General features: G+C 40.5%; 1 protein-coding gene across 1 annotated transcript; it reads right to left on the reverse strand.

Annotated features, from left to right (window-relative positions):
* Positions 1 to 31,963: 31,963 nt before the first annotated feature.
* On the reverse strand, positions 31,964 to 91,744 carry LOC126455385 (nucleoside diphosphate kinase homolog 5-like). Its single transcript, XM_050091169.1, has 3 exons — positions 91,493 to 91,744; positions 43,343 to 43,655; positions 31,964 to 32,163 (listed from the first exon to the last, which is right to left on the reverse strand). Exons 1-3 carry the CDS (start codon positions 91,742 to 91,744, stop codon positions 31,964 to 31,966), a joined length of 765 nt encoding a protein of 254 aa, XP_049947126.1.
* Positions 91,745 to 144,179: the final 52,435 nt, after the last annotated feature.

Raw genomic sequence — 144,179 nt, forward strand, 5'->3', positions numbered from 1 at the left:
TTAATAAAATATTGTTTATAATTTTTTCAGCATGCAGTCTTTTCATCCTTGATGTGACCCTTAGTTTACATGCAACATTTTTTCAAAAATATCTGCTGCATCTTCTTTGTGTATTTTTTTGGGTGCCTTTGTTACAGGCTCAAGGGTTCAATCTGCAGCCACCCTCTTCCTGTTTAAGCGATGGCTGCTCCCTGACTTGAAGTAGCCTGAGGATTGTTTCTTCTTGCTCTCATTCTCCCGTCCCCCTCCCCCCTCCCCCCACCCACCCACTTACCCACCCACCCACTTCCTCTTCCTCCCCCTCCTCCTCCAACACATGAGACATCAGCTGTTTTGCACAAGTATGATTTTGTTGCATTTCCTGAAACAGATATTAATGGAAAAGAATTCTATTTATTGCAGTTTCCATCAACAGAACACGACTGGAAAAAAATTGCAAGGCAATTGAAATCAGATGGACTATTCCTAACTATCTGGGAGCAGTTGACAGTAAACAGATCTCAGTTATTACACCACCTGATGAGGGATCTTATTTCTCCAACTATAAGCAGTTCCATAGTCAGATGTTTTTTGCCATGGTTGTCAGACAACCATGCCTCCATCCTTGCTACCCTCCCTATTTTCCTTTCCCTGTTGCTTCATAACCTGGGTTGTGAGTAACTGAATCTCCTTTCCCTTCTTCCCTTTCTTTCCCCTCTCTCCTCCCTGATGAAGGAACATTTGTTCCAAAAGCTAGGAGCGTAAATTTTCAGTTCTGTTTAATGTGTATCTATCGGCTGTACTGAGCTGAGGTAAGTACTGGCCAGCCCCTCTATCTCTTTGTTAGTATTTATTGTATAATTTGTAATATATGAAGGAACTAAAATAAATATGAAAAACTAACCCTGAAGTGTGCTCTTTTTTTTAGTGTGTGTTCCCTTCAAGAGATATCAAACACAAATCTGCCAGCAAAATTTTAAATGATAGCATAAATGGCTGGTATTCTGTGTCCGAAATTTTTACACTACTGGCCATTAAAATTGCTACACCAAGAAGAAATTCAGGTGATAAACGGGTATTCATTGGACAAATATATTATACTAGAACTGACATGTGATTACATTTTCACGGAATTTGGTTGCAAAGATCCTGAGAAATCAGTGCCCAGAACAACCACATCTGGCCTTAATAATGGCCTTGATATGCTTGGGCATTGAGTCAAACAGAGCTTGGATGGCGTGTACAGGTACAGCTGCCCATGCAGCTTCAACATGATACCACAGTTCATCGAGAGTAGTGACTGGCATATTGTGATGAGCCAGTTGCTCGGCTGCCGTTGACCAGACGTTTTTAATTGGTGAGAGATCTGGAGAATGTGCTGGCCAGGGCAGCAGTCAAACATTTTCTGTATCCAGAAAGGCCCATACAGGACCTGCAACATGCAGTCGTGCATTATCCTGCTGAAATGTAGAGTTTCGCAGGGATGGAATGAAGGGTAGAGCCAGGGGTTGTAACACATCTGAAATGTAATGTCCACTGTTCAAAGTGCCATCAATGCGAACAAGAGGTGACCGAGACGTGTAACCAATGTCACCCCATACCATCACGCTGGGTGATATGCTAGTGTGGCAATTACAAATACATGCTTCCAATGTGCGTTCACCGCAATGTTGCCAAAGATGGATGCGACCATTATGATGCTGTAAATACAACTGGATTCATCCAAAAAAATGACGTTGTGCTATTCGTGCACCCAGGTTCATCGTTGAGTACACCATCACAGGCACCCCTGTCTGTGATGCAGTGTCAAGGGTAACCCCAACCATGGTCTCCGAGCTGATAGTCCATGCTGCTGAAAACGTCATCGAACTGTTTATGCAGATGGTTGTTGTCTTGCAAACGTCCCCATCTGTTGACTCAGAGATCGAGACATGGCTGCACGATCTGTTAGAGCCATGCAGATAAGATGCTTGTCATCTCGATTGCTAGTGATTGAGGCTGTTGGGATCCAGCATGGCGTTCCATATTACCCTCCTGAACCCACCGATTCCATATTCTGCTAACAGTCATTGGATCTTGACCAACGCGAGCAGCAATGTCGCGATACGATAAACCGCAATCGCGATAGGCTACAGTCCGACCTTTATCAAAGTCGGAAACGTGATGGTACGCATTTCTCCTCCTTACACGAGGCATCACAACAATGTTTCACCAGGCAACGCTGGTCAACTGCTGTTTGTGTGTGAGAAATCGGTCAGCACATTGTAGGTGTCGCCACTGGCGACACCTACTATTTAATAAGAAATTATTTTTTTGTCTTTGTTTATTTAGTAATTGTTATTATTTTATGATGCTTACTCCTGTTCCGAATTACAGACTCAACATTTAGTTTTATATCACGACACTTAGTTACACAGGCATCTGTATATCTAAATTTACATTTATACAGTATTTTGCACATGGAAGACTCAATTGTTTTTGGAGCTGTTGCCCTGACAGTGACAGTAGACCCTTGGATTAGGGCAGAATGATGACAAAAACGAAAAGCCAGACATTATTGGGTTTCACCCTGACTGAAAAGAAGGGATGTAGAGGGGAATATAATCACTGCTAATGAAAGAACAGAGGCCCGAAGATCTGCAAGAATTTTGGAACTTTGTGAGGATGGACAGGACCTGTTTCAAGACGTTGCTCTCTATGATGTTGTTGTTGTGGTCTTCAGTCCAGAGACTGGTTTGATGCAGCTCTCCATGCTACTGTATCCTGTGCTAGCCTCTTCATCTCTGAATTACTACTGGAACCTACATCCTTCTGAATCTGCTTAGTGTATTCATCTCTTGATCTCCGTCTACGATTTTTATCCTCCACACTTCCCTCCAATACTAAATTGGTGATCCTCTGATGCCTAGCAACTGATCCCTTCTTCTAGTCAAGTTGTACCACAAATTCCTCTTCTCCCCAATTCTATTCAGTACCTCCTTGTTAGTTACTTAATTTACCCATCTAATCTTCAGCATTCTTCTGTAGCACCACATTTTGAAAGGTTCTGTTCTCTTCTTGTCTAACCTATTTATCATCCATGTTTCACTTCCATACATGGCTACACTCCATACAAATACTTTCAGAAACGACTTCCTAACACTTAAATCTATACTTGATGTCAACAAATTTCTCTTCTTTAGAAATGCTTCCCTTGCCATAGCCAGTATAAATTTTATATCCTCTCTACTTTGACCATCATCAGTTGTTTTGCTCCTCAAATAGCAAAACTCATTTACTACTTTAACCGTCTCATTTCTTACTCTAATTTCCCCAGCATCACCTAATTTAATTTGACTACATTCCATTATTCTCGTTTTGCTTTTGTTGATGTTCATTTTATATCCTCCTTTCAACACACTGTCCATTCCATTCAACTTCTCATCCAGGTCCTTTGCTGTCTCTGACAGAATTACAATGTCGTCAGCAAACCTCAAAGTATTTATTTCTTCTCCATGGATTTTAATTCCTACCCCAAATTTTTCTTTTGCTTCCTTTACTACTTGCTCAACATACAGATTGAATAATGTCAGGGATAGACTACAACCCTGTCTCACTCCCTTCTCAACCATTGCTTCCTTTTCTTGCCCCTCGACTCTTATAACTGCCATCTGGTTTCTGTACAAATTGTAAATAGCGTTTTGCTCCCTGCATTTTACGCCGGCCACCTTCAGAATTTGAAAGAGAGCATTCCAGTCAACGCTTTTTCTAAGTTTACAAATGCTAGAAATGTATTTTTGCCTTTTCTTAAGCTATCTTCTAAGATAAGTCATAGGGTCAGTATTGCCTCACACATTCCAACATTTCTACAGAATTCAAATTGATCTTCCCCAAGGTCAGCTTCTACCAGTTTTTCCATTTGTATGTATAGAATTTTTGTTAATATTTTGCAGTCATGACTTATTAAACTGATAGTTCGGTAATTTTCAGACCTGTCAACACCTGATTTGCTTGGGATTGGAATTATTATATTCTTCTTGAAGTCTGAAGGTATTTTGTCATTCTGATATATTTTGCTCACCAGATGGAAGAGTTTTGTCATGGTTGGCTCTCCCAAGGCCATTAATAGTTCTAATGGATTGTTGTCTACTCCTGGGGCTGTTTTTCGACTTAGGTCTTTGAGTGCTCTGTTAGATTCTTCATGCATTATCACATCTCCCATTTCATCTTCATCTATGTCCTCTTCAATTTCCCTAATATTGCCTTCGAATACAACATCCTTGTATAGACCCTCTATATACTCCTTCCACCTTTCTGATTTCCCTTCTTTGCTTAGGACTGGTTCTTGATATTCAAGCAGGTGGTTCTTTTTTCTCCAAAGATTTCTTTCATTTTCCTGCAGGCAATATCTATCTTACCCCTAGTGATATGTTCTTCTGCATCCTTACATTTGTCCTTTAGCCATTCCTGCTCAACCATTTTGCACTTCCTGTCAATTTCATTCTTAAGATGTTTGTATTCCTTTTTGGCTGCTTCACTTACTGCATTTTTATATTTTCTCCTTTCATCAGTTAAATTCAGTATCTCTTCCATTACCCAAGGATTTCTCTTAGCCTTCATCTTTTTACTTACTTTATCCTTTGTTGCCTTCACTATTTCATCTCTCAAAGCTACCCATTCTTCTTCTACTGTATTTCTTTCCCCTGTTCTTGTCAGATGTTCCCTAATGCTCTTTCTGAAACACTCTAAAACATCAGGTTCTTTCAGTTTACTCAGATCTCACTTCCTTAAATATCATCTATGATAGAAGATGGAATTAGCATGTGTGACACAGTTATGAGGGAGGCTATCTCACCTTCTCAAAAGTAAGAATTAAATTATATGTTTATACATTTTGGGATCATACCAGCCTAGATCACTGACAAAATAATGGTACATGCCCTGTTATGTTGCAGGCTGGTTGTAATGTTATGTTTCCTGGTGTCGGGAATTTTTTACAAGTCTGGCTTTTAGCAACAGAATAGCATAGCCCACCATTTCAGAAGGAATAACAGGGAAGAAAGAGTACTTATCTTATCAGTGTATCCAAGAAAATGAAATTTTGACAGAAAATTTTTGCGAGATTGCTACACTACTAAGGGCTAGTTGTACAATCCCCAATTACGAACTGCTTTAGTGCTATTCTCAGAATAGCATGGAAAATGCATTGTACAAACACGTACCAGGTGAATAAAATCGGGATAACTGAACCTGTGATTCTGACAAGGTTAATGAAGTTAATCAGAGAATAAGTTTTGACAATGGCAGGAATAGTTACAGAATTAGTGATGAGAAGATTGTTTGTTAAAATGAGGAAGGAGAAGAAATGGGGACATCATACAAATAATGTGGAAGAATAATGACAATTTCAAATTTATATAAACATTTCCTACTACTTCTAATACTTTTTGATTTCATGTTATTCGTATTATGTGAACTATATTCTGTCATGTAATTTATGTAAATGAGCTACATAAAATGACCATTTATGCCAAAACAGTCTCACTTATTTGGTGCATGTTACAACTGCTGCCATATTAGAAAGGCTTATTTCATTTTATCTAGCAGACAGTGACAAAATAGACAGAATCAAATCAAGAAACCACACCAGTCTTGGGTACTATTCGCATTAACAGCTTTTTCAGTATTAGACAAAGACATTTCAAGTTTTCATGTACCAAAACTTTCGATGAACTTTGATGAGGTAATAGATTCTTACGCAGAAAGGAAAGCATACGATGTAAAGCTATGCAAGACTAGAGAGGAAAAAATGATGGAACCCGAGGACTGAAGAAATGTGTACTATCTTGCATGTCTGTTGTCTTTACTGGTTTTATGTTTCCTATACTTAGTTTTATGTCACACAAAAGAGAAAGTTATTAGCTAATAGGCAAAAAAGAATGTAAATTTTCTGAAGAGTTCTTATTCTCTCGGTCACAAATAATCTTGCCTAGTATTAATTGGGAGGTTTTTTTTATCATTACTAAAAACAAAAAGGTGGAGTAGGAGTCAAACCGGCCAACTAAGAGCAAGAGAGGTGCCACAGGACATTTCAGTTTCCACTGTTCTGAATATAGGTTTGATGGCTTCCGTTACAAAATATATATGTTTGAATTCCACAGAGTGAAAGACAGTAAGAAAAATGCTGTGTGAAGCAGCGTGACCTGCACTTTGGCACACTTAAAACTAAATTAAATGCCTTATATTTCCTTGGACATAAATGTTTTATGAATCAAGCTCTGCAAGAAGCGCACAACAAAATGAACATATTTTTGAAAAATCATTTTATTTTTTAAAATTTTTTACGTCATATCTCAAATGCTCGAGGGGTGGGAGGGATTGCCTCTATCAAGTTTTTGCCCTGGTTTGGAAATATTGTTTATACGGGGCTGATGTGCCACTAAGACTTTTACAGCCCTCATTTGTTGCACTAGTCAAAACTGCATGGACTTTTTCACCTACCACTGCCCGTCTCTCTTTCCTGGCAAGCTGAAATAAAGCAATAGATGGAATCAAATCAAACATGAACTTTCATAAACTAAGGTATTACAATACAAATCAAAAATCACCATGTAGCGCTATATGCATATTACTAAAAAATAAACGATTGCCGATGTACCTTATTATGATACAGCATGTCGTGTGGGTCAAACATGTACCTTCCCTCACTGTATGCCTGGATTAAGGCACTTAATGCCTCTTTGCTCCATTCCATTTCTAGAATAAGAAGTAATCAATAGAAAAAATGCTTTCACAAACAGTTACTATGAAAGGAAGTCTACTGGCAAAAAAAGTATTGCTTTATATAACTGGTACAATGGGACATACTCTCTGCCATCCAACTCAGTGTGGTCTGCAGATTACAGATGTAGATGTAGAAAGCTATCCATCTGTCGCCGAGGCCCAAAGATAGAAAGGATATAGCCGGGTACACAGGGATGGTAAATTTTTCCACCAATTCATTCCCAACTCTGTTCAGCTGGCTGCTGCCCCCCCCCCCCCCCCTCCCCCCATAACCAAATTTGGGGAAAGGGTGAGGAGAAAGGGTGAGTACTTTCAATGCAGTGATACTCAACAGGTATCTTTTGACAGACTGAAGGTGGCATTGGTTAGTGCGCCTGTCCTAATTGTATGACATTTCAATAGGGAGTTTAGCTTGCAGACATCTACAATTGTGGCATTGTGGCCATGCTGCCCCAAGACAAGGGGGGAGAAAGGAAGCCTATCAGTGATATCTCCAGGCCTTTATCCATAGCAGAAGGCAAATAATCAGTATATGAAATAGAAATTCTAGCTATATTGTTTGGATTAGAATGATTAAAGTTCTACGGTGAACATAAGTCACTTCGCTCAGAGACCAACACTCAGGCGTTAACATGGGTGTTAGGTGGGCCATGGAAGAGGAGGAGGATAGCCAGGTGGGCTGGGTGGATATCCACCTTCCATTTTAAAGTACATCACGTAAGGGGTAGTGACAACTGCATGGCTGATGTCCTTAGCCAAATGTTCCAACACGAATCTAAGTCAGCTGATCTTCTGCAAGGCAAGGAAGAAGTGGCTTGTCTGGGGACAGTCACTGGGGAGATTTTAGGGCAGTTCACAGCATTAGCTGAAAAACAGGTGCTGAGCCTCAGTTATGTAAAATAAAACAACAACGTACTGAAGGAGAAGAGGAGCCAGGGCATTCGATTTACAAGGGATTGCTTTGCTCCCACACCCACTGTAATGGGAGGGACAAGCCCTGCCTGTCCCAGGAGCTAATCCCGCCAGTAGTTAAGTAATTTCATCATTTCTTGTGTGGAAAACACTTGGGGGTATATAAGACCATCATGAGGACTAAGGAGCAACTCACTTGGCCAACTTTAGATGGTGATGTTCGTAAATTGGTGGACCGGTGTGAGACAAACTTGAGGGCAAAACCCAACCTCAACACCTGGATGGGGAAGCTTAGCTCTGTTAGGACACAGCATCCCATGGACAAGGTTCATTGATTACCTTGGTCTCCTACAATGCACCAAACAAGGTAATCTGTGTACTGCTGGGTAGGGCACGTACTACAGGTGTTACCACTTAGCATTGTCATCATGTTTTCTCTATCTTTGGGATACCAAAGGTTTTGGTGAGAAACAATGCAATAGCTTCTGTTGGTTAGAGACAATGCAACAGCTTTTGCATAACACACATTTAAAAAGTTCTGTTTCACCATTTCTATTTCTCATGTAAACTCCAACCCCTCCTACCCACAGCTCTCACCACAGAATGCGTAAACTGCAATCTTAAGTCAGTTTTGATAGTTTATCAGGGAAAGTCATATGTGAAGTAGGATGAGTCAATTAGGTGGCTTAACTTTGCCTTTAACACTGCTGTGCAGGAGACACATAGGATCACTGCCCCAACTTATGTTTGATTTCCATGTTAATTCACCACTTTCCACCCTGTGCTCAGTTAGTGACCTCCTTCCTAAAAATGCTAATGATCAGTTCATTAAAAAAAATTAGAATCTGCAAGGAATAACATCAGGTTTGCATATTCAAGGGATGCTGTCCAGTATAATAAGGGCAGGTGTCTGACTTCGCTACAGCCAGAGCCTACATTAAGAACTTTTGGGCCAAAGCAAGGGGCGGATGATCACTTATAAGATGTTGCCATGGTTTTTGGGACCTTACAAGGTGGTCCAAATCACACACCCAGTCAGCTTCCTGATCCAGGACCTCCACACCACAAAATTAACAAGGGATCACATCAGACAGCTGAAGGTTGTCACTAGGAACCAGGATGCTGGGGAATCTTCTCATACCTTGCCGCTCCCAGCCCCATGGGTTCCAGCTTAAGAGAGGGGGAGGATGGGAGGATGTGCCATGCATGCACAATATCTTTGTGATTCTAGTACCAATTATATCTGTGCTGAGTTTGTCTCTGGCCAGTTCCAGAGAGACCAGATGATGCTTTGGCAGAAGAAGGCAGATGTGGATGTATGGCCTTGCGTCGCTAGTAATGGGGAGCTGATTTGCAGAAAGCAGTGGGCAGCTGGAGATCTTGAAGTAAATGTAAGAAACACTGCCCAGAGGTGACCTTTAGTATAAGTTCAGTCTACTGTTTTGCTTGGACATTGTGCTGTAAAGGTCACTGTATTGTTACTTATGGCTTCTTTTGTATTCACCAAATTTCAAGCAAATGCTAAAACATCTTCAGTAATTGTAAAGCTTGGTGCTTGGCTGCTGGCCATTAATTCAGTTACCCTGTACATATTTTCTTTTTGAAATACTGTTAAAGTTTTTTGTATGTGAAATTTTGCTACCTTCAAATTTGTTAGTGTTTTTTCATTGGGCTTTAAGGCATTTGTGTAATTGCTAACTGTAATTGCTGGTTTCATCAATTGATGTTCTTGACCTGTAATTGTCTGTTTATACTTTCACTGCAACTGCTTGGTACTTGTAGATTATTTGTTCCCCATTGTGGTAGGCCGACATTATTGGGACTTAAGCAATTTGTGAAGTTGCTGAGAATAATTTTTTGATTAGTCTTGACCTGTAATTTTGTTAACCACTTGTACTGTACCTACTTGTAACTTTAAATCATTTCAGCTTATCCATGAAACACATCTTTCATTGGGCCTTAAGCCTATTTTGCAGTTGTTAAGCCCAGTCAATTTGTTTCCTGAATTTTTCTGTTAACAAGTTGTGCCACAGGCTGATTAACAATTTTGTAATAACTGCTGAGTATTTGAATTGTTTGATTATTTCATTTGGCTGTCCTGTGTGGGGCAACCAAAGTCGTTTCTTAATTATCAGTTTACTTGTGTCCATTTTAAGTATTGGCTCTAGCTGTGTGTGTGTAGTTCTTTTTAATAATAAATTGTAGGTGAAGAATACTGTACTTTGTGGTCCCAGTGCCTTCCCACTCTCCAGTCAGCTCCCTACCATTTCAACATTATTCCTTTTACATCAGCCTAACTCTCAGTCTTTGCACATATGGTAATGTGTGCCTAAATGGCTTAGGTGCTGCCTGCTGCTCTACCTACCATCTTGCCTTTTCCTTACCACCTCTTCCCCCTGTTTTGGGACTGAAACCAGTACTGGCAGTAAAGAACCTGGTCTGTCATGAATGAGATGGATACATCGAATGTGGATGACTGTAGTATGGATACAAATCTGTAGGCTGATGTTCGCAAATGAGGTCATTCCAATTAATTGGTATGGGATCTGAAAATGCGTGACAAATTTCTTTATCTTTCCCTTCAGAGTTATCAGGCTGTCCTACCTGGTACTGAGGTAACTTTGAATTCCACTGGTCTGTCCGTTACTGATGTTTGAGGGTATTTATATTGGCTTCCTGTACTGCTTCCATACCTTCATAACATTTGTGGGAAATTTAGCACTGATTCTCCATTCTGTCCCACTTTAGGCTTGGCTATCTGAAATGGTGATGCTATTTTTCAGCCATAAACTACTTTGTATGGTGATAGGCCTGTGATTTTGTGAAACATGAATTATAAGCAGCATCAACATATAGTGATAGTGTATCCTAATCATTATGATGGCTACTCACAGTGGCTTAACAACTTTCTTATCATACAATGCACTTACTCTGGTCTTCCATTCACCTGAATTGGTGCCCTGATCCACAATTCATGTTTTCGAAGCACTGAACTTTAATAATCAATTGTTTACCATTGCCAGTGTCACTGTGTCTGCATGCGTGCTTGGGGCAGCTATCATTCCCAGAAAGCATGGAAAATGATCTGTTATTATAAGCACATAGGGATTCCCTAACGAAGTTTGTGAAAAGGACTAGGATATCCATACCAATCATTTCACGTAGGCTACTAGCCTCTAAGCAATGTAATACAGCCCACTGTGCAAACAGGGCACAGTTCTTCACATTTTGTTCCATATCCTGTTTGTGTGTACATTAACAGTACTGTTTGGTTATATGCTGTTCTGTGGTTCTTCAGTCCATGTGGCCCAATAATTTGGGTCATCTGTTGTGCAAGGCGGTCTGAGTAATGAAAATCTGTTACCATACTTAACCATGTCTCCAACAGTTTTGCTAATTATTGCATAATATATCGTGGTAGAACTAGAAACCAAGACCCTGGTGTCCAAGTAAACTGTATTTCTAAGACTGTAAGAACCTAATGAACCTCTGAGTTTCATGTTATCATGTTGCAAGAGTTTGCATCAGTTTTACAATTTTCATGAAGAAGAAGGGACAGCAGGTGAAGGGAACAGAAATATGGCACTAGATAAAACTCTCCCTGGTGCAAACTAGGGGAAGCACCATGATGCACATGGTGATTTGAAAGAAAAGAGTAGAAATTTGGCAGGAAAGGATATACACAGACAGACAGCGCTTAGATAATATTGTGTATTCAGTATTCAGTATTCAGTTTATTCACCATTGACCACTTACAGCGGAATAGGTCTGAACATTAAATATACAATTAACAACAACTTTACAGTAAAGTTTTTACAATTTAATTCCTTTTCTTTTAGGAATATTCTTATATACTAATGTCAATGCTTATTTCAAAATATTCTGTTATCTTATAAAATGGGTGTTTGAGAAGCCAGTCATAAACCTTACGTTTGAAAATATTATTGGTCAGTGACCGAGCAGATGCTGGAAGTTTATTGAAGAGTTTTAAACTCATTATTTTGTGTGAGTTTGCAGTCTTTGTGAGTCTGTGTCTTGGTATGTCAAAGTCCAGTTTGCCTCTGGTGTTGTGGGGATGTATGTTCTCTCTGGTCTCGAACTCATTTAAGTTGCTTTTGACATAAAGCAGGGCTGTGTAGATGTATAGATTCACCACAGTTAATATCATGTGCTTGATAAAGAGGGGATGGCAGTGTTCCTTGGGCTTAGCTTTGCTTATTATTCTAATTACTTTTTTTTGAATTTTCAGAATTTCACTGACAAAGCAAGAATGTCCCCATAACAATATGCCGTAGGAAATGTGTGACTGAAAGAGGCCAAAATATACCACCTTTAGATACTCATCAGTGACTATATCTGTCAGTCTCCAGATGAGATAACACACTCTTGCTATTCTCTTGCAGATATGGCTAATGTGTTCCTCCCAGTTTAATTTTGAGTCAATGTGGAATCCTAATAATTTTATTGATTTGCTTTCAACAGTCGTAGTTAAACCCAGAATTAGCTCTTGTGTTTTATCAGGATTACACAGGAGTTCATTAGAAGAAAACCAATCCATTACTAGTCCTAGTTTTTCCTGTGTTGCCTGAGGCTGGAGGGGTTCATAAATATATAAACCAAACTAAAATCAGGGAGGCAGACAGATGATGATGATTTATGGTGGAGGGCACTGTGAGGCAGACAGAAGTAGTAAAAATTAAGAAGCTGATTTGGGGAAGAGGGAAAAGGGAGGGACCAGTGAGGGATGGGGTTGTGGAAATAAGGTAGGTGAGCCATGCTGCAAGGTCAATGCCTCATACTCACAAGTATGTCTGCAGTGCTGCAATGTGAGGCTCTCTTAGATTTGCTTGGACAGAGCGGGCTGGGGCAGTGCGTGGGGAAAAAGATTTCTGATGGTTGCCATTGAAAGAGATTGCAGGAATTCTGATCTGCCTACAAAGTGTTTGATACAGAAGGACTCAGGAGATCACTGTGTAAGTAAGGATAAACAGTATAAACATGACAAGGAGAACATTCCTGCACCAAGGACACTTTGTGACCAGAAAACATGCGGTCTGTGACAACTACTGTTTTCCAGATCTTGTTGTTGGTGCTGGTTTATTGGAGGATGGCCTTGCTGCTCCTGGACTTATTAAGACTGGGTGAACGCTATAATTACTCTAATGCATTGGTGGTTTTCTTCAGATCTGGGCAGTAGAACGTTTACCACAATTCCGGGAATATTATTTGGCAGATTGTCCATTTGCCCTGTTGTGGTGCATCACTTTTTTCTTTGACTCATGCCAATATTGCTTATTTAGTGCACCTTTGGTGTATTCATGTCAATCTAGCAATGCAATGCTCAGCCTCCCTCTTGGATGTAATTTGTTTTTCCTTTTGGCTTCTATTACCAAACGTTTGTTTTGTTGTGTTCACCTGTTAATGTCATCACATCTTGGCTAGTGTACCCACTGTAAAATTTTTAAAGCATGTTTGGCTACTTGAGCCACCTTTTGGTATTTCATGTTTGAATTTGTAAAAGTTTCAGCCTCTTGAGGCACCCCTTTCCTTAATTACATTAAAAAAGGCAGTTGTAATATGTGTTTTCTCATTTGTCTTAAAGAGTTTTGGTATGTTATGGAAGTCAATTATAATCTGGTCTCTCAAGTCAGCCTTGGCATGTGCCTGCATAGACTGGGCAGACCTTGTGCTTGCCTGTTTTGATTGATGCATTGGCTGGGAGCCCTGACACGTCTTAGGACAGGCTCATGTTGACCATGCCTTACAAACACCATCTCTGACTGTATTCTGCCCATTTTGTTTGATATGTTTATCTTTTACCATTGGTAAAGGTACTATTGTGTGTGCAGTTTTTTCACTAAAGAATATGAAATCTGTTTATTAGGACATTTGGACAAAACTTCAGTGAGCCTTGAAAGTGCACCCAGATTTTGTTACCTATCTTGTAAGTTTGTACAGTTCTTTTTTATCTTCTTTCTAATGAAATAGTGATTCCAATGCTAAAATCACTTTAATTCACAATAATTATCTGGTGCTCAACTTGCATTTGCCATTATAATAATTTTGTGGCCCAATAAATTTCAAAATGTTTTAAGCGAACAATGCTCAATTCCCCTCATGGTCCAGCAATTCCTAATGTGTTAAGCTGAGCACATGCAGTGGTACCATAGTGCCATGCTGCAGTAGGAACACCAGTGAAGGTGAAAGGAGGGCAGGGAGATTATGGCCAGATTGTCTGAAATCAATTATTTACTGCTCGGAGCGATTTTCTGGTGCTCAAACATGCATTTGGTCACAGTACGTAAGTGGCCATTCACATGGATTCTCAGCTGATATGTTATTATGTCCTTTTGAAAAACTAGGTAGTAGTTTTGATAGAGATGGTAGATGATGCAGCTGCTTGCACTAATGGCTCTGCTTCTAGTGGGATAACATGCATGAGTAGCAAAACTGGAGCAATATATGCTGCTTGTGTGCATGGGACAGTTTTTCACCTGGGTCTTTCACATGGATACAACCCATGTGACAAAGAGCTGGTGTTTGGAGTGGCATAAGAATGATCTGGGAAAAGGTTCAGGTTAGTATCTTTACCAATGAACATTGTTATGGAAGCAGATGAGCTGGTGTGGGTCTTGCAGCAGAGTAGTGTGGTAAGCTGTAATGAGCAGAAGTTGAAGCATTGTATAGGCAGGACCATTGACCAAGTTTATACTGGTTGGCAGCAACAGACCAGGCCCATCAGTTCTTTAACTGATTTCAACTGCCTTGGATCTGGCCTTTGCCTTGTGCTGTGCTCTGTTTCTACGTGCTAGTGTTTAGTCGTTTGTGCTAGTCACATTTTGTGTTTCTCTCCATGCTCGTCTCTGCGTGGTGTTCATACTCTCCGCTCCCCTGAAGTCTGACTCACACGTCAAGGTTTGTTCCTCCCTTCTGGGTGCGGCAGTTTCACTTGCTATTAATTCTTTGTTTGTTGACTGCCGTCAGTGTGACGAACTGCATTGCTACACTGACTTCTTTAAATGATGTAGCTGATAGATGCACAGTTACATTTTACAGTACTTCAATTTCACTGTTCACAACCCCCTAATAATACACAGTTATATGGCCAGTGCACTATTGTTTAACTTGCGATAAGCCTCATTAATAGTTTGCAGGCAAAACTCCACATACTGCTACAACAGTTTACTGTTGAACAGCAACGAGCAGTAAAACCTAACCATAAAGTTCACAGTTCTTGAAGAATAATGAGGTACGTATGGAGCAGACACTGTCACTGTTTTTACACGTGGCCTAATTGTTTAACACTTATTCCACAGTTAATTTGAAGCATTGTTGTTGTTCTAACCAGCACAGGTTATTTGTCTGTAACTCGGCCATGGACTGACTGTCTTGTGACAAAAAATCAGGTCCTCATATACCATCACAATAATCGGTACTGAAACTACAAACTGTTTAATGTTAAATTTATGGAAATTACAACCAATTATTTTTTTAAATCATGAAATTAACAAATATAGTTATGCAAACAATACTTTTGACAAAACTGTTAATTATTTTGAAATTAATGAAGGGCTGGTTTTGCTAACATGTTTTTGAATAGAGCTAAATAGATACTTTAAGATTACTAGTACTTTGTCTACCAAATGTTTACAATTATTACAGAATTTATGCTTGTTTATATCTCAACAATAGAATTTAAGTTACGAAAGAATCACTGATTTTGCACTATAACAAAAGATGCTAAATAGGAATAGTCAAAATTAATTAGAAAATCAATTACATACATAAAACTAAACACAATATTAGATCTGGTGTTATATTCTTTAAAACTTAGGGCCAATCTTTCTCTTTTATGAAAATGTAGATTATATTCAGGTATGCTAATGGTAAATAGTTAAAAGTAACAATAGAAATTTAAGGAGGCAAATGGCAAAACAAGAGAGGAATTAAAATTATCCCAGCTTGCTTTGTCACATGGGTTTTAGCTTTCTTGCTTCTATTATTTATTTTATTTTATTTTTTTAGCCACTGTCAGCTAGTATTGTTACATTTATGCTGAAAGTGACATTTACATTGAGTTGTCACACCCTGTCCAGATACAAAATTGGTGACATAGGACTTTCTTATATGTGTGTGTGTGTGTGTGTGTGTGTGTGTGTGTGTGTGTGTGTGTGTGTGTGTGTGTGTGTGTATGCGTGCGTGATGCTATCCTTTTTTTCATAGTGTTAATGTGTGCCAATGGTGGACCAGGCAGTTTTGCGGTGCTGGTGACCAGTTGCACCTCCTGAAGCAGCAACAAAGATGCAGCAGGAACTGATGCAGGTACAGCTGAAACGTAAAGTAGCTTTGTTCCACTCTCACGGAGTGCTGGTGGTGGGCCAGACACTTACAGAGAAGCCTTCTCCCCCACCATCCCAAGCTCCCATCACTGGTTTTGACAAGTCTACAGAAAGGTCTACATCTACATCTACATTTATACTCCACAAGCCACCCAACGGTGTGTGGCAGAGGGCACTTTACGTGCCACTGTCATTACCTCCCTTTCCTGTTCCAGTTGCGTATGGTTCGTGGGAATAACGACTGTCTGAAAGCCTCCATGCGCGCTCTAATCTCTCTAATTTTACATTCGTGATCTCCTCGGGAGGTATAAGTAGGGGGAGGCAATATATTCGATACCTCATCCAGAAACGCACCCTCTCAAAACCTGGCGAGCAATCTACACCGCGATGCAGAGCGCCTCTCTTGCAGAGTCTGCCACTTGAGTTTATTAAACATCTCCGTAACGCTATCACGGTTACCAAACAACCCTGTGACAAAACACGCCGCTCTTCTTTGGATCTTCTCTATCTCCTCCGTCAAACCGATCTGGTACGGATCCCACACTGATGAGCAATACTCAAGTATAGGTCGAACGAGTGTTTTGTAAGCCACCTCCTTTGTTGATGGACTACATTTTCTAAGCACTCTCCCAATGAATCTCAACCTGGTACCCGCCTTACCAACAGTTAATTTTATATGATCATTCCACTTCAAATCGTTCCGCACGCATACTCCCAGATATTTTACAGAAGTAACTGCTACCAGTGTTTGTTCCGCTATCATATAATCACACAATAAAGGATCCTTCTTTCTATGTATTCGCAATACATTACATTTGTCTATGTTAAGGGTCAGTTGCCACTCCCTGCACCAAGTGCCTATCCGCTGCAGATCTTCCTGCATTTCGCTACAATTTTCTAATGCTGCAACTTCTCTGTATACTACAGCATCATCCGCGAAAAGCCGCATGGAACTTCCGACACTATCTACTAGGTCATTTATATATATTGTGAAAAGCAATGGTCCCATAACACTCCCCTGTGGCACCCCAGAGGTTACTTTAACGTCTGTAGACGTCTCTCCATTGATAACAACATGCTGTGTTCTGTTTGCTAAAATCTCTTCAATCCAGCCACACAGCTGGTCTGATATTCCGTAGGCTCTTACTTTGTTTATCAGGCGACAGTGCGGAACTGTATCGAACGCCTTCTGGAAGTCAAGAAAAATAGCATCTACCTGGGAGCCTGTATCTAATATTTTCTGGGTCTCATGAACAAATAAAGCGAGTTGGGTCTCACGCGATCGCTGTTTCCGGAATCCATGTTGATTCCTATATAGTAGATTCTGGGTTTCCAAAAACGACATGATACTCGAGCAAAAAACATGTTCTAAAATTCTACAACAGATCGACGTCAGAGATATAGGTCTATAGTTTTGCGCATCTGCTCGACGATCCTTCTTGAAGACTGGGACTACCTGTGCTCTTTTCCAATCATTTGGAACCCTCCGTTCCTCTAGAGACTTGCGGTACACGGCTGTTAGAAGGGGGGCAAGTTCTTTCGCGTACTCTGTGTAGAATCGAATTGGTATCCCATCAGGTCCAGTGGACTTTCCTCTATTGAGTGATTCCAGTTGCTTTTCTATTCCTTGGACACTTATTTCGATGTCAGCCATTTTTTCATTTGTGCGAGGATTTAAAGAAGGAACTGCAGTGCGGTCTTCCTCTGTGAAACAGCTTTGGAAAAAGGTGTTTAGTATTTCAGCTTTATGCGTGTCATCCTCTGTTTCAATGCCATCATCATCCCGGAGTGTCTGGATATGCTGTTCTGAGCCACTTACTGATTTAACATAAGACCAGAACTTCCTAGGATTTTCTGTCAAGTCGGTACATAGAATTTTACTTTCGAATTCACTGAATGCTTCACGCATAGCCCTCCTTACGCTAACTTTGACATCGTTTAGCTTCTGTTTGTCTGAGAGGTTTTGGCTGCGTTTAAACTTGGAGTGAAGCTCTCTTTGCTTTCGTAGTAGTTTCCTAACTTTGTTGTTGTACCATGGTGGGTTTTTCCCGTCCCTCACAGTTTTACTCAGCACGTACCTGTCTAAAACGCATTTTACGATTGCCTTGAACTTTTTCCATAAACACTCAATATTGTCAGTGTCGGAACAGAAATTTTCGTTTTGATCTGTTAGGTAGTCTGAAATCTGCCTTCTATTACTCTTGCTAAACAGATAAACCTTCCTCCCTTTTTTAATATTCCTATTAACTTCCATATTCAGGGATGCTGCAACGGCCTTATGATCACTGATTCCCTGTTCTGCACTTAAAGAGTCGAAAAGTTCGGGTCTGTTTGTTATCAGTAGGTCCAAGATGTTATCTCCACGAGTCAGTTCTCTGTTTAATTGCTCGAGGTAATTTTCGGATAGTGCACTCAGTATAATGTCACTCGATGCTCTGTCCCTACCACCCGTCCTAAACATCTGAGTGTCCCAGTCTATATCTGGTAAATTGAAATCTCCACCTAAGACTATAACATGCTGAGAAAATTTATGTGAAATGTATTCCAAATTTTCTCTCAGTTGTTCTGCCACTAATGCTGCTGAGTCGGGAGGTCGGTAAAAGGAGCCAATTATTAACCTAGCTCGGTTGTTGAGTGTAACCTCCACCCATAATAATTCACAGGAACTATCCACTTCTACTTCACTACAGGATAAACTACTACTAACAGCGACGAACACTCCACCACCGGTTGCATGCAATCTATCCTTTCTAAACACCATCTGTACCTTTGTAAAAATTTCGGCAGAATTTATCTCTGGCTTAAGCCAGCTTTCTGTACCTATAACATTTCAGCTTCGGTGCTTTCTATCAGCGCTTGAAGTTCTGGTACTTTACCAATGCAGCAAGGTGGGAGAATTACCTGTGCCAGTTCTTGACTGCACTGCCAGGTTAGGTGTATCATTGATCCAGCTGATAAGGCTATCTTGTTATTGCCCAGCAGTGCAGGGTTGTATGAAACTGTGCAAAATTTGAAGCTCTCCATCGAGCCCAAGAACCTTACCTTTGAGAATCTTTGTCAGTTGCATATGCAGTAGTTTGGACGTAAGGACAGCACAGTTGCAGTTTAATCAGCACCAACAGTGCCCTGGGCAATCGTATGCAGCCTGTATCACTGATCTGCAAGGTCTCTTGTGCAAGTGTTGGTTTGAGTGTCTCCAATGTGCTACTTCATATGCAGATTCACTTACCAGGGCCCCAAGATCCGAACTATGGCACTGGCCTATACCCAGATTGCTGGATCACATGAACTTATAGGGTGTCAAGGGACATACTAACTCTCGTAGCTGGCAGGTGGCAAAATTAGATATGCATGGTAAACAGCTGCTGGTGCCCTGTGGGGTTGGGCAGATTGCTTTACCTTCTGTTTAGCATGGCATCATCATATACCATTGAGTATTCGGGTGCAGTGACACCATGGCGCTCTCTGCCTTTGCCTGCAATGAGCCCAGAGGGTACAACTAAGTCAAAGAATCATGATATTAGCTCATGATGTTTCTCAGCCTCTTAGTGTTGCTCTCCAGCTGCATCTGTTTCTGTTTCTGCTCAGTGGGCAAGTCAGTGATGCTTCCTTTATTGCCCTGTGGTGCATATTATATGGGATTGCCTGTGTGCAAATCCCATGTGTGTAGCATGCCGGCAGCCATTTGGTATCAGTATACAATGTTCTCTTGGGCTGCCCTGCATTTTCATGGACATTACATCCAGTTGTGTCTTATAGTAAACAATGTATTTCTTTGAGGGGGAAATTCACCATCTCAGTATGTTATAAGAATGTGAAATGGAATTTTATGTTGTTACTGGTTACTTCACCACTGGCACAAAATATTTTTGGGTTAGATGCCTTTTCTGTTTTTGACTTCCCAGATAGTGTCACAGTCCCTTTCAAGATTCGGACTCTTTACTGCTGTTTTATGACCAGCTGTTTGAGAATACTTTGCATTGGGCAGAAAATTTCAAGGCAAGGATCTTGCTTAATCCATCAGCAATACGTAAACTTTGTTGCCTTACCCCACACTCTTCACCTTCACCATGTGTGGCACAGTCATGGCTGAGTTGTAGCATTGGTATGATCTCAGCATTGTTTCTACTACATTGTTGAGTCAGTGGGCCACCCCTTTGGTGGTGATTCAGAAGCCAGTTGATGCCATGCATCTATGTTGCGATTTTAAACAGTGATCAGTAAACAATGTATTTTGAGCTCATATCCCATTCCATATCTGGAGGAGTTGTCAGCAATGCTGGCAGGGAGCCAGTATTTTTTGTGCATCAATTTGCATGATGCCTACCTGCAGTTGCCGTTTGATGCTGCTTCTTGGAGTTTCTTGGCACTCAAAACCCCCCTTTGGGCTTTGCCCGTTTAATAACTTGTCTTTTGCAATTATGTCTGCTTCAGGAATTTATCAAGGATATTTGGAGCACTTGATTCAGAATAACCCTGTTGCATCAACTACCTCAATAACATTTGGGTCACATACAAGAGGAACATTTACAAAATCTGCAGGCAGTTTCCCAATGCCTCCTCAAGAATGGCCTTAATTACATTGGAAAAAGTAGTTTTTTCCCAAACGGTGCATTTTTTGGGCCGTGTGCTTAGTAAAGATGGCTTTGTCTCTATGGATGAGCACATCAAAGCTATCGTTTCTGCAAGATTTCTTATTATGTTAAATTGATCCTTGAGGTCACACAGATCTGCCACCCTCTTAACTGGCTTCACTAGTTCATCAAATCCTTTTGGTCTGGGGACTGTGGTTGTGCTCCAATCCATGTTGGGCTTCTTTTACACTAAGTAAACAGTCAACTCAGGGCACCAGTTCATCTCAATATGGCGATTCTGACATGTCAGAATGCAGATGGCACCAAGCAGCCCACTGCTTATGTATCGAACAAGCTTTCTGCAATGCAATGCAATTATTCACAGGTGGAAAAGGAGACTCTGTCTATCATTTTTGGCATTAAAGAATTCATATCTTCTTGTATGGAGTGAAGTTATTTTTCATCAGTGACCACAAGTCACTGGTTTCCTTATTTAGGCCTTATTCCAAGCTACTGCACACTTGTTGCTCAGGCAGATGCTCTTCTCAGTAATTAGTGGTACAACATTTGTTATCAGTTCACCACTCATCATGCTAATGCGGATGCACTATCATGTTTGTCAACAGGACCAGATCCGGAGTTCAATTGGAGGAGACTCTCATTTTCACTATGAATTATATCTTGCAGGAGACATTGCTTGATCTTCCTTTGATGCCATAGGAGGTCATGACACCATTTTGGCATGAGATGTTCATCATATAACAGGTATTAAATTATTAAACTTTCAATCCATTTGCAACTGATGCATAGTGCCATCATCAGTATAAGTTTTAGCCCCCATGGGCCTGAGTACACTTTTGCATGCTCTTTGATGTGGAAGCAAATAGCCTCTGAATGTCAACTCAAGGAATTTCTTGCTATGCCTGAAGCTTATGCTGTGTCACTTCTCAGATACTGCCATCTGGAAGCCGGCATAAAAGTACATGTCTTTTCATTGCATCCCAGATTTACTCTGTGGGTGGAAAATCAGGAGACCAGGCAGCCCAGCCAAGGAGCTTTATATTCCTCCTATATGCTGCTCATGTAGGGATTCGGCAATATTGACTGGAATACTCGCTTCCAAATTCCAAAGGCAGCAAGGGTAAAACACAGGCAGTGGAATTTTATTTACAATTTTCATAGAAACCAGATGGCAGTTATAAGTTTCGAGGGGCCTGAAAGGGAAGTAGTGATTGAGAAGGGAGTGAGACAGGGTTGTAGCTTATCCCTAGTATTATTCAATCCCTATATTGAGCAAGGAGTAAAGGAAACAAAAGAAAATTTTGGAGTAGGAATTAAAGTCCAGAGAGAAGAAATAAAAACTTTGAGGTTTGCTGATGACATTGTAATTCTGTCAGAGATAGCAAAGGACTTGGAAGAGCAGTAAGACAAGACTTGGAATAGCAGTAAGACAGTGTCTTGAGGGGGGATTATAGTGAATTTTTTTAAAAAAGTGAGAATGTTACATTAAATCAACAATGGAGTAAAGTTGTGAAAGAAGACTGTATATTGTTCCTCTACTTTAACTTTGAGAAAACTGCACATGATATTGTGTATTTAACAGTTTGTAGAACCCTCACTGTTAAATTGTATGCAAATGGTGTTGAGATTATTGCAAGCACACTTCCAAAGAAAGTTTGCAGTGTAACTGAAGTAGAAAATGTGATTAAGCTGTGTACAGACTATATTAGTGGCAGGGAAAGTGATTTACACATGTCAGTTATTCGCTCCCTTCTTGAAGCATTACCAGTGAAAGAAGGTAAGAGGAAGGTTGTTTCATTCTTGAGGTCACAATGTGCATTATGTCTTCAATCCAAGGCACACCATAAATTTGATCCAGAGGTTTTGATTCTTTGTTCTGTGTTGTTTACAATTTCTCCACATGCTTACAAGTTTTTGCGATCATCTGGTTTTGTCATTCCACCACATCCAAACACATTAAGGAAGCTTTGTTGTAATATAAATCTGAACCCAAGTAATCCAAATTTTTTAAGTCATTTGAAAGATGAAGTTTCATGTTTGGAACCACATGAACTGTTTGTTACCTTTATGCTGGATGAGATCCACATCAAATCAAATGTAAATTATAAAGGGGGGAATATTACTGGAATGACTTTGGATACTGCTGACATAGCAACAAGTGCACATGTATTCATGATTCAGAGCATTCTTCCTCCTTTCAAAACTGTTGTACATGTATTGCCTGTGAAAAAACTTATGCAGAGAGCTTGTTTAATGTAGTAAGAACTTTAGTGGTAGGTATAGAAGCACCTGGCTTTCAGGCTGTTTCACTTGCTACAGATAATAATGCCATTAACAGAAAATGTGTTACATACTTTGCAAATCCACAAGAAGCCAGTTTTGCATACCCATCTTCTACAGATGGTAAAAGACCAATGTTTTTCTGCATGACACTGTCCATATTTTTAAGTGCGTAAGGAACAACTGGATAAATCTGAAGAACCACAGGCAAACATTTTGTTATCCAGATTTTGATAGTTCTGATATTGTTAGGTATGCATCTTTTGCTGCAGTTAGAGAAGTACATGACTTAAAAGCCAAAAACTGTTAAAATATGGTTATGGGTTGTCTATGAAAGCCCTGTGGCCTTCATCTTTAGAAAGGCCAAATGTTAAGCTGGTGACTCAAATATTCAGTGATTGTGTAGAAAGTAGCATGGTTGAGTTGGGGCTAGTTCATAATGTAGAAAACAGGGAAGATACTGCTAAATTTATAAATCTTATTAGGACTTGGTGGGGGATTGTCAATGTTAAAGCACCTCTGAAGGGACTTCACCATAAGGAAGAAATGCAGAAGCCTCTGACCAATAAAGCAGGAGACATACGTTACAGTTTTCTTGATAAATTTCTTACTTGGTTAGATAAATGGAGAAGTTTAGAGTCAGGGAATGGTAAATTGTCTGTGGAAACACACACAGCACTTCGACTCACAACATATGGCTTAATGCAAGTAACTGAATACTGTTGCAAGGAACTAAACATGTCTCATATTCTGCCAGATAAGTTCCAGACTGATTCTCTGGAAGCAAGGTTTGGTCTATATAGACAGTTATCAGGATGTCAGTATCATATCTCACTTAGGCAGTTGTTAAAAACTGAAAAGAAGTTAAGACTAATGACTATTTTAGAACTCAATGTTCACCCACAAGAGAAGCTGAGAATTGTAGAGATGCATAGCTGTGATGAAAATACTGAGAGCAGTGTGAATGATAGTGAATATACCTTTAATGTCAATATCAGTGAAGATGATTTAAAAAATGTTGTATCTGAACTCCCAGTTTTAAGTTACATTGCTGGTTTCTGTTGCCACTCATTGATTAGGAAACTTCAGTGCAGTGACTGCACAGATTTTTTGATACTGGATAGGTCAATGACAACTGAAAAACAGTTTAATTTAATTAGACAACTAGACAGAGGAAGTTTGAAATCCCCACGTGAATTTCCTGTGACAGTAGTTATGTACAGTTACTTGACTCTGCGAAAGTTGTTGGCAACATCATCATTCCTGAAGCTGCTGAATCAAAGAGCAGAATCAGCTGAACTAATTTGGAAAATAATTATGGCTGCTGATCTGTTGTGTGAAAGTTCTTATTCTCAGCACACTGTATCAAAAATGTGTAAGAAAATTATATGGACCACTGTAAATATAGTACTAAATAACTTTTGTAAAAAGAAAAATGATGAAACTTCTGTACAGTCTCTCCAGAGTTCTAAGAAAAGGAAACTTCTAACACTATGCGACAATTTGAAATAAACTTTTTTTAAAATTTAATATCTTTAATCTGTATTTTATTGCTACCTCCTACTGAACTCCTGAAGTCCCCAACACAAAATGTTTTACTCACTGATGAAATGTGTTTTGTGTAAAATCAAATGCAAGTGCTGTACAGTGTCTTCAAAGCACAAAGAATCAAAAATCTACTTCTTAATGGCCTCAATTCCACAACATTTTTGTAATATTGCTTAAAATACATTGCTCACTCCCTGCCACTAACCTCCAGTTAAGTAAACAGCTTTTACCCTTTAAATGAATTATGTTATGCTCTGTCAAGTGTTAAACCAAATGTAAGTGCTCTACAGTCTCCTGAAAATTGTAAGAAACAAAACTGAGTCTTTTTGGCACAGTCTTAACATATTTTATTGCTTAGCATGAATTGATTGCTACCTGTCATTAGCCTGCATCTGAACCCATAGTAAAAAATTCAGAAACTTCTGACTAACAAAGTAAGGGATATGTGGTACAATTTCCTGGATAAGTTCATTACTTGGTTGTAGAAATGTAGAAGTTTAAAATTGCAGAATGGTAAATTGCCCCTAGAGAAATATACAGCACTTAGGGTTACCACATATGGCTTAGTGAAGATAAATAATTACTGCTGTGGAGAACTAAATATGTCATATATACTGCAAGGTAAATTTCAAACTGACTCACTAGATACTGGTAGCTTGATTTGAACTTTACTGGCGATTATGTGGAAGTCAGTATCATGTAGGTAGTTGTTAGAATCAGAAAAGAATTTAAGACTTATGAGTATCTTAAAACTAAATGTGCACCCACATAGGAAACTGAAAATTGTACAGATGAATGGTGATGATAAGAATCCAGCAATGTGTATGTCGATGGTGCTTCATTTTGTGATATGTGTCAGTGATGATGATTTTAAAATATCGAAACAGACGTACCAGTTTTAACATATGTTGCTGGTTTCTGTTGTCACTGATTACTAAGAAAACTCAATTGTTTAGAGTGCACAGATGTCATATTCTGACATCCAATGTTCTGCTCCATCAGTACATTGCTATGTCAGGCAAAGAAAGGCTTAATAGTTTAGTAACATATCAGGTGGCCTTGGTTGTTCAACATTTCTAACTATATGTGATATATGCCTACTTATAGAACTCCTTTGAAAAGTGTTTATCTTCAGTACCAGAATGAACATCAAATTGTCAGGTTTTCTAAATAGAAAAGCACTTTGTTGGTATCAGACAGCAATAATTAGACTTGTAGTTGGTGATTTCTATGTGACAAAGGAAGTAACCTGTAGAGAGATTTGCTCACATTCTTACATGTAATGCACTTGGTTGTTTTTCATTTCCTACTAATCTTACCTTTCATAACATTTTTTAATATTGTTTCTAGAAGTGTATCTTCAATAGCAGAGTGAACTTCAAATTGTCAGGCTTTTCTTAAAGGAAAGAGCAGTCCCCTAGTATCATAGTGCAAGACAGAATTTGTGTTCAGTGATGTCTATGTTAAAAGGAGAATATTTGATGTCTATCCTTTGTTTCCATTCTTTATTACTGGGGATACACTTGTAAAAATTCTTGAAAAGAGCTGTCACCATGAACATATGAGTAAATTCACAATAGTCAGGTGTTTTATGAGATAAAGCAAACTCTTTTTACCTTATTGTAAATGAAAGTTGTGAGGGTTTTGCTACGTATGACAGTGTTTAAGATAATTTACTTGCAGTGTAATGGCTTGAAAATGTTAAGTCCTGCTCTCAGTTAGCATTTGTCACCAGCTGTATGTGAGTTTTAAAGCTAAATAATGTTCTGACAATTATAAAATAGTGGCAAAGTTCCTCAACCGATTAAACTTATTCCTGACCGTATATGTAATTGGTATTTTGTTATGAATCTTTATGCTGTTTACAAGAATATATATAATTTGGTCTTTGCTTCAAATTATCGATTAGTTCGCTCCATTCTGTATGATGGACAGAAGATCGATAGCATCAGGCGCGTCTATACGGAGGTGTCCATGGACTGCTGCATTGGCTATGGGCCGCTTAGTGTGATGTCACTAACACTGCTGGGTGGCCTTGTTATCCCGGGGGTGTCGGTACAGGCTGAGTTCAAGGTAATGTTGTGACAAGACTTTATCCAACCATCCAGCAGCTCATGGTCTTCTGCCTTACATTTGGTGCCCAAAAAAGACAATTCATGGAGTCAACAGGGGGACAACCAAGCACTATCAAGGATAGTACCAGACAGATATCTGGCACCACATCTGCTGGGCTTCAGCATTCCTTGGCAGATACAACAGTCTCCAGAATGAGATTTTCTCTCTGCAGTGGATTGTGCGCTGATATGAAACTTCCTGGCAAATTAAAAGTTTGTGTGCCGGACCGACACTCAAACTCGGGACCAATGCATTGGTCCTGAGTTCGAGTCTCGGTCCAGCACACAGTTTTAATCTGCCAGGAAGTTTCAGATGCGACTGTGTTTAGTAAAAATGCGTGAAGGTGTACATGCAGATCCTGATGGGACCTGAGGACATAGAAAAAATCAAGATTACCATTCACTTCAGACTCTTTGAGAGCATGTTCATGACATTTGGCCTTAGGAATGCTGTGCAGACTTGGTTGTGTTTCCTGGATGGCATCTTGAAAGGGTTACTGTGCTGCTTCACATACCTGTACAACGTCCTCGTGTTCTTGAAGATGCCCACACTCCACTGCAGCCACCTAACAATCGTTTTTTGATGCCTCAGTGAGGCTAGCATAGTGATCAATCCACTGACGTGTATTCAGGGTCAGTTAGATTGAGTTTCTTGGTCACCTAATCATCCCTACCTGATCCACACCTCTGCTGGACAAAACACTGGCGATTCTGAACAGGCCACTCACAAAGGCCTACAGCATTATCTTGAGATGGTTAGCTTCTACCGGCTCCATCTGTGAAATGCTTCTGCAGTGCTGCAACCCCTGACTGCAGTGCAATGTGGCCCCATGGTGAAAGGAAGGGCTCTCGTCACCTGGATTCACGAAATGGAGTGAAGTTTTACTGTGTCTAAATGGAGCCTCGCTGAAGCAGTGCTGCTCTCTCATCCAATATATGACGTGGAGTTAGCCATAATTGTGGACACCAGCCAGACCACTATCGGTGCAGTGCTTCAACAAGACACTGAAGTCAGCTAGCAGTCATTCAGCTTCTTCTCAAGACAGTTGTTGGCAGTGCAGAGCTCTTAGAGTGCATACAAACATGAACTGCTTGCTGTGTATCAGCCAGTGAAATACTACCGTTTGTTGGTAGAAGCCCACCTCTTCTTTATCTTCAATGACCATAAACCTCAAACATATCCTTTCCGGGCCAACAACACCAACTGTTCACTATGGCAATTATAGCAGTTGGAGTACATGTCCCAGTTCACAATGGACATTTGACACATTTTCAGGCTGGACAACATCAACGCTGACTGCTTGTCTCATGATTATGCAGTCATCTCCTCCCTGGTAAACTTCAAAGTCATCGCAGAAGAGTAGGTGGGCGATGGAGGACTGGACAGCTTCCAACACAATTCTTCCAGCAGTCTACATCTAGAACTGGTGCCCATACCTGGCTCCTCCCAGAAGATTTGGTGTGATTTTAAGACAGACACGCATCACCCATTTATTCCGAAAAAATTCCAGCACAGCACTTTTGACTCTGTCCACGGGTTATCACATACTGTTGCAAACACCATAATGTCACTTGTGGCAGCATGTTTTGTCTGGTCCGGACACCGGAAGGACTGTCATCAATGGGCACACTCATGCATGGCATGCTGGTGTGCCAAAGTCAGGAGACATATCCACACACCCATTGGCACCTTCCCCGACATGACAAATTGCTTCACACACGTCCACGTGGACATTTTAGACCTGCCTTCCCCATCCCGTCCACATGCTTAACTGGGTGGTAACATGCTTGCCTTCCATGCAAGTGGGCCAGGTTTGATTACCGGCTGGGATGGAGATTTTCTCTGCTCGTGAACTGGGTGTTGTGTTGTCCTCATCATCATTTCATCCTCATCATTGGTGCACAAGTTGCCCAATGTGGCATTGAATGAAATGAGACTTGCACTTGTCAGCTGAACTTCCCCCAATGGGGCCTCCTGGCCGACGATGCCATATGCTCATTTCCATTTTCCCTCCATCCCAAGGTAAGCACTACCTCCTTACAATGGTGGACTGCTTCACCTGCTGGCTGGAGGCACTTCCTGTAGTGGACACCACCAACAATATGGTTGCTACTGCCTTTGTTGACATCTGGGTGGCGCACTTTGGCTGCTCGAGCAACATAACTAAGGACCACAGCTGTCAGTTCGTCTGTGTGCTCTTAAACTACATCAACCAACTGTGTGGAGTGTGGCTACACTGCGCAACATGCTACCACCTGACATCTAATGGCATGGACAAGTGGTTTCATCAGATGCTCAAAGCCTCCCCACTTGGATGGAAGCACTACCGCTCATACTACTTGACCAATAAGTGACACTGAAGGAAGAGATCAGTGTCTCACCTGCAGACCTCGTCTAGGATCAGTCACTCGCCACTCGCGGAGAATTCATGGAGGAAGTACTGCTGCCACACAATGCCTCAGCCCTGCTACTAGCAGAACACCCACGCAGTCACATGACTGGCCTCCGACCACATACACTGACGTGGCATGGTACCAGCAAAGCCTTTGTCCATGCAGACCTACAGCCATTTCAGCTGCCCTACTCGAGACTGCACACATGATAACCCGTGGTGGGAAGATGTAGGGGATTGAGTGTAATGGTAGGCCAGCTAAAGGGCCAATCAACAGGATCAGACTGGCATATCTCTTGACAGAGCCCACCACCGTGCACTTCTTTGACCCTGTGGAGGGCTTGGTAATGGATGATACTCCGCAAGCAACCGGCCAAGCAGAGCCCACTCCAGCACTTGCTGCTGATTCTTGTGCACCACCAGCTGTCACCAAGCAGCCACATACACCCCAGCCTGCTCTGCCCCCCCCCCCAACCCCTACCCAGACAGCTGCCCAGACTGCAACCCACACAGGTGCACCGGCCAGACCCACCACAGTGGCCAGTGGATTATGTAATGCATGCGAGCTGCGTTTTTCACTTCAAATACCAGTGCCATGTCATAATGATGTCACACTGCACACAGCAACCCACATGCACACTGCATGCCGCCTGCCATTGACACCCTGTCCTTGGCTGGTCACCTCACCAGCTGACAAAAAATCTCCAATCAAGCTCCGAACACTGCTACCCATCTCACCGGCTGTTTGCCCGCTGCAACTCCTGGAATTGCTGTTGTATCTCTGCACCTCCATCACATCTGGCACTGAGGCTGAATTGACTTCCAAGCTCGTTCCCGTGTCGTCTCCCCATCGAGCTCCAGACAGCACCTCTCTCACCACCAGGTATGTCTGCCGCAGCTCTGGAAGTTGTGCTCTAGCCCCTTCCACGTCATGTTTCCACGAAGTGTTTACAGTGAGTCTCCACGAACATTTTGTTTAGTTTTTCCCACAGTTAATGAGCCTCATTTATTTGCATATGAACTCAGTGTTATGAACAATATATCTTCACCAACACTTCATTTCTTATCCTTTGTAGCAGTTAATCAGAGTTTGTGTGTCAGTGTTCCCCGAGCTAACATCTGTACACTTGATCTAGATTTATCTAAAGCTTTTGATACAGTAAATCACAAAATTCTGTTAAACAAGATGGAGGCAATAGGTGTAATGGGAGTTGTGAAGCAGTGGTTTGAATCTTACCTTCAAGATAGAACTCAGGTGGTAGAAATCATCGCAGAGCATAAAAATCAGAAAATCAAGTGGGTCTCAGATGCAAAGAAATAGGAAATAGGTGTCCCACACGGCAGTGTTCTCGGTCCTTTATTATTCTTGCTTTATATAAATGACATAAAAAATCCTAATATTTCTACCAAAATAATGTTGTTCGCAGATGACACTAGCATAATTATAAGTGATGATAAAAAATCATTAACCACCACAACTGATATAGTCCTGAAATATATTCAACATTGGTTTAATGCTAATGAGTTAACACTTAATCCAAGCAAAACAAATTATATACAGTATGGCAAAGCAACTCAAGATATGGACCTCCAGTTAAAACTAATGGATAAGAAGATAGAGAGTATACAATCCACAAAGTTTTTGGGCATGCACATTGATCAGAACTTAAGCTGGAAAGACCATCTCAAGTACTTATCCCACAGGCTCAATTCGGCATGTTTTGCATTGAGGATATTATCTAGAGTATGCAGCACAGACTGTACTAGACTAGTGTATTTTGCTTACTTTCAATCCATCGTGTCTTATGGCATAGTGTTCTGGGGTAAAACTAAATCAAGCTTAACAGATATCTTCAAATTTCAGAAAAGAGCTGTATGAATCATAACACATAACTCTCCAAAAACTCATTGTAGGCCCCTTTTCAAAGAACTGCAAATACTCACAATACCATCACTGTATATTTTTAAAAGCATTCTGTGTACAAGAGCACATATGAAAAATCTACGTACAAATGGACTGCCATAATTATAATACTAGAACTCGTAAGAATTTGTATGTAGAAAGGGTAAGGACAACACAAACCCAAAAGCATGTAAGTTATTTTGGAATAAAACTCTACAATGCTCTGCCAGTGTACATGAAGGCAATAACAGATGAAGTAAAATTTAAGACTGAACTTAAAAATTACCTTTTAAGCAAAACTTTCTATGACGTAGATGAGTACATTGATTGTGTGTAAATTTATTGCCAAAAATTTTAATTTGTATGTCTAAACTTGTACTTTTAAAAAATGTCTTGAAAATGATATTCCATTATTATTTTAAAAAATGTCTTGAAAATGATATTCCATTATTATGTCTGTAGTACTTGTACTAGTATGATAACTTTGTTGTGACAATTCCTACATCATGTAAATGATATACAGGAAGATAATAAAATGAAATGAAATGAAGCCACTCATTACTACAGACAGTTCCTGCACAGTGCTGCCGGGCACTGCTGTTCTAGCAGGCCATGTGGGAATGCACCCACGTGTGCCCCACAAGCTGCTCATGATGACACACACCACTGTCTTCATGCTCACATTGATGTCATGCATTGCCGCAACCACACTCCCGCTGTCATCACAAACGCATGAATCACAAACACATGCTGGCACGACAGAATATTTTTGCATCTCGCACCTACCAATCTCTGCTCCCCAAGGGATGATCTGTTTGGCAGCCTCTGACAGCTGTACAGGAATTTCAGATAACACAGTCAACAGGCTCCAATGATGCCACAGGCAGAAGATGACATAACAGTAAGTCAGTCCTGATTGACCCCAACAGAGCCAGAACATTAAGTTTTGACTTGTAAGTAAAACAGCACCTAACACTATGTATTGTGAACTATCTTGTGTAAGTACTATTTTATTGATTACAGAACAGAGCTGATGCATTTGCTATATTGTTATCCTTCACATCACATTCACAGAAAAAAAATTTTCTTACGTCTTGTTTTAGATTGCAAGAAGATATTTATTAAATTACATTGTGGTTTAGGTTGGTAAGTTAGACAAGATTTCATTTGTTTTGGGTCTGTTGGGATTATGTGTGAGCAGCCAATCTGCAAGCCATATCACAGGATCTACAGGTTTCACTTTGCAAACAGCAGTCAATCCTTCAACCAAAGTAGGGTTTACTTTTTCTGCCAAGTAGAAAGTTGGATGGTGTCCTTTCAGTGTAGATTCCAACATCACTGTAAAGAGGAAGGAACTGAAATAAGTATACAGTAAGTATGTAAACATGTACATTAGATTAGAGATTAGATTAGATTAGATTAATACTTTTTCCATAGATCATGAATACAACACTTTGTAATGATGTGGCACATCATTAAATTTACATTTGAGTTTTCTAAGGTTGATAAAGTCTATGTTTTTGATGTTCACTTAAATGAACAGTCATACATATCAATCATCTATATGCAGACAGTAGCCTATATACCAGAATCTTGTAAAAGTTGTTTAAATATAAATGCAATTTACTTTTGGTAATACTTTGTATTAGTTAACTTTCTATCAGCACAATATCTTAGACCAAAATTATCAGTATTAACTGTATACCGACTGTTATGTAATATATATAATACTAACCCAGAAGTACCTAAAGTAACTTATATTACAACCACACCCTACACTCAGTAGGCAGAAAACCCATATTGTCTTTGCAGTCAACGGAAAGTAGAGTCAGTACTAAAGCATCAATAGTTGCAGAAACTTATTAAGAATTTCAGTATGTGTATTACTTCTATAGGTATTAAAAACACAGAATCTAGGTTGCATATTTCCATTCACTAATAAGTTACAGAATATGTTTAGAGGAAATCAGCTTATAGCTTAATTTGCATTGTTTTATGTAATATATTTTCTGATTGAAAAGTATGGCAATGTGCTGGCCAGTTATATTATTTTATTTTGAACAATAAGCTACCTTTATTTTTATTTTACTTTATTTTATTGCCTGCAGTGATTTATACTTAACAATTTTTCAGTCTCTCTCTCTCTCTTTCTGATATTAAACAATGAGAAATTCTTCTCTGGAGTACTGTGAATAGTAAATAGAGTCACAGCAGAGATGCTACCAGCATGTATCCCTAGGCATGAACCCCAGATGGAATGATTTGGTGGCAGGAGGAAGGGAGGAGACATTGGACATACGCTCGTACCTGGGTGCAGACCTCATGCTGAATGCCAGGTAGGAAGGAGGAGATATAAACCCATCATCAGCTCTTAGGCATCCAGTTGGTCAGAGCACCTGATGATGGCAATGTGGTCATTTGCTGAAATATTGTACCTGTTGGACACTGACATCCACCCATTCACTTGAGATTTATTTCATTACGAATTATTCAGGAGAAGCTGAAGAATAACAGTTAGCTTCTTATGTGGTGGACCAAGCTTCATGTTCAGAATGGCCTTGTCTTTAAGTCTATTAGTTAGTTATTTGCATGTTCCAGGACTTGTAATTGCAACCCCTCACTATTATATGGAATGAGTCCCTTTTACAATTGAAGTACAGCCTCTCAGTGGAAAATATTACAGACTGCTGACCATTTGCATTAGCATTTAAATGTGTTTTTTTTTTTACATGCATAGATGTAATTTAAGTTTTTGTTTGAAGTTGATTTTATCATCCACGGAATTCTTAAATACTTTACATCAATGGGTAGGTGGTCAAAGATTTTTTATGGCTGAATGTTTTACTTCTTTCTGTGCCAACTATGGCTCAGTGGTGTACAGTGTAAATAATTTCTCCTTCTTCTTCTCCTTTTCCTTCTCCTTCTCCTTTCTTCATTATGCCCAATTAAAGAGCACATGTGAACTTGTTACCTTGGTCTGACAGTTTCCTTTTATTCTTGTCATCCCAAAATCTCTTCATAATGTCTCTTTGTTGTTTCTCGATTTCCACTGTTTTCCATGATCCCTCTATCCTTCTCTGTGAATGTGTGATTTGCAACTAGGATTCCAAAGGCTTTACACAATCTAATGGTATCTTGTGTGGCATTCATTTCTCCCAAGTCCTACATAATTGCTTCTAATCAAGTAATTTTCACCTATTATGATATTTATTATATTACATAGGTTTTTAGTTAATCTAGTATTGTCCATTCGGCAGCTGCAACCATAGAACTCCACAAATCTTTTATATATTGCATCAGTGAACTTATCTATTGTTGTCTATATGTCTGTAGTTTTTCTTTTAACCCACATGCCATTTATATTAATAGAGGCCATATTTTTTTCTGAGAATTTTGCACTCTTCCTTTTCAACTTCATAAAATTTTGAGTGGCCTCCTAGAGATGTAGTTTCTGAAACATATAATGCTTCATGCAAAACAACTGTGTCCTAATTCTGAAGTTTCACATTATGAGACATTACTTATTTATCACAGTAATTCCATATTATGCTGTATGCTTTCTAAAATTTAATGGCTCTTTCTAAATTGGGGATTTTCTGATGTTTTAATGTAATTTGTCCATTAAATGAGTCTTCTTATGTGATATTTGAAGGCCTGTCTTTGATGGTATCTTGTGTAACTCCTCTATGGCATAATTTGTTTCAGCATTAGTCTTAGTGAAGATAACTAGGCTTGATTGTAGTACTTGCATCATCAGCACAGAGAAGTATTTCTGCTTCTTGTCTACATAATAGAAAATTATTTATATATAACAAGAACCCATTATCAATCCTAGTGGTACACCTGAAGTCATTTTTCCTCACTCTGAAGATACTATTTCATTGTGTACACTTTCTGAGTTATTTAATGCAACACTCTGCATCCTTTTAGTCAGGCAGGATGAAAACCAGTGTCCATAAGATCTCTGATACTTTAAAATATAAGTCGTGTATTATGATTCTCGCATGCATAAATTTTTCCAGTACTTCCAAGGAGGAGTTAAGTAGTGAGACTGTTGGTAATCATTAATATCTGTCTTACTATCTTTTCTGTAAAGGGGTTATATGTTGCATATGTGAGTGGATACTGTAGTTACCCTATAATACATGAGACCAGTCCAAGTAATGCAAATATGGCTTTATTCATGAAGCACTCAACAATAACGGAAAACAAACTTCTGTGGATCCTCAAGTAACAAGATACAGTACACTAATGTGAACGGCACCCTGAAAGGACATACAAGAGAAGTCAGTCAGCACTGCTCTTGCACATACATGTATGAGGCACTGGCAGATGGCATGGTGAAGACCTTGCTCTGTGCATGCCTCCCACAGGTGGCCTCCAGTGGCCAGCGCAAGCTGATACAGTTGGTGGCCAATTCAAACACACATGCACGACAACACCACACTCAGTGCACTCATAATCAGATGCACTAATCGCAGGATGTAACAGATACATTGCATATATATGAAGAAGGAATTTTAGTACTTTACCTGAGACATTTTCAACTCCATGACTCGTTTTGGTTCTGAGGGAGTTAATTGCATTCTTAATTTCTTTCTCAGAACATGAGGCAATTGTAATTGTCCTTATGTATGAGGCACTATTTTCTGCATATATTTTATTGTTTTATTCCTTGAACTGTCCATGCCAGTTTTCTGAGCTGATTCAAGGAAGTGATTATTAAATACCCGACTTCTGTCATTTATTATTTGGCTGTTTTCCTTCATTATAAAGTCCACATATTTCTTAACTATTTCTCTGTTTTTTATTTATTTTTACCCTACAATCACTTTCCTTCACACTGCAACCAAGATTTTTGATCACTTATCCAGTAATGTTGGAACACGTGAGGCAATACTAACCTTACGACTTATCTTAGAAGAAAGGTTAAGAAAAGGCAAACCTACGTTTGTAGCATTTGTAGACTTAGAGAAAGCTTTTGACAATGTTAACTGGAATACTCTCTTTCAAATTCTGAAGGTGGCAGGGGTAAAATACAGGGAGCAAAAGGCTATTTACAATTTGTACAGAAACCAGATGGCAGTTATAAGAGTTGAGGGGCATGAAAGGGAAGCAGTGGTTGGGAAAGGAGTGAGACAGGGTTGTAGCCTGTCCCCGATGTTATTCAATCTGTATATTGAGCAAGCAGTAAAGGAAACAAAAGAAAAATTTGGAGTAGGTATTAAAATTCATGGAGAAGAAGTAAAAACTTTGAGGTTCGCCGATGACATTGTAATTCTGTCAGAGACAGCAAAGGACTTGGAAGAACAATTAGATGGAATGGACAGTGTCTTGAAAGGAGGATATAAGATGAACATCAACAAAAGCAAAACAAGGATAATGGAATGTAGTCAAATTAAATCGGGTGATGCTGAGGGAATTAGATTAGGAAATGAGACACTTAAAGTAGTAAAGGAATTTTGCTATTTAGGGAGTAAAATAACTGATGATGGTCGAAGTAGAGAGGATATAAAATGTAGACTGGCAATGGCAAGGAAATCGTTTCTGAAGAAGAGAAATTTGTTAACATCGAGTATAGATTTAAGTGTCAGGAACTCGTTTCTGAAAATATTTGTATGGAGTGTAGCCATGTATGGAAGTAAAACATGGACAATAAATAGTTTGGACAAGAAGAGAATAGAAGCTTTCGAAATGTGGTGCTACAGAAGAATGCTGAAGATAAGGTGGGCAGATCACGTAACTAATGAGGAGGTATTGAATAGGATTGGGGAGAAGAGAAGTTTGTGGCACAACTTGACTAGAAGAAGGGATCGGTTGGTAGGACATGTTTTGAGGCATCAAGGGATCACAAATTTAGCATTGGAGGGCAGCGTGGAGGGTAAAAATCGTAGAGGAAGACCAAGAGATGAATACACTAAGCAGATTCAGAAGGATGTAGGTTGCAGTAGGTACTGGGAGATGAAGAAGCTTGCGCAGGAGAGAGTAGCATGGAGAGCTGCATCAAACCAGTCTCAGGACTGAAGACCACAACAGCAACAACATCCAGTAATATAAAATGTCTGATAGCAACGTAAAATTTGAAAACAAACTGAGAAAATTTCTCTTTCATAATTCCCTCTCTTCCATAGAAGAGTTTGTTTCAATGTAATGTGTAAAAGTTTGTGGGCAGGAATTTAATAACTCTGTATGCCTTTTGTTTAAGGAATAAAAAATAAACACTTGTAAATGATCAGCATGTAGTTACATTATTATGAAATGAGCTTTCAGCCACTACCAGAGACTGTGGTCTGTATGTGTGAATTGCACTTGTGTGGTCTGTATGTGTGAATTGCACTTGTGTGTGTGTGTGTGTGTGTGTGTGTGTGTGTGTGTGTGTGTGTGTGTGTGTGTGTGTTGTCTACTTTCAATGAATGACAGCCTTGTTGGCCGAAAACTCACTTTCTGACAGTCTTTTTGTTGTGCCTATCTGCAACTCAGCATATCTGCTGTGTGGTGAGTAACAATTATCCTTTTCATAATAATGTTACATTCCATCCTGGATTTTCCATTGTTTGATCAGCATGTAGCCATATTTACAAAATAATTTGTGATGTCAGTATAAAAAGATTCCTTCCACATCATTACGAATCATCATGCATATGTTCTGTGGAACATGAAACAGACTAACTACAGTACCATATTTTTTGTAATGTGAAATAATAACAATTTCATTTTTGTTGCACATGGTACTTTGATTTCTTGTAATTAAAGGATTCTTTAATGAGTTATTAGTTCCACACTGTTTTCTTGGGAGAGCAGCTGCTAAAGATTGATAGAAACCCATTTATAAATACATCAAATTCATTAATTACTCTTAACTGTTTCTTTAACATCACTTCATTGCAATCAGATAAACTGTTTAATATAGCTGGTTATGCCTCGTGGTCAGAGAGTCTGTTCCCTACTGAATATACATCCATACAATCAATATCTACATCTACATCCATACTCCGCAAGCCACCTAACGGTGTGTGGCAGAGGGTACCTTGAGTACCTCTATCGGTTCTCCCTTCTACTCCAGTCTCATATTGATCATGGAAAGAAAGATTGTATGCCTCTTTGTGGGCTCTAATCTCTCTGATTTTATCCTCATCGTCTCTTTGTGAGATATATGTAAGAGGGAGCAATATACTGCTTGACTCCTTGGTGAAGATATGTTCTCAAAACTCCAACAAAAGCCTGTATCGAGCTACTGAGCATCTCTCTTGCAGAGCCTTCCACTGGAGTTTATCTATCATCTCTGTAAGGCTTTCGCAATTACTAAATGATCCTGTAATAAAGAGCACTGTTCTCCGCTGGATCTTCTCTATCTCTTCTATCAACCCTATGTGGTACGGATCCCACACCGCTGAGCAATATTCAAGCAGTGGGTGAGCAAGTGTACTGTAACCTACTTCCTTTGTTTTTGGACTGCATTTCCTTAGGATTCTTCCAATGAATCTCAGTCTGGCATCTACATGCATTACTGACAATTAATTTTATATGGCCATTCCATTTTAAACAGCTCCTAATACCTACTCCCATATAATTCGTGGAATTAACTGCTTCCAGTTGATGACCTGCTATTATTGTAGCCAAATGATAAAGGCTCTTTCTTTCTATGTATTCACAGCACATTAAACTTGTCTACATTGAGATTCAATTGCCATTCCCTGCACTGTGCGTCAGTTCGTTGCAGATCCTCCTGCATTTCAGTACAATTTTCCATTGTTACAACCTCTTGATATACTACAGCACCATCCACAAAAAGCCTCAGTGAACTTCCGATGTTATCCACAAGGTCATTTATACAGGGTGTTACAAAAAGGTAAGGCCAAACTTTCAGGAAACATTCCTCACACACAAAGAAAGAAAATATGTTATGTGGACACATGTCTGGAAATGCTTACTTTCCATGTTAGAGCTCATTTTATTACTTCTCTGCAAATCACATTAATCATGGAATGGAAACACATAGCAACAGAACTTACCAGTGTGACTTCAAACACTTTGTTACAGGAAATGTTCAAAATGTCCTCCGTTAGCGAGGATACATGCATCCACCCTCCGTTGCATGGAATCCCTGATGTGCTGATGCAGCCCTGGAGAATGGCATATTGTATCACAGCCATTCACAATACGAGCACGAAGAGTCTCTACATTTGGTACCAGGGTTGCGTAGACAAGAGCTTTCAAATGCCCCCATAAATGAAAGTCAAGAAGGTTGTGGTCAGGAGAGCGTGGAGGCCATGGAATTGGTCTGCCTCTAACAATCCATCGGTCTCCGAATCTGTTGTTGAGAAGCGTACGAACACTTTGACTGAAATGTGCAGGAGCTCCATCATGCATGAACCACATGTTGCGTTGTACTTGTAAAGGCACATGTTCTAGCAGTACAGGTAGAGTATCCCATATGAAATCATGATAACGTGCTCCATTGAGCGTAGGTGGAAGAACATGGGGCCCAATCAAGACATCACCAACAATGCCTGCCCAAACGTTCACAGAAAATCTGTGTTGATGACGTGATTGCACAATTGTGTGCAGATTCTCGTCAGCCCACACACATTGATTGTGAAAATTTTCAATTTGATTACTTTGGAATGAAGCCTCATCCTTAAAGAGAACATTTGCACAGAAATGAGGATTGACACATTGTTGGATGAACCATTCACAGAAGTGTATCCGTGGAGGCCAATCAGCTGCTGATAGTGCCTGCACATGCTGTACATGGTACGGAAACAACTGGTTCTCCCGTAGCACTCTCCATACAGTGACATGGTCAACGTTACCTTGTACAGCAGCAACTTCTCTGACGCTGACATTAGGGATATCATCAACTGCACGAAGAATTGCCTCGTCCATTGCAGGTGTCCTCGTCTTTCTAGGTCTTCCCCAGTCGCGAGTCATAGGCTGGAATGTTCTGTGCTCCCTAAGACGCCAATCAATTGCTTCGAATGTCTTCCTGTTGTATTTGTATTTGTATTTATTTATTTATCCTGTGGATCACATATTGTACAAAGTACACATGATATAGGAACACCTTCGTTCTGGAAATCTGTCTCGATACAAACGTACCACGCCACAGCTATTGCCCCATGCTAATCCATACATCAAATGGGCATCTGCCAACTCCGCAGTTGTAAACATTGCACTGACTGAAAAACCACGTTCGTGATGAACACTAACCTGTTGATGCTATGTACTGATGTGCTTGATGCTAGTACTGTAGAGCAATGAGTCACATGTCAACACAAGCACCGAAGTCAACATTACCTTCCTTCAATTGGGCCAACTGGCGGTGAATCGAGGAAGTACGGTACATACTGACAAAACTAAAATGAGCTCTAACATGGAAATTAAGTGTTTCCGGACACATGTCCACATAACATCTTTTCTTTATTTGTGTGTGAGGAATGTTTCCTGAAAGTTTGGCTGTACCTTTTTGTAACACCCTGTATATATTGTGAATAGCAAAGGTCCTATGACATTCACCTGCAGCACACCTGATATCACTCTTGCTTTGGAAGACTTCCCTCCATTGAGAATGACATGCTACATTCTGTTATCTAGGAACTCTTCAATCCAATCACACAATTGGTCCGATAGTCCATATGCTCTTACTTTGTTCATTAAACGACTGTGGGGAACTGTATCAAACGCCTTGCACAAGTCAAGAAACATGGCCTCTACCTGGGAACCCATGTCTATGGCCCTCTGAGTCTCATGGATGAATAGTGCAAGCTGGGTTTCACACAATGGTCTTTTTCCAAACCCATGCTGATTCCTGCAGAGTAGATTTCTAGTCTCCAGAAAAGTCATTATACTCGAACATAAGATGTGTTCCAAAATTCTACAATTGATTGACATTTGAGATATAGGTCTATAGTTCTGCACATCTGTTCGACATTCCTTATTGAAAAAGGGGATGACCTGTGCCCTTTTCCAAAGTTTTGGAATTCTATGCTCTTCTGGAGACCTTCGGTACACTGCTGCAAGAAGGGGGGCAAGTTCCTTTGTGTACTCTGTGTAAAATTGAACTGGTATCCCATCAGGTCCAGCAGCCTTTCCTCTTTTGAGCGATTTTAATTGTTTTTCTAACCCTCTGTCATCTATTTCGATATCTACCATTCTTTCATCTGTGCGACAATCTAGAGAAGGAACTACAGTGCAGTCTTCCTCTGTGAAGCAGCTTTGGAAAAAAACAATTAGTATTTCGGCCTTAGTCTGTCATCCTCTGTTTCAGTAGCATTTTGGTCACAGAATCATATTTAAAAATGGTATCATATCTATTTTGTCATCAGTAATTATTAGTTTTCATAATAATTACAACAAAATAACTTTATAAACATATATTGAGCACAGAGAAAAATGAAATGTGTTAAAGATCCATTTCTTTTTATATGCAATTCTGACAAAGTCAATTTGTTGTGGTGACTGTTAAATATCTTTTGTTGATTTAGTTCACAAATTGCAAAACCTTCTGAATCTTTCATGCTAATTAAGGCCACAGAAGCATGGTCATTTCTGAATGTAGGTCTACTTCTGACCAAAAAGTGATTCTGCTTTCATAATGAAATATTTTCATAAAACTTTTGCTCTGCTGTTTCACTCCCTTGGGGGGCTAAATTTCCAAAAATGCTGAAATGCATTTTTTTTTTTTACCAAGAAACCAATTACCAATTTCCACATTGCTAGATTCAAAATTACCTTACTTCAAAAAACCTGTCATCTCCTATTTCAACGCTTAGGGGATTAAACTGCTTCAGTATTAGATCAACACCCTCTCCAAATTTCAAGTTTCCATCCTTTGCAGTTTGGGCTGGGTGATGATGAGTCAATAAGTCAGTACATTTCCTTTTATGCATAAGGATAGATAATTTATGCTTTGGTTTTCTGATGTAATGGACATCCACAAAGATCTCTTCACTGCAGGTCTAAGGTAAAAGAAATGTGTATAATCTCAACTCATCTATCACCATTCAATCAGAATATGCTAAGTTAAACACTCTAAAGTTCAAAGTAATTTTCAGACTGATCATGGCCTCACATAACATTTATTGGCTACAGCCATTTGTTGTGCTCTAATTCTTTGTGGTATAGGTGTCATTAGTTTCAAAACTATATTGCATTAGTTTCATAACTATATTGTTATTGTGTAAACAATATGGGTTACTGTGTAATGAAATGAGTTACTATGTAACATATTCAAATAATCTGATGATGACTTTGTAGCAAGTTGGAACCGGTAATGGTAACATTTGATAACTTAATTGTTGAAATAAGCTCAGACTTAATCCAGAGTATCTGTTGCAGATGCCATCAGAAGAGATCCATAATTTTTGTACAGAATATTTTACTAGGTTTAAAAATGTCATACTAAGTGTAAGATTCTGACTTGTTAGACAAGTGTACTGCTATTGCCCATCAAGCAGTCATGATCATATTGGATAATGATTTGTGGTCTCTGTCTTGGAACTTATAGTCTGAGTATATTGCTTCCAGCAAACATATCTGTTTGCCCTTATAAGTGATAAAAATGATGCCCCACTTATTACACTAGCACCTATGGCCAAAAAATTCTCTTTACTAATATGTTAAGTTTAACAAGAAGTGGAGAATACACTTTCTTTGCCAAAAATAAAGTACACAGTGAAGTCATAATGTTCAACATATCACTGAAGATTAGCATTTGAGCAATTAATAATTAAACTCACATTACTCAACACTGGCACATTGTCTGAAATGTGCCTCAAAGTAAACTAACATGGCTCAGACCCATAATTTATCAATTTATCAGTTTGTCAGAACTTGGTTGCTTTCACTTGCAAACAGAACACATATATTGCTCATTCATTTATTATCAATGAAAGTCCTGCATCTGCATCTATACTCTGCAAACCACTGTAAAGTGTGTGGCAGAGGGTACTTCCCACTGTACCACTCAGAGCTTCTTCTAGTTCCTGTTGTGTACACAGTGTGGAAAGAATGAGTATTTAAATGCCTCTGTGAATGCTTTAGTTGGTCTACTCTTGTGTTTGCAGTCCTTATGAGAGCAATACATTGAAAATGGTAGTATGTTCCTAGATTTCTTACTTAGTTCTGGTTATTGAAACTTTGAAAGTAGGCTTTCATGGGATGTTTCCCACCTGTCTTCAAGTTTCATACAACAAATAAATAGGAAAGCTGTTATTCATGCAAGTTTTTCCCATTGATGGCTTGATCAGTGGGTGTTTTCCACAAATAGAAAATTAATTACAAAGCAAATGTACTCTTTGACATTTTGTGGCTATAGTTTGCATAAGGTCCTTTATCATCACTGAAGTTCTCTCAGAAGAAGTAGAAAAACATGCCAATGTTAGGATTTAAGATTATTTCACTTTAATAAACTAATTCTCTGTGCAGCTCTGTACATGACTTTCTGCTTAGTAATGAGAATTTATATCAATAACTAGAAACATTTGACATTAAATAAACTTGTATCACATGGACTTACATTCAGGAAAAAAGAAGTGTAGCTCTTTCTCAGCCATTTCTTCAGAGTCACTTCCATGAAGTGCATTTCTTATTTCATCATCTGGATCTCCAAATTTTGCTCGAAGTGTTTTAGGGTACTCCACTCTGGCAACTTTAACACACTTTGGACCCATAAGAAGCTTCCAGTCTTCTATAGCATTTGTTTTTGTTAAGCAAAGAGCAATGACTGGGCCACTGGACATGTGTGCTACTAGTAGTGGGAAGTACAGATTCCCATAATGTTGAAAATACAGTTCACTCACCTGCTCTGGAGTGAGATGCACTTTCCTTTCCTACAGAAAATAAATATGGTTTTATTAGATGTTGTATCTTATAATTATTATATTACTACTTAATCAAGGAGATGAAGCAAGATGAGTACATTTCAGTGAATGTGATGGCAATTGAAGGATTTCAGATTTCAATACTCATTTCTCAAATGAATAAAATTAGTTTCTGGAGAATATAATTATGGCTAGTAATTAATTTAGCCACAGCTGTTTGCCACATTTTTTGGGCTTTGAGAAACTACAACAATCAAAAATTTTGAGCTTGTAGGTATCATTTCTCTTTAGTACATTGAATTCTGGAATGCTTAATGTTTTCATTGATTTAGCAAAAGGAAAGCCTATATCATGGAGACTGAAGAGATGAGGTACAGCCACAAATGTGAATATCATGTTTGACAGCATACTGACATGGTTTAAACTCAAGAATCAAGAATTTTTTAAAATGAATCTTTGAAATGATTTTAATCATCTATAGCACAGCAAATAGCATCAGTGAAATAAACTCTGTAATCAATAAAGTTGGAATTATCATTAGTAATTTAGAGCTGCTGAAGTATAACTGCAACAAAAATTATCCAATGAAGCAAGCTCAGTAATCAGTAGTGTTTGAGCTCTTGGCAATAATCAGATGGCTACATCAAACTCACCATATTCACCACAAAGAGTATTTAGTATTGCACGCACTACTTTTTATTCATAGCTCTACATTAATGGCTACAAAAAGGGAAATGAAATCTTGTAACCTTACCAAATCTTTAATTCTCAGACTGGTGTCACCCATTCCCAAAAAAGGTGTATGGTAAATGCTCCTCGAATGGTGGCAATGAATGCTGACTGACTTCTCAATAGAGAACTGAATGTATGTTTGCACCATTCACTCTTTCAAACTTCTGCTGATGAAAGATTTGAACAGCTTATGAGGAAAATTTTGATAACTAAGACAAAAGTCATTACCTGTGGTGATTTCAACACTAAAATGATCAACTGGGATGATCATGTTACAAGGACATTTTTTTAAACATACTAAGACCTCTAAATTTACATTATACAAACTACAGGCCCATACAGAATAATGCCTGCTTGCATACATTATGGTTAATTTTTCTAGAGATATGTATGATGCTAGACTTGTTAGTGGAGCACTAGTAGACTATGATCCCTTAATTTTAATGTTCTGCTGTGATCAGTTGTCTAAGTCAGACTCATCAGCCAGCATCAAGTCTAATGCTACATAGATAAGAGGCCAGAAAGATGAATATATTAATCTATTTGTTGACAGATCAGCTGATGTTATCAGGGACTTATGTACAACACACAACCTGGGAAGAGCACTGGGGAAGAAGCGTCTGATTATTTTCATCAAAAAACTCACTGAAATATGGCACTATTGTTAACCATTAACCAAAATTATCCCTAAGCATAAACAGAAAAGGAAACAGCTCAAATGGTATACAGATGAGCTGGCTCATATTAGGAAAGATATGCTCAGACTGTACAAGAGCCTGAGCTGGATGACACCTGATATAGAGCTTTTTCTATGATGTTAAAAGAACTACAAAGACGAACTGACCCCGGCCAAAAAACTTGCATATGAACATGCTCCCAACAAATGTAAAGCAGAATGGGACATAATTAATGAAGAAAAGTCTCACAAGATGCACAAGATGTAGTAGCACTGGACTGTGAAGATGTAAACAATTACTATATAATCTCTGTGAAGAAGCTGAAAGACAAAATTAAACAAACTGACACTTGTGCTTTAGATCTTCTTGGTGCTGAGCCACCTAAGGGATATGACTTCCAATAGAATGTTCTCACCCTCAAGGCTATTATAAAAGCTGTGTCAAGATCCTCAAACCCCAGAAGAATGGACTGTTATTGGTTCTCCAACTATGTGACTAAAAAAATAATACATCTCATTTGTCAATCTCTCTATACATCTTCAATATTTGTTTAGAATCTAGAGCTTTCCCTGATGCACTTGAACTTGCTAAAGTGATAGAAATCTTTAAAAAGACAGATAAGCATCACCCAGAAACTACTGACCAATTTCTATTTTCCCAATTTTCTCCAAAGTTTTTGGGATCTAATGTACAACTAGCTAAATAGCTATTTGGGAGGCATTATCTTCTCTCCAACAGGCAGTTTGGATTCCAACATGACAAAAATACCACTGCTACAGTCACTGAAGTTGTTAACCAGGTGTTAATTGCATTTGAACATGAAGATCTAGTATCATTATACTTTGTGATCTCTGCAAAGCCTTTGGCTGTATACTGTTTAACACCATACTTGCAAAACTGACATATTATGGCATACACAGCCCATCTTTAGATGTAATCGATTTATATCTAAGCAACAGAAAGCAGTCTGTATCAGTCAAAAACAGATGCTCTTCTTTCAAGGAAGTTTGAATTGGAGTGCCACTGTTCATCACTGCACTTAACTCTCTGCCTAACTATGCAGCATGTAGAAGCAGATTCCATAATGTGTTATGCAGATGACACAACACTGCTCAGTACCCACCATGACATGACAGAACTGGATATGGCAACACAGGAAAAATTAGAACTAGCAATGAATTGGTTTTCTTCCAATGAACTCCTGTACAGTTCTGATGAAACACAACAACTAATTATGAGTCTGTGGAAAGTGAATCAGTAAAGCTGTTAGGCTTTCACATTGACTGGAAATTAAACTGGGAACAATGTATTAGCTATGTCTGCAAGAGAATTGCAAGAGTAAGCTATCTCATGTGGAAATTGATGGATGTAGTCACTGGTGAGTCTCTGAGGGTTGCATATTTTGGCCTATTTCAATCACACATATCCTACGGCAGAGTGCTATTGGGACATTCCAGCTATGTTAGTAAAATTCTGAAAATTAAAAAAAAATCACCAGAATAATAAGCAGAGCTACACCTAAGAAACACTATCATCCCCTCTTTATCATGCTCCAAATATTAACTGTTGTTAATTTATGCATATACACAACATTGCTTCAGGTCAAAAGCAACATAAATGAGTCCACTGCCAGAGAGATGATACAGCTTCACAATACCAGAGGCAAACTGAATCTTGATATACTGAGACACAGAGTCACAAAGACTACAGACTCACACAAAACAACAAACTTAATACTTTTTAATGAACTTCCACTGCCTGCTTGGACATTGCTCTATAATATTTTCAAAGTTAAGGTGTAAAATTGGTTATTCTAACACCCATTCAACAAGAGTAAAAGATATGGATCTAAATTGTAAAAACTTCACTGTAAAAATTATTCTTAATTGTATATTTAATGTTCAAACCTATTCTGCTGTAAGTAGTGAATGGTGATTAAACTGGTTTATTGCCTGTTGGCTTTTGTCTCTTAACTTTGGCTGATGTTTATATAATGATTTTTCTAATATTTCACCACTATGAGTTGTTAGGATTGTCAAAGCTTCTCCCTCCACAATGAAGAGCAAGAATTGTGTTGGCATAGATGGTATCTCTTCAAGATTACTGAAGGAGTGCTAAAAGCCGATAAGCAAAATACTGTGCACATATTCAATGAATCCATCCAGCACGGGACTGTTCCTGAGAGACTAAAGTATGTTATTGTCAAACCTCTCTTTAAAAAAGGCGATAAAGCTGACTTTACTAACTATCGGCCTATCTCCCTTTTAACAACCTTTTCTAAAATTCTTGAGAAATTGGTTCAGAAAAGACTTATTGAACACATCATGCATTATAAGGTATTAAACAGTAGCCAGTTCGGATTTCAACTGGGTGTATCAACAGAACAAGCTATTTTTTCCTTCACCCATCAAATCTTAGAGTCTTTTAATAATAAATTATCTCCTGTTGGTATCGTCTGTGACCTTTCTAAGGCCTTTGATAGAGTTAATCATGAAATCCTCTTAGCAAAGGCTGAATATTATGGTATAAGTGCCTCAGTTGGCTCATGGATTAAATCCTACCTAGCTGGAAGAAAGCAGAAGGTCATGTTGAACGACTCTGATGGATACTCTGTGTCATCTAGCTGGGGCTTTATTGGCTGTGGTATTCCTCAGGGCTGTGTACTTGGCCCCCTTCTCTTCCTCATCTTTATCAATGACCTTCCCTTGCATACTAGCTTTAAAACTCACTTTACTCTTTGTGCTGATGACACCTCTATCCTCATCAACAAAACTCCCAACCTCAATCTTGAGGAATCGGCCAATATTGTCTTTAGTGAAGTATGTAATTGGTTTATAAATAATGGGTTCTCACTAAATGTTAGTAAGACCCAGTACGTGCATTTCCAAGTAAGGAAAAAAGTTGAGGATCAATTAAGTATTACACTGAATAGTAGTGAGTTACTGCAAGTTCAGTCAACCAAGTTTCTGGGAGTACACATTGACAACAGTCTAAAATGGTCTGAACATATTTTGCACCTCCACAAAAAACTCAGCTCAGCAACATTCGCTGTTCATGTTATTTCCATTGTATGTGACCGAGACACCACAAAACTGCTTATTTTAGTTATTTCCATGCATTATTGCTGAATGAACCATGAACCATGAACCTTGCCATTGGTGGGGAGGCTTGCGTGCCTCAACGATACAGATAGCCGTACCGTAGGTGCAACCACAACGGAGGGGTATCTGTTGAGAGGCCAGACAAACGTATGGTTCCTGAAGAGGGGCCGCAGCCTTTTCAGTAGTTGCAGGGCAACAGTCTGGATGATTGACTGATCTGGCCTTGTAACACTAACCAAATCGGCCTTGCTGTGCTGGTACTGCGAACGGCTGAAAGCAAGGGGAAACTACAGCCGTAATTTTTCTTGAGGGCATGCAGCTTTACTGTATGGTTAAATGATGATGGCGTCCTCTTGGGTAAAATATTCTGGAGGTAAAATAGTCCCCCATTCGGATCTCCGGGCGGGGACTACTCAAGAGGACGTCGTTATCAGGAGAAAGAAAACTGGCGTTCTACGGATCGGAGCATGGAATGTCAGATCCCTTAATCGGGCAGGTAGGTTAGAAAATTTAAAAAGGGAAATGGATAGGTTAAAATTAGATATAGTGGGAATTAGTGAAGTTCGGTGGCAGGAGGAAGAAGACTTTTGGTCAGGTGAATACAGGGTTATAAATACAAAATCAAATAGGGGTAATGCAGGAGTAGGTTTAATAATGAATAAAAAAATAGGAGTGCGGGTAAGCTACTACAAACAGCATAGTGGACGCATTGTTGTGGCCAAGATAGACACAAAGCCCATGCCTACTACAGTAGTACAAGTTTATATGCCAACTAGCTCTGCAGATGATGAAGAAATTGAATAAATGTGTGATGAGATGAAAGAAATAATTCAGGTAGTGAAGGGAGACGAAAATTTAATAGTCATGGGTGACTGGAATTCGAGTGTAGGAAAAGGGAGAGAAGGAAACATAGTAGGTGAATATGGATTGGGGGTAAGAAATGAAAGAGGAAGCCATCTGGTAGAATTTTGCACAGAGCATAACTTAATCATAGCTAATACTTGGTTCAAGAATCATAAAAGAAGGTTGTATACATGGAAGAATCCTGGAGATACTAAAAGGTATCAGATAGATTATATAATGGTAAGACAGAGATTTAGGAACCAGGTTTTAAATTGTAAGACATTTCCAGGGGCAGATGTGGACTCTGACCACAATCTATTGGTTATGAACTGTAGATTAAAACTGAAGAAACTGCAAAAAGGTGGGAATTTAAGGAGATGGGACCTGGATAAACTGACTAAACCAGAGGTTGTACAGAATTTCAGGGAGAGCATAAGGGAACAATTGATAGGAATGGGGAAAAGAAATACAGTAGAAGAAGAATGGGTAGCTCTGAGGGATGAAGTAGTGAAGGCAGCAGAGGATCAAGTAGGTAAAAAGACAAGGGCTAGTAGAAATCCTTGGGTAACAGAAGAAATATTGAATTTAATTGATGAAAGGAGAAAATATAAATATGAAGCAGGCAAAAAGGAATACAAACGTCTAAAAAATGAGATCAACAGGAAGTCAAAATGGCTAAGCAGGCATGGCTAGAGAACAAATGTAAGGATGTAGAGGCTTATCTCACTAGGTGTAAGATAGATGTTGCCTACAGGAAAATTAAAGAGACCTTTGGAGAAAAGAGAGCCACTTGTATGAATATCAAGAGCTCAAATGGAAATCCAGTTCTAAGCAAAGAAGGGAAAGCAGAAAGGTGGAAGGAGTATATAGAGGGTCTATACAAGGGCGATGTACTTGAGGACAATATTATGGAAATGGAAGAGGATGTAGATGAAGATGAAATGGGAGATACGATACTGCGTGAAGAGTTTGACAGAGCACTGAAAGACCTGAGTTGAAACAAGGTCCCGGGAGTAGACAACAATGCATTAGAACTATTGACGGTCTTGGGAGAGCCAGTCCTGACAAAACTCTACCATCTGGTGAGCAAGACGTATGAGACAGGCAAAATACCGTCAGACTTCAAGAAGAATATAATAATTCCAATCCCAAAGAAAGCAGGTGTTGACAAATGTGAAAATTACCGAACTATCAGTTTAATAAGTCACAGCTGCAAAATACTAACGCGAATTCTTTACAGACAAATGGAAAAACTTGTAGAAGCCTACCTCGGGGAAGATCAGTTTGGATTCCGTAGAAATGTTGGAACACGTGAGGCAATACTGACCCTACGACTTATCTTAGAAGAAAGATTAAGGGAAGGCAAACCTACATTTCTAGCATTTGTAGACTTAGAGAAAGCTTTTGACAATGTTGACTGGAATACTCTCTTTCAAATTTTAAAGGTGGCAGGGGTAAAATACAGGGAGCGAAAGGCTATTTACAATTTGTAGAGAAACCAGATGGCAGTTATAAGAGTCGAGGGGCATGAAAGGGAAGCAGTGGTTGGGAAGGGTTTGAGACAGGCTTGTAGCCTCTCCCCGATGCTATTCAATCTGTATATTGAGCAAGCAGTAAAGGAAACAAAAGAAAAATTTGGAGTAGGTATTAAAATCCAGGGAGAAGAAATAAAAACTTTGAGGTTCGCCAATGACATTGTAGTGCTGTAAGAGACGGCAAAGGACTTGGAAGAGCAGTTGAACGGAATGGACAGTGTCTTGAAAGGAGGATATAAGATGAACATCAACAAAAGCAAAACGAGGATAATGGAATGTAGTTGAATTAAGTCGGGTGATGCTGAGGGAATTAGATTAGGAAATGAGACACTTAAAGTAGTAAAGGAGTTTTGCTATTTGGGGAGCAAAATAACTGATGATGGTCAAAGTAGAGAGGATATAAAATGGCAAGGAAAGCGTTTCTGAAGAAGAGAAATTTGTTAACATCGAATATAGATTTAAGTGTCAGGAAGTCGTTTCTGAAAGTATTTGTATGGAGTGTAGCCATGTATGGAAGTGAAACATGGACAATAAATAGTTTGGACAAGAAGAGAATAGAAGCTTTTGAAATGTGGTGCTACAAAAGAATGTTGAAGATTAGGTGGGTAGATCACGTAACTAATGAGGAGGTACTGAATAGGATTGGGGAGAAGAGAAGTTTGTGGCACAACTTGACTAGAAGAAGGGATCGGTTGGTAGGACGTGTTCTGAGGCATCAAGAGATCACAAATTTAGCATTGGAGGGCAGTGTGGAGGGTAAAAATCGTAGAGGGAGACCAAGAGATGGATACACTAAGCAGATTCAGCAGGATGTAGCTTGCAGTAGGTACTGGGAGATGAAGGAGCTTGCACAGGATAGAGTAGCATGGAGAGCTGCATCAAACCAGTCTCAGGACTGAAGACCACAACAACAACAACAACAACAACAACAACATTGCTGTATGGCATAGTTTTCTGGGGTAATCAGCCACTATCCAAAAAAATATTCATTGCCCAAAAGAGAGTTATTAGGATAATGAGCGGAGTCCAGCCTAGACATTCTTGTAGGAACCTTTTCAAAAAATTAGGGATACTGATGGCTGCATGCCAATGTATCTACTCCCTGTTATGTTTCATTGATAAAAATGGACAATCATACAAAATCAACGATTCATACCATACCCACAATACCAGGAGGAAGATGGACATCCATTATGAATCAAAAAACCTTACTATTGTACAAAAAGGAGTCCATTACATGAGCTGCAAGGTGTTCAATGCTCTCGCACCGTCACTGAAATTACTTATCCGTGAGCTTCCCAAATTTAAACAACAGGTCAAACAGTATTTATTAGACAATTCCTTCTATTCAGTAGAAGAATATTTCAGTAGAGTTAACTGTAATTGATTTCTTCATTTACTAATATGAAGTACTATTGTGCATTACGATACTCACAGTCACTGTTAACATTACTGTGTCTTTCATTTAGCTATTAAGATCTACCATATTTTTAATGTAATTTTTTCTATACTTATTAATGGGTATTTTGTCTTATACAAGGTATCCTCTCGCAAGAGATACTTTTATGTATTCCTTTTGTATTATTTGTAATAATTCTGACACATCCTACACCAATGCGAATGCCTCGCAGTATTGGATTTATAGAATACAAATAAATAAATAAATAAATAAATAATGGCAGAGGATGAATCTTTGACAATACCAGCCACTTGTGCTACCAAAACATCAGAAGAATCACTAAACAAACATCAGCTGAAGTACCTGAGATGAAAGACAATGGCCAGTACCATGCATCTGAGAAGTAGATTGGATATAAAATGCAGACTACCAACAGCAAGAAAATAATTTCTAAAAAATAGAATTTTATAAACAGTGAATATAAATTTAAGTGTTAAAGAGTTATTTCTGTAGCTATTTGTCTGGAGTGTAGCTTATACAGAAGTGAAACATCAATGATAAACAGTTCAGATAATAAAAGAATAGAAACTTCTGAAATGAGTTGCTACAGAATAAAGTTGAAGATTACATGAGTTGATTGAAAAAATAAATGAGTAGGTACTGGATTGAACTGGGGAGAAAAGAGATATCATTATGTTTAAAAACTTAGAAACTGGTAAAAAATGTGATTGGCTCTTACTATACAAGGTTTTTTGACTGACTGCAAAGAGAGTTGAAATAGAAGTGACCAATGTTAGCATGTAAAGGAGTGTTCTACCACAGCGACAGTGTGCTGAGTTGGCCTTCACAACTTCACAATTATTCCCACCCATCCATTTTCTCAGATTAGAGATTAGACAGCATACATTTTCCAAACTCAGAACTATTGTTCAGATGGAAAAAATTCTTTGAATGAGGTACTGTGCTGCAAATGCATCCACTTTTTTTTTGGGGGGGGGGGGGGGGGGGGTTGCAGGGTGACTATTTATCCATGTAACAGGTGTTCCAGACCGTGCACTGTCTTGGGCCTGGCAGCCATACCACCCAGCTTTTAGGAGGAAAGTTAACAGGAGCAGGTCCAAAGGTCATGACCCTCTTTCTTGGATCCAAACCTCTTAATTTTACTGCTAAAACTGGGTAGCACTGCTACTGGGTCCAAGAAACTGTGTGGCCCCTAACAATTTTATCAGCTGAAGACATAAAGTCTGAAAATGAGTCCGAGACATATTTTCGGCACTTTATTTTACAGATCCATCCTTATCACACAAACTTCTACACTTCACTATTACTGGTTTTGGTTACTGCCATCTTCAGATCATAAAATATTCTGATGTAGTATGAATGTCAAACTAAACATATAGGTAAATAGTAAGTTCACTTACTATGTACCTACATGTCGAATTTGACATTGACACTATATCAGAATATTTTATGATCTGAAGATGGCAGTAGCCAAAACCAGTAATACTGAAGTGTAAAAGTTTTAGTGATCAAGACAGACCTGTAAAATAAAGCCCCTGACAATGTTACATGGATAAACCACATCTCATATGTTTCCAGTATCCTACCAGTGAATTGTAGCCAACCATTTGCTTTACCTACAACTGAGCCTATGTGATCCTTCCACATCATATCTCTACACACTGTTACTCCTAAATGTGTACATGGCTTGACAAGTAGGTTAGAGAATTTAAAAAGAGAAACTGAACTACACAGTTGACGTTAGGTACACTGTAATGGGAATTAGTGAACTGCAGTGGCAAGAAGAACAGGAATTCAGGTGTAGTAAGTACAGTGTTCTCAAAACAAAATCAAACAAGGGAATACAGGTGTGCTACTATGCACAGTATAGAGAATGCATAATCATAGCAAAGACAGATAAAGAGCCAACATTTACCACAGTCAGAAAAGGAAGATAAGGGAAAATAATCAGATAACATGGAGTAGGGGAAAGGAATTGTAGAGGACAGGGGTGAGTGATATCTACAGTGGATGCTGGAGCTGGGCTGTGAACAGTCAGGATAGCCTGTAGTTCATCACCCCAGGCATGATTGCAGTGGTGTGGTAACAGATGTCAGGTGGTAGTCTGATGTTCTATCATGAAAACAGTGTTTTCAAGCAATCTCTTCGCTCCATAACACAGTACAACAAAGATGATTGCCCTGGGAGGCTGCCAAGGCTCTCCAAGGTGCATTCTAGTTTCAACCTGCAAAAATTTCAGCAGTGGCCTATTGTTACAGACAGTGTGTGGCGTCTCACTCAAGCAAAGAGAGTGGACACAGAAACGAGACACGCCAGGACGGCAGCTGTAGCAGTCTCAGGCTGGACTGGGCAGCACCTATGGGCTCATTCACACTGCACAATGCACAGGGCCAGGTGGGAAGAAGGAATAAAACTGCAGTTACCAGCATGTACAGTGGCAGCTTACAGCGGTGACTTGTATCTGCACAGGTGATGGCAAACAGTGACCGCGTTTGCTCACTCAAACTGAGATGACTGTGCAGCTAGATGGTCCAGACTTGAGCCACCAACACAGTCGACCACCAATTGTCAGAAGCTGACCAGCAGGTGGCCAGCCATTTAGAAGGTGCCAAGTCAGCAGCATCAAGATTTATAGCACAGGCAGCAAGCCTACAGTCAGTGAAGATATAGTCTGGTTGTGGCAGCTTGTAGACTGATCTCAACTCTTAGACCGTTGTGGACCTCTCCTCGTAGCTAGCAGCTGGCAATAACTGATAATGCCTATCTTAATTTGGACGAATGTATGAAAGTGTAGTCTGCACCAATTTTTGAAATGGTAATGTTTCTGGTCTCTAATGTGAGATACTGGCATGCCCATTGAGCAACTGTGATATCATCGCTCCAGTTTTCCTGTCATCTCAACAATTTCACAGTCATGTTGGTGCAGTAATGGTGTAACAGCCTCTCTTTTCAGAAGCCCTGGATGGTGACTTTTGCAATGTCATTGTACTGAATACATCTTCTTGCACAAGAACACCTACTCCCAAAATTTCTTGTGCCATCCTTTGTATGACATATGGTTATTGAGACAGTCACAGGAGCTAGCCATTATGTCAGAAAGGATTGTGGCACAACACACCTCCCCTTTTTGGGATGTCCAGTCCAGTGCACCATAGATCTCTGTATCTCTGGGAAATCTTGACGTCATATCTCGAGGTTTGAGATATGTGTACAATACATTTTGATTTTCTTAATCCTAGTCCAGCCTGAACCACAATATTCGTTGGCTGCTTAGTGAATTATTTACTATTTTCTAATAGTAACCCAGGTTGTAGGGAACTGATGCCCTGGGTGCTCAAGTGGATGGTCAGTTTTCTGTCTGAAATAGCATAGAGTTGGAGCCATAATGGTACCAGTAATTGAGACACTCATCATAATGACTTAGTGGCATCAATCGTCACGGTACTGCTGTATGTGCTGGAGCATCTGTTCCACGGAAAAATATCCTTTTTGCATCGATACAGCCCCACTGAACTTCCCTCATTTTTCACACATATCCATTAGTATACTGAATCATATTCTAACTAATACAATCAACAGCTATAATAATACTCCAGATCTCCTCCTTCTTGTTAACAAATTCCCTTAACAAATCATCTTACAACAGAAAAAAGGTCCTACTTAACTGATTTCTCATGTTTGGCATTTCTTTTTGTCTATCCAGTGGCTTCTTAACTTTCTGTTTTAGTGCATCTCTCGGAACCTTGTCTCTGCTATAAAAGTTCACCATAACTTTTCCCAGGAATTTCATCCCTAAAATTATGCTGACACATAAATCACTTATGATACTACAAGTAGCCACTAAGACAGTCCCACTTACTTCCCTTACTTTAATGCTAACTACAGGCTAACTCCTTCTTACGATGCTATGTTTCTTTGTAACTCGCCATACTACATCACGTGAACCGAGTCTTCATGGGTTGGTTTGCAGTTTAATTGGTTCATCTTTCACAGGGGAGACCTTTGCAGTAGTATGTCATTGGCAACAGCTTCCCTCATCTGGAACAATGCCTCAATTGAGCTCCAACAAGCACTGACAAAAATCAGTTTCCACATGACACTTCCTCTTAACCCCAGTAAACATTACATTGCAAGTATAATCAGTTTTATGGACATTCCAATCCTCAGGAGCATGCTACTGAAAGGATTTAGCCTTGTTGGCCTGAAGACTTGTATTAAAAGCATTTTTCCTCTTCCTTCTCTTGCCCCCTCCCCCATTTGCAGGAAGTGCCACCACAACAGGTGGCAAGAATCTGATGCACTATTTATGACTAAATGTGCCTAATCCACCCTATTATCCACAACACAGTAATGTAACTAATATCATCAATAGCTTCCTGCGCATCCTTCACAGCAGCTACAAAAAATTACCATCTCCTACTGCACTCTGCACAACACAGAAATAATTGGTGCATCTAGGATTACACCTGACCCCAGCTCTCCAGCAAGTACGCAACACCCATTAACTCCTAATGAAAAGATACCACTGAACCTAAATCAGTATCATCCCTCTTGCTACTCACACACTCATTCATTTCAATACAGCACACATATACTTCATCTGTCACTACAGCTGATTCAGACTCTGAATTTCCGCAAGATATTCGAGCTGCTAATCCCACATCACTTTCCTTAACTTCCACAATCATACTACTTTATACACCAGTTAAACTCTTAATATTAATGTATTTCTCTACCTATTCAATCTTGCACAAATCTTCCTGTTATTTAAGAGGATATTCCTCTTTGAAAATTAAAAAAAAAATGATTTGTGTTCTCTGGCATGTCTGCTTTATTGTAGTGTCCTTCCTAAGTTCATCAGAAGCTCTGTTATCAAGTTACATGGCAATTTGTGAAAAAGTGTCTCCAAAAACAATCCACAGTGGGGGAAAAAAAAATAGAAAACAGTCGACATTGCAGAAAATGTGGAAGCACATAATTTCAGCGATGACCCAACAGGCATTATGAAAATTTTGAACATGCTTGAGCCTGAGATCACAGCAGCCTGATACAGTTTTTGCACAAAAGTGGACGGAAAGCATATCAAGCAAGCAGAACAGCAGATGACAAGAGACTAACAAAGAGAACGGCACAACTACCAGAAGATGAAGGAGGACCTCATTTTGGTTCTGGAAGGATTGCCTTTTGGACCAGGGATCACTTACTGGAAGTATGTTTAACTTAACTACAAAAAAATGTATCCCAAAACTTTAAATGTGTTTTCTCAAAACAGTATTTTTCAAATTGGCAGGAAATATAACTCGAGAATGGTACATACAATTTTGATCAGAATTTGATGCTAGCGTTCTAAATTGAATTCTATATCAGTGTAAGGAGCCATTCTGTGATACCTTGTATAGTCTATTTTTGGTGAACACTTTTGTCTCAGTGTTTTGGGCAAATAAAATGATATTTGAACATGTCACCATTTTGTTAGAACTTAATATTTTTCAATTATCCTAGATATCGTGATAGGAAATGTATTGAAAATGACTTATAGGAAATAATTTTGTTGCAGGTCCAAGAGGAGGATTTCAGGAGTTCCTGCCAATGGTCAATGTTCCGGCTGCAAGAAGTCCTTCCACCTGATGTAGTGATTACAGGGACTGTCCAATATGGACATGGCAAAAATGTAAAGAATTAATCTATGTTATCAGATTTAGCATTACTTTTTATTTTACTTGAAAAAATCATGAAAAGCCCCTACTTCTCATGTGCTCAAAGAAGGTACTTTTTTTTTTTTTTTTACATCCATCTTTTATTCTACATGTTTGAAAGTTTTAAGTGTGTAGATACATGCTTTAGGAACAATATTTTCATTTCTCCAGTTGAGTGGTACTTAAGATAAGTAAATAAATTAGTGAAATCAAAGTGAAGTAGAAATTAGAAAATAAATGAAAAACAGTTTAGTTTAGAAGAATTACACACTGGGAAACAGAGGGCAGAGCAGCAGAGACAATGACTGTGAAGTCAGCAAGTTCAGAAGAAGCCGTCGTCCTCCCCACATAAGCGGACGCTGTCGATTCAGCCGTCAGGGCATCGCCCGACCGGCTCACGTGTTTCTCAGTTGTCACATGTGAGCAAAGGCCCTCGCCTACATTCCAAGAGCCAATGACCGACGTTAAGAAGATTGTTCGAGAAGCTTTTCAACGTGACAGAAGAGGCAATGACCGTGAAGTCGTTCACCTCCAGTAAACTGAAGTGAATAAATACGCGAGACGCAGTGGGCCCGAGAAGACGAAGAAAGACGAGATGAGTAGCAGTAGTTTTCAGTCAGTTTTGGTGCTGAAGACCGTCATGCAAGAAGAGACTACATCATACACAGACGCACCAAGTCCGCTGCTGTAATGGAATAGCAAGCAGCAGCCTCGGTGCCAAAAGACAGAAGTTAAAAGGTATTTGAAGTCTGATTGTTACGTACCCGGGTGACTCGTGAGGACGGGAAGGAGATGGCGTCACATCAGCAATCACCTGTGAGCTGAGATGAAGATCTGATAGCCGAAGACTGGCAAGCGGGAGTCCGTTGTTCGGGTCCGGGACACCCCTGCCCCGCCGCTCCGCTGACCGACGCACAACACTAACACACGCGGCCGCTTAGAGAAGAGAAACACTGGGACGCCACATCCAAGGTATCACCATCTGATGCACGACTTCGCTCGCAATAATTAAACGGGCCACCTCGCGCTGCGCATCTCCAGTCAACTGGGCGAGGCGAGACGGCGACACGAGATACACTCTGCCGCGCGTAATCAGACGCCGCCGCTGCCGCAGCAGAAGGCTTCGCAAACGACACAGCTGCCGCTCTCCGAGCCAGAGCATTGAGTAAGGAAACAGTTGTACAAATCTTCAATAAAAGTAAAAAGTAAAAAAGTAAAAAGTAAAAAAGTAAAATGTAAAAATGCTGTTTCATTCTACCTCATACCCGAGCCAAGGAAGAACCACTAGTTAATTGTTAACGTAACGGCCGCACATTTACTTTCTTTATTAACTTTACCCCTTTTCAAAATTAATTTCCACCAGTTTCATTCGCATTTTTCCTTTCATTTAGATGTAACCCTTTCCTTCCTCTTTACCGACAAATTAACTTCGGTAACGATTGCTTTTCCCAAATTTCCATTAGGTACATGCAGTTTAATTTTTCACTGTCATTAATGTCGATAAGTGATACCTTGGATGTGGCGTCCCAGTGTTAAGAGAGAAAAGTGTTGTTAAGAGAGAAAAATTAATTTATTTAGTATTTTCACGCTGACATAATGCTTTAGAATTAAATGCCCATTGCAGTAATGCTCATCCTGACAATTGACTAGTAACAAAAGAGAAAACCCAGTTACATTTAGTGACAGAAGTGTTACATTTAGTGTTAGAACTGTTACATTTGGTGTCAGAGAAAAAACCCTTGGCTAAATATGAGGTGTGAATGACAGTTACTAAAGATCCACAGTTAGTATCGTTTCATGTGTGAAAGGGTAGGGGTTCGAATAGCAGTCGTAATATTTTCTTTATTTAGAAGTGTATTCTCTCTCATAATTTTAAGAGTTTGTCGAAAATATTTAAATATCTTTTTCATTCAGTGTAGTAAGATCGTGTAACTAATAGTATGTAAAATGATGACACGAAATCGTACGAAGTCAGAGTCAGTACCACAAGCGGTTTCTACTGAGGAAGCTATTCAGAGCTTAGTTCATCAGATAGCACATCTTAAAAGTGATAATAATGCATTATTTAAACAGTTGAGTGAGGTTAGGCAAACCAGTTCAATCTCTCCCACCCCAGATTCCTCAGCAGCAGCCTTGGTAACTCCTTTTTCAGGTAAACCTGGCGAAGACATAACAGCCTTTTTTGATGATTTAGTAGCAGCTGCAAAGTCAGGATCATGGTCAGACGATCAGCTCTTACAAATGACAAAGTTAAGATTGCTAGAAGAGGCACACGTATTATACCATGAAGAAATACGGAATGTTCCAACATTTGAGGAATTGAAGAAAGGATTACTTAAACGTTTCCAAAAACAGAAGAGCTGTAGATTTTAAAGGGAAAAATTGAACACTATCACTCAGAGGCAAAACGGGAATGTCGGAGCCGCCGCCAGGCGTTCCCAATAAAATTTCATGCCATTAAGGCGAATGTGAAGGCGGAATGCTGGTTATCTGCTACCATACAGGATAAAGAGGCAAGGATACTGGTGGATACAGGCGCAAACGTATCAATAGTGAGTAATGAATGCGTTGGAGAAAAGAAATATGACCCTCCAAGGTATAGATTGAGTGGAGTAGAAGGTGGTACAGTGAAGTCATTCGGATGTACATCATTGATTTTCTATATTCACGGTGTACAATTTCAAGAAGATGTAGAAGTGGTAACAAAGGTAACTGACGGGTACGACGCGATCCTAGGGCTTGATTTCCTGAATAAACATCACGCTAAAATCGACCTCAGACAGCAAATTGTAGAACTTAGCGGAACAGTGTTTCAGCTATGTGACACCGCTGCAAAGGACCCGCTGCCGTAAGATTTCCCTAACCGGAAGGCGAAATCAACTACACTGCGTGCAACGTCCTTGAAGGTTGATTCGCGGGATAAGATACCATTTGGCTCAGGGAAACTTTTCTGGATGACCGTTGACCCCGAGGTACCTACAGATACAGTGTGTCTAATAGAGCCATTAGAGGAAAATGAGGAATTAGATGTATCACATTGTTTTGTACGTAGAAGTGTTGTACGGGTTCAAGACGTTGAGGGAGAAAGAAAAGTACCGGTACATATTGACAATTTCGGAGTGGAGGACAAAGAGTTGCATAAGGGAATATTAGTAGCTACAGTCAGTATTTTTGAAGAAGATTTCATTTGGTCAGATATTACTGATGGTCAGAAACCAGACGCCTATAAAACCGCATTACGCCAGAAGGTTGAGCATTTGCAAGGAAAGGATAGAGACACGATAGAAGCAGTTTTAGTTGAGTTCCAAGATTTATTTAATGCAGAAGGTCCACTGCCAGCAACAGATATCACATAGCATAGGATCCCAACAGGAAATAGCCCCCCAGTTTATAGGAAGTTGGTTCCGCATCACTTACAGCCAGTACTGTATGAATTTATAGAACAACATCTAAAAGATGGAATTATAGAATATTCTGATTCGCCTTATAATTCAAATATTGTAATTATTCCAAAGAAGTCTCCCGACGGTACGAAACGGTATAGATTTTGTTGTGACTACAGACACCTTAACAAACAATCTCAGATGGTTATCCTCTTCCAAACATTACAGAATATCATTGACAGTTTGGGTAACAGTAAATACTTTTCAACAATCGATTTACGTAGCGGATATCATCAATTGGAAGTTGCACCCGAAGATAGGCATAAAACAGCATTTTCTACCCCTGGAGGCCACTGGCAATTTAAAAGAATGCCTTTCGGTTTGAAAAATGCACCAGCAACTTTTCAAAGACTACTCGATGGAGTATTGCGAGGACTCAAAACTCAGCAATGTTGTGTATATCTAGACGGTATTATTGTATTCTCCAAAGACATTAATGAACACACTGTGCGTCTGTATAACGTTTTTCAGAGACTTAGAAAAGCTAAATTAACATTAAATATGGAAAAATGTAGTTTTGCATTGACAGAGGTTACATACCTAGGGCATGTCATTAGTGAAAAAGGAATTAAAACAGATCCTCGATTAATGTCGGCAGTTAAGGACTTTCCAACACCACAACGCGTTAAGGAAGTACAAAGTTTCTTTGGTCTCGCATCGTATTACCGAAAATATGTTCAAAATTTTGCTGAAATTGCCCGACCCTTAACCCAATTATTGAAAAAGGGTGCAAAATTTCATTGGTCTGAAGATTGTGAATCAGCATTTCAAACCCCTAAAGATAAGTTAACACACAGTCCAGTATTAGCCTACCCAGACTATAATAAAGAATTTATTTTATCCTGTGACGCAAGTGGTCATTCAGTAGGAATTGTTTTGAGTCAGAATGTTAATGGTGCGGAACACCTCATAGCCTACGCTTCGAGACAACTAACAACGGCAGAAAGAAATTATTCCACAACGGAGAAAGAATTGTTAAGTGTTATTTATGGCATCAAATACTTTAAATGATACTTGTATGGTAGGAAATTCAAGGTTATTACAGACCACACAGCTTTGAAATGGTTGCTTGGGTTAAAGGATCCATCTAGTCGTCTTACCCGTTGGGCCCTATGTCTTTCTGAAATGGATTTCGAAGTTATCCATAAACCAGGCAAAAAACACACGAATGCAGATTGTCTAAGTCGGAAAATAGCACTTTTGGAAGCAACGGGCCGAGATACTGAGGACTGGAGAAAGGCACAAGATGAGGATACAGAATGCACAAAATATGCAAAAACAATTTTGCTTTGAAGATGGTGTATTATGCCGTAAAACAAAACTTGGACCATGAATTGTTGTTCCCCAACACCTTAGACAAGAAATAATGGCAGAGGCCCACGATCATATCCTTGCAGGACATGGTGGACAGCAGACGACCGAAAGACGTGTAGCAGAGCGATTTTGGTGGCAAACCAGAAAGCAGAATGTTGCGCAGTACGTTCGCCATTGCATTGTGTGCGCACAACGAGCTGAACTTTCTCGTTTAAAAATACCCTTACAGAGGCTCCCCGAGGCTTCATGTCCATTTCAAATCTGCGGAGTGGATCTCTATGGGCCATTTCATAAAACACCTGCTGGTCATAAGAATGTTCTTACAATTATAGATCACTTTTCACGCTATCTAGCTATGGTGAGTCTCCCAGATCAGCAAACGAATGCAGTTGCCCAAGCTTTAGTTAACAACTAGATACTTAAATTTGGCATACCTGAAACTATTATCACAGATCAGGGATCTAATTTTATGTCTGAATTAATGAAACAGCTCTGCCACTTACTAAAAATACGTAAATTACGCACAACTCCGTTACACCCTCAGTGCAACGGACGCACAGAAAGAGTTCATCGGACAATTGGCAAGATGCTTAGTTATTATATTAACGAACAACATTCTAATTGGGATACGTATTTACCAATAATCGTGTCGGTATACAACGCCAAAACGCATGAAGCAACTGGCATGTCACCTTATGAAGTAGTCTATGGGAGAAAAATGCCGTCCCCTTTTGATGTAATCAGGCAGAAAAACGGAAAAGTCGGAGAAACAGTAAGAGATTTCAGTCGAATGATGAAGGATGTATGGAAAAAGGTTCAAAAATCTAATACAAAGGCTTTGGAACGACAGGAAAGATTAGGTAATGTCCAAGCTAAATATCCAAATTACAAAATCGGTCAGTGGGTGATGCTGTCAACCCCATACATTGCGAAAGGAAAAACGAAGAAATTCGTAACAAACTACAGAGGTCCTTATCAAATTATTGAGATCACGTCACCAGTCAACATTAAACTGCAACTGCCCACCCGAACTACTATTGTCCATGCAAGTCGTTTAAAACCTTTTAAGGGCGCTCCAGATTAATTCCTTCAACAATAGTGTCTGCTTTTCCGAAGGGTGGAGGAAGTTCCCGAAGAGGAAAAAGAGTGGCCACGCTAGCACATCATACAGACATGGCACCATACAATCTTCGACCAAGGGTACGAATCTTACTAGACTGTGGATAGTATACAAATTTAAATAATTAATAAATGATAATGGTTTTTTTTAAGAAAAAAAGGTGAACGTAGAAACATGTAGATCTTGTAGTTACCAATGTATTCCTTCTTTTCTTTGTTTCTGTTTTTACTAGGTTGGTAGGTCCATAACCATGTTGTTTGCTTCTTTCAGAAAACGCCATTCAAGCATTTCCTATACAAAACCTATCCTATCCTACCTCAATGACTCCCTTGACAGTTCCCTTCTGAAGTCATTAGATCTGTTCATAAACTCAGAGCAAGGCAAAATTGACGCCAATGTTATGACGCAACATGTCTTAAAATTAAAAAGTCAACACAAAACTAAAATTATAATGCTAGGAACGGGTATATCTGGAACCTTTGTGTTCGTGTTTCTGCTTTGTACAGTTTTCTTTTATTTAAAACGAAAAAATAAGCCAAATCATAATATGACACTTCATCAAATCCCTGTTAACTGGATACCACACTCTTAACTAGTGTACTTCAGTGGTTACTTTTGAGCATTAGTGTATTAATTTTGTTTATTGTACTTCACTCTTTATTAAACAGCCTCATGTTAAAATAAACAATACTGTAGAATAGATATTCTTGCATTAATATAGGGTAGATTAAAAAGGTGTTGCTATGTAATTTTCTAAGTGAAAATCTATTTTTTGTTTATTCATTGTCATCAAGATTTGTTACACTTATTATAACGATTTATGTGTGAACTATGTGATTCATGAGCGTACAGTGCTTTAGTAAAGTGATAAAGTATTTTTCAGCGTACTTAATGTGAAGCATGCGTAATCACCAAAGTCGACAGTTTTCGTTGCTTGTGGTAGTGCTTTTGCCGTGTGAAGAGTGGAGGAATGTTGAGTGGTAAATTCGAGGGCGAATTTCTCCGAAGAGTGGAGGAATGTTGAGTGGTACTTAAGATAAGTAAATAAATTAGTGAAATCAAAGTGAAGTAGAAATTAGAAAATAAATGAAAAACTTAGTTTAGTTTAGAAGAATTACACACTGGGAAACAGCGAGCAGAGCAGCAGAGCAGAAGAGACAATGACCGTGAAGTCAGCAAGTTCAGAAGAAGCCGTCGTCTTCCCCACATAAGCGGACGCTGTTGATTCAGCCGTCAGGGCATCGCCCGACCGGCTCACGTGTTTCTCAGTTGTCACATGTGAGCAAAGGCCCTCGCCTACATTCCAAGAGCCAATGACCGACGTTAAGAAGACTGTTCGAGAAGCTTTTCAACGTGACAGAAGAGGCAATGACCATGAAGTCGTTCACCTCCAGTAAACTGAAGTGAATAAAAATGCGAGACGCAGTGGGCCCGAGAAGACGAAGAAAGAAGAGATGAGTAGCAGTAGTTTTCAGTCAGTTTCGGTGCTGAAGACCATCATGCAAGAAGAGACTACATCATACACAGACACACCAAGTCTGCTGCTGTAATGGAATAGCAAGCAGCAGCCTCGGTGCCAAAAGACAGAAGTTAAAAGGTATTTGGAGTCTGATTGTTACGTACCCGGGTGACTCGTGAGGACGGGAAGGAGATGGCGTCACATCAGCAGTCACCTGTGAGCTGAGATGAAGATCTGACAGCCGAAGACTGGCAAGTGGGAGTCCGTTGTTCGAGTCTGGGACACCCCCGCCGCGCCGCTCCGCTGACCGACGCACAACACTAACACACGCGGCCGCTTAGAGAAGAGAAACACTGGGACGCCACATCCAAGGTATCACCATCCGATGCACGACTTCGCTCGCAATAATTAAACGGGCCACCTCGCGCTGCGCATCTCCAGTCAACTGGGCGAGGCGAGACGGCGACACGAGATACACTCTGCCGCGCGTAATCAGACGCCGCCGCTGCCGCAGCAGAAGGCTTCGCAAACGACACAGCTGCTGCTCTCCGAGCCAGAACATTGAGTAAGGAAACAGTTGTACAAATCTTCAATAAAAGTTATCTTATGTAAAAATGCTGTTTCATTCTACCTCATACCCGAGCCAAGGAAGAACCCACCCTGCCCACATGTTGTTAAGAGAGAAAAATTAATTTGTTTAGTATTTTCACCCTGACATAATGCTTTAGGATTAAATGCCCATTGCAGTAATGCTCATCCTGACAAGTGACTAGTAACAAAAGAGAAAACCCAGTTACATTTAGTGACAGAAGTGTTACATTTAGAGTGTCAGAACTGTTACACTCCACATAATTTCCATCCCTCCAACTACCTTACGCCATCTTGGAACCAACACCTGTATGCTCACACAGTAAAATTCTGGACCAACCTGTTGGAGCCACTGTTTGGCAGCATGCACAAGGGAGTCATCACCTTCAAACCTTGTTCCACGAAGAGAGTCTTTCAGTTTCCCAAAGAGATGATAGTCACATGGAGCTAGGTCAGGACTGTAAGGCGGGTGTTTCAGTGTTGTCCATCCAAGTTTTGTGATCGTGTCCATGGTTTTTTGACTGACATGTGGCCGTGCATTGTTGTGCAACAGCAAAACATCCTGCTTTTGCCGATGTGGTCGAACACGACTCAGTCAAGCTTGAAGTTTCTTCAGTGTTGTCACATATGGATCAGAATTTATGGTGGTTCCACTTGGCATGATGTCCACAAGCAAGATTCCTTTGGAATCGAAAAACATCGTAGCGATAACTTTTCCAGCAGAAGGTGTGGTTTCGATTTTCTTTACTTGGGTGAATTTGCATGATGCCACTCCATTGATTGCCTCTTCGTCTCTGGTGAAAAATGATGGAGCCATGTTTCATCACCTGTCACAATTCTTCCAAGAAATTCATCTCTACCATTCTCGTAGTGTTCCAAAAGTTCGCTGCATACTGTTTTTCTTGTTTCTTTGTGAGCCACTGTCAACATCCTGGGAACCTACCTGGCACAAACCTTTTTTGACGCCAACGCTTTCAGTATTCTGCAAACACTTCTTTCCCCTATCACAACGTAGCGTGACAATTCGTTCACTGTGATGCGTCTGTCAGCAGTCACCAATTCTCTCTGCACATTGTCTGGAGTGTGTGCAGTACGAGGCCTGCTGCTGCGAGGACAATCCTCAATATTGCCATGCCCGCTTTTATCACGTAACCTGCTTGTCCACCGGCTAACTGTACTGCGATCGACAGCAGCATCTCCATACACCTTTTTCAACCTCTTGTGGATGTTTCCCACTGTCTCGTTTTCACAGCACAGGAATTCTATGACAGCATGTTGCTTTTGATGAACGTCAAGTGTAGCAGCCATCTTGAAGACATGCTGTGACGGCGCCACACACGGGAATAGGTTGAACTAAGTTTGAAAACAAGCGGGAAGGATGTCTCTACACACTGTAAAGCTTTCACACATGCAGAATGAGAACTGTATTTTTACAAAAATAGTGTGCATTTCTTTTGGAATGACCCTTGTACATATCCTTAGGTCAGCAGTTTCCTCCAAACTGAATGTGTATTTGTGCCATATCCCGGCAGAAATTATGTGGGTCCTTCTTTTTCGGTGAAGCAATTGTGACTGGTGTTTCCAGAATGAGATTTTCACTCTGCAGGGGAGTGTGCGCTGAAATGAAACTTCCTGGCAGGTTAAAACTGTGTGCCGGACCTAGACTCGAACTCGAGACCTTTGCCTTCCCCGGGTAAGTGCTTTGTAACCGGTGTTCCTATCTTCATGCGCTATAAATATGGCTCTTTCTTCAATTGGAAGAAGCTGATCCACGTAACTTTCTTTGGCAGTGAGGTGGTGCACGCACGCCCCACTGACATAACACAGCATGCGATTTGTTAGATAACATCGTGTCCGACCACTGGATTGGCCGGAAGGGGCCGCATTTGTTTTGCATGGCCTCCAAATTCACAAACGCTCTGATGCCATCCAATTTTGATCTTTGAGGGTTCATAAATGCGTCTCCATTACCAGCTGACCTACCCGACTTTAGAAACAGCATTGTAGCAACAATTACTCCAGACAAACTGACCGACATTTGAGAAGATCTCGCCTATCGACCTGATGTATGACGAATAGTGCTCACATTGAACACTTGTAATAAAAACTGTTGGAGTTGCTCTTTCATTTGACGTGTAATTTATATTTGTAAGTTGAATGTAATAAATGCTACAAAGCCTTAAAACCTGTACATTCATTTTGAAACACCCTACATTAGGAACTATTGTCTCTTTGAAGCCGTCCGCACACGGAGAAACTGAAAAGGATGTAATGGGCAGACGCTCTACATTGGACAACTGGTTGTCGACCAGCTGGCAACGCAGCTCGCACACGGGGCAACTCAGAAACTGCAGTTTCCTTGTGCGAGTGTGGAGAAGAGGAAGTATTGTTTGTGAAATCTGGACATCTTTCGGTTACACCCGGCATGTCGAGCACAGAGTCAAGATCAGAGGAACATGTGGTTCTGTGTTATTATTACACACGAATAAGAAAAAAAAGGAAATTCTGGATTCATCCGTACATCCAAAGAAGTACAAACTGCAGGCAGTATGTAGCAGCCAAGGAGCTTTAATAGACAAATTCGAAATTCATTTTTTTTTTTTTTACAGAACGACTAAACGGTGGTACGGTGATTTGGTGAAGATGATTTCTTCCAAAATAATACATCGTTACTTTTATTTTGAAAACTGAAATATCTTGAACTTTATATACGCGGAAAAGCTCGTTAAATCACTCGTATGTGAATGCCACTGAACCTATATGTAACGGATTGTGGGTTTTCACTGTTCGTTCCCACTTGACAAAGTAATTTTACAGAATGACGAAGGCTGCTAGTCACGTGAAGAATAATGTCAGTATGAGTTACAATTTTTCGTACATTTGCTTCCGATGACGTACTGGACGACGCAACTCAGACCACTTAGCACCTCTGAGTCGTCGGCAACTGGTTAGCTACGACTGCAAGCAATTTACTCTGCAGTCGCGCCTTCTGCGGAACCCTATCTAACTACACAGGAAGTGATTCGCCGCCGACCTGTTACCAACTACATCGGCAACGATATGCGGAGGGCCTAACTGCATATGAGAAGAAAATTCAAACGGAACAACCTTCCTATTTCACCTGTTCCCTTTCTTTATCTTCTGGAATAGAAAACTCGAACAATCTCAGCGCAGTGTAGCTACATCAAACAAAATGGTTTGTTTGTGCGCGCTACGTTTAGATGGTGTTCCTCATTTTCAGTTTTTAGATAAGAGAAAATAAACTTCTTTAACAAAATCGCTAATAAATAATCTTTATTCTCAACAATCGGTTTCAGTAGCCACTGTTACCATCTTCACGTCTGGAAAACATTTATACAGTGTAACTATGTACAAGGAAGTGTAATATTCACTATCAGGTACAATAAATCAGAAATACTACAGACCACGACAGACAGGTTATTGCCTATTTCTTAAAATAGCAGTACGAGTACTCTTTCTCACGAATTGCCAGGTACATAACACTGATGCGTCGGCAAGTCAAAACTAAAACAACTAGATATACAGTTATTTAACACATACATCTGACTTATGCCACTCACAACAAAGCGTGATCCAGAAAAGGATAGACGTCGATAAATGGATTGACAGGTATCGCTAGTGTAACATGTATATTCTTTCTTGAAATAATTTGTTTGACTACATTACAATTTTCTAGGCAAAACGTGGACGAAAATATATCTAAACGCATGTTTACAAAATTATTGGCAATAATTAATTAAGGTAGGCTCTAAGAAACTATTCTTACTGCGTTATTTACATGACGTACCTATGTAAAAGATGAATGCATATTTGGTACAGTTACCGCAAACTGATATGCAACAGATTACTTACACTGGGTTCTATAGTTTACAAAAACCACAGAAACATATAGAAAGCCATTAAAATATTTAAAAAAACATTAAAAATTTTACAAATTTTAAAAAAGCAGTTAAAGATAAGACATATCCTTATTTTTCTACATAATTTCCAAATACATTGAGACATGTCATGCCGCTTTATAAGCTTCAAAAAGCCTTACAGGAAAAATTCAGGGCGTTGCATACGGAAGAAGTGTTGAACGGCTTGTTTGACGTCAACACTGCTGCCAAAGCACCTTCCGCCGAAGTCTTCTTCAAAGCAGGAAACAGATGGAAGTCACGTGCGAGATCCGGACTGTAAGGCAGGTGGTGTAGGCGCTCCCAACCAAGAGTTGCAATATGGTTTTGCGTTGCCGTCGCCATGTGTGGTCTCGCATTGCCATCCAACCGCAGAACGGCAGATCTGAGGCCAGGCCGCTTTTTCGGAATTACCTCTTTCACTTTCGACAGAGTGGCACAGTACCGTGCAGCATTGATGGTTGCATCCTCCAGGAAGTCCAGCAGCAAAACTCCTTTGGCGTCCCAGAAAACGGTGAGTAGCACTTTAACTGCACACGGAGTGCTTTTGAACTTCTTTTGGACTGGTGATGAAGGATGTTTCCACTCCATGGATGCGACCTTCGATTCAGGCGTGTAATGGTGGACCCACGTTTCATCCTCCATCACAATCTGAAACAGAAGGTCATTGCCAGATTCATGGTAACGCACGAACGGCGGGGTCAGATGGCGTGGTACCCATTGTGCTGACACCAGCCTGTATCGAAGAATGTCGTGGATGACCTAGTGAGCCCGCTCAAGTCCGATTCCAAGTTCTGCCGCTACTCCATCGATGGTGATACGCCAGTTCGCTTTAATCATGTCATCCACCTTTCTGACATTTGCGTTTGTAGTGGCCGTGCGCGTCCGTCCAGGTCTCGATATGTCCTGCACTTGCTGACGTCCATCACTGAGTTGCTGGCACCATCTCCACACCATCAGCCTTGACATCACACCTCACCCACACACCTCTGTAAGGTGGCAACAGCCTTGCACCTTACATGAGTCCGTTTAACGTGACACTTTAGGTTTTGCTGCAGTAATACTCTAAATTACGGTTTAGGAAATCTATGTGGAAACGCATCGGTACGCGAGAATTCCGCGATTTTGTAATTATAAGATTTTGCGGAAAGGCAGTACGCGAGACAGAGCTCGGCTACATCCCCGCCTAGCCACCGAAGGCCACAGCCTGACGGTATGAATGTTGAATTGGGGGATTTCTGTAATCCATTTAGAGAGGCCACAGCGGCCGCCAACCTCTGAGGTACGCGCGGTTGCAGGTGTTCAAGTGTTTACCAAAACAGAGCAGTAGATAGCTGGACGGGCTTTCCTGTGTGTGCTCTCGCCTATGTCCCACTAATTTTATGCCTTCGAGTAACTCAAGTGGGGCAGGCCTGGAGTTCCTAATAACAAACTTTCAATGCAAGAATCTGTGTTCGCTATGACGGGGAATCTTTCCGGGAAAATCTCGAGTGGTCTCTTGGGAGAAAACTTCCAGTAAACGTGTTATTGCCCACAACTGTGGTTCTTCCCAGCCGGTGAGGGCGGAGTTTACTTGTGAAATTTTGTAGAAATAAAATAATTGTGGAAAAGAGTTCTATTCCCAGGCCGTACATTGGTCGGCACTGGCAAACCGGGTATTTTGAGAGCTTCTATTGATGTGATTCGCTCGGTAAAAGTTGAGGTGAGAAAACAAAGGTGGAGAGCGATCTTGCTGGACTCTCAGTAGAGGTCTTCTGTTCTGGGCTCTCGTACTGAGAGGACGTTAGCCAAGTCGTCTGCCCTCTTGGTCTTTCGTTCTGAGAGGACGTCAGCCGCGCCAGCTCATTGCTGACAGAAACATTGTCGCAATTAGAGAAGTTTACGGACAGCAGTCTGTTGTTCAAATACTGTAGGATTGTACTTTCCGAGTTGCCACACGCCGACCGCAGGGCCGCGCCGTCGCCGTCGGAGACCGCCGCTACAACAGGAATATTACGGTGAGATCGCTCCCGCTTCGGTCTGTGTTAGGAGTAATGTTAAATAGCTGGATCACGTGCAATTGCTGTTTCACGGTACTTTGGAGTGTAATGGTTCTTCGTATATATGTTATAAGAGATTGCCTTTGGATTGATTTTAACACAGTTACTGCCAATGCCAGATAGATGGATAATTTGTAAATTGTTCATTGTGTTTTATTCAGCATTGATATGAAGGTTATAATAAAATTATTGTGATTCAGTAGAACCTTTACTTGTTGATCCTGAATTCACCCTTTTGCTTTATTTTATTTTTGTGTATGTGTTTGATGTCATTGAACACCCTAAGTGTTCGTGATCGTTCATGTCTGGAAGTAAAAATAGGTGTGATTTATCGTCAACACTACAACCGCAGATTAATTAGGGGTGACAGGGCTACATTTAAATCTAGCGTTATCCATTTTTGCGTACAGTTTCACTCCCAATTTCTCTGTAAGTTGTTTGTCAGGGGCGAACACACGCAAAAATAGGACAAGCAACGGGTGGGGTGTTACATATGGCTGACCCATGCCTAGGATTAGTAATGTTGGGATCTGCCTGGGATGCAGTTAGGAGAAACCTCAGTTTTGTTTTTCATTGTGATCCACCTTGTCTGATCATTTTGATAGTAGAATCACGGATAAAAGTAAGTAGCATAAGTTGTGTGTTTTTTGTTGTTGTTGTGTTTTTGCTTCTATGAAGCAAGTGCGTTGTTCTTTTGTTGTTTCGTTGTGTGTGCTAATGTTACTTGTACTCAGCAAATGCTGAACAGTAAGTGCACAACCGTTTGTGTGTCAATCCTATTAGCAAGTATAAGTTGGTGACATTTCTGTTCACTGCTCACACCCAGTTTCGCATTTTGTTTTGTGATTCGTATTTTGTTCCTTCTTATTGTTGAGGCAAAAAAAATATACGTTGTTGTTGAGTGAACGACTAACATTAAATTGCACATTGAAAAGGAACCAAAAATGTTGTAATTTAATCTCAAAGGTACAAGAAGAAAATTTGTTCGACTGTCATACCAGAGGAATACTCTAAAAAACTTTTTTATCATTGAGAGACAAAGGACTAATTACGAGATTCTTTTATTACTTCTAGTATTAACTACCTTTTTGTTCCGATGTGCTGGCGTAAAGACGTACTGTATAGTTTCATGTCTATGTGTGTGTTAAATGAAGGGGTTAAATGATGAAAAATGTGTTTTATAATTTCTGTCAAGATCAAGCCTAAATCCCATACCAATGGAGAACAAATTATTCTGTTAATTCGAGAAGGCGAATTTCAGATGGAGGCGACGATCTTTACGACGGCGCTGCTCGACAATAGAGGCACGTGATTGTGCTCACTACTTTACTTGGGTGGCCGCTAAGATTAATTTCGACGTATTTTTGCCGAGACATTCAGAACCTGCAATCTTCCTTTTCGTATAAAAATAGGAGTCCGATTGAAAAAGAAATATTCCTAAATTTAAATAATTGCAATTCTTTTATCCAGACCACGGGGAATGACAGAAAGTACGTGCCTCTACCCTGATTGTACGTTCGCAATCTCCGAGTGTGTTACGACGTAATTATTTTACACAAAAAAATTTAAGATAGATATTTCTCATCAGATCGCAACCACTCGTACGCGAATGTACGTACCCACTGAATGTGTCTAGTCAGTCATGCGCATTGTTCTAAAGCTTTTCTGTTAATATTCTGTGGACTGCATCTCCGCAATTAATTTTTGTTTATGCCGCAAATCGCACTTCACGCGAAGTATTTATTACGCAAGTTTCAGGCTCCATTTAATGTCAGAAAATTCCGAAGTACGGCTGACTAAGCAAACCGCTACAATAATTTCATATCTCTACAACTACAATAACAAAAAAAACGATAACAAAAACAAAAACAATAACAGAGAGAGAGGGTACGTTACAACATGTTGACGAGAGCGAAAGGCAGGGCCACAGCAGAGCAGATTCTCGTCTGTAATAGTGATAAAATGGATGACAGTCGCGAGGGTACTGTAAGCGAAGGTGACGAGATGCCGGATGGTGATGATAAGAATAGGTTCAGCCCAGTGGGTAGTAAGATCTACGAGACGACAGCGACGCTGAGGAACCGAGGCACGTGGAGGCTGATGATGTAATCCATAATTATGGAGGATACAGCCCACGGAGTCATAGCGCCGCTGAAACGCTGAAACGTATTATCTCCGACCCCAGTCGAGAGGTTCAGTCCGGAGCGACCCGACTGGTGCACGGAAACATTACGTTTCTAGACACAGAAAAGTTAACAGGAACATGGGAAACAGTGCTCAATGTAGGACACAGGAGACAGAAATTCAGAATGGACCAGGCCTAGAGAACATTATAGAAATTTTGAAAGGAATGCAGACAGAAATAAAAAAAGACAACACCGCGCTTCACGCCGATCTCAGTAAAAAATATCCAACGTCGAAAAGGGTCGAAAAGGCGAGGGAGAAAATGATGGGTGAAATGAAAAAGGAAGTAAAGAACCTAGGTGCAAAATTAAAAAAGGAGGTAGCTATAATCAACATCCTGTACCGGCAACACTTACACAGTTATTTATTTATTTATTGATTTATTTAACCTGGCAAGATTAGGGCCATCAGGCCCTCTCTTACATCTAACCAGGCATTCTACTTATTTTACATTTGATATGTTTTAGTAGGCATGTTAAACTACATCTAGTACAAAAAGTGAAATAAACAATTTGAAAGGTACACCTGGAAAAATACATACATATAGAGTTTATATTCTTAGGTCACAAGTACTGTTATAATTAGACATTATTGAAGAGACAGATTTTAGATACGAGTGCCGGCAGCAGGGAGTATGAGGGAGACTCATGGTGAAGGGAGGAGAAGAATAGAGACATGATGAAACATAATTAAGGAAATATAAAGGAAAAGAAGATTGCGTGGCTAATAGAGAAAGATGAAGAGGAAGGCATCTCAGGAGCAAGATAGGAGACGCTAGCTTTGCTATTTGACTGATGAGGGGATTGTCCTTGTACATTAATTTTGTGGAGAACTTTGTGAGGATGATAGTAGGAAATGCTTCAACTTCTTCTTAAAAGCAGCAGGAGATCGAATTTTGCGCAAGGTAAGGGGCAGTTTGTTCCAGAGGCGGACAGCGGCAACTGAGAAGGAGTTTGCAAAAGTTTTTGTTTTGTAAGTGGGCACAGTTAGGATACCAAATAGGAGTGACCTCGTGTTTCGATTATGATGACATGACAGGTTTTTAATCTCTGAAGCAAGGTACTGGGGTGCTTGCGCGATGAGGAGTCGGTGGAGTAGACATAGAGTGTGGTAGTCACGCAATTTGTCCGGCCGCAGCCACCCTAGCTCGAAGTATGAAGCACTAACATGATCATATCGGCGAATGTTGCAAGTGTAACGCACACAGGCATTCATGGTTAGCTCTAGCCGTCTTTTGTTTTCACTACTCATGCCTTGTTGAATCACATCACAATAGTGGAGGTTCGGTAGAACAAGTGCTTGCACGAGCTGGCGTTTCAAGTCCTGTGGAAATATGTTCCGAAACTTTTTGAGAGCATAGAGACAAGCAGACGTCTTTCGGCACACTGCGACTGTATTCTCCGCCCAGTTGAGATGCTCATCCAAAGTTACACCCAAGTTCTTCACTGTTTTCTGATATGGTATTGGAGTACCGTCGAGCAGAATAGGAGGTAGCCGTTCGCGAAAATCTGAACTTATTAATTTCTGATGGGCTATTAAGATTACATGCGTCTTTTTTGCATTTAGTTTAAGCCCCAGGTTTTTCGCCCATCTCACTACTGAAGACAGATCATCATTCAACTGAGCGATTGCAGTGTTTACATCTTCAGGTCTTACGCTTAGGTAGAGCTGGAGGTCGTCGGCATAGAAATGATATTTATAGGAGGACAGAACCGACGAAATATCGTTGACATATAAAGAAAACAAAAGTGGTCCTAAGACTGATCCTTGTGGCACTCCCGAGGAAACATGTTTCCAGGAAGATTTTTCATTTACGCAGACAACACATTGCTGTCTGTCTTTTAAGTAGCTTTCAAACCATCTCATTGCACTATCAGAGAAATTAAGCTGTTGCATTTTTCTGAGCAATATGTCAAAGTTAACAGTGTCAAAAGCTTTGCTGAAGTCCAGTAGCGTCAATATTGTTGCCTTTCGATTGTCGATGGCATATTTCAGGTCATCAGTTACTTTAATTAGAGCAGTGTTTGTGCTGTGATGTTTACGGAAACCGGATTGAAATTTGTCATATAGGCTGAATTCATGCAAGTGTTCAGTGATTTGGTCATGAACAATATATTCAAGTGCTTTGGAAACAGCAGGCAGTATGCTAATTGGTCGGTAATCACTAGGCAGTTGCGGGTTTTCGATCTTAGGGATGGGTCGAATTAGGCTTCTTTTCCATGCAGTAGGATATATTCCGTTCACGAGGGAAAAATTAAATATGTCAGTTAAGACAGGTACTAAGATATCGGCAACATTCTTAATCATGGTTATACCGATACTGTCGTTGCCTATTGCATCAGAAGAGATTCTCATTATTGCTTTTCTTGCCGTATTTGTTGTTACATGTTTTAGATGGAAGGTATCGTTGTTAGTTATCCTGTTTGGGGATTCTTGTGGACGGTAATTATCAGCTGTGCTGGTATTCAGAGGTGCAGAGAAGAATTCATTTAATTCGTTAGCTGACACATGAAAAGTAGTTTCCGATTTTGCCTTTCCGACCCCCAAGCTACGGAGATTCTTCCATAGAGTCGTGGGCGTCAGATCGCTGCATACAAGGGAGCGAGCGTGCCTGATTTTAGCATTGCGAATGCATTGTTTCACTCTGTTCCGTAGCTTTCTATATTCTTCGAAACGCTCGGGTTTCGGATCTGCCTTGAAACGCCTGTGGGCAGCATCCCTATTAGTCATCATTTGACGTAATTCAGCTGTCAGCCATGGAGCAGGAGATTTTCTTACACGGATTGTGCGCACAGGTGCATGTTTGTCGTAGAGGGCAGTGAGTTTATCACCAAGTTCATTAATTTTGCCGTCGATTGTGGGTTTTCTGATTATTTGATGCCATGAGATTTCTGAGCAATCGGCTGTTAGAGCGTCAAGGTCAATACGTTTCATGTTCCTACAAGTTATGTAACGCGATTTGATCCTTGGGGGCTGCACAGAGTAGGCCAGGAATATTACATCATGTGCTGAGAGGCCAGGGGCCGATGTTTGACCAACATCTCTTACTTTGTGAGTCTGTTTCGTTGCGATTACGTCTATAAGAGTATGACTGTGCGCCGTATGGTGTGTAGGTTGTAATGGAAGAATGTTCATGCTATTGCAACTAAACAGTCTTCTTAAGTTTATTGCGGAGGGAGTGTCTCTTAGCAGGTCTATGTTCAAGTCACCCATTACGATGACATGTTCGTATTGGCAATGAAGTGAATGTAATTCCAACTGGAAGGAACTCATTGAGCTTATTTTTGGCGGCTTGTACACGACGCCAGTCAAGAATTTCCGACTTTGTATATTTATTTCAATGAACATGAATTCAGCCTCTTTTTCTTCAGCAGGATTTGACGTACATAAGACTTTCGCTTTGAGATCTGTTCGTATATACGCGCCGACGCCGCCACCTCGCTTTTTTGATCCGTCTGCCCTAAGAAATGTGTACCCTGGGAGATGAAAAGATGCAGAGGATATGTGTGGTTTCAACCACGTTTCGGATAAGAGGATTACGTGGTAGTTTAGTTGGTTGAAGAGGAGGCTAAGTTCTTCGTAATGCGCAGGTAAAGACTGGATGTTGCAGTGAGCTGCTAAAAGCTCTGACGCGTTCCGCCGAGCTGCCTGGAGTAGGGTGGCAGACTGGTTTGTCCCTTTGTTAGGCACTACCTGCCGCAAGGGGCACTGGCCGCTGCTTCCGCCAAGTGACATAACACAGGGGTGTCCGAGATTTTGCACTCCCTGTTTGTGACACCGCGAGTGCCGAAAGAAAGGCGCCTGCTAAAGATTTCCTGAGGTTGCGGGAGTATAGAAAATGGATTAGGGGTATTCTGTGCAAGGAGAATATGACCAAAATAGTGACGGCTGTCTGTCACTGTGTATCCTCTGTCGTACGAGGAGAAATGTAATTAGCGTATTTGAAACAGCTTAGGGTGGAAATAAGGGAGAGGAGATTGATTTAAGAGGCCGATGCTGCCAGCAGAGAGAAGTAAGCTTAGTAATTAATAGATTATCGTAGGAAGCTAGAATTAAATTGAAATTTACTAAAGTGATACTGTTAGTGATTATCGTAGGAAGCTTCAATTAGATTGAAATTTGCTAAAGTGATACTGATAGTGATTTTTGCTATGAACAATTTAAACCGAAGAGATGGGTGATTAATGAACTAAAGGAGAGACTAATAATTGCAATAGAACTATTTCAGAACGGAAGAGAATAAACTGAGAAAATGAAAAAAGAATTAGCAGTAACTAAAATTAAGTAATGGTTAGAGCTACAGACACAAAAAAATATAGTGAAAAGTTAATACAGTTACAAAAACAATTAGTTGAAGGTACAAATATGGGTATAATTAAAAAATTAATAAAATTACAAGACTATATCTGAGTATTGGGGCTGTTATGGACGGCTATAGATACAGCATGGCTCAGGACTTCCACTGACTTGTTGACTCCATGCCACGTCGAGTTGCTACACTAAGCTGGGCTGCAAATCGTCTCCAAGCAGGTAACCATTTCCAGCTAACAATCTGTTCCATTGGATCAGAGGACTCAGTCCATTCTATATAAACACAGTCCACATCATTATGGAGCCCCCACCACTTTATACAGTGCCTTGTTGTCAATTTCGATCCATGGGTTCGTGGCTCTGCGCCACACTCGAATCATACCGTCAGCTATTACCAACTGAAATTGTGACACATCTGACTAGGTCACAGTTTTCCAGTCGTCTAGGGTACAGCCGATATGGCTATGGCTCTGAGCACTATGGGACTTAACGTCTGAGGTCATCAGTCCCCTAGAACTTAGAACTACTTAAACCTAACGAACCTAAGGACATCACACACATCCATGCCCGAGGCAGGATTCGAACCTTTGACCGGAGCGGTCGCGCAGTTCCAGACTGTAGCGCCTAGAACCGCTCGGCCACTCCGGCCCAGCCGATATGGTCACGAGCCCAGGAAACGCACTGCAGGCAATTTGCTGGTAGCAAAGACACTCGTATTGGTCATCTGATTCCATAGCATATTAACGCCAAATTTCGCCACACTGTCCTAACAGTTAATTAATCATACGTCCCACATCAATTTCTGTGGTTATTTCATGCAGTGTTGCTTTTCTGTAAACACTGACAGCTCTACGCAAAGGCAGCTGCTCTCGGCCTTAAGTGAAGACCATCGCCCACTGCGTTGTCTGTGGTGATGCCTGAAATTTAGTAGTCTCAGAAAACTCTTACCACTGTGGATCTCGCGATATTGAATTCATTCCCGTCGTGCAGCCATAATCACGTCGGAAACTTTTCACATGAATCACCTGAGTACAAATGACAGCCAGGCCAACGCACTGCTCTTTTATATTTGTGTACACGCGATACTACTGCCATCTGTATATGTGCATATTGCCAACCATGACTTTTGTCATTTTAGTGTAAGTACTCCTAAGACTCGTGTTCCCCGTTTCGCCTACGAGAAGAAGTCTTTTCTCGTGGCTATGAGTGTGAACAAACGCTGATGTAATTGTGGCATATATACAGTAGTGTCATTTCGTACAAGCAGCATCATAAAGGAACGGTTGCTATCATACAGAGGTTTATCTCTAACATGTTTTGTATGGCAACAATGCGCTTAGTTCACACAGCTGCTGCCTGCACAACTTGTTCATCTCCAACACTGGAGTTCTTGCTGCTGCTTTGCTGCCGTTTGGTAGGATCTCAGAGGTCGGCGAGCGGGCTCAGTGGCGTTTCCGAGCCGTCTGTAAGTGGCGCAGGTACCGTGGGGCTCATGACCGAACAGTTTTGCACCGTGTTGTTACCGGCCAGAGCCTCCCCCACGGCTTCCTCTGACACTGCAGCAGGAGATGTACTGTCATTGCTGCTCGTTTCAGTCGGAGAATTTTAAGCTGTGCACTTAAGCCGCGTTCACACTAGGCCTAGGAACAGCGGCCATATTGGCACGTGACGTCACAAACTGTTGGCCATCTTATCTTCAGTCGGCAGTCCTGTTGGCGTGTATGTTGTGTTGAAAGCGTGTGTCACGTGAAAGTGATATTTATATATTTCATACAGTATTCGCCTACAGTTCTTCGAAGTATGGGATACAAGTGCTGCGTTTCCTTTTGCCAGGGAAATTATAAATCCCAAAAAGGCAGTAAAGTGCACATGTTTCGATTTCACAAATGTGTGAAGTTGAGAAACCACTGGATTGCAGCTATTCCCAGACAGGACTTTGCGTCTACGCATCATTCAAGGGTAAGTAATGACAAAAAATTTGTAGCGTGTTATTTGTTTCCATTGCACCACATTTGCCAATTATTTTTAAAAGCAGTTATGTATCATGTTCCAGTATCATTTGTTTCTTAATTCTGGACCATTGTTGCTAGGTTAATACGAAGCTGGCTGTGAAATGTCTCTCATATTTGCAACTATTGTCACACAGAATACGGCCTACTTATATTAATTAGTGTGACTCGAAAATGTTTAGTATTCCTTATCAGTCCTACCATTGAGTTTCCAGTACTTTCATTTGGAAGAGCTACAGAATGATTTTGTTCAGTTTTACATATACAGCTGTTCGGAAATAATTTCAATTTGAGTAAACTACCTTAGAAAATTGCTTTAATGAATTCTGTGTTCGACAGATTAAGCAGTACAGAAAGCAGAATGTCAAGGTAAGTGCATTATGATTAAATTAACAGCACTCTGTGACACGAATTTCAATCAAGGATATAGGAGAAAAAATCTTTTCGTGCTTAAGGTCCTAAAGTTCCGGAGAAACAGGGAAATAAAATATTTTTTCGGGTTTTTTGATTCATTAAACATTATATCACGAGGTGCCCCATTTCGTCGAATGATTTGAGTTTCGTGTGAGGTCATCAAATTTTGAAGTGGAGAGGAAAATTTACGAAAATAACCAGGGAAACAAATTCTTAAATTCTGTAGGAGCTCCAGCTGCTTTATTTAAAACCGGAAACGTCTACTTGTTGTTGCATATTGCCGATTTTTTACTGCAAGAAAGCGTAGTTCCTGAGGTAAAAGATAGAATTTAAAACTATAGTTTGTATTCAAGACTAGAAACGCGTATTTAAGGCAAATCGTCCAAATAATTTTGCATTTTGAAATAACATAGGGAAGTTTTCTTCAGTTACTTTATGCAATGATATAAATACTTTCATATACTTTCATTACAAAGACATGTAGAAGAGGAAAGCATGAGAATCCCTATGCGGCCTCAGCTCTAAAACTCGTAAAGCTCGTATAGCTGCAGAGTGCTTAACAGCAGTGTTCCGATGCAGACCTGGCCATCAGTATGTGACGTCACAAGTGTGCGCGCAGGCCTGTCGTCTAGGTGGTGTTGAATTACGTCACTGAGCAGCGCAGAATAGCGCACCATGGAGCACAGTGCTCCTAAGCGCGCAGTAATGTTCCAGTGCGTACATGCGCGTCAGTGAAATGGAAAAGGAGATATGTTGTTCAATCTGAGCGGTGCAACGAATGAACTATTTCTTTTGATGTATCGACACCGCATGGAACTTGGTCGTTGTTGCACAGAGAAGCTCTGGTTTCCAGCCTGACCACATCCGCAGAAATCGATCGCGACATATTTGGAAATGAACAGTCAAATATTCATATAAGGCGAAAATATAAATGCTGTGGCCTTGGGTTCCTGCCTAACAACACTCTCCGAAATCGCAACATATCGGGAAATGAACAGCTAAATATTTGTGAGCAGCAAGAATTGTCATTACTGGTCGTCGTTTAACTTGGAGCATTTTAATCTTTCGTGTTTCTATCAGACAAAAGATAAGAAAAAGGAAATTTAAACATACCCATGTACTAAGTGCAAGGCCTAGATAAAATGTGAAGGGATGTTCTTATTACAAAACGGTCGAAAAAGACAGGCTAATACCAGCCACTTTCGCACTGTGGAATTTTCGACCAGAGCCTCCCTCACCACTGTGGCTTCCTTTGATGGTCCCCCTTTTTGTAGAGAGGCCTGAAAATGGCATATTTTGTAAGTAGGCTGTTCATGTTTTCTCTATGTAAGTAGGCTGTTTATGTTTTCTTATTGGCAATGTTACGTAGCGCTCAATATGAAAATGAAATCACTGGCTGTGCTGTGTGCAGTCTGTGGCTAGTTTGCATTGTTGTCTGCCATTGTAGAGAGGCAGCTGGATGTTAACAGTGCGTAGCGTTGCACAGTTGGAGGTGAGCCGCCAGCAGTGGTGGATGTGGGGAGAGAGATGGCGGAGATTTGTAATTTGTCATGAACTGGTATATTTATATATGATGATATCAAGGTAAATACATTGTTTGTTCTCTATTAATATCTTTCATTTGCTAACTATCCCTATCAGTAGTTAGTGCCTTCCATAGTTTGAATCTTTTATTTAGCTGGCAGTAGTGGCGCTCGCTGTATTGCAGTAGCTTGAGCAGCGAAGATTTTTGTGAGGTAAGTGATTTGTGAAAGGTATAGTTTAATGTTAGTCAGGGCCATTCTTTTGTAGGGAATTTTGAAAGTCAGATTGCGTATCGCTAACAAAATATTGTGTGTCAGTTTAAGCACAGTCCTGTAAAATTGTTGAAAGGGGACGTTTCATATGGAATCTGACTTTCAAAATTCCCTACAAAAGAATGGCCCTGACTAACATTAAACTATACCTTTCACAAATCACTTACCTCACAAAAATCTTCGCTGCTCAAGCTACTGCAATACAGCGAGCGCCACTACTGCCAGCTAAATAAAAGATTCAAACTATGGAAGGCACTAACTACTGATAGGGATAGTTAGCAAATGAAAGATATTAATAGAGAACAAACAATGTATTTACCTTGATATCATCATATATAAATATACCAGTTCATGACAAATTACAAATCTCCGCCATCTCTCTCCCCACATCCACCACTGCTGGCGGCTCACCTCCAACTGTGCAACGCTACGCACTGTTAACATCCAGCTGCCTCTCTACAATGGCAGACAACAATGCAAACTAGCCACAGACTGCACACAGCACAGCCAGTGATTTCATTTTCATATTGAGCGCTACGTAACATTGCCAATAAGAAAACATAAACAGCCTACTTACATAGAGAAAACATAAACAGCCTACTTACAATTTTAACCTGCCTGGGAAAATACCTTGGGTTAGTGATGCATTATATGTATATGTGACTCAGAACATCAGCTGTAATTGCTCCACATTGTTTTAATATCTTATTAGAGATGTCATCTACTCCAACAGAACATTTATTTTTCGAAGATTTAATAATTTTACTTATTTCACAAGAGGTTGTTAGGTGAAACTTAATCTGACTAAAATTTTTCAAAACTGACTCTTCCATGTACTGCCTGGTTTTTTCTTTGTAACTATTCTCACCAATATTTTCTCCTACACTTAAGAAATATCTGTTAAGTACCTTAACTACTTGTTTATGGTTGGTTAGGATGGTCTCATTCTCTTTAATAGTAATACTACCTACCCCAGTGGTTACTTTTCCTGTCTCCCTTCTAACAACATTCCATACTGATCTGATTTTATTGTCGGAGTTGTTAATTTCTTCTCTAACATACATATTTCTTGATTTCTTTACAACTTTTCTCAATGTGTTACAATTATTTTTCTTAGTGTAAAAGTACTTCTAGATCTTTACTAGTTCTTGCTGTCTCATACAGTTTTCTTTTTCTCTCTGAAGACACTTTAATACCTTTAGTGATCCGAGGTTTCTTTGAAAAGTATGTGGTGTTACATTTAGTAATTTTCTTCGGGAAACAATGTTCAAAAAGGGATATAAATATCTCAAGAAATATGTTGCATTTATCATTAGCATTTGGCTCATTATATAATCTCCCCAATTAACATTTCTTTAACTTTCTCTGAAGTGCTTTGTAGATATCGAGTTGAGCAACCTCACACTATTACTTAATGGTTTCTGAACTAAGTCAATCAGTTGTGCATCATGGTCTGACAATCCATTTACCACAGGAAAATCATGTGTTTGTTTTACATCCTCTTTCTGTGCAAATACATTATCTATTAGAGTGCTGCTGTCTTGACCTATACATGTAGGGAAATTGACCACTGATTCTAAGTTATATGTTGTTAATAACACTTCTAGTTCACTTTTCCTATTAGAATTACTTAGAAAGTTTACATTGAAATCACCAAAGATTAATAACTTCTTCTTTGTGTCTGACAGACAGCATAATAGGGGGTCAAACTTCTTTATGAACAGCTTCCTGTCTCCTAATGTGGACTTGTACACTGTTGCTAATATCAATACTACATTATCTAGCTGGAGTTCACATGCACGAACCTCAAAGTGCTGATAACACAAAATTTGCTTACTTCTACAGTTTTGTATTTATACCCTTGTTTTACAAAAATGACAACTCCTCCTTTATCCATCCTAGATCTACAGGTGTAAGATGCTAAATTATACCCACTTATACTGACACTATCCATCCTCACAGTTACGAGGTGTTCGGACAAACAGAGTATATCAATCTTATTCTTACTTTTGAGATCACCTGCTGGCCGTTGAGGGCGAGCGGTTCTAGGCGCTTCAGTCTGGAACTGTGCTACGGTCGCAGGTTCGAATCCTGCCTTGGGCATGGATGTGTGTGATGTCCTTAGGTTAGTTAGGTTTAAGTTGTTCTACATCTAGGGAACTGATGACCTCAGATGTTAAGTCCCATAGTGATTAGAGCCATTTGAACCATTTGAGATCATCCAAACACACTAATAGCTCCTCATCTACTTTAATTTTTATTCCCCTGATATTCTGATGAAGTAAACTGATACTGCCCTTAGCTTTGCCCCTATTTACTGTACACGAAGTTTCTTTTATTCCATTTATGTTGATTGTTGTTTGTCTGGACTTTGGCTTTAACCTAAAAAACCTGTATTTCTGGACCCATTAACCACAGAGATCACTCCTTGTGTGACTGTGGCCCTCCATCCAGTTTCTGCTAATAAAGAAGCCAACTTAGTTTTCCCCTTCCTATTCCGGTGCAGGCCATGTGTAGTGTATCCCCACCTACCAATAGCATTAACTGAAACAACACTTACGTGAGATTTTGCCGGTGTCTGGAGCATCCTGTTCAGCTCAATGTTAACATGCCTTACAGCAGTGTTTACCCAGGGCTGATCATGGGGCTGAAAGACCTCCACAAACCCCATATTTGTGTGCCCAGTTTCTGCTCCTATTTTATCCAGGTCACTCCTAATATTGTATCTTGGATTCCTAGCCAGGCTGTTTTCTCCTCCCCCAACTATAATTACCTGATCTTCCCTCTCAAAGTCCCTGCATAGCTGACCTAAGTTTTCTGTCATATGGCTAAGGCTAGCACTTGGTTGCACAAAACTTGTGACCTGGTACCCCGCTCCTAATTTCTCCTGAAGCTGCTGGCCCACACCCCTCCCATGACTGCTGCCTATAAACAGAATTCTTCTTTTCCTATTCTGGTTGATCCGACCTGTCTTTTTTCTATAAGCTAATATTCTGCTTCAACCTACTTTCAACTACATCTGGATATTTTCCCATTCCTCTACAACGGCCTGAATGATGCCCTGTAAAGTCTCTTGGTGGGACAGGAATATTGCAGACCGCTAGTTTTAGCATGGTCTGTGCGTTTTCAGAGCTTTTGGAATCTGGATAACATGGAGGTCATTCCGTTTGACTGATTCTACGGTCCACTAGGAAGATGTTCACAAGATAGTAACGATGTGGGCGTGCATTCTCGTCCATCAGCGTGAATCCCGCTCCAATATGCACACCAAATAAAACCACTGTGTGTGTAAAGATGTCCTCATACTTCACACGCACAATACACACTACACACACATCCTCCTGTGTATTGGCACAAGGGGTGTCCTGTGGTCATATATGATTCCACCCCAAAACATGATTGAATCGCCTTGTTAGGAGTGGCGTCCGCAGCTCGTGGTCGTGCGGTAGCGTTCTCGCTTCCCGCGCCCGGGTTCCCGGGTTCGATTCCCGGCGGGGTCAGGGATTTTCTCTGCCTCGTGATGACTGGGTGTTGTGTGCTGTCCTTAAGTTAGTTAGGTTTAAGTGGTTCTAAGTTCTAGGGGACTGATGACCATAGCTGTTAAGTCCCATAGTGCTCAGGGCCATTGTTAGGAGTGGCGGTCTACGGTACAGTTAGGGTATAAACGTTGACCTCGTTGCTTCCACACACGAATATCAGTGTTGCCAGGAAGGAGACTGATACAGGTTACAAGAGAGTCGTGTCCCATTGTTGACTATTCCACAAAGGGTGGCTTGCACCTGCGCGACTCGAGACTCCGGACCCGATTGAAAGGAGAAGCTTTGAGTAGTTTTCTGACTTGCAATCATTGCTCATAAAGACTATTAGTATCGTTTGTCTTGACACCTGCAGTCCTGTAGCTATTTGGAATTGCCGCCGCAGACGTGTCACATTGTGCTAAGTGTCTCTACTCGCTGTTATACACGGATATTAGTCCTACACAACTATTCTCTTTTCTTCCGCGCCCACTACTGTGATCTACTGATCTTGCCGCTAGAAACTTGTTCAAGTTTCTAGATACATTCACTGCGACGTCCGCCTGTCTCATTCGCTGCCGCATTGGAGTGACTCTACGGAGTAATTTATTGTTGCCCGAACCACCCTGGAGCAACACAGCTCTGATAATGGCATACAGCCCAAGCACTCCAATGTTTACTGGTGACGGCTGCCACAGACTGAAGATACTGCCCCCTCACGGTAGAAACATGGACTGTTTGCTCTAGAATTACATTACAAACCGACCAATGTACTGACATCATAACGTATTTCTGGATTACAACATTCAATACCAGTGTTTCGGCAATACGCAGCATCTATTTTGACCGCTGCATATGACAGAAGGCCTTTAGTCGATTTTTGCTGACTGAGGGCTATAGCACACTGTTTGAGATACAGTGCTTCAAAACCTTTGATAGAATACTAACGAAGTGAAACGGAAAACAAATCTCATATACATCCAGCACTGGTTTAAGGCCCAAGCGATACAGCTGCTACTTGAGGCGTCAATGGCTCCACATTATGTTTCTGTACCTGACCTATCACACAGTAACGGTCGCTTATGGCACCAAGCTGAGAAGAGCATCAAGGGCGCCAAAGTAATCGATTTATACAAAGAAGGCCAGAGTGAACAGCAACTGGTTTGATTCGCCGAGGGGAGAATTTAGGAAACGTTTAAAAACCTTAAGTGGCATACGCATTCTATCCCATGAAAGCCTACTTAAAAAGTTTCAAGAACGAACTCTGTGTGAGGAATCTAGAATATACCGAAGCGCTCCGCGTATCTCTTTCGTAGGGATCGCGAAGACAAGATTAGACTTATAGCAACTCGCTCAGAGTCATTTAAGCAACGTTCAGCGCGGGCGTCACATGTGACTGGAGTGGGGAGAAGTCCTAATAAGTGAGACAATAGGATGTAAGCTCATCAGACAAAAAACTAGTCATCCCAGTGCGCACTCACGGATGAATAATACAGTAGAGTCTCGATTATCCGACCTAAACCGACAGCGGCTAGGTCGGATAAGCGGGAAGGTCGGATAACACGGAAGATAATAAAAATTAAACTAAACTAGGCCAAAAGAGTTAAACATTTAATACAATACAAATCAAATTAGACTGAATATATATTTACTGTGTGAAGAAGCTAGTAATTGTCTTTTGTTTGCCGTTTTTTGCAGCTAAATCACGTAGTCTCTTAAGAAGTAAAACCTCGGTAGACGATGTTTCCTCCAGTCGCTCTACATATTTTAAAGCAGTTTTTAAGGCCTTGTGTCCTTCGATGTGAGAAATCTTGGGCGCACTTTCGTCCACTACATCCGCTTCTTCGTCTTCTTCTTTTTCGTTTACCACGTTGACTATTTCTTCATCTGCCACTTCAGATTCATCTTGGACAATCCATTTATTTATGTCATCTTCTGTGGCGTCAGCACATCCCGGAACTTCTCGTAACAATGAAAGCAGGGTAGTATTTTCTGGTTCGGTCTGCTGCTGTAGATTTTCATCATCTGGAGAATTTCCTTGATTTTCCTGTAGCAAAATTTGCCAGGATTTTGCAATTGCATTTGCTCCAACATTCTCCCAAGATTGGGCCACGCCTTTCAAATTAATATGGCGCAACTGCTCTAGCATGTCGTCTCCCTTGTCCATAGCATTAATTAAAGAGGAAAGCAAGTTTCTGTGGTAGTTTCTCTTCAGCGTGTCTAAGGTCCCTTGGTCCACAGGCTGACACAAGGATGTGACATTTGGAGGCAAAAACGTGGCCTTTATATCTTGATCTTGAAATTCATCTTCATTAGGATGACAAGTGGCATTATCTAGAAGCAACAGTGCTTTGTGCGGCAAGTTGTTGGCTTTCAAAAACTTTTCAGCTTGTGGCACGAACTCGTTAAAAAACCATTCTTTTAAAATGTCTGAGCTTATCCAAGCCTTTTTTTGGCTGTAATATTTCACCTGTAAAGCCTTTTTAGATACATTTTTAAATGCTCTCGGTTTTTTTGGATTACCTATCACAGACAGTTTCATTTTGAAATTTGCTGTGGCGTTACTGCATGCAAGAATTGTCACTCTTTCTTTGCTTCGTTGGTAGCCTGGCGCTGCCTTTTCGGCCTTTGACCCTAATGTTTTTTCCGGTAACATATTGTAATTGAGACCAGTCTCGTCGCAGTTAAAAATTTGATCGCCTGTTAAGTTTTCCTTGTCCAATACCTTGTGAAGTTTATCCCTGAACAACTGAACAGCCTCAAAATTTGCTGAAAGCTTTCCACCAGAGACATTAAGTTGCCGAATTCCGTATCTTTTCTTCAATCTATCGAGCCAGCCTACACTAGCTGTGAAATCAGGTTCACCACCGTTTAGTTCTTTACGAAACTTTAAGACTTTTTCCTGCAAAATAGGTTCCGACATCGGTACACCTTTATATCTGTGTTGAGTAAACCATAGGAACAAAGCTTCACTTACTTTTTCATTATCACATTTTTTCATGGTTTTCCGATCTTCCAAAACAGCCGAGGTTGCTCGCTGAGAACACCACTTCTCAATTTCATTGCGGTTCCTTTTCCAGTCTCCAACTGTTGTTTTCCCGACGTTATAATCTTGCGCTACTTTTAATAAAGTTTCACCATTGTCTATTCTTTTTAAAGCTTTAAGTTTTTCTTCCATTGAAACGACCACCTTTTTCCATTTTGAAGCCATCACCACAAATTTTTACAAGAAACAAAGTGCAACACGTCCACTCCACTACAGATCTAAGTTAGCACTGAGGAGTGAGGAGTAGCAGACGGCGACAGTGAACTGAGTATCAACAAATAACACGTTAGTCACTGACCTGTCGTCGGCTGGCTCACGGCCGGCGTGGTGAAAGGGACGGATAACCGAAAATCGTACAATCGAGACTCTACTGCAGTACCGTTGTTGCTGAGATTGCAGGGTAGGCAATTTCCGTAACTGGTAGTATGTACCAAAACAAGCAAAAAATGTCCAGTAAACAAGGACTCTGAAATGCATACTTGAGGAGCTGGCTTAGCTACTGTGGAACAACACATCTCCTCTATTAAAACAAGGTCGGATAACCGAAGATCGGATAATCGAGACTCTACTGTAGATGGCGCAGCGAGCGAGTCACGTGTTCAACCGTGCACGCACTGCATCTACAAGAGCAAGCAGTAGCGATCATTGAGAAATTTATGTTTCAAGTGGACACTGTACGTAACACCAGTAAATGTGAGGACGTGACGGAGTGGCAAAAAGGGGCTATCTTAATTTGGCCGTGCCCGTGGCCATACGGTGTGTCAATTTGCAGCACTCGTTGGTGTTTTGCGGTGAACTGTTCAACGTGTCTACAAGCAGTGGGGTAACACACGTTGCCTCAAAACACGACGTCAGAATTGTGGTCAGAAAAGGTTCTGATTGAGAGGGACAGGAGACATGTTTCACGGCTTGTGAATCGGGCGCTGATGACCGCGCAGTTGAGCGCCCCATAAACCAAACATCATCATCACGGCTTGTGAATCAAAGTCGCTTTCAAACCCAACAGAAATTACTGCAGATAGTGAACGAGGGTCCATCCCAACCTGTTAGTGAGAGAACATTGCGACAGGAACCGCATGCAATGAACGTTTTGAGTCGGCCATCTCGCAAGAGGCCATTGCTAACACAGGCACATAAAGACAACAACAGCCAACGTCATTGTGTTGGGAGAGTATGTCACCTGTTTTTTGAACAGCCCACTACTCCATCAAATCTCGACTGACCTGCAAAATCACCTGACTTGAACCCAATAGAAACTCTGTCGGACTTGTTGGAATAGCAGATAAAACGCCGACGTCACCATCCCTGCAATGTGGTGGAATTGCACGATCAAATCCTCAGCGAGTGGATTAACGTGGATGCAACATGCCTGCACAATCTCGTGGACTTCATAACCAAATCCAGGCTGTTATGAAGTCCAGGGTGACAATTACTGAACTATATGAAATAAAATCGTCATAACTTCTGAACAGTTTGCGTTAGGACCTTCAAACTAACCGCGCGGGGTACCCGTATGGTTTGAGGCACCTTGCCACGGTCCTCGTGGCTACCCCCGTCGGAGGTTCGAGTCCTTCCTCGGGCATGGGTGTGTGTATTGTCCTTAGCGTAAGTTAGTTTAAGTCAGATTAAATAGTGTGTACGCCTAGGGACCGATGACCTCAGCAGTTTGGTCGGTCCCACAGGAACTTACCACCACCACGTTCAAACTGCATGGTTGGCCGTGGGGCATGATGGGAATTAGTGTGGTTTGGTTTAGCGACGAAGACCGCTTTCGTTTGGATGGGTTCTTCAGTAAGAAAATTGGCACATTTGCGGGACTGAGAATCCGCATTTCGTGATTGAGAAGTTTCTTCACCCTCAACAGATGCTGTGTGGTGTGCAGTGTCCGGTCATGGAATAATCGGTGCGATATTCCTTGACGGCACAGTGACTACCGAACGGTACGTGACGGTTTTAGATGATGATTTCATCCTCTTTATCCAAAGTGACCCTGATTTCGACAAGATATGGTTCTTGCAAGACGGAGCTCGACCCCATCGAAGCAGGGGAGTTATGCCCTGGAGAAACACTTTACGGACTTCATTCTGGCTCTGGGGTACCCAGAGGCCACTGGCATGGGCCTAGATTGGCCGCCATATTCTCTGGGTCTGAACACATGCGACTTCTCTTTTGTGGGGTATATTAAAGACAAGGCGTGTAGCAATAACCTCAAAAGCATTGCAGGTCATCGACAGCACCGACGTTCCTATTCTTGAGCGGGTCACGCAGAATTTCGCTATTCGTCTGCGCCACATCGTCGCCAATGATGAGAGGCATATCGAACATGTCATAACCTAAATTCGAATATGTATAGTGACGTTTACATGTTGAATAAAGTGTGTGCACGCCGTAGTTTGTAACTAATTTACGTTTTCTTTTCTTATAGTTCAATAACTGTCACACTGTAAATGATGTTTGTAGTGATTTCTCTAAGGGTGACTAAGATATTGTCTGGTGAGCTTAGCTTCTGAAATGCACTTCACAGTAGTTTGCAAAGTAGAGATGCAGACTTATAATTGCTAGAATTTTTGTCGGTGCTCTCTTGATTATTGTCATATCTTGTACATCTTTATTCACATTTTAAAAATATATATTTTCTCAAACATCTTTAGATTTTTTGAACTTATTCACTACTATCCACATCTTACCTGCATTATGTGGAATCCAGCTTCCAAAATCAGCTTCTTAATCGTCTGTATGTGCTTCACTGCCTCTGGCTTTACCAGTGCCAGCGTCCTCTCTAGGCATGGTTGCTCATCTTCTAGTTCAATTTCTATTCTGCACGGCGGTTTGGCTGAACCTTTCGTTTCTACCTCTTTGGGTACAATTTCACTGCTGAGGTTAGGCTCACCCAACAAGTCACAAAAATTTCCAATAATTTCTTCCTCTCTTTCATCCATCTTTCTGTTAAACACTTGCCTGTAGAATTGAAAACACTAATCTGAAAACATCTGGAGATATCACGAAGGGTAAACATTTTTACGCAAAATTTATAAAATGGGTAGTAAAGCCGATACAAGCATGTATTTGAGTAACATTGCGTACAGCTTCTTTGTGCCCTTAGCAGCGTAGTTTAAATGATAACTGGATGATTGCTCTACACATGTACAAGATATGTCTGAAAAGTTCGGTTAATTATACCATGAAAAAATTTACATATGTGAGTTAGTCACAAAGGTTTTACTTCTCCATATCGCGTCTCGACGATTACATTGTCATTACCAGGTGAAAGACATCATTCAGAGGTGTTTTTAGCGACAAACATCGGCTATTTCTTGCAGCAGCATTTAAAGTACCGGTACCACTGGGTTAAACTGCAGTTAGCATTTTTAATAAATTACTGACTTATATAAACGGACGAAGCAAATGGCGAGTCCATATTCTACTGAAATTAATCGCCGATGCTTACTATTAAAAACAGCTGTGTAGAAAATGTACTTACCTTCCACCTGATGATGATGATTTAGGGATCGCGGTTATCGCTGAAACAACCGGTATTCGATTATATAGGTTTATTCCCACGCCGGATTAACTTGACTGTCAACACCGCGCAAAGTAATCAGTTTCTGAAATAACCAATTTTCTTTTTTTATTCTTGTAATTCACGTGGAAATCGAACAAAGATCGAAAAATTTTGACTCTCTCGGTTTCAAGATACGAGGGTTGGAACTTAAATAGTGGCAACTATTTATTCACAACCGATAAAAAGAGTTACATATTTGCACCTGTTACTGTCCTTGTGTAGAACCCGCTGCCAGTGATGTGGAAGGCGTAGTATACCGTTGGCAGAGCTTGTTCTGTTGATGGTGCGAATGTAGCGGTCTACTGCCTGTTGAATCTCTGGAACAGTTCTGAAGCGAATGCCACGAAGTGGTCCTTCATCTTCGAAATCAACTCAAAGTCACAAGGACTTAAGCCCGGGGAGTATGTTGTATGGTAGAGTATTTCCCAGTCCCATCGACCGAACAGAGCAGCCACAGCTTGCGCTGTATGCACGCGCCCTTTGTCGTGCAAAATGATGGGGAGGCTGCGCAGAAAGTGTCGCCCCTTCTTCCGCAAAGCTGGTCGCAGGTGATGCTCCAAAAACCAACAGTAATGCTGTGCACTGAGGATCTGCCGTGGAGGAACGTAATGCGTTAGGATAACACCATCACAGTCGTACAACAGAATCATCATAACTTTAGACAGCACCATTCGCATCATCAACAAAACAGGTTCTGCTAAAGGTATACTGTGCCTTCCACATCGCTGGCAACGGGTTCTACACAACGCTGGTGACTACTTTGAAGGACAGTAACATGTGCAAACATGTAACTCTTTTGTATCGGTTGTGAAGAAATAGTTGCCACTATTTAAGTTCCAAACCTCGTACATAGAACCAAAACATTAAATTGTAAGTAGGCAAATAAAAGAAGACTTAGACCGTCCACCGTTCGCTGCTTTTCTTGAAAAGTGATAAGCGTTCCGTCGTCGTGTGATTCGGGCCTCCCATCGGGTAGACAGTTCGCCGGGTGCAAGTCTTTCGATTTGACGCCACTTCGGCGACTTGCGCGTCGATGGGGATGAAAAGATGATGATTAGGACAACACAACCCACAGTCCCTGAGAGGAGAAAATCTCCGACCCAGCCGGGAATCGAACCCGGGCTGTTAGGATTGATGTTCTGTGGCGCTGACCACTTTTTTTTTAATCTAATTTTTTTCTATATTGATCGGTGAATTTGTTCGTGGCGGACGTCCGATGACACTCGTTTAGGTTGTTCGTTGATCCGTTCACTCAGTTTTCTTTATTACAGAGGGTATCTAAACCCTCTGACCGAACACGCTGAGCTACCGTGCCGGCACCACTCAGCTATCGGGGGCGGGCAGTGATAAGCCTTGAATACGACAAATAAATCGCCAGTATTCTCCTGGTGATCTAATTTTTTGAAACTCTGCTCAAAAATCGAGTTGTAACCGGGATTATACTACTATTTGGGCATTACAAATAGTTAGTGCTAAAAGGTGAAAACTGAGGTTGAAAAGCTCCTTTCTTTCCGCGTTAATTTATCCGTTTTCAAGGACTGTGTGCAAAGAACGGCATATCAGCTACTCTTACTTTCTATTTTTATTGTGTGCTACCAGTGAACTGTTGTTAAGTATTTAATTTTAACTGTTACCATAATTTTCTTCCTCTTTTAAAATTTCATAGAAGTGACAGACAAACCTTTAAGCTTTTAAAGCAAATAAGGTACTGTACTTCATTGCCACCTCACTTCGTAAAAATATTTCCAGTCTAGGGATGGTGCCATTCAGCAGCACAACGGATGTCCGACGACGGAAAAAAAAAGACCACTCCGTCTTCAGGCCACAAGTGGCCCATCGGGACCATCCGACCGCCGTGTCATTCTCCGCTGAGGATGCGGATAGGAGGGGCGTGTGGTCAGCACACCGCTCTCCCGGTCGTTATGATGGTTTTCTTTGACCGGAGCCGCCGCTATTCGGTCGAGTAGCTCCTCAATTGGCATCACGAAGCTGAGTGCACCCCGAAGACAGGTAGGGACAAGTCTTGCATACCGCACGTAGACGCGTATCATAAGCCATGGCACACGCTAACAGCGACATTATTGTTTCAGCAATGCTGTACCATTTCTTATGCCACGAGTTTCTTGCTGTTTCCGTCGGAATTATTATTAAAGCAGCAATGATCATTAAAATTTCTCCTTTTTTTTAAAAAAAGTTTATTTAAAAAGAAAAAATTTTAGCACTGCGGTTGTCAGTAAAACATTAAAAAAAACGCCTGTTATAACTGAGACCAGGCAAATACCAAAAACTAGAGCTTAGTCAGATCTAAAATACCGGTATCGTTTTTAACCGGTCGGTTTGTCACATCCCTATGCCGATGGTGTAACAGTTGAAACACCTGATGGATGAAGTAAAAACTTTGACTGACTCAAAACTATACGTCTTTTTTTCATTTTAATTAACAGTCGCAGTCTACAACATGATCAATAATGAATGGAATTGTAGAATGATATCATAATATAATTAAAAGAGGAGGTACCCGTCCAACAAAATATCTTTCTTCGCTTTACATCATTTCATTTGTGACCATACTCATCTGTCTGAGTACATAAAGCGGCAAAAAACATCAGTCAAGATTTCTTTTGGAATAGATATCAAACGAGGACAGCCGCGAACTGCGATTATGATGGTTACCTGTTCTACTGGTAGCGTCTTATTCTCTGTGATATTAATTTGCAGGAAACGTGGATCTTGCTCGCATATACGTCTCAATGAAGTCTCCAGTAGCTTTTTCACGTGTTACCTCCTGATCGCCAGTCAATGTATAAAAAGAAATAGTAAAAAAATCTTCCACATACGCAAATCTTTGCAGTTTGTTCTGGTACCCGGTTCCTCTTATATCACTATCACAGTAACTAATGTTGAGGCAGCATCTGTCGCTCTTCGCCCATGTTCCCATTCTTTGTGCATTTCGACGTCGTCTCAGACACGAGGCATCATCAAGTGTTTCCTCAAAGTGTCTGAACTACTTGTAAATGCTTTTCCTTGTCACATATTCTGTTCTTTCACTTGTACTAAAAGCACATGGGCCACCGCCTTTCATTTTTTTCCCGTGTCTAACAAAACTTGTATATGCGTTGTCCCTCCATCTAATACATGCACAGAGTTTTAGGAAACAAATATCGAAGAGCCTGACAGTGTTAAATTATTGGTATTGACATTTAGTAATAAATTAATTTGGAAAGAAGATACAGTAGAAATACTGAAACGTCTAAACCAATCTTTTTATGCAGTGTATACGTTGTCGGACATATGTGGCCTAAAAAAACTGTCGCACTTTCCTCACTTTGATTATCATAACCTACGTTTCTAGCATTTGTAGACTCAGAGAGAGCTTTTGACAATGTTAACTGGAATACACTCTTTCAAATTCTAAAGGTGGCAGGGGTAAAATACAGGGAGCGAAAGGCTATTTACAATTTGTACAGAAACCAGATGGCAGTTATAAGAGTGAAAGGGAAGCCGTGGTTGGGAAGGGAGTGAGACAGGGTTGTAGCCTCTCCCCGATGTTGTTCAATCTGTATATTGAGCAAGCAGTAAAGGAAACAAAAGGAATATTTGAGTAGGTATTAAAATCCATGGAGAAGAAATAAAAACTTTGAGGTTCTCCGATGACATTGTAATTCTGTCAGAGACAGCAAAGGACTTGGGAGAGCAGTTGAACGGAATGAACAGTGTCTTGAAAGGAGGTTATAAGATGAACATCAACAAAAGCAAAACGAGGATAATGGAATGTAGTCGAATTAAGTCGGGTGATGCTGAGGGAATTAGATTAGGAAATGAGACACTTAAAGTAGTAAAGGAGTTTTGCTATTTGGGGAGCAAAATAACTGACGATGGTCGAAGTAGAGAGGATATAAAATGTAAACTGGCAATGGCAAGGAAAGCGTTTTTGAAGAAGCGAAATTTGTTAACATCGAGTATAGATTTAAGTGTCAGGAAGTCGTTTCTAAAAGTATTTGTATGGAGTGTAGCCATGTATGGAAGTGAAACATGGACGATAAATTGTTTGGACAAGAAGAGAATAGAAGCTTTCGAAATGTGGTGCTACAGAAGAATGCTGAATATTAAATGGGTATATCACATAACTAATGAGGAGGTATTGAATAGAATTGGGGAGAAGAGGAGTTTGTGACACAACTTGACTAGAAGAAGGGATCGGTTGGTAGGACATATTCTGAGGCATAAAGGGATCACCAATTTAGTATTGGAGGGCAGCATGGAGGGTAAACATCGTAGAGGGAGACCAAGAGATGAATACACTAAGCAGATTCAGAAGGATGTAGGTTGCAGTAGGTACTGGGAGATGGAGAAGCTTGCACTGGATAGAGTAGCATGGAGAGCTGCATCAAACCAGTCTCAGGACTAAAGACCACAACAACAACAACATCGTACAAGGTCATGTTTTGGGATGACTTACCGAATCATAGAACCAATTTACGTTTTCCGGGTCGCAAAGTTTGTGCTGCGAATTATTTTCGATTTGAATTCAAGAATGTGTTGCAGAAGCCTGCTCAAAGAACTGTGTGCCTGTAGGTTGACTGCTGCTCCACAGTACACTTATTCCTTAATGTAATTTGTCATAAGTAATAAGTCTTTCTTGCAAACCAACAGCTCAGTTCATGGAATAAATGCAAGGAGGAAGAATCTTTATTAAGGTTAGTCATACACACATATGCGACAGGATGTTAACCCCAAGATAAAGAAGTCTTTGTAGATAGTGAAAAGTTTATAGATTATGTGCCGTCCCTTCCACACGTAAACAGTTTCCGTTATACAAAAGAGTTCGGAAAAAAAGGAGATCAGACACTGAATTTTATTGTGCAGCATTATATTTCAAAACCCAGAAGCAGTTTCGCCATCGTTTTCTAATGGTCTCACATCAGTGCTGTACGTAACCCCGAGCAGTTTTTCGCTGACATCGTTAGTTCGCTGTTTACAAAACGTGACGCTTATTTTCGTATGTGTTCCATAATATATTGAGGCGGAAGGCATCGCTGCATTACGCCACCAGCGATTTTTTCCGCAGGAAGAAAAAGCTTATCTGAGATACTTCTATTATAGAGAAGAATGTCGCGGCAAAAGAAGCTATTCGTTGGATGGTTATTTTAGGAAACTAAAATTTTACCCACTTATAAAACTGCTATAACCTTTCTTTCTGGAATCTCCTTCAGTAGTAGACACAGATTCGGGGATTAAACTAGTCACACCCTCTGTGAACAACAGATAAATACTCCGAAATGTATTCAAGTACGTGTTCGTTGACAATTAATGTTTATTATGTCTTTTACTGAGCTGGAAATCTACTCATACCTCAACATGTTATTACCACATGACACAGTTGTTCACTGAACATGGGTAATACAATATTTGAGCGTAACAAATAATCGGCAACATGTACATTACGACTGTGGCTCACTATGCTACGCTGCTGACCCGTCTGGTAGCACAATCTTCATTTCGTATTTAAATTCGTTGGTTTAGCCAAGTCAGAACCAAATTGACCTATTACAACCTATAATATATCTCAGTCGACGGTACACATCATTCTGCCACCACAGCAAGAATTTAGGAGAAGGGAGGGTCGAGTATCGGAAGCCACACTCGAATGCGAATTATTTACGTAGAACCCAAAATTAGCCCTTTACAAAATTACGGAAAGTGGGCAGCTGACTGGACCTACTATTAAATACTTCACGCGGACACGTGATGACCGACTACGAAGTAGGAGCACTACGCATTGTGTATTTTCCGAAAGCAGGAACTATTACGACGAAAAATCATAAGGTTACTGGTCGAATAGCTACCCCATAAAGCGCCTGGCATCAGATGGTTACAACGAACAAGAAACGAGGATGAGTCAAAGTATGACACAAGTTATAGCAAGATGAAGCTACGAAGAAAATAATTCAAAATGGGAAGGCATGGAGCTTCACAAGTGACAAACGACCTACAAATCAGTCAGATAATCAGCAGATAATGAAAGTGATCCATAGAAATAGTTCCTTAAGTGGGAAATCAATTAATAAATGTCTTTCATTATTTGTCTCGTTATCTTTTTGCACTGTTTGATGTAGTTGAGATGCGACACTCTTTTACCAGAGCTATCACGGAAAGCTGCAGAATTTTTGTGTTAGAATATCCATAGCTTGATACAAAACATGTAGCTTTTGTAGTGATGTATTTGTACTACCTCTAACAATAATTTTATGAATTAACATATTGTTAGTCGAAACCATCACCAGACGTACCTTTCGATCCTGGCTAGACACAATGACAATTAACATGCATTCAACTGACCTGAAAAAGAAGTTTCATCGGTACACTGAATTCTCATACGTACTTGAAGTCAGTGTAGTCATTATTCAGCCGTATCGGTTGGCATTTGTTAGTCAAAGATTCAACGAATGTTAACAGATCCGATGTTACAGAATGTTGCCCTTGTTTTTGGATTTTCAGCTGTGTCAAAGTGGACAAAACAACTTCCTGTAGATTTACGGGGAATAATAAGCTATTATTCGATATTGAACACATAATACAATCAAAATATTGTTTAATAATGAATATATCTCGTTTCAGTCCTATGTGATGAACGGATCGATTTAAAAGCCTCTTTTATATGCTAAGAGAGAAAAAGACTGCTGTCACAGACAACTTAGCTTTGTTTTCATTTTGCTATATTGTCTTCAATGTCAATTGCTGGAGCTGCTAAGCTTCCGGAAAACGGTTCCTCATTAATTCATTATTGTTTACCGCTTCGCTATGCGTGCGCATATCCCTTTGAGCAAATACTCTGCAACTACAACGACTCTTTCAAGCAGACAGTTGTGTGACGACTGGTAACAAACATTTTCTGTCGAGCCCCGCTTAAATTTTGACTATAGTATGTATTGGAAGCCAGCTTCCCAGCATCTTTCGAGGCGAACGCCTAGCATCCAAGCGATGATTGGACTCGTATTCCAACAATCCAAATTTAGTTCTTGTGTGATTTTCCTAAACTAATTTTTTTTTTCAAAATGTCGAGGTTATGTAACTTTCCCCATCCTTGTCTAATCTGAGCAAAGACCTAGTATTTTAATGACATTGATGTTGACATGATGTTGAATTCCAAGCCTAATTCCTTCCTACGAATGCCTTGCATGATGTTCTAGACGGACGCTGGACTACATAGGTGGCTACCCAAGGTGCTTCAAACTGAATTTAATTTCAACGACAAACAGCGAATCAGGCCTGATTTAGAAATCGCCTTTTCAAGTTTTTATTTATGATATTAACTGTTTCTCCCATTACCTATCGTTCCACTTGAACGGTCGCCGACTGAAACAGGTCTGATATTTAGTCAGCCGTCTAGCCAACAGAGACAAGTGAATTTTGGAAATGAGTCGAAGCTACCTTGAGTGTAATGCAAATTAATTGCACAACGAAAATGGATCGGAAAAGGTGAGCATAATATTGCTGAAATATACCATCAAAGTCACTTGTGACTGTAGTTAGAGACATGTGACACTTGGAACGTTCTAAAAGCGGCAGTGGTGTTTGACAACGTTACGCAATTGGAAATAGGCCTATTTTTCATTTTTATCTACGAAGTAACGGCCGAAATCTCTTTGAAAATCACTTTGAAATCTGGACAAGGGAATAAAAAAAAAGTTACCCTAACACGTTAGATTCCCATTGGGAGCTATGTACACTGCCTGACAAAAAAAGTGGAGTACCCAGAAGGGAGGAGGATACGGAATGAACTTCACGGGTTGAGAGGGTATGTGATGTTACTGCACAGATTACGAAATGGAGCCAAGCTTACAAAGAACTTGGCAGTATTAACCAACTTTTCAGGCCTGGATTCGTTTGGGAAGAGTGTCATAAGGCCGTTGTATCCTCATCTGAAGCTAGGTGGCACCAACTGTCTAACTGATCGTTGATATCCTGGATACTGACAATGGGACAGAGTTGAGTCCAATCCGGTTCCACGAATGTTTTATCCGGGAAGGTCTGGTGATCTTGCTGGTCACGGTAATATCTCAAATCTCACACAGTCAGTTCATAGACATACACTATGTGGGCAAAAGTATCCGGACACTCCCAGAAACATACGCTTTTCGTATTAGGTGCATTGTGCTGCTACCTACTGCCGGGTACTCCATATCAGTGACCTCGGTAGTCATTAGACATCGTGAGAGAGCAGAATGGGGCGCTCCGTGGAACTCACGGACTTCGAATGTGATCAGGTGATTGGGTGTCACCTGTGTCATACGTTTGTAAGCGAGATTACCACACTCGTAAACATCCCTAGGTCCACTGTTTCCGATGTGGTAGTGAAGTGGAAACGTGAAGGGACACGTACAGCACAAAAGCGTACAGGCCGACCTCGTCTGTTGACTGACAGAGACCGCCGACAGTTGAAGAAGTTTATAACGTCTAACAGGCAGACATCTATCTAGATCATCACCCAGCAATTCCACACTGCATCAGGATCCGCTGCAAGTACTATGACAGGCGGGAGCTGAGAAAACTTGGATTTCATGGTCGAGCGGCTGCTCATAAGCCACAAATCACGCCGGTAAATGCCAAACAACGCCTCGTTTGGTGTAAGTAGCGTAAACATTGGACGATTGAACGATGGAAAAACGTTGTGTGGAGTGACGAATCACGTTACACAATGTTACGATCCGATGGGAGGGTGTGAGTATGGTGCATGTCCGGTGAAGTCATCTGCCAGCGTGTGTAGTGAAATTCGGAGGCGGTGGTGTTATGATGTGGTTGTGTTTTTCATGGAGGGGGTTTGCACCCCTTGTTGTTTTGTGTGGCACTATCACGGCACAGGCCTACATTGATGTTTTAAGCACGTATTTGCTTCCCACTGTTGAAGAGCAATTCGGGCATGGCGATTGCATCTTTCAACACGATCGAGCAGCTGTTCATAATGCACGGCCTGTGGCGGACTGGTTACACAACAATAACATCTCTGTAATGGACTAGCCTGCACAGCATCCTGACATGAATCCTATGAAACAGCTTTGGGATGTTTAGGAACGCCGACTTCGTGCCAGGCCTCACCGACCGACATCGATATCTCTCCTCAATGCAGCACTCCTAGAAGAATGGGCTGCAATTCCCCAAGAAACCTTTCAGCCCCTGATTGAACGTATGCCTGCGAGGGTGGAAGCTGTCATCAAGGCTATCGGTAGGCCAACACCAAATTGAATTCCAGCGTTACCGATGGATGGTGCCACGAACTTGTAAGTCATTTTCAGGCAGGTGTCCGGATGCTTTTGATCCCATAGAGTATGTGGTCAGCATTTGTCCTGTTGAAAAATGGCACCATGATACTGTCGCACAAGACGTAACATATAAGAACGCACGATGTCCGTGACGTACCACATAGTTCCCTGAATCACTACCAGCTGTGACCCAAAGTCATACCTAATGGGTCCCCATATCAAGATGCCAGGAGAAACAACGCTGTGTCTCTCCAAAACATTAGAAGAATGGGAAACCTTCCAGAATCGCCGATATACGTGCCGACGACGGACGTCTGGGGTAGTGCAGAAACACGCGACGCTGTTCATGCTTCTCAGTCACGGCACCATTCCAAAGGCAGCGGTTTGTGTTTTGGTGGAGCCTATATGTGAGACGACAATTCCCTCGTGGGGCTGCTGCTAGGCATTGAGCAATGGTACGGGTGACAGAGGGAGTCTGTTACTTTTACCCGTATGGTATGTGCAGTTGTGAAAGGGTTGGGATGTACTTGGTTCAGTCGAATGGAATGGCCGCGCGGTTTGTGGCGTTATGTCACGGACTTCGCGGCCCCTCCCGCCGGAGGTTCGGGTTCTCCCTCGGGCGTGGGTGTGTGTGTTGTTCTTAGCATAAGTTAGTTTAAGTTGTGTGTAAGCCTAGGGACCGATGACCTAAGCAGTTTGGTCCCTTAGGAATTCACACACATTTGAACATTTTTGTGCTTGGTTCCCTTGTGGTTGGCAAAATGTGGTCGACTGGAACCCTGAAGACGAGTATGTCTGCCGTCACATTCCCAAGCTGTCCAACATTTGGCCATTGCTACATCCGCATGCCCCTCTAATCTGGATATTACACGTTCGCCCGTACGGCTAAATGGAGATCCAGAATGAGACACGTTCCAAACTCTTGTCAGTCGCTATTAACGCTGTCTCACGTGAGCCTGTGACGTCTCTATATCTTTCATAATGACAACTCAACGTCTGACATTGTTCACGTCCCTTATATACACGACCACACTCAGTGACAGTTCCGTCTGTCACAGAAAATTACACTAAAGCCCAGCCTCGATAATTCAAGCCCCGGTATTTCGAGATTCCGTGTAATTCGAACTTTTATTAAGAAAAATTAAAATTTTACGTAAAACTAGAGTAAAAACCCGTCCTCATTCGTTGTCTGCATGCATGTTTTAAGCACTTTCGAATGTGTTTTATTTTGAACTTTTTTTTAATTTCTTTGTACAGCACAGATGAAACTGTCCGACTTCGCGTTTTCGTTCATAATGCACAGAAATAACCTTCGCCTCACACTGTTAATGCATTTCTGTTACAGATGGACAGATACCATTAGGTTTTGACGAGTGCTCTTGCTCTTTCTTTGTCGACCCTTCACTTACAGTCAGTTTACAATGCATACCATCCTTGTTGTTACCCCTATTGTTGTGTCTGCTCAGCAATAGTAGTCATTAAAATATAGTACACCTAAGTAACAATACAGTACATATTTTCGTGGGCTTACTGCAAAAACCTGTTAACTCCAATTTTTGACATTTTCGAGTTATGTACACAGACGGTATCAGAAAACGAATATCTTTCGTCTGGAGAAACCAGTCAAGAGCATATATCACTCTAAAGAGTTAGAGAGATATGCCAAGATTGCAATAAGTACATAAGTGATTGTTTTGTACAGCAAAAATCATTCAGGTGCACTTGAATGATTTTTCCAGTACATTTCAATATGCTTGATGAAATAATTTGAACAACGAGAATCCTTCAAGTTCACTTAACGGATTTCAGCAGAAAAAGAAACCACAACTTACTGGATTTAAATTTTATAAGTCGACTGATGCTAGCTTGTATTTTTTACATCAGCTTCGTTTATCAGACTGTGGTAAATCTGTGTATCGTATTTCCAACAGCCAACAACAATGCACGTGATTCCACATAGGCTGTAATAATATCATTATACTACAATACGTGAACAATGCAAGAACAGCCTTATTGTCGATTATTTCAGTTTGCTTGAATAAGGGCCTATTGTCGCAGTAGCTGCTGTTAGTTCAGTGAGTGCGGTAGCATTTTGCTGTTTGCCTAGAGTGTGTTTAGTTCTAAAATGTATTCAGGAAGTGCCCCGACTGTATCATTGACCAAGAAAACGTTACTCACAGCAGATGGCATTGGAGGTAAGCAACAGAATAATACAATACTGTAAACATGAACTGAACTGTTATAGTATACTGACATTTTAAAATTAATAAATTAATTTTATTTCATATTTTTACTTTAAGGTAATGAATGTGTATCTCCAAGTGTGTCAACTGGAAGCAGAGTTCATGATGCACGCAGAGTATTCAATGAAGTCCTCATAGAGTCAATTGGGGAAGATAAACAGGAACTGTATCAGGTGAGTTCACAGGGGAATGACTCAAGTGAAAGTGTCAATCAAAGTGTAGAGGCGGTTGATTTTGACTCAGATTGCTCCATCAAGGATCCTAACTACGAACCAGATTCAAGTGATACAGATAGAACGGATCTCCTGAGCAAAGAAATCAATGATGTAAAGAAAATTACTAGTGGTAAACGATCAAGATGGAAGAAAAATGATCCCAAAAATTGGAAGAAGAATGTAATTAAGAAGTGTAAAATTGAAAACAAAAAGTCAAAGCCAGTTAACTGTGAAAGATGTAGATATAAGTGCAACAAAAATTTCTCTGATGTAATTAGGTACTCTATTTGTAGAAGCTTCTGGGACTCTGATTATACAAGGCAAAAGGATTTTATTCATTGTAATACACTGAGTTTAACTCCAGCACGGAGACAAAGTATTGCTCAGCCACTGAAAATACGTAAAGATTCTAAGGTATACTACCTGAACAAAGACAATAAAAAAGACAATAAAAAGTATGTAAAGAAATTCTTTCTTAAAACTCATTGTATTTCGGCTGATGTAATAGGCACTGCATATAAGGGAAAAGGCGAGAGTGGACTGTTCCTAGGATGTGATAAGAGAGGCGAAGGAATTCCTCATAATAAAACTAAACCTACTGAAGTGCAGAAAGTTAAAGACCACATAGTAAAGTTGCCTACAAAGGAATCTCACTACTCAAGGAAATCCACAAAAGACTGTATTTAGACTCCAAACTAAATATATCCAAAATGTATAGTCTATACAAAGAAGAATGTAAGGATTCCGAACCAGTCAGTGAAATAATTTATAGAAGAATATTTTGTCAGGACTATAATCTGGCCTTCTATAAGCCAAAAAAAGATCAGTGTCAAAAATATGTGAGTTATCAGAAATCAAAAAGTAATGAAAATAAGAAAGCTTTACAAGCAGAGTGTAATGAGCATATTGCAAGGAAAAATGAATGCAACTAACCAAAAGCCGCCGATAAAGAAAGATGTAAGGTAGAAAAGACATTTATGTGTTCCACGTTTGATTTGCAATCTGTCTTGCATATACCTGCAAGTGACATCAGCCCGATGTACTACAGCCTGAAAATCTGTACATACAATTTAACTGTCTACGAACTATCTGAGCCAAATGATGCATTCTGTTACGATTGGACTGAGCTAAACAGAAAGAGAGGTAGCTCCAAAACTGGTTCCTGCATCACGATGTATATTAAACAGCTTCGACCAGGTATGAAGCACATTTCGTTTTTCTCTGACACCTGCGGCCGTCAAAATAGGAATCAAAACACAGCTGCGTTGTTTCTGTACTTGGTTCAGATAGTAAATTTAGGCATTATTGAGCACAAATTTCTCGAATCTGGCCACACCTTCATGGAAGTAGATAGCATGCACAGCGCAACTGAATGTGCGAAAAAATATGTACCTGTTTATACTATTCAGGATTGGCTTAATATATTCGGACTTGCAGGATCCAAAAGAGTTCGAAACAAGAAAAGTTCTCCTTATGCAGTACATAAAATGAATAACATAGAATTCAAGGATTTATTTAAACTTTCAGCATCTATCATTAAAAACAGAAGTACTGACATTCACGGAAATAAAGTTAACTGGCTAAAAGTGAAATGTTTTCGCTAGCAGAAAACCAGTCCAGGAGTGATCGAATACAGATACGACCACACATCGGATTATAAAGAAATACATATGTTTGGAAAAGGACGTTCTTTAAATATGGCAAATACTCACTTAGAAGATTTTTATCCCAACATTCTGCCAATAAGCAAAAAGAAAAAGAACTGCCTGATATAGTTATGCAAAAATGGTGTCATTCCTGAAGAATTTCACTCTTGGTATAAATCTCTTCCTACATCAGCTGCAGCCATTGACACAGTTCCTGAGCCAAGTGTAGAAGACAGCGACAGCAGCGAAGCAGATGTATAGACTGGAGAAGAAAAGAACCTTCCATGGCGTTTTTCAATTGTTAAGTGATATTATAAAATGACTCATTATTGTGATTCAAATTATTCAGTAATGTGTTTTTTGTGTAACTTTGCTCAAGTTGATAAATAATTACTATGTTGACTACAAAACCAATTATGTGATGCAATATTTGTATTTCATGGTAATTAATAAAAAGTTATAAAGCATTAACAAGCTATTTATGCATTAACCTTTACTAGATATCACCATTAGTTAGTTATTGCATTGCAACAATTCATTTTTGAGTTAATTATTTATGGCTCACTAAGGAATATAAAAATCCATTTTTCTTGGAACTAGCTAAAACAGAGTTAGTGGGTTTTTGCAGTAAGCCCACGTTTTACCACTGACCACTGTTGCATGTACTGTAGTTGATTGTGTAGTAACATCTGCACTGTAGTGAGCCCTCCTGTATCACATTAATTTTAAAGTGTTGTATGTATCTACATCTACATCTACATCCATACTCCGCAAGCCACCTGACGGTGTGTGGCGGAGGGTACCCTGAGTACCTCTATCGGTTCTCCCTTCTTTTCCAGTCTCGTATTGTTCGTGGAAAGAAGGATTGTCGGTATGCTTCTGTGTGGGCTCTAATCTCTCTGATTTTATCCTCATGGTCTCTTCGCGAGATGTACGTAGGAGGGAGCAATATACTGCTTGACTCTTCGGTGAAGGTATTTTCTCGAAACTTTAACAAAAGCCCGTACCAAGCTACTGAGCGTCTCTCCCGCAGAGTCTTCCACTGAAGTTTATCCATCATCTCCGTAACGCTTTCGCGATTACTAAATGATCCTGTAACGAAGCACGCTGCTCTCCGTTGGATCGTCTCTATCTCTTTTATCAACCCTATCTGGTACGGATCCCACACTGTTGAGCAGTATGTTCTGAGTATCGTACGCATGTAACTATGTGTTACTTACTTATTGCTTTCATTCATATATTACAATGAGTGGTGGGGGTAGGAGAAAATTGTGCCGTTGAATGTGAAACTGGAGGCTTTGAAAAGACTAGACAAAGGAGAAACATTTATAAAAACTTGCTGCTGAGTATTGAGTTGGTGAAGTGACAGTTGTGTGGCTCTGAGCACTATGGGACTCAACTTCTGAGGTCATCAGTCCCCTAGAACTTAGAATTACTTAAACCTAACTAACCTAGGGACATTACACACATCCATGCCCGAGGCAGGATTCGAACCTGCGACCGTAGCGGTCTCGCGGCTCCAGACTGTAGCGCCTAGAACCGCACGGCCACTCTGGCCGCCGAAGTGACAGTTGTAGATTGGCGTAGAAACAGAGACAAAATTGAGAAGTTTTCTTCAAACAAGTGTTCTATTTCGTCATTTGAAAGGAAGCCAATGAGGAAATCTGAGTGTGAAAAAATGAGTAAAGCTTTGTTTGTTTGGTTTTCTCAACAAAAACAAAAAGGAAATCCAACTTCAGGGTCTATTCTGCAAGAAAAAGCTGTATGTTTTTAGAAATGTGGTAAAGGAAGCCGAGGACGATTTTACTGCAAGTTCAGGATGATTGAATAGCTTGGAGGTTATAAAAATGCAACAAACTGACTTTGTTTCATTTGAAGCAATGGACTGCGTTGTTGAGATCAAGCCTTCTATCTGCAAGCATGAATCGGGAAATATTGGCCATCAATTCGCTGGATACGCTATGAGAAAAATTGGCCATTTGTAATGCTGGTGAAGATTACTTTTAATCCTGATCTTGATTTCCTGAAGATAAACTTCCAAAGAAAAACGAAAGGAAGGCAACCAACCTTTCAACTAGATAGTCTAAACATTTTTCACAAATTATATGAGTTACTTCAATATGATGGCAGATCAACAAATGTGAGAAGAGTTGGCAGAGGTATAGGGCAAGGACCTAGACGTGGGCGACATGCAACTGCAACACAGTTGTCACAGATCTCCAGGTGAGGTTCTTACTGTAGTGCAATGGACACAGATAATGATTAAAATATTAAAAATTGCTTCATAATGTAAACTGTTATCCTAAGAGTTTGTCATTTGATTTTTGGACAAAGTAATAGCCTACTGAATCCATAAAACAATATGTGATTGACCTATACCACTTTTTTCCTCAGTAATCTCATGCGCTTATACTTAAATTACTAAATTTTCTTATATTATTCCTGCATTATGTCATTTTGTTTCGTAATATTTTGACACCAAACCAAACAAGGCATCGTTGACATTGATAATGAATGTATATTCTCCAAGACTGGAGTGTGTATTTTTTATTGCATGTCAAAGTAGATATGCATTTTACCATGAATGATGTTTTACCATGAATTATGCTAATATCACTTGTACCATACCTTTTTCTGACCCTTCGATTATTGCTTCCACTACTCCACATTAAACTGAGTTCTGAACAAATTTATGAAGGGAGTCCAACAGGGTTCAATTTTGGTTCCACTCCTATCCCTCACATATATGAATGACCTTCCACTAACCATTCAAGACGCAAACTGGTACTTTTTGCAGACAATACTAGTTTCATAATAAATGCCATTAGAGAGAAAGCAACAAAAGAGCCACAAATGATATTTTCCAAAGAATTATTAAGTGGTTCTCTGAAAATGTACTCTCCCTGAATTTCTAAAAAAAAAAAAAAACACTACATTCAGCTCTGTACAACAAATAAAGTTATAAAGTTATACAAACTGTTGATGTAGCACATGAGCTTGAGTCAGTAAATGTTGTTGTTGTTGTTGTGGTCTTCAGTCCAGAGACTGGTTTGACGCAGTTCTCCATGCTACTCTATCCTGTGCAAGCTTCTTCATCTCCCAGTACCTACTGCAATCTACATCCTTCTGAATCTGTTTAGTGTATCCCTTGGTCTCCCTCTACGATTATTACCCTTCATGCTGCCCTCCAATACTAAACTGGTGATCCCTTTATGCCTCAGAATATGCCCTACCAACCGATCCCTTCTTCTAGTAAAGTTGGGCCACAAATTTCTCTTCTCTCCAGTTATATTCAATACCGCCTCATTAGTTATGAGATCTACCCATTTAATCTTCAGCATTCTTCTGTAGCACCACATTTCGAAAGCTTCTATTCTCTTCTTGTCTAAACTACTTATCGTCCACGTTTCACTTCCATAAATGGCTACACTCCATACAAATACTTTCAGAAACGACTTCCTGACAAATCTATATTCGATATTAACAAATTTCTCTTCTTCAGAAACGCTTTCCTTGCCATTGCCAGTCTACATTTTATATCCTCTCTACTTTGACCATCATCAGTTATTTTGCTTCCCAAATAGCAAAGCTCACTTACTACTTTAAGCCTCTCATTTCCCAATCTAATTCCCGCAGCATCACCCGATTTAATTGACCTACATTCAATTATCCTCGTTTTGCTTCTGTTGATGTTCATCTTATATCCTCGTTTTAAGACACTGTCCATTCCGTTCAACTGCTCTTCCATGACCTTTGCTGTTTCCAATAGGATTACAATGTCGTTGTCAAGCCTCAAAGATTTTATTTCTTTTCCCTTGATTTCTACTCCAAATTTTTCTTTTGTTTCCTTTACTGCTTGCTCAATATACAGATTGAATAACATCGGGGATATGCTACAACCCTGTGTCCCTCCCTTCCCAACCACTGCTTCCCTTTCATGCCCCTCAACTCTTACAACTGCCATCTGGTTTCTGTACAAATTGTAAATAGATTTTCGCTCCCTGTATTTTACCCCTGCCACCTCCAGAATTTGAAAGAGAGTAGTCCACTCAACATTGTCAAAAGCTTTCTCTAAGTCCAAAAATGCTAGAAACGTAGTGTGGCGTTCACTGGTTTATTCAGTTGTTTGGTATTTAACTAATTTGTAAATGGAAATGATAATCTTATTTTATTACATTGAGTAATTACTAAATAATTTTTCTCCCGGCTAAAGATTTGATCAAGTTGCTAAAGAACTCCAAGTTAACGTCGTGTTAAAGTGTTGTCTGTAAGTTGTGTAAGTGTCACTAAATCACAGTTTATACAACGGATTCTATACAACTATTGATTAAGATGGAAGCAGTTATCTTCAGCAAAATGATCATTAAAACCACCGAATATCAGCCGCGCACAACACTGACGTGTTACCTCAAACAATATTCTTCGCAACTCGTGCGTAATTAATTTCGGCTCCATACATTAGCTAGAAAAGTTTCTTATAAGGATCGTGCTATGAGCACTGTTTTTAAAGAACCAATCTGATTCTAATCATTTTCATTAAAATGAGTTCGGGACCACCGGTGCACATTTATTTTTACACATTTGTATTACGTTCAGCATTTATGCCTGCAGAGTTGCGTAATTTGAATTTTTCGCTGAGACAATTGTTAAGATGGCGGCAGACAATTGATAGAGACTTTTTATTGTTAGACCAGATAAGTATTTTAACTGCTTATTAAACTTTACAGAAACTTTACTTTCGTATTGTGCACTATTTAGATTTCATCAAGCAAACATTTGATTTGTTTCTAAGGAAAACACAGACAAAAACGCGATACAAATCGCTATCATCAATGGCTGCGCTCCTTGCAGCGGGAAGAATCAATTAACACATATAATGCTTACTGAGAGAGGAATTACAGTTACAAATAATTATTCACTCATGTTTATAATAATAATGAACTCTATTTTCAAGTAATAATTAACAAATAATTACAGTTTCTTAACAGACCTAGTTTGATATGCGTCTTGCGTGCTGAACCTACAAAAGCCATCCAACAAAAGGTAAAAACAAAGGAAGACAAACGCAGATCATAAAAGCAATTTACAATTGTCATTGTCTTTGTATAATACACATCGATATGTCCAATTATATCATAGAATATTATATAAATAATTAATATTTATAAGTTTTCACTGTACGTCGAATACATACTGTTTATAACTGTTAGAGGCATAATTTCCTCTCGTCGCGCTGTAGCCCAAAATTTATCTCGTGGATGTCACAATGCCCCTTGGGCTGAGAAAAAAAAATTAGTTTATCTATTGTATATATTTTTTTATCAGTCCACGTAATACACGTAGATTAGCTACTCTCAAGATGCAAATGTTAATTTCAATGTTGTTTTAGACATGATTAAATTATAGATGAATCGAGTACTTTAAATGACTTCAGCGACTGTATTATCTCGGAAATTGCTGCGGATACTTCCCGGATTAACTTATCCCCCTCCCATTTGGGTTCACCGGACTCGGGAAACCGGGAATAAAACCGTCCAAGGGGCTTCAAGAAAATACAGACACCTACTTTTAACAGTCAGGCTTGACATGATTGTAATAAAATATGCTGGAAAATGCAAATTTCTGACTCTGTTGTAAGCATCTGAGATAATAAATGTTTTTTCATGGTGGTATATCACTCATTTATCGAATGTCGTAAGAATTTGCTGCTGACGTCGTAAGACCGCCTCCGTGTCGCGCCGTTGGACCGCAGACAGGTAGTGGCTGCTGCTGGACCGCCCCCGGCCGAGTCGGTGGGGCGTCGGCTGCCGTCGGCTGCATCGTGGTTCGGATCTGCTGCTGGCTAGAAGTCGCGCTGCAGCAGGTCTTGTTTCTCCTTTCCCACGTCCCTCAGTTTAAGACGGGTACATGAAATGTGAAAATATAAGCATCAGTGACAAGATAATTACTATTCTCATCCTGTGGAAAAGTTTATTAGCCTCCATTTCACTTGCATTCACACGGATGGAATTAGACTGCTGTTGGAGTATGTTCTGTATTTTGACACTGTTCAACACAATGTAGTGATTCACATGTAAGTTTATCACAATATGCACATTTTGAACACTGTACCGTTAATCATACAAGAGTCCGTAGTGCGCTTCGTTTACTTAAGGCTCTAGTCCGGAACCGCGCGACTGCTACGGTCGCAGGTTCGAATCCTGCCTCGGGCATGGATGTGTGTGATGTCCTTAGGTTAGTTAGGTTTAAGTAGTTCTAAGTTCGAGGGGACTGATGACCTCCGATGTTAAGTCCCATAGTGCTCAGAACCATTTGACCCATTTGTTTGCTTAAGCGGAAAGTAAATATTTTCGCGACGCGCTGCATAGCCAACGTTGCATTATTGTTTTGCCGCGCGGCTGGCTTTACAGTCTGTCACATTATATTTGGCACGCGGAGACGCTTCATATCAAACTACTAAAGGTCATCAGTTCAAATTAATTATTAATACAGTCAACAGTACTCAATGTTCATAGCGTTGCTGCTAACTTTGACACTCCAAGAGCGTTCATAAGGTTACGTGATCACAGTTTTTATCACTGTTCATCATTATTCACAATGTAAATCACAGTTCTTCACGCGTCCACTAGTTCCTGCGAAACACGTTTCCCAGTTCTGATTGCTGTCAGTAGTTTTCCACAGTACTTAACAGACATTCTATATGCAAATGACACTTTTCAAATAATGAGGTCTGGTACACTTGCACATAAGTTCATATTACCATCACTGAATAACAAAATTTAAAATTTTACACTGTCACATAAACATGAGACAATATAAAACTTTCAGAATCTGCTACATTATCTTGACCATGAGATCATTACTGAACTATCCAGATAACAGTACATTTCCATTTTTATTACAGATACATATATTTATCTTTTTTATTTTTGTTATTGGGATTGTTATTTACCGTGTTTTTGGGACAGATGTCCATTTTCGGTTTATCTAACCGGAATGTTGCTCATAAGAGCTTTTTAAATGACTTTGTAATGAAACCGTGTACGTAAATCAGTACACATTCAGATTTCGCTTCACTAGTGGTGAAAGCAGTTTATTTTATTTATTTATTTATTTCTCAGTCACACAGCTCACACACCACCCTCACTACGTGTGTGGGACTACATGTCTCGATCTTATGAAAATATTTTTGTTATATCCATTCTTACACACGAACAAATATATTATTTAAGCATTTTAATCATTTCTATCCTACGTATAGAAAGGTAAAATTCCTCACATTTAATGCAATAACACTGTTTGTCAAGTTATTTATCCCTCTTAGAGTAAAAATACATTTATTATAGGGATTCTGTACTCCTTGTTCAAGTAATTCGAGAACACTAAAGTGTAATACTTGACATAAAAGCTTATAAACTAATACATACACAAGATTATCACATTATTACTGCTAATTATTTTACCATAAACATTATATTTACAGTTATGGGATAGTGCACTTGCACTTCTGATTGGTCCTCTGTATCACTTCGTTTTCCTTAGTCCAGGGGACCGAGTAAGATGCTCTGCAATAAGTCTTGCGCGGATATACTTTCATATTATACTGGTAATCTTTTATGCTTCCAGGGCGTTCAGTGAATACCTCGAGGTATCCGGATAATAATTCTGTTAATTGTCTAGTCTCTGAAGCATTAATGCAAGTTGCCTCCTGTACTTTCTCTTCTATAGTTGTGTCGATGTCACTCACGTTGCTGGGTGCATCGTTATTTCGATCTTTGTGGCACATCTCTGGGTGCTTATGATCCAACACTAACAACTTCTGTTTGCTGACAGAAAGATTCATTTTTCTCATCAGCGGAAGGTTCGCACCGAACTCCCGATTCAGCATTATGTTATGGGTCGCTGTTGGTACTTAAGTGCACATGTCCCACAGGCGAGATCAATTACAGCTTCTCTTTCCCGAAGGAAGTCAAGACCCAGAAGCACCGGTACTGACAAGTTATCCATTAGTAGGAACGTGCATAATAAGCGATCATTTCCCAAGGAAACTTCCACTCTGTGCCTTTTTTATCAATGCCCCTATAACCTTACAATTTGCAACCGGCAAAATCGGCAATCTCCTTATCTCCGATACCTTCTTGAAAAACTGCGTGTTCATAACTGGTACATTTGCACCTGTGTCAAGCAGAATAGTAGTTGGTACACCATTTACAGCTCCGGTGACACTTGCTTGGATATTTTCCCTTTGTGGCTTATCAGAGACAGCAGGTTCCTGATATAGCTCATCTTCGATCCTGTTGCCTTCCTGATACCGCATCATGTTTATTTTTTGTTCTGTCGACCTATTGCCTTCATTGTTGGCCTCGGTCACCTGGCGAAGGCCTACAGGGACCGAAATTAGTTTGTTGGCTTCTGAGTGTTTTGTTTTGTTTCCGAAGGTACCTCCACTATTCTAACATTTTGTGAGTTTTCAGTCGGAGGAGGCCTGCTTGGATCCCACCAGGGTGGATATTGATTGCTTGGTATAGGTATAGCCTGTACATAATTTATTGGCTGACCTGAATTGATAGAACTTTGCTGCGGCTGCCAATGACTTGGCCCTGGCTGTCGCCAATTTTCACTGTCACCCCGCGTATTTTTAGGCTTGTCTTTATATGGACTGTCTGACCTGTTGTCATTTCGTCTCTTTCGGTTGCTATTGTTATTGTTTGGGTTTTCATTGTGGTACTGCCTCTGATTACCATTCGGTTGTTGGTGTTCTTCGGCCTTTAGATAATTACAGTTATTATTATTAGGATAACCAAAATTTTTGTTGTAGGGATTCCTACTACTATTATTATTATTATTGTATTTTCCGTTACTATAAGCTTTACTTTTATTTTTCTTTGGACTACCTTCGCCCCTATTTCTATTCTTTCCATTCCATGAATTTTTTATGTTAGGACTATTATTATTGCTGATCACGTCAGAATTTTTTCTGGAGTCTTCTTGCACTATATCCAGAGAATCAATCACAGACAGAAATTCTTTCAGATCGGTGTCTGTAACATTAAATAATTTTTCTCTAATATGCATGGGTAATCTAGCTTTTAACACTCGCAATAAGTCTCTGGTGGTTACTGGCTCATCCCAGTACCGGGTCATGTTAATATATTTTTCAAAGTACTTTCTTAAGGAACCTGACTTCGGATTGTACATTTCTGCATTGTAAACAATTTTACGGAGTCGCTCTTGAGTAGACGCTGACCAGAACTGATGAAGGAACGCCTTCTCAAAGTCGTGGAAAGTCTTGCAAGTTTCTGCTGCATTTAATGCCCAGAGCGACGCATCACCAGAAATATGTGAAACCACAAACTGTATTTTCTGTTCTTCCGACCATGATTTTGGAAGAACACTTTTGAAGTTTCGAATGAAAACTACTGGATGTATGTTTTTCTTGCTTTCTTCGTTAAATATTTGAAACTGTCTATGCTTAATCAGGCTTTCTTCATGCATCAAAGTAGTTAAGTGCATGGAACTGCTATCATTCGCAGGTGGTGAGGTTACTTTATTACAAGTATATTCTATTCCACTATTATCGATCCTTGGTGTCACATATTGCTCTGGTAATATCGGTTGATTACCAAAATTGGTCTTCCTTGTGGTGCATTAATATTCGCCGTCAGATTATCTGCGATCTTTTGCCTGTCAGTACCAGTGTTGTTATTACAGCATACTGTCAGATTTTGAAAGTTTTGATTTTCAGAGCTCAGCACCCTGGCTACTTCTGTTCGGACTTGCTTTCGGATCTCCGAGGGAATGTCCTCCTGCATTGTTTCCACAGCGGTAGCCAAGGCTTTGAATTGGTTCTCTAGTCTATCTACTTCTGTTTGAAGACTATTGACCTGAACTGGAATGTTTGTTAACGGTTCAATAGTGGTTCTTACTGCTTAAAATGGGTAGTAATAGCATTATCACGATCGACCAACACTTGATTTATCCTACACACAATTTCTTTATCTCTTTCCAGAAAAATATTGTTTATATTTTCCATAAATTTCTTTTCCTTTTCTTGGTCCCTGAGCTCCTGTTGCTGTTTTTCTATAAGCTTTTCCTGTCTACGTTTTTCCTTTTCCTGCTGACGTTGTCTTTCACGCTCTTGCTCTTTAATAGTAAACTTTTCAAAAAATGTTGTTAGCATATCCTGTATGGACATAGCTTGAGCATTGCTAACTTCTGCCCCTTGCCCAGAACAAATATTGTCATTAATTCCTAACTGGTTGAATGCAGGAGTGTCAGTTTGTTTTGCCAACTCCTCAGTTTTACTAACCCTCGGGACATCAGTTTCTAAATTATCATTCACAATTAAATTTTCTAATAATTCGACAGAAATATGGGTAGATTGTTCTACCTGAGACTCTAATGTCATCTCTGCATCAGTATGCTCATTCGGTTTATTTTTCTTTTGTTTAACCATTCTATCACCAATATAGTACAACAAATATATAAATCACTGACAAGTTGACACAAAATGATCTTATAACTAACACATATACACAAATAACACTCAAAAATATTATTGTCTCAGCCAGAATATTCAATTATTACCACTTATAGCTGCAGGTACTGATTTTAATTTAGAATTGCACACGCAGCGAGCGTTGATCGTGTTCTGCTATGCAACTACAGAACATGCAAATCTGCCCCTACCAGAGTGAATCGAGAGCTGCGGACTGCACTGCTTATATGGAGTTACCGTCGCACCAGCGCAGATACAGATTCATACAGCAGTTCGGTAGGAAGATGTCAATGCTCATGAAACAAATAAATAAACAATGATTAATAGTTTGTTTTGGTACCCCGTACCTGTAATAGATCACAATTTCAATTATTAAAATGAATAAATGTGCATTGGTGGCCCCACGTTGGGCGCCAGTGTGGCGTTCGCTGGTTTATTCAGTGGTTTGGTATTTAACTAATTTGTAAATGGAAATGATAATCTTATTTTATTACATTGAGTAATTACTAAATAATTTTTCTCCCGGCTAAAGATTTGATCAAGTTGCTAAAGAACTCCAAGTTAACGTCGTGTTAAAGTGTTGTCTGTAAGTTGTGTAAGTGTCACTAAATCACAGTTTATACAACGGATTCTATACAACTATTAATTAAGATGGAAGCAGTTATCTTCAGCAAAATGATCATTAAAACCACCGAATATCAGCCGCGCACAACACTGACGTATGTTACCTCAAACAATATTCTTCGCAACTCGTGCGTAATTAATTTCGGCTCCATACATCAGCTAGAAAAGTTTCTTATAAGGATCGTGCTATGAGCACTGTTTTTAAAGAACCAATCTGATTCTAATCATTTTCATTAAAATGAGTTCGGGACCACTGGTGCACATTTATTTTTACACATTTATATTACGTTCAGCATTTATGCCTGCAGAGTTGCGTAATTTGAATTTTTCGCTGAGACAATTGTTAAGATGGCGGCAGACAATTGATAGAGACTTTCAATTGTTAGACCAAATAAATATTTTAACTGCTTATTAAACTTTACAGAAACTTTACTTTCGTATTGTGCACTATTTAGACTTCATCAAGCAAACATTTGATTTGTTTCTAAGGAAAACACAGACAAAAACGCGATACAAATCGCTATCATCAATGGCTGCGCTCCTTGCAGCGGGAAGAATCAATTAACACATATAATGCTTACTGAGAGAGGACTTACAGTTACAAATAATTATTCACTCATGTTTATAATAATAATGAACTCTATTTTCAAGTAATAATTAACAAATAATTACAATTTCTTAACAGACCTCAATTTGATATGCGTCTTGCGTGCTGAACCTACAAAAGCCATCCAACAAAAGTTAAAAACAAAGGAAGACAAACGCAGATCATAAAAGCAATTTACAATTGTCATTGTCTTTGTATAATACACATCGATATGTCCAATTATATCATAGAATATTATATAAATAATTAATATTTGTAAGTTTTCACTGTACGTCGAATACATACTGTTTATAACTGTTAGAGGCATAATTTCCTCTCGTCGCACTGTAGCCAAAAATTTATCTCGTGGGTGTTACAGTAGGTTTGCCTTTCCTTAATCTATTTTGTAAGCTAAGTCGTAGGGTCAGTATTGCCTCACGTGTTCCAACATTTCTACGGAATCCAAATTGATCTTCCCTGAGTTCGGCTTCTACCAGTTTCTCCATTCATTTGTAAAGAATTCGTGTTAGTATTTTGCAGCCGTGGCGTATTACACTGATAGTTTCCTAATTTTCACATCTGTCAACACCTGCTTTCTTTGGTAGTAAATAGGGTAGGGTATTAAATAGTCAGTAAGTAGGGAGAACAAATTTTTTGGTGTTTATATTGACGAAAACCTGAACTGGAAGAAGCTTATGACTGAGCTTCTCAAACAGGCAAATTCAACTACTTTTGCTCTTCGAATAACTGATAATCTTGGAAACAAACGTATCGACTTCCTGACATGTATCCATACAACAGTGTCTTACGGAATAATTTTCTGGGGTAAATTTAGAAAGAAAATATTGATGCACAAAAGCGAGCAGTAAGAATAATATGTGATGTTCACTCATGGACTTCGTGTACGTACCTCTTCAAGGAGTTGCGCTTTTTCACAGCGCCATCACAATACATACATTCACTAAAGAAATTCCTCGTAAATAATCCACCATAATTTGAGACAAACAGTGAAGTCCGTACCTATAACACCAGAGGGAAAATTGCCTTTTTTATCCATTGCTCAAGCTGTCAGTGGCTTGGAAAGGAGTTCAACATGCAGCAACAAAAATTTTTAATCATATGTCCAATAACATAAAATGCTTGACAAGTAGTGAAGCACGTTTGAAAGATAATTTAAATCATTTCTACTGGACAACTCCTTCTATTACAATGACGAATTTCTACTTAAAAACTAGTAGCCAGTAAACAATGGAAAAAATAAAAAGAATTAAGTGCAGTTGCATGAGTAGGACTAAAAGTAAACACTAATCACGTTTACATATCCTGTAAACTGACACGTTCCACATAATTTCGATAAAAGAATCGTGGAAGTGATCTATGGAACGTATAACTAACCAATCACTAACTAACTAACTGAAAATGGATGTTTTATACGGATTTTACTACTAACATATTAATAAACAAAATAGTAATTAAATTTGTGTTCCAGAAACAAATTGCAATAGTGTCAGAGCTAATGAAGCAAAAAGTAGACTGAGGCAGTTAAATTCCAGTTGTGAGAAATGGAAGAAGCCATATTTGATAGGTTTTAAACTACTACCTGTTTTCTATGTATATAGGCTGTTTCACATATAGAAGAACTCTCGAAAACATGTGTCTGTTGGTACGATCTGTTATAATTAAAAATTAGGTAAAAACGTAATGGCAGTTGAAGTCTTCACGGTTTTAAAATTTGAGTCCAAATTGCAAGTTGCAAGGCTCTACAGTGGCGTAGTGGTTACAGTGCCGGGTAATAGAAAGAAATCTAGCTGGTCATCGGTTTGCGTCCTGCATCATCTAAAGTTTTCTCATTTTTTTAAAAGATTCTGGGACCTCATTAACTTAAGCAAAGTATGTTCACTCAAAGTAAAAAGCATAGAAGAAACTGATACTTTTGAAGAGGAATTAAATTGTAACTTATTCTCAGCTGCCAATAAATTATAAAAAATTCACAAGTTAGTTATTTTAGTAGACTTCTTTTCCAAACAAGAACATTCTATACGTTACCGGATGTAACATATTCTGGTACTGGAACAGGAATGTACCTGCAGGTGTTTTCCTCATCGTTTCAGTTACTTTCAAAATTGGAAATGAAGAACTTCATATTTCTCGCAGTGAACTGTAATTTTTCACATAAATTAGAACATACTCCATTGCACACGATCACCACACTTTTATCATTAATGCATGTTATAGATAAGTATTTTTCGTAATACATAATTGCGGTGCGTAAATAACGAGCATGAAGTTGATGGGTTCTCACTTTCAAACAAAGAAAGGGCAAGAGTGGTTTCTAAAATTGCAATGAATGTACCATTGAAAAACAGACATAATGTCTGATGGGATAACCGCAATCAGTGGTTTTACGATGTTATTTATAATCCGTCTCGATTGCATAAAATGTTTATTCACATGACCAGTTTCGGCTCCTCTAGAACTATCTTCAGATCTGTAACTATAATGATTCGAATTTACTATTTCAGGAATGCAAACCCTTTTCATCCCGTCCAATCACCATCAAATGTACCATAACGTACCTGCAATTTTGGTTACAGGAGTAACCCGTCCACACACAGCAACCTTCGCATGCTGCATCACATAAAATTGGTTGGCAGAATGCACGTCATTTATATTAATTATAACACTATTACCGACAGGTGGCGTCTGGTACATTTGTTACATTACATAAGCACATACTGTATTAAGTAGATTTTTGTAATTTACTTTTATCTTTAAAAAGGCTTAATTAAAATCTGTAGATGTCAAGGTTAAAATCTATACCTGTCAAAATTAAAATACACAGTAAAATTATCATTTTTATACGATCTACACACAAAGGGCGATTTTTATATCCATGGCGCTGATGTAGACTTGTTTTCCCCCATGGTCTGCTTCGTTACAGATCTGAAGATGGTTCTAGAGGAACCGAAACCGATCATGTGAATAAACATTTTATGCAATCAAGACAGATTATAAGTAACATGAATGTACCAGTTGAAAATATGAATTGCTGTTTTACTTTTTGAGCTGGAATGGCTATAACAGTCATAACGATACTCCGTATTTATAATATTTTTGCTGTTTCAGAAGGATGTTATGGTAACACTACATTTATTATTGACGTGTGCAAAGCACATATAATTTTGTATATGTAACTACACAAAATTATGTTACGTACACAGTCCTCATGTGAATAAAAAAATCGGTTAAAAACGTATGAGGGAAGATGTGACTCATCCTATAGTGCACAGACAACAAATCCATTTCAGTTTTTTAATACTTTGTTTATAGAATGCCGTGCTGTCCATGCGGGCGTTGTGGTTGCTGGTCCTACCCTCCCATGCGTTTGTTTGACATGGGTGTGATTCCCAGTGACTGACTGGCCCGACCGACACACGTTTATGCTGTCACAATTATTTGATGGTTCCTGAAGATGAGGCTTTAAGGTTCGAAACCGGTCGTGGAGTAAATTAAGAAAATTACTAGCAACTGAAGTGGATTTTTTAAAAAACTGGCTCTGAGCACTATGGGACTTAACTTTTGAGGTCATCAGTCCCCTAGAACTTAGAACTACTTAAACCTAACTAACCTAAGGACATCACACACATCCATGCCCGACGCAGGATTCGAACCTGCGACCGTAGCGGTCGCGCGGCTCCAGACAGTAGCGCCTAGAACCGCTCGGCCACTCCGGCCGGCGTGGATTTTCATTCTATACGTATGTTCACCTGATCAAATATTTTGTTTTTAATACTAATGAGGCATTCACGGAAATTGGGTATTTGCAGACCATTCGTCAAGATAACCTAATTTTGTTATGCCACACATTGCTTTCATGTTTGGAAATAGTTAGGTATTGAAAACAACAACCAGTCACATTATTTCAGATAGATAAACTGCTGTTACAAAAACGTTCTATAGGTGATGGCATTTATCAACAAGATGATGGTGTCAACTCTCAAGCCAGTCGTGAGACTGTAGGCTCACCGCGGTGATACCTCTCTGCAAACACAGGTGGATGACCATTACACGGTGGCTCAGCGCGCTCAGACTGGATACGACCACGAAAATCTAGAGACGAATCCGACGATCGAAATTGCACATGCACACGACAGTGTGATGTCACCGATAAGTGTTACCGAGGTGAATCTAGTGTCTCCCTTCCTTCCCTTGCAAAGCGCAGCAGTCGCCATCTATATTCCCCATGCTGTTACCCTCCAAATGCTTGCAGCTGAATTACTGTGTGATTCTCTACTACGGCCGTTGGATGCAACATCTGCAATGGTAGGGTGAACTGGAACAAACGAACCACTCTCGTGTCTCTTTCGCCACTCTCGCTGTCGTAACCTAGAAACGCTTTCTCATTGGTCGTACTTCACTCTGCACGGTTACATTGATATTTTAAAGTCTTGTGTGGTGAGTACAAAATTTAGTAATCATTCTCTTTGGCTAAAGCAAATTGTCACTGTGTTGTTTAGTGATACGTCTAATATCATAATGTTTTACATAGTTCAAAAAAAGGTCTCCGTTTGAATTTCTCTCTGCATTCTTCACCAATGACACACGTGTCTGATCGTTGTGACGCTCTCCCGATTATTTCATAGTTAACTGCGTAGAAGCCTCTGAGGCGACCATCTTTGTATCCTTCAACAGTACTGTGTAATTGTTGATAACTTTTGAAATGAAAAAATGTCAAAATACTGCACAACCGTTGCAACTATCATCGCCACGAAGTTTGTAACGTCTCAGTTACACCCATTTTCTTATTTAACTACATCTACATCCACATGACTACTCTGTTGACCCTTAAGTGCCTGGCAGAGGATTCAGTGAACCACCTTCAGACTATTTCCCTACCGTTCCACCCTCGAACAGCGCGTGGGAAAAACGAACACTTAACTCTTTCCGTGCGAGTTCTGATTTCACTTCCTGTATTACGATGGTCATATTTCCTTATGTAGGTGGGCGCCAATAAAATATTTTCGCATTCGGAGGAGGAAGTTGATGACTGAAATTTCGTGAAAAGGTCTCGCCGTTGTTGTAACGATTTGCCACCTGTCGGTGAATCCCGGCTAATCTCAAACAGTTTCTGAGGGAACATTGTGAAGAGAACTGTATGTAACGAACATATCGAGCCTGTTACAAACTTATAGCTAGGTCAATGAATGATAGGAGAAGGGCGGCAAAAGGGAAGAAAAACTTTTTATTAATCAATTAATGAAAATCTGTTTCAAGTAAAGAACGTCCGAGCCAACGCGCACATCACTTTCCGGGTAATGGAGTACTCAGAAGACCAAAGTACTCGTAGTTGCGCTGCACACAGGGAACAATTGTAGTACACTCATGCTCATAAATTAAGGGTAATTGTAGAATGTGGTACCACACAACGTGACACTACACAAAACTGGCACTAATACCATAGGCACATAGGGAACACAAAGGACACAGATCTGTAAGTCCACGGGATTGGTGATAAGTTGAGAAAACTGTCCCGAAACACATGTGCTACAAAGCGCCACTGCTTCCTGCGCATGTACCCCAACATCAGTATGGGATATGATCACCATGCACACGTACACAGGCCGCACAACGGGTTGGCATACTCTGGATCAGGTGGTCGCGCAGGTGCTGGGGTATAGCCTTCCATTCTTGCACCAGTGCCTCTCGGAGCTCCTGAAGTGTTGTTGGGGTTTGAAGACGTGCAGCGATACGTCGACCGAGAGCATCCCAGACGTGCTCAATGAGTTTTAGATCTGGAGAACAGGCATGCCACTCCATTCGCCTGATATCTTCTGTTTCGAGGTACTCCACGATGGCAACTCAGTGGGGCCGTGCGTTATCATTCATCAGGAGGAAGGTGGGAGCCACTACACCACTGAAAAGGCATACTGGTGCAAAATGGCGTCCCGATACACCTTACCTGTTACAGTTCCTATATCAAAGACATGCAGGGGTGTATGTGCACCAATCATAATCCCACACCACACCATCAAACCACGGCCTCCACACAGGTCCCTTTCAAGGACATTAAGGGGTTGGTATCTGGTTCCTGGTTCACGTCAGATGAAAACCAGGCTAGAATCACTGTTCAGACTATACCTGGGCTCGTCCGTGAACATAACCTGGGACCACTGTTCCAATGACCATGTACTGTGTTTTTGACACCAGGCTTTACGGGCTCTTCTGTGACCAGGGGTCAGTGGAACGCACCTTGCAGGTCTCCGGGCGAATAAGCCATGTCTGTTCAGTTGTCTGTTGACTGCGTGTCTGGAGACAACTGTTCCATTGGCTGCGGTAAGGTCCCGAGCAAGGCTACCTGCAGTACTCCGTGGCCGACTAGGGGCACTGATGGTGAGATATCGGTCTTCTTGTGGTGTTGTACACTGTGAACGTCCCATACTGTAGCACCTGGATACGTTTCCTGTCTGCTGGAATCGTTACCATAATCTTGAGATCGCACTTTGTGGCACACGTAGGGCCTGTGCTACGAACAGCTGTGTTTGACCAACCTCAAGCCGCCCTAGTATTCTACCCCTCATAGCGTCATCAATATGTGTTCTTTGAGCCATTTTCAACACACAGTCACCATTAGAACGTCTGAAAACGTCTGCACACTTACTCGCTGCACAGCACTCTGACATGCACCAACACACCTCTGCGTATGTGGACTGCTGCCAGCGCCACCGTGCGACGACCGCAGGTCAAATGCACCGCATGGTCATACGCCGAGGTGATTTAAACCCGCAAACCGCCCACCAGAGCGTTGTTTCACCGTTGTATCAGCATTATCCTTAATTTATGAGCATGAGTGTAGAACAAGAGGCATGATACCCAGAATCAGCCGTTGTTTCCTGCACACTGAGGACTAAAAATCTGCTTGTACAGCGACAGTCGTTGTTTTATATCAATTCTAGACTGACTAGTTATCATTGCGCCAAGTTCCTACAAATACATTAAACAATTTAAAGTCAGTTAGAAGTTTACACATCAACCCACATTCTGTAAAAATGTGTTAAACATCTTCAAACTTCCTATTACTTTAAATATGAATTAATATGGTAAATATGGACGTTCAGCATTTTAGCGAGCAAAAGTATAGGAAAGATTTGAATTTATGTTCAAAGTTCGTTGGAAGTTACTAAGTGCTCTCATTCTCAAATACTGGATTAATATATTGTGGGCAATTTGCGCGCAATGAATTAACGTTGCCTCAAAACATATAGCGCCAACACACTTCTAACTTCAATACTTGCCTTGATGTGTTAAATTAAATTTTTAAATTTGCTCAATATTTAAATGAAGTACTGTAAATCAAATTTTTGTTGCCCCTACAAGTCGTTAGACAGGCGACCTATATCTTCGACTGTACACAATGAACCACGAACGTTTATCAATATATTGGACTGGTGCGTAAGTTCAAACTACACTACTGGCCATTAAAATTGCTACACCACGAATATGACGTACTACAGACGCGAAATTTAACCGACAGGAAGAAGATGCTGTGATATGCAAATTATTTGCTTCTCAGACCATTCACACAAGGTTGGCGCCGGTGGCGACATCTACAACGTGTTGACATGAAGAAAGTTTCCAACCGATTCCTCATACACGTACAGTAGTTGACTGGCGTTGCCTGGTGAAACGTTGTTGTGATGCTACTGTAGGGAGGAGAAATGCATACCATCACGTTTCCGACTTTGATAAAGGTCGGATTGTAGCCTATCGTGATTGCGGTCTATCGTATCGCGACACTGCTGCTCGCGTTGGTCGATATCCAATGACTGTTAGCAGAATATGGAATCGGTGGGTTCAGGAGGGTAATATGGAACGCCGTGCTGGATCCCAACGGCCTCGTATCAATAGCAGTCGAGATGACAGGCATCTTATCCGCATGGCTGTAATGGATCGTGCAGCCACGTCTCGATCCGTGAGTCGACAGATGGGGACGTTTGGAAGACAACAACCATCTGCACGAACAGTTCAATGACGTTTGCAGCAGCATGGACTATCAGCTCGGAGACCATGGCTGCGGTTACTCCTGACGCTGCATCACAGTCAGGAGCGCCTGCGATGGTGTACTCAACGACGAACCTGGGTGCACGAATGGCAAAACGTCATTTTTTCGGATGAATACAGGTTCTGTTTACAGCATCATGATGGTTGCATCCATGTTTGGCGACATCGCGTTGAACGCACATTGGAAGTGTGTATTCGCCAACGCCATACTGGCGTATCACCCAGCGTGATGGTATAGGGTGCCATTGGTTACACGTCTCGGTCACCTCTTGTTCGCATTGATGGCACTTTGAACAGTGGACGTTATATTTCAGATGTGTTACGACCCGTGGCTCTACCCTTCATTCGATCCCTGCGGAACCCTACAATTCAGCAGGATAATGCACCATCGCATGTTGCAGGTCCTGTACGGGCCTTTTTGGATACAGAAAATGTTAGACTGCTGCCCTGGCCAGCACATTCTACAGATCTCTCACCAATTGAAAACGTCTGGTCAATGGTGGCCGAGCAACTGGCTCGTCACAATACACCAGTCACTACTCTTGATGAATTGTGGTATTGTGTTGAAGCTTCATGGGCAGCTGTACCTGTACACACCATCCAAGCTCTGTTTGACTCAATGCCCAGGCGTATCAAGGCCGTTATTACGACCATAGGTGATTGTTCTGTGTACTGATTTCTCTGGATCTATACAACCAAATTGCGTGAAATTGTAATCACATGTCAGTTCTAGTATAATATATTTGTCCAATGAATATCCGTTTATCATCTGCATTTCCTCATGGTGCAGCAATTTTAGTGGCCAGTAGTGTATTTTTATTGTGCGTGTGGGTATTCCGGTCACTATGGGTTAATGTATCGATTTTAACTTTTTATTTGTAGTTCACTGTTGCCGTTTAAGTTTACGTTTTCTCGTTTTGTCATTGAGAGATAGTGAGTTGAGCTGTGGACGGTGGAAAATGGAGTGGCAAGTGGAGAAATAAAACATTTAAGATATATTCTTCTGTTTGAGTTCTGTAGACGGGTGGCGGCAACGGAGACAGCCAAAACATTTGCATCGTGTATGGGTATAATACCACTGGACTGTGGCAAGAAAATGGTTTTCTCGTTTAAATGAGGATCCTTTTGACATTAGTGATTCTCCATGTTCACGAAGACCTTCAGGGTTTGATGAACTTTGTTTAAACGCATTAATCCACGATGATCCACGTCAGCGTACTAGAGAACTGGTAAATACGATAAACTGTGATCATTCCACCACTGTGCGACAAAAGTATGCAATGGGAAAGGTTCAAAAATAGGTTGTATGCTCTAAGGCAAAATCACAGAAATCAGCGGGCGGCCATATATACATCGCTGCTTGCTCGTCAGCAACTGGCTGGTGAGCAACACCTGCCGTTCCGATCCTGCATCGTTACTGGTGACAAGACACAAAACCTTTGTGTGAACGTAAGAAATAGAAAGGAATGGCTCACCCCAAACAAAGCAGCAACTCCCCGTACAAAGAATTGCGCGCATTCACAAAAGATAATGTTTTGCATCTGGTGGATCAGCTACGGTGTGGTGTATAAGGTGCATTCTAAGGCCTCCGAGCCTTAGAACTTGAATGCACCTTATACACCACACCGTAGCTGATCCACCAGATGCAAAACATTATCTTTTGTGAATGCGCGCAATTCTTTGTACGGGGAGTTGCTGCTTTGTTTGGGGTGAGCCATTCCTTTCTATTTCTTATGTTCACACAAAGGTTTTGTGTCTTGTCACCCGAAATCGATGAAACTGGCGTTACTTCTCGACGTAATCGCCCTGCAGACGTACACATTTTTCACAACGCTGACGCCATGATTCCATGGCAGCGGCGAAGGCTTCTTTAGGAGTCTGTTTTGACCACTGGAAAATCGCTGAGGCAATAGCAGCACGGCTGGTGAATGTGCGGCCACGGAGAGTGTCTTTCATTGTTGGAAAAAGCCAAAAGTCACTAGGAGCCAGGTCAGGTGAGTAGGGAGCATGAGGAATCACTTCAAAGTTGTTATCACGAAGAAACTGTTGCGTATCGTTAGCTCGATGTGCGGGTGCGTTGTCTTGGTGAAACAGCACACACGCAGCCCTTCCCGGACGTTTTTGTTGCAGTGCAGGAAGGAATGTGTTCTTCCAAACATTTTCGTAGGATGCACCTGTTACCGTAGTGCCCTTTGGAACGCAATGGGTAAGGATTACGCCCTCGCTGTCCCAGAACATGGACACCATCAATTTTTCAGCATTGGCGGTTACCCAAAATTTTTTTGGTGGCGGTGAATCTGTGTGCTTCCATTGAGCTGACTGGCACTTTGTTTCTGGATTGAAACATGGCATCTGCGTCTCATCCATTGTCACAACCGACGAAAAGAAAGTCCCATTCACGCTGTCGTTGCGCGTCAACATTGCTTGGCAACATGCCACACGGGCAGCCATGTGGTCGTCTGTCAGCATTCGTGGCACCCACCTGGATGACACTTTTCGCATTTTCAGGTCGTCATGCAGGATTGTGTGCACAGAACCCACAGAAATGCCAACTCTGGAGGCAATCTGTTCAACAGTCATTCGGCAATCCCCCAAAACAATTCTCTCCACTTTCTCGATCATGTCGTCAGACCGGCTTGTGCGAGCCCGAGGTTGTTTCGGTTTGTTGTCACACGATGTTCTGCCTTCATTAAACTGTCGCACTTTCGACACATCCATAACTCCATCACCACATGTCTCCTTCAACTGTCGATGAATTTCAATTGGTTTCACACGACGCAATTTCAGAAAAGGAATGATTGCACACTGTTCAAGTAAGGAAAACGTCACCATTTTAAGTATTTAAAACAGTTCTCATTCTCGCCGCTGGCGGTAAAATTACATCTGCCGTACGGTGCTGCCATCTCTGGGACGTATTGACAATGAACGCGGCCTCATTTTAAAACAATGCACATGTTTCTATCTCTTTCCAGTCTGGAGAAAAAAAATCGGAGGCCTTAGAACTTGAATGCACCTCGTACTAGGAATTGCTTCCCCAAGCTGTAACCGTCACTGCTGACATTTATTATCAACAACTGCGATGTCTTGCAGATGCATTCCAGGAACGTCGACCAGGAAGACTGCGTGAAGTGATGCTACTCCACGATGACGCCCGTCCGCAGACTGCTAGACTGACAAAAAACGCTATACAGGAGTTCGGTTGGGAAGTGATTATGCACCCATCTTTTCCACCTGAGCTTGCTCTCTCTCGAGCAACCTTCAAGAAACTTCTTTTCGGGATGAAAATACGCTCCGTATGGTCGATGGCTTAACGAGTTCTTCGCCTCAAAACCACGTTGTTTCAACAGTAGCAGAATCGGAAAGTTACCCCAACGTCGGCAGACTATTGTAAATAGTGAAGGAGAGTATGTTATTGATGCCTGAAGTCTCTATTATGTGTATCTGTTGTGTTATTTATGAAAACACGGTAAGAAAATTTATGCAGCAACCTAACAGTTTAATGCATGGTGCCTGTACCACGTTTATGAGAATATAATTTGTTTGCAGCAGTCGCTCGTTTTTTTACGTAAGGGTCATGCATGAAAATGTGTTTACTCTAAATTCAAACAGTACAGGAGTATTCAGTTTTGCACCGCAGTTAGTGAAACTGCGAGAGTTGCTTGCTCCTTGTTTCATGACAGAGTATTATTTGAACATCAGTAGAGAGTTGAAGATGATTTACACAGTTAGATGCATATTCTAGAGTTACACTCACTTTTCTTTTGAATGGAAAGCTGATATTAAGAGGGAATTTTTATTTTAGACCCCTAACAGTGCTGGTTCACCCCAATATAGTTTTAATTTTTACTACAAGCTCAGGAAATGAAGGCTGAAGTATTTTCAAATAGATTGAGTACTTCCTAAAAATAAAGGAAGCATCGCAAGTTATACGGCAAGGGCTTGATTTTTTGAAGATGATTATTACAACTTTCTGACTACTCCTCATAAATATGGACCCTACGCAGTTCGAATATTAAGATGTAACAGTAAATTCTGCAAAATTGTTCTAATCCCATATCTCTGACAAGAAACAAAGGGTGCCATTAGGAAAGAGACATCAAGAAAGAGGAAGCTATCAGGCATCATCCAACTGGGAACTAATTGCACGTGATACCTCACAAGATTCCGTCTTTTTTCTGTTGTCTATCAATGACCTTTCATCTGTAACATTACCAGATGCAAAGTTAGTTTTGTTTGCAGGAGATACAAACATTGCCGTAAATAGCAAATCAAGTATAATCTTAGAAATAATTGTTAATGAAATTTTTATGGACATTAATAGATAGATGGTTTCTAGCCAGTTCTTTGTTACTAAACCCTGTATTAAAAAAAACACTATATGCAGTTTGGAAATTGTAAGATGTTTGCCACCAGTATATACCTAAAATATGACGAGAAACAGATAGAAGATGTTGATAGTATTAAATTCATGGATTTTTACCTTAATAATAAATTCAGGTGGGGTGAGCATACCACAGAATTGCTGAAGTGCGTAAAAGAAACTCTGTTTGCAATGTGAATGTTGTCAGACGTTAGTGACATAAAAATAAAAAACAAGCTGGCATACTGTGCTTATTGTCATTCCATATGTCATATGGAATTATTCTTTTTGGTAACTCCTCAAGCCAAGCCAAGGTTTTTCTGCTGAAATAATGTGCAATAAGAACTGTTTGTGGCGCAAACCGTAGATCATTCTGCAGGGGCCCATTTAGGGATCTACGATTACGAACTAATGCTGCCCAATAAATTTATACTTTAATGAAATTTGTCATTAAAGATAAACCTCTTTTTAAAATCAACTGATCATTTCAAGGAATCAATACTAGAAGTAAGAACAACCTTCACATAGATTTAGTCACTTACTTTCGTCCAGAAAAGTGTTCATTATTCGAGAAAATACATTTTCAATAATTTGTCAGCAAGCACGAACGTTCAACTAACAATAAAGTTCGGCTTATGAGAAGCCTAAGGGGTTTATTAGTAGCCAATTCCTTCTACTCCACCGATGAATATCTTAGCAGAACCAATTTAGCTTGTACATGTTACAAATAATTCCAAATAATGCAAATATTTAATGCAGCGTAATTGCTGTACAAATTCAGTGCAGTAATGTGAGCATTGTAAATAAGTGATGTAAAATGATTTTATGTCTGCTGGCACATGGCTACAATAGCCCAAGACTTATATGCTCCTCAGTACATTGAATATTCAAGTCTTTTGTGACAAGTTATTTACCTTTTAAATAAATATATGTTTAAGATGTTTTCTTTTATTTGCACCACATCCATGAGGACTGTTTCACTGGAACGTGTGGAAGGTACATTAGTATATCTGTTTTCCTTTGTAAATATTTTTTGTGTGTTCTTGTGTTCCTGACATGTTCTGCATCCTAGAAAAGCCTTGTACGACGGATATATTTGAACGAAATGTACATCTAATCTAATCCCTGAAATCTGAACTGTTTTTTACTGGTACACCGCTGTACACGTCGTAACATTTTATATGCTTTCCGCCTTTCATCGTGGGTAGAAATTATATTTGACAACTTATTAATAAAATCTCAAATAATAATCAGCGGTTAACCTGGGCTTGAGACAGTATTTTAGTACACTCCTGCTCATTTTTGTTATACAGAGCGACAGTGACGTCCCAAGGGACAATTTTGAATACTATACGGGATGAGTGATGTTTACATTGATTTTAACATAGTGTTTGCAAACGAGAGCTCAGCTCGTGAAATAAATAACAACAATAACAAACAATGACACCGCGTTTATGTTTATTAGTTTCCTAAGGACCCTGAAAGATGTGAAACGGCACATTAGAGGACAGTTTATTTATCTCCAAACGTCGGTTTTTTTAAATATTAGTAAACGGCAGAAAATCTGACCTTTTGCAGGAAAACGTCATGTATCTACAAAACAACAGGAATTTTTTTGCTGCACTTTTAGTCAAACCAGTGAACTTAGATCGTAGGAAAATTGTATGGCATGCAATACCTACATTATTTAACGTGCCAAAATGCCACCACAACCGTAGCTGTAGCGGAAACACAAGCGTTCAAATAAAGGAATAAAACTGTTTCCCAACACATAATAAACCAATTACGCTATTGACGCCAGTTCTGAACCACAAAGGCAAGAATCTCCACCACTGATGTCTTCTGAAGCAAAGGTAACCACATTTACAAAAATATTCGTATATTGGGAAGTCGAGTGAAGTACAAGATTTACAAGAATGTGCGAATCATTACACTCCATGCAAAACTGTTATTGTATCAAGGAAAGTATGTGTCATAATAAGACCAGATAATGACAGAAATATAGGCTACCCATGCGTATTTTCCTGCTTTCATGCATATGAATGTATATTGGCTTATGTCATTGAATGAATGAGATTAGGCTCTATTTACATTTGTTTCACGATATGTTTTATCAGTATGTATTAACAGGCACAGTAAACCAAGCGGAGTAACCAGAATTCCACGAGGGACATGAACAGCGTTATCGCATGGCGGTAGCAGTGAACGCAAGCTAGGGCAATACTGTCGTTACTGGAGTACTGTTTAATGTTCGTGTTTTACTGTCACTGTTAATACATATCGATAAAATGAATATCGCGCTGGCCTAAATTGGCACGGCTATATTGAATGGGCACGTAAAATTCCGCCTTAAAAGTCATTTTATTTGTGACGTTAATCAAACCGACACTTCGACAAATAGGCGTCGCATGAAATCCATTGGTAGCAGTTTTCTTTCGGCTGACTACAGCTGCACATTGCAAAAACGAAATTGCAAATATCTGCCGAAACATCAGAGAAATTGCGCTGATGATTCCGAGGAGGGTAACCTAATGTGCAAGGTGTAAAGGGTGCAAGTGCAGATGTGGTACATTAATATGTGAAGTTAACATATGAAAGTAATCGCTATAACTCTCAAAGCATTTATTTCATTGTGAGACAAGACAGTCACTGCCTTCACAGCAAAAAGTTTGCGACTGCCTACGGAACTATGATTCTACTTAGACGTGCACCATTTCTTCAAAAGCCAATCTACATCCATGAATGTCTTTCTCCAGCATTCATCCACATGTTGCCAAGGTTGTTTCGAGTACGCTACGGAAGTTTATGGAAAGCACTTACTTTCACAGTGTGTGAAAACAAGATGTGGTACAGTAATATGTACACACATCAGTGTGTTTTTTTCCTGCAGCAAACGGTCTTCCTACAAACGTGTCATACATTTTATGAGCAGATGTTTTCTACATGGCCGTACATGGGTTGGGAAGTGAACGAAGCCTGTCAGTATAGATTAACAATTTTGCGTCCATGCATCTGCGCTTCCCTGCTGCCCAGGGGAAAATAACCATTAACGGCTTGCTCTTGCCACATGTAGTTGGATGTACTACTCAACTCTAAAAATATATGGCTTGCAGTAGCTATGATTATTAGTCTACAGATGATGTAAATACTGATGTGATGTTGTTCAGTACCCCTTCCTCAGTCAGCAATAGAAATATCTCCAACTATACTCAGGACACCCTATAAATATATATGGGGCAGTCAAATGAAAATGAGACACACACAAAAGAAGTAAGTAAATTGTTTATTGTTTCAAAACTAATCGCCATAAATCTTAGTACATTTATCCCAATGTGAGTCAAGACAGTCAATGCCTTCATGAGAAAATGTTTGCAGTTGCCTAGTTAACCACGATTGTACCCAGGCATACATCTCTTTCTCTGAAGGTGTTGACGACCACGAATGTCTTGTTTCTGGGATCCAGTGGAGGATATGTAAGTGGTTCCCAGAGAAACCTCTCTAGCGTACTCAAAATAACCTTGGCCACATGTGGGCAGACATGAAAGAAAGAAATTCCTGGTAGTCGTTTTCCTTCGGATGGGAAAGGTGCACACCTAAGTACAATCATATGTCCATAGGCAAACGCAAACATTTTGCTGTGAAGGCATTGATCGTCCTGTCTCAGAGTGAGATAAATGCGTTAAGAGTTGTGGTGACTGATTTTGAATGAACAGTTTACTAACTTTTTTCCACTTGTGTCGTTTTCGTTTGACTGCCTCTTACATACTGTGCGAGACCAAAAAGTGAGGAGAATAAATGAAGGTGTATTTACCCGTTTATTATTATTTCTAATCAGATACTACTGCCATAATGATGTAATTGTGTTCTCATATCCAGAGCCCTATCGGCGTCAAATTATTTTTATTAGACCTTCTTGCTAATTAAAGATTTATCCATTCAGTGGTACATGGGTCATAACTAAACAGTATTAGAGGAGGAGCTCTTGCTCTTGTTAGTCATACAGAAAATCAGTCATAAACAAAGAAGGGAAAGCTGAAATATGGAATGAGTATGTAGAGGGAGACGAACTTGAAGGCAATATTATAGAACTGGAAGAGGACGTAATTGAAGATGAGATGGGAAACACGATATTGCGAGAAGAATTTGACAGAGCAGCGAAAGACCTAAATCGAAACAAGGCCATGAGAATAGATGACATTTTCATAGAGCTACTGATAGTCTTGGGAGAGCTAGCCATGATAAAACTCATCCACCTGCGTGCCAGATGTGTGAGGCAAAATTCTTCCATACTTCAGTAAGAATATAGACTAATAATTCAGATGATACAGTTGCTGAAATGTTCAGAGAAAACTTGAGTTTGATTTCAAACATGTACCGACTCATACGATTATAGTTGGCGAAGACTTTAATTTATCCTCGATATGTTGACGAAATTACATGTTTAGTTCCGGAGGTACGCATAAAACATTATCCGTAATTGTGCTAAACGCATTCTCTGAAACTTATTTCGAGCAGTTTGTTCATGAGCCCACTCGAATAGTAAACGATTGTGAAAACACACTTGACCTCTTAGCAGCAAATAATCCTGAGTTAATAACGGGATTAGTGATCACAGGGGTGTCGTAGCGACACTGAATATTGTAACCCCCAAATCCTCCAAACATAAACGAAAAATATACCTATTCAAAACAGTAGATAAAAATTCACTTGACACCTTCCTGAGACACAATCTTCCCTCCTTCCAAATTAACAATATGAGTGTAGACCAGATGTAACTTGAATTCAAAGAAACAGTATCGGCAGCAACTGAGTGATTTACACCAAATAAATTAACAAACGACGGAGCTGATCCTCCATGGTACACAAAACGCGTCAGAGCACTGTTGCAGAAACAACGAGACAGACATGCCAAATTTAAACAGACGCAAAATCCACAAGATTGGCGATCTTTTACAGAAGCTCGAAATTTAGCGCGGACTTCAATGCGAGATGCTTATAACAGTTTCCACAACGAAACTTTGTCTCGAAACCTCGCAGAAAATCCAAAGAGATTCTGGTCGTATGTGAAGTATGTTAGCGGCAAGAAACAATCAATGCCTTCTATGCGCGATAGCAATGGAGATACTATCGAAGACAGTGCTGCCAAAGCAGAGGTAAATATTCCAGAATTAGAATCGAGAACAGCTGCCAACATGAGCAACGTAGAAGTAAATATATTCGGTGTAGTGAAGCAACTTAAATCGCTTAATAAAAGCAAGTCTTCTGGTGCAGACTGTATACCAATTAGGTTCCTTTCAGAGTATGCTGATGTATTAGCTCTATACTTTACAATCATATACAACCGTTCATTCGACGAAAGATCCGTATCCAAAGACTGGAAAGTCGCACAGGTCAGACTAATATTCAAGAAAGGTAGTAGGAGTAATCCACTTAATTGCAGGCCCATATCATTAACGTCGATATGCAGCAGGATTTTAGAACATATATTGTATCCGAACATTATGAATTACACTACTGGCCATTAAAATTGCTACACCAAGTAGAAATGCAGGTGATAAACGGGTATTCATTGGACAAATATATTATACTAGAACTGACATGTGATTACATTTACACGCAATTTGGATGTATAGATCCTGAGAAATCAGTACCCAGAACAACCACCTATGGCCGTAATAACGGCCTTGATATGCCTGGGCATTGAGTCAAAGAGAGCTTGGATGGCGTGTACAGGTACAGCTCCCCATGCAGCTTCAACACGATACCACAATTCATCAAGAGTAGTGACTGGTGTATTGTGACGAGCCAGTTGCTCGGCCACCATTGACCAGAAGTTTTCAATTGCTGAGATATCTGGAGAATGTGCTGGCCAGGGCAGCAGTCGAACATTTTCTGTATCCAGAAAGGCCCGTACGGGATCTGCAACATGCGATCGTGCATTATCCTGCTGATTTGTAGGGTGTCGCAGGGATCGAATGAAGGGTAGAGCCACGGGTCGTAACACATCTGAAATGTAACGTCCACTGATCAAAGTGCCATCAATGCGAACAAGAGGTGACCGAGCCGTGTAACCAATGGCACCCCATACCATTACGCTGGTGATACGCCAGTATGGCGATGGCGAATACACGCTTCCAATGTGCGTTCAACGCGATGTCACGAAACACGGATGCGACCATCATGATGCTGTAAACAGAACCTGTATTCATCCGAAAATATGACGTTTTGCCATTCGTGCGCCCAGGTTCGCTGTTGAGTACACCATCGCAGGCGCTCCTGTATGTGATGCAGCTTCAAGGGTAACCGCAGCCACGGTCTTCGAGCTGATAGTCCATGCTGCTGCAAACGTCGTCGAACTGTTCGTGCAGATGGTTGTTGTCTTGCAAACGTCCGCATCTGTCGACTCAGGGATCGAGAAGTGGCTGCACGATCCATTACAGCCATGCGGATAAGATGCCTGTCATCTCGACTGCTAGTGATACGATGCCGTTGGGATCCAGCACGGCGTTCCGTATTACCCTCCTGAACCCACCGATTCCATATTCTGCTGACAGTCATCGGATCTCGACCAACGCGAGCAGCAATGTCGCGATACGATAAACCGCAATTATGATAGGGTACAATCCGACATTAATAAAAGTCGGAAACGTGATGGTACGCATTTCTCCTCTTTACACGAGGCATCACAACAACGTTTCACCACTCAACGTCGGCCAGCTGCTGTTTGTATATGAGAAATCGGTTGGAAACTTTCTTCATGTCAGCACGTTGTAAGTGTCGCCACCGGCGCCAACCTTGTGTGAATGCTCTCAAAAGTTAATCGTTTGCATATCACAGTCTCGTCTTCCTGTCGGTTAAATTTCGCGTCTGTAGCATGTCGTCTTCGTGGTGTATGGCCAGTAGTGTACCGTGAAGAAAACTGTCTATTGACGCACAGTCAACATTGGTTTAGAAAACATCGTCCATGTGAAACACAACTAGCCCTTTATTCGCATGAAGTTTTGAGTGCTGTTGACAAGGGATTTCAGATCGATTCCGCATTTCTGGATTTCCGGAAGGCTTTTGACACTGTACCACACAAGCGGCTTGTAGCGAAATTGCGTGCTTATGGAATTTCGGCTCAGTTACGTGAGTACATTTGTGATTTCCTGTCAGAGAGGTCACAGTTCGTAGTAATTGACGGAACGTCATGGAGTAAAACAGAAGTGATTTCTGGCGTTCCCCAAGGTTATGTTATAAGCCCTTTGCTGTTCCTTTTCTATACAAACGATTTTGGAGACAATCTGAGGAGCCGTGTTGCGTTGTATGCAGATGATGCTGTCGCTTATCGACTAATAAAGTCATCAGAAGATCAAAACAAATTGCAAAACGATTTAGAAAAGATATTCGAATGGTGCTAAAATTGGCAGTTGACCCTAAATAACGAAAAGTGTGAGGTCATCCACATGGGTGCTAAAAGGAATTCGTTAAACTTTGGTTACAGGATAAGTCAATCAAATCTAAAGGCCGTAAATTCAACTAAATACCTGGGAATTACAATTACGAACAACTTGAATTGGAAGGTTCAAACGGTTCAAATGGCTCTGAGCACTATGGGACTTAACATCTGAGGTCATCAGTCTCCTAGAACTTAGAACTATTTAAACCTAACTAACCTAAGGACATCACACACATCCACGCCAGAGGCAGGATTCGAACTTGCGACCGTAGCGGTCGCGCGGTTCCAGACTGAAGCGCATAGAACCGCTCGACCACTCCGGCTGGCGAATTGGAAGGGGCACATAGAAAATGTTGTGGGAAAGGCTAACCAAAGACTGAGTTTTATTGGCATGACACTTAGAAAATGTAACAGATCTACTAAGGAGACTACCTACACTAAGCTTGTCCGTCCTCTGTTAGAATACTGCATTGCGGTGTGGTATCCTTACCAGATAGGACTGACGGAGAAAATCGAAAAAGTTCAAAGAAGGGCTGGACGTTTTCTACTATCGCGAAATATGGGAGAGAGTGCCACAGAAAAGATACAGGGTTTGGGCTGGACATAATTAAAAGAAAGCCGTTTTTCGTTGCGACGGAATCTTCTCAAGAAATTCCAGTCACCAACACTCTCCTTCGAATGCGAAAATATTTTGTTGACATCGACCTACACAGGGAGAAACGATCACCACGATAAAATAAGGGAAATCATAGCTCGTACGGAAAGATATAGGAGTTCGTTCTTTTCGCGAACTATCGAGATTGGAATAACAGAGAATTGTGATGGTGGTTCGATGAACCCTCTGCCAGGCACTTAAATGTGATTTGCAGAGTATCCATGTAGCTGTAGATGCAGAATACTAATGCGAGTTCTTTACAGAAGAATGAGAAAACTGGAAGAGATCACTTTGGATTCTGGAGAAATGTAGGAATACACTAGACAGTGATGTCACTACGACTTGCGTTAGAAGATAGGTTAAGGCAAGATAGATCTACTTTTATAGCAGTTGTAGACTTAGAGAAATGCTTTGACAGCGTTGAGTGGGATACTCTCTTGGTTACAAGAGTCGAGGGCACGAAAGGGAAGAAATGGAGTGAGACAATGTTTAGCCTATCCCCGATGTTATTCAATCTGCACGTTACGCAAGCAGTAAAGGAAACCAATGAAACATTTGGTGTAGGAATTACAGATCAGAGAGGAAAAATAATAATTTTAGGTTTACAGATGATATTGCAAATCTGTCAGAGACAGCAAAGTATTTGGAAGAGCCGCTGAACGGAATCAACAGTTTCTTGAAAGGAGGATATAAGATGAATATACAAAAAAAAAGTATGAATGTAGTCAAATCAGGTGATTTTGATGGAATTGGTTTAGGAAATGAGGCACTTAAAGTAGTATATGAATTTTGTTACTAGAGCAACCGAAGTAGAGAGGATATAAAATCTAGACTGGCAAGAAAAGCGTTTCTGTAGAAGAGAAATTTGTTAATATCGAATGTAGACTGAAGTGTTTGGAAGTCTTTTCTGAAAAGTATTTGTATGGAGTGTAGCCTAACATTTTAGAGAGGAAAAGAATAATAGCTTTTGAAATGTGGTCCTGCAGAAGAATGCTGAAGATTAGACAGAAGCAAGACATCACGCATTCATATAATTGATTCGCCTATATTTGGAATGCCTCCACTTTTTGCAGTGAGGATGCACAGGTACGTACGACCTCCTGCGCGAATGTCAGAGAAGCGAGATTGGAGGAAACGGACAGGGACGGCGGGTAGGTGGCGCTCGGTGGGAATGTGGGTCGGCTGTAGGGCGCGGCCAGGTAGTCCGCGCATTCGCGATATGCTGTGTCCTGGATGGTGCAGTGGTTAACGCATGTCCCTAGTCAGCAAGAGACCTGGGTTCGAATCGCGGTCCGGCACAAATTTTCACTCTTCGCCGCTGATTCCGCGCAATATTCCCATGCAGGTGACATCAGTAATCCCTTCCCTTTCCCTACCTTTCTTCGCCCTCCACCTTCAATTTACGCATAATGTGTCAACAGCTGCGGATTCCTTATAATGTCTGTTCTTTAGAACAAGTCCGAAAGAACAGACACCACGCATTCATATAAACATTCTGAGGGGTCTCCAATTTAGTATTGGAGGGAAGTGTGGAAGGCGAGGGGGGGGGGGGAGGGTAAAAACCGTAGCGGGAGAGAAAGAAATAAATACACACTACTGGCCATTAAAATTGCTACACTAAGAAGAAATGCAGATGATTAACGGGTATTCATTGGACAAATATATTATACTAGAACTGACATGTGATTACATTTTCATGCAGTTTGGGTGCATAGATCCTGAGAAATCAGCACCCAGAACAACCACCTCTGGCCGTAATAACGGCCTTGATACGCCTGGGCATTGAGTCAAACAGAGCTTGGATGTAGTGTACAGGTACAGCTTCAACACGATACCACAGTTCACCAAGAGTAGTGACTGGCGTATTGTGACGAGCCAGTTGCTTGGCCACCATTGACCAGACGTTCTCAATTGGTGAGAGATCTGGAGAACGTGCTGGCCAGGGCAGCAGTCAAACGTTTTTCTGTATCCAGAAAGGCTTGCAAAGGACCTCCAACATCCGGTCGTGCATTATCCTGCTGAAATCGTCATCGCCAGTCTGGCAATGACGAATACACGCTTCCATTATGCGTTCACCGCGATGTCACCAAACACGGATGCGACCATCATGATGCTGTAAACAGAACCTGGATTCATCCGAAAAAATGACGTTTTGCCATTCGCGTACCCAGGTTCGTCGTTGAGTGCACCATCGCAGGCGCTCCTGTGTGTGATGCAGCGTCAAGGGTAACCGCAGGCGTGGTCTTCGAGCTGGTAGTCCGTGCTGCTGCAAACGTCGTCGAACTGTTCGTGCAGATGGTTGTTGTCTCGCAAACGTCCCCATCTGTCGACTCAGGGATCGAGACGTGGGTGCACGATCCGTTACAGCCATGCGGATAAGATGCCTGTCATCTCGACTAGTGATACGAGGCCTTTGGGATCCAGCACGGCGTTCCGTATTACCCTCCTGAACCCACCGATTCCATATTCTGCTAACAGTCATTGGATCTCGACCAACGCGAGCAGCAATGTCGCGATACGATAAACCGCAATCGCGATAGGGCACAATCCGACCTTCATCAAAGTCGGAAACGTGATGGTACGCATTTCTCATCCTTACACGACGCATCACAACAACGTTTCACCAGGCATCGCCGTCAACTGCTGTTTGTGTATGAGAAATCGGTTGGAAACTTTCCTCATGTCAGCACGTTGTAGGTGTCGCCACCGGCACCAACCTTGTGTGAATGCTCTGAAAAGCTAATCATTTGCATATCGCAGCATCTTTTCCCTGTAGGTTAAATTTCGCGTCTGTAGCACGTCATCTTCGTGATGTAGCAATTTTAATGGCAAGTAGTGTAATAAGCGTATTCAGAGATGTAGACTGAGCTGACAAAAGTCATGCTATAACTCCTAATACCGTGTCAGCAGTAACTCGACGTGGCATGGACTTAAGTCATTGTTAAGTCCCCTGCTGAAATATGAGCCAAGCTGCCTCTATAGCCGTCTATAATTGCGGAAGTGTTACCGGTGCAGGATTTCGTGAACGACCTGACCTTTCGATTATGTCCCATAAAAATTCGATGGAATTTATTTGGAGCGATCTGGGTGGCAACAGCATTCTCTCGAATTGTCCAGAGTATCCTTCAATCCAATCGCAAACAATTGTGACCGGCGAAGATGGCGCATTGTCATCCACAAAAATCCCATCGTTCTTCGGGAACATGAAGTCTATGAATGGCTGCAAAAGGTCTCCAAGTAGCCGAACATAATCATTTTCAGTCACTGCTCGCTCCATTTGGACCAGATGGCGCCGTCCCGTCCATTTCCATGCATTCCATGTAAACACAGCCCACATCATTATGGAGCCATCACCAGCTTGCACAGTGCCTTGTTGCAATTTAGGTTCGTGGTTTCGTGGAGTTTGCGCCACACACGAACCCTACCATCAGCTCTTACAAGCTGAAATCGGGACTCATCTTACCCGAGCAAGGTTTTCCAGCCGTCTAAGGTCCTACCGATATGGTCACGAACCCAGGAGACGCGCTGCAAGAGATGTGTGGTTAGCAAAGGCATACAGGCCAGTCCTCTGCTGCTATAGCCCATTAACGCTAAACTTCGCCGCGCTGTCCTAACGGTTACGTTCGTCGTACGTCCCACATTGATTTCTACGGTTACTTCACGAAAACGCCGCTGCTCTCGGTCGCTAAGTGAAGGCCATCGTCCACTGCATCCTGAAATTTGGTATTGTGAATGCCGGAGTATTGAAATCCCAAAATATTTCCGAAATGTAATGTCCCCTGCCTCTAGCTCCAATTAGCGCTCCACGTTCAAAGTCTATTAAGTGGGGACGTTGATGAAAAACACACACTATTTCAAAAAATGCACCAAATCCACAGTTTTGGAGTTATGGCAATGAAATTTTGTACCACGATTTACATGAAAGTAACACATTTACATATAAAATCCTTTTATTATATATATTCTACTTTTGTCTGAATGAAATTTGAAGTTTTATTTTAAAAAATAATGTAGGTTCCTTTTTCTCAGAAAGTATTCAAGAGATTTCTACAAAAATTTCTCTATTTCATCTCTTTATACGTTGTAAGCTTCTCGCATGAGGTTTTGGAATACGTCGAATAGGAAAATTTTCATAATTTTTTAATTGTAATTCCACAAGTACAATTTTAAATTCATGTAAAATTCAAAGCACTTTGCCCCATATCTCAGCTTGCAATCAGAATTTCAAAATTTGCTCTTGAGACAACGTTTGTTAGGTTTACAGAAATATGTGTACAAAGTTTCATTATCCTAGCATTCATAGAATCTGAGGAAAAGGTACATAAACTTTAAAAAACAAACTTTTCAGGAAACGCAATTTAAAGTTGAACCTAATTTTTCTCCTTACTTCTTCAGAAGGCATCGTATTTGTACTTTGGGTCGTCTTTCTCTTCAAGGCTACTCTTCTGATTTCTTGTTGCCTGTCTTCTTTCCTTTACCAGGTCTTCAACTGACTTTTCAGCTGCAGAGACGCGCTGTGAATCTATTTTTCTCATGATGTCTTGAGTAAAATTTCCTATCTTGAAGCCCATTCTTTCTAATACCTTCATCCTCCCGACGTTCCCATCATTAAATACAATAACTACATCATAAGTTGTAATTCTGACAGCTGTACCAGATGCAGATGTGTTTTTAGGGCATCGTTTCCACATGAGTGAATTTAGAGACTCATTTGGATTTCAGCTTTTGCCATAAACGCACTTTTTGAGAAGTGCAGGATCGGCCAGAAACCTGTAAGTGGTTAGGTTAGGTTAGTGGTGTTTAACGTCCCGTCGACAACGAGGTCATTAGAGACGGAGCGCAAGCTCGGGTTAGGGAAGGATGGGGAAGGAAATCGGCCGTGCCCTTTCAAAGGAACCATCCCGGCATTTGCCTGAAACGATTTAGGAAAATCACGGAAAACCTAAATCAGGATGGCCGGAGACGGGATTGAACCGTCGTCCTCCCGAATGCGAGTCCAGTGTGCTAACCACTGCGCCACCTTGCTCGGTCACCTGTAAGTGGGCTTGACAAGATCCTGGATACAATTTGGAAGCCTCTCCTTGTGAATGTAGGGGTTGTTATCCCTCTGGGCGTGGCGTGGCAGGGAGGCCACGTCACACTTTAATTAATTTTCAGCCTCTTCGGATGCGACTTCAACTTTTAAACTTTGAGAACTTTTTGTCCATGAGTTGTACTAACAAATAAAAAATAAATCGAAAGTTGACATTTTTGGTCACTTTCGTCAACCCCCTTCAATTCCCGTGGTGTGGCCATAACAATGTCGGAAATCTTTCCACATGTATCATCTGCGTATACCGGGTGATCAAAAAGTCAGTATAAATTTGAAAACTGAGTAAATCACGAAATAATGTAGATAGAGAGGTACAAATTGACACACATGCTTGGAATGACATAGGGTTTTATTAGAACCAAAAAAATACAAAAGTTCAAAAAATGTCCGACAGATGGCGCGTCATCTGATCAGAATAGCAATAATTAGCATAACAAAGTAAGACAAAGCAAAGATGATGTTCTTTACAGGAAATGCTCAATATGTCCACCATCATTCTTCAACAATAGCAGAGTGAGGAATAAGGTTGTAAACAGCACTGTAAAGCATGTTCGGAGTTATGGTGAGGCATTGGCGTCGGATGTTGTCTCTCAGCATCCCTAGAGATGTCGGTCGATCACGACACACTTGCGACTTCAGGTAACCCTAAAGCCAATAATCGCACGGACTGAGGTCTGGGGATCTGGGAGGCCAAGCATGACGAAAGTGGCGGCTGAGCACACGATCATCACCAAACGACGCGCGCAAGAGATCTTTCACGCCTCTAGCAATATGGTGTGGAGCGCCATCCTGCATAATCATCGTACGTTCCAGCAGGTGTTTATCAGCCAGGCTGGGGATGATGCGATTCTGTAACATATCGGAGTACCTCTCACCCGTCACGGTAGCAGTTACAAAACCAGAATCACGCATTTCCTCGAAGAAAAAAAGCCCGATAACGGTAGATGTGGTAAATCCAACCCATACCGTGACTTTCTCGTCGTGCAATGGTGTTTCCACGACAGTTCTAGGATTTTCGGTAGCCCAAATTCTGCAGTTGTGGGCGTTGAAAGACCCTCGGAGCGTGAAATGAGCTTCGTCGGTCCACAACTCGTTACTCAACCAATCGTCATCTTCCGCCATCTTTTGAAACGCCCA

This window comes from Schistocerca serialis, chromosome 1, assembly GCF_023864345.2.
Source record: "Schistocerca serialis cubense isolate TAMUIC-IGC-003099 chromosome 1, iqSchSeri2.2, whole genome shotgun sequence".
NCBI lineage: Eukaryota > Metazoa > Arthropoda > Insecta > Orthoptera > Acrididae > Schistocerca > Schistocerca serialis.

Bases quoted from the DNA above. Each gene is read 5' to 3' on its own strand.
- LOC126455385 (XM_050091169.1), bottom strand. From the start codon at position 91,744: ATGGATGAAAGAGAGGAAGAAATTATTGGAAATTTTTGTGACTTGTTG. The intron at 43,656-91,492 runs GTAAGATGTGGA...TATTTTCTGTAG, and splicing joins CTGGATTCCACATAATGCAG to GAAAGGAAAGTGCATCTCAC. The intron at 32,164-43,342 runs GTAAGTCCATGT...TCCTCTTTACAG, and splicing joins ACACTTCTTTTTTCCTGAAT to TGATGTTGGAATCTACACTG.